At 39.7% G+C, this 144179-nt stretch overlaps 3 protein-coding genes across 4 annotated transcripts; 2 read left to right on the top strand and 1 right to left on the bottom strand.

The window, feature by feature from the left end:
• The first annotated feature begins 2836 nt into the window (after window positions 1–2836).
• Window positions 2837–66325, top strand: lhx6a (LIM homeobox 6a). 2 transcript variants are annotated; one of them, XM_072566116.1, is made up of 10 exons: window positions 2837–3063; window positions 6264–6659; window positions 7972–8043; window positions 9573–9755; window positions 11669–11790; window positions 27070–27290; window positions 43551–43651; window positions 44429–44524; window positions 55717–55891; window positions 62439–66325. In XM_072566116.1, the coding sequence occupies exons 2-10, from the start codon at window positions 6582–6584 to the stop codon at window positions 62516–62518; spliced, it is 1128 nt and encodes a 375-aa protein (XP_072422217.1). In that variant the 5' UTR covers window positions 2837–3063; window positions 6264–6581; the 3' UTR covers window positions 62519–66325. The 2 variants fall into 2 exon arrangements, with proteins under 2 accessions (XP_072422217.1, XP_072422218.1); XM_072566117.1 differs by lacking the exons at window positions 2837–3063; window positions 7972–8043 and having other exon boundaries at window positions 5578–6659.
• A 1165-nt stretch (window positions 66326–67490) lies between these two features.
• On the bottom strand, window positions 67491–97410 carry morn5 (MORN repeat containing 5). Its single transcript, XM_072566419.1, has 5 exons — window positions 97347–97410; window positions 80718–80865; window positions 80388–80499; window positions 79773–79904; window positions 67491–74327 (listed from the first exon to the last, which is right to left on the bottom strand). Exons 1-5 carry the CDS (start codon window positions 97391–97393, stop codon window positions 74218–74220), a joined length of 549 nt encoding a protein of 182 aa, XP_072422520.1. The 5' UTR covers window positions 97394–97410; the 3' UTR covers window positions 67491–74217.
• A 339-nt stretch (window positions 97411–97749) lies between these two features.
• Window positions 97750–117383, top strand: ndufa8 (NADH:ubiquinone oxidoreductase subunit A8). The gene is made up of 3 exons (XM_072565880.1): window positions 97750–98070; window positions 101477–101642; window positions 117063–117383. The coding sequence occupies exons 1-3, from the start codon at window positions 97859–97861 to the stop codon at window positions 117198–117200; spliced, it is 516 nt and encodes a 171-aa protein (XP_072421981.1). The 5' UTR covers window positions 97750–97858; the 3' UTR covers window positions 117201–117383.
• Window positions 117384–144179: the final 26796 nt, after the last annotated feature.

Consider the following 144179-nt stretch of genomic DNA (forward strand, 5'->3'; position numbering starts at 1 on the left):
ATATTCCTGACAGGTTGTAGACAAAGGAAGTTGTACATAAAGTCATAGTAAATGGAAAAATATTCTCATCGCATTAAACTATTCAAAGTATTTTGAAGTTAACTTCAATATATCACTCGGATTTGTTATTGTTAGACTTAAATCACAGACCAGATAGAAGTTAGACCATTTATTGAAACTATGCTAACGTATACCTGCTAAAATGGTACACAGAGAAAATTGACGTAAAGAAGTTAACGGATGTGTTGATAAAATGTAGAGAACAATTTTGGTTCTATAGGGTGGAATAGCAGTGCATTTTTGATCTCAAGGTTGGAGTCAAAGTGAAAGGATTAAGATTTTATCCATTGAACGAAAATTTAAGATCACATGCAGTCTGGTGGTAGCGTGGAGAATGCAGTTAAAATAATGAAGAAGATGTATAAAGAAAGCTAGGGCGGATCAAGGGCCTTGCTATCCCTGATTGACTGGAGAAACACTCTAACTGAAGGATTTGGCTCTTCTCCAGTGCAAATACTGGTGGAACAAAGAACCAAAATGCTATTTCCCCTTCAAAGCCAAGGATTATGGAAGGTGTTTGTGAAAGCTAAAAAAAGAATGAGACGGGATAATCATACAAAAGAGGAGCGGGACAGTAATTGAAGCTAAATGAAGAAAATGCAATGATCAACAGATAGCAACAATCAGTAGAAAAGGCAGCACGCGTAGGTAGGTTGTTCGTAGACCTATAAAGCGAAGAACATTAGGGAAACCGTGTCAGCATAATTGCAGGCAACTTGTGAAACAAAGGAATTTTCCGATTGATATACAAGATGATAGCTGCATCAGGATTCTTAACAGAAGCGAAACAGACAGCGAATTACCAATTGCTGCTGCAGAGAGCCAATTCAGACATAATACTGCAAAAATCCCAAGGTTCTTGTGGAACAGTGGTTGTGTTACTACCTCTAGGCCAGAGGGTCTGGTTCCAAGTCCAGACGTATGGTATATCATTAAATATCAGAAAAGGTTGCGCTAAAAAGTAACTGCAGTGAAGGGTCTGTTCTGAAGAAGGTTCCCTGGACTGGAACCGTTAACTCTGTTTCTCTCTCCACACTTGCTGAGTAGCTCCAACACTTTCTATTTTGGTTTCAGATTTCCTGCACGGCAGTTATTTGCTTTATTTTATGTTTTAATTGGAGAGAAAGGCCAACTGACTCAGATCCTGCAGTCGGCAAACCCCAATAGAGACCATTAAGAGGTAATTCAACTGAACTCACGTTAAAGTGGAGAATTGTAAACTAAAATTCGATTAGTTTTAATGTTAGTCTGTTGAAATTTCCAGCTGATTTTTAAAGAGCTTAGATTAGGCCTAGATCATAAATCTTCATATTGTCATCGCTGCAGTTTCAGTGATCACCATAAATCAAAGGTAAACACACAACTGGATTGAACCAATTATCTCGGTGTTATGGAATTGCTTTGTGACTCCTAAATAAAATTGCAGGTGGAAAGTAAACTACTGAATATGCGCTAAAAGGCGATAATGCCACAATTATCACTATGTTTATTCAAAAGTGTGTTTGGACATGTTTTACACTGTTTATAGAATACGTTTTATGCAGCGTTTAAACACTGTAATACAAAGTACAACGCCCAAGTTCGCCATAGGTTACAGATGACCCCGTGAATAAATAGTGCTTTTCAGCTTTTCAATGCACCGATGACATGAAAACGTTGCTGAAGGATTACAAGCAATTCCCACTGTTTTGTATCGAATAATGCGGTGCGCATCTAAGACCAAACTCAAGAACATAACTTGTACCGTAAACACACAAGTAGTTGAGTTACGTTGCATTACACCGCCAATGCATTCACTGTATGAAGAATGTCGTGATTTCACAGAACAGTTCTTTCAATTGGGATCGCTGTACGTCTTCATAGAGCCACTCTGCTTCACATTACTTTCTGAATGAAGCCACGGTATTTTCAAATCAATCACTACAGCACAGCAAAAGTTCAAACATCCCATAATTAAACGGGATTTTGACTTGTCGCTAATGGTAAATAAATGCCTTGTTCGAAACGACCCCGTCCTACTTGGAAAGCGAATAGTCTCGTTTTATTTTGCATTGGTACCTCGTAGCTGGTGGTCCCATAGATCTCTGTCTGGAGATTCTACCCGAACTGCACTAGGACAAAGATACACAATCAGAATCCTGCAGTGTGTTGGAAACATTGAAGGTCATCAGTGGCAGAGAGAAGCTGCTCTGGAAGGAGATTGCGGATCGGTGTGTGGTCTGTGTTTCCCGCCCAGTCATCATATCAGGTGTATTTTTTTTAAACTTTGATACAGTATTGCTTATTAAAATACCTAAGCCTCAAAGTAGGTAACTAAATGATTATAACTAACTTCATTCCAAACTGATGCCAGGATCCACACTGAGAATTGAACCGTGTCAATGGACAATTGTATTTACAAGCTCGTAAAGGGAGTCTCCACTCCTTTTGAACTTGAAAGTTGTTAGCTCCGAAACTGGGGTGGGGTTAATCAAGTCACAAGCACCTTCCGAGTGTCCTGTTGTGAGTTTGCCAATGAACACTGACTATGTCATCATGCGAGGCATCAGAATTCGGGCAAAAGACAACGTGCCAGAGGTATACCAACGCTGACTGAATTCATCTCAAAAAGGGGCACTGACGTGTCTTATAGTAACGCCCCACTGCCCCCAGACTGACTGCAGTGTGAGGGCCAGCCCGCGGGTCCATTGGTAACACTCTGGGCTGGAGTGGGACGCCAGGAATGCGAGTGCGGAAGTTAACTGAGGGGACACCTCACTGAATGAAGAGAGTCTTCTTTCCCACAAAATGTTTCACTTGTCCTCTCCAGTGGCTGGGAAAGATCCCGTGTGAATCTTAAACAAGAAAAAAGGTCAAGGGCAAAGTGTGAACGAGGTTCAGGCCGAACATCAACATCACAGAAATATCTAGCTGCCTGATCTCACCAGCTTGCTGTCTGTGGGAGCTGACTATCCCCAAAATGGCTGCGAGTCCCCACAGTTCAACATCGGCCTTTCTTCAAAGGTATGACTTGCGCACCACTATCTGTCTCGCTTACAGGGAACCTGGTGATCAAATAGGTAACAATTCCAGTGGCCGCACAGTCTAATTGCACGAGCGGTTAATTCATAGAGAGAAGCAGGGTCCCCCACTCTCCCGCCATGCCTCCTGTTATTCAATCTGTGCCCTGCATTAATGTAGCGCCTTTCACCTCTGCAGGACGTTTCGCCGAGCCGAGAAAGTAATACCCTGCTTCTATCTGTAAATTAACTGCTCGTGCAATTAAACTGTGCGGCCACTGGAATTGTTACCTATTTGATCACCAGGTTCCCTGTAAGCGAGACAGATAGTGTTGCACTACAGAAGGTTATATTTCAGTCAAAAACGGTAGTCAAGCAGAGAATCACTGTCCAGTACATTTACCCTAATCTACCCAGCGCCACACATCCCCCCCCCCATCCCCCAATCAAACTGCCCCCTGGGTGGTGGAGAATGGTTGATGGTTTGAAATAAGTTTCGCACGTTAATCATTTCCTCCATTTTCCGCAGAGCAACAGACTCACCCTCGCTGCTGGGGAGACCTGACCAGTCAATCCATTTCCCTCTCATTCTCGTTGTGACGGGCTAAGGCCTGGTCCCATTCGCCAGGGAACCACAAACTGTTGATTGTTTGGGGGCGAGCTAAGAGTGATTAATTTCACCAAGGGTTCTCTGTGGAGCACTCTAAGCACCTGGCTCTTTGGCTCTGCTGCTGTCAGTCACACCCACAGCCTCCAGTCTTTTGCTTCATGTCAATTTTAGTCTCTAACCTGTCCAAACTTCCCTCAATCACCTTTCCCCAAATCAATTCGAAATATGTCAATGGTGCAATTATAAATTGATTTTCCCCCTCTTGAATAGCGGATGATTAATATGAATTGTATTTTGGAAAGATGCAAAGGATGTGGGAGGGAGTGTGGGTTGGTGGAATCCAGCTGAACAGGGAATTAACACCGTCTATAAAGACCACGTCTACAGAATTGCTGTGGTCATTTTTTTTCTTAAATGGGAACTTGTTATTAGACAAAACGTTAAAAGTGCCCATTGAAGACACGCTAACCTCATCTCTACTACTACCAAATATCAAACCTTGGAATACAAAGAAGTGTAGCTGGAGATGTCAGCTATGTTAGAAGAGAGCATTGCTCGATTGAATAGTGAAGTTCACACACACGTGTATACAGCTACGCTCAGAGGTAGTCATACATACACGTGCGCTCACACAAGGCTATACACAGCCACCCACATACGCAGTCGTATAAACTTCACACAGAACCACCTCTACAGCTACACACAAGATCTACGCATAGCCACACACACAGAGCAAGAGACACACAAGTCTACGCATATATAAAACAGCTATATACAGTTACACGCAAAGTTACAGACACAAGAATCTATACACATAGATTAACACATACACATAGAATAACAGACACACAAATCTACATACATACAGCTATGCACACAGCTACAAATACACAAATCTACACATATGCAGCTATACATAGTCACAGGCACACAAATCTATACACATACAGCTATACAGATACCTGCACACACGAAGCTATAGACCCCCCCCACACACAGACTCCCCCCCCCCCACACAGACACAGACAGACACACACATAGACACACATACACACACAGACACACACACACACACAGACACACACGGTAGAGGTAGAGGCACTGCTCGTGCTGAATGGAATTGAAAGGGAGCGGGTCAGCCAGCAGTTTACAATCCCCTCCGCCATTGGGTTAAACTGTTACTCGGTTACTTCACAGGGGCGATCTTGTTTATGTACAAACGCTTTCCAATAGACATGATAGCATTCCAATATTTCTCTGTCTTTACGTAGATTACTTGCAGATCTTTACCCAGAATGTGGTCTGCTATCACGAAAACCCTGAAAATGGGGGCTAAAATTAGAAATTGTGAGGCTGCAGCCAAAGGCAGTTTGATTTACTGATCTAACCTGGAGTTGTTTTACATCTCGTGCAGCTTGTCTCCTTAGCAGTATGAGGAAGAATGAATCCCTGTTGGTAGGTGCCACAGAAACATTCAGATGTAAATAGTTAGGTATACGTTGGACTTTTATTTAACAGATGTCTAGGTACAAATCCATAGATACCGCTGCACGAAAGCGTTTCGATTGTAATCGAAGTGTCATCGCAGCAAAATGGTTCCAGGTAAAGCAAGTCCAGGCGCACTGGATCCATTTGCTCAGCATAAGGATGATGCGAAAGAATTGTCATAGGTCGTATGGAGTTTTCAGCTGAGGGGAAAGTAAAGTCAACAATTTACATTAAGAAACCTCCCATGATGGTTGGGATGGAGGATAAGGGGGTGGATAGAGGGGCAACGGATTGTAAAAGCAATCACTTCCTGTGCTCCAGTCCAGACAGGGACTGGGAGGGTTTTGATCACCTTCCCAAATGTAGTGGTCTCACATATAGGCTTTCAGTCAATCACTGCTCATTCATTTGGAGATTCGTGCTCATTAGAGCTAGTGCAATAACCAACCAACTCCTGAACTGCATCTTCCGCTAAGGGACACAAAGGCTGCGCGTCCCCAGCTCAGTATTGACCAACCCCAGCTCTTACTTGGTATCAATGAAGAGATGGTTCACTAAAATGTAGGGCACTATGATAACTTGCCATCATTAAAAATAAACTGTGGTAAGAATTTAACTACATATCTCCACGAGCCACCGTGAAAAAAAAAAGTGACTAGAAACATACACAGCTTACAAGCTCGCTAACAGGCTGATAAACTGCGTGAGCACTTCACGCTGCAGTTTGAAGTCACTGCGGTTCGAGTGAACAAGAGGAGTTAAACTTCCTCTCTCACTCCCTCCGGTCAATCCTGATTACACAGTAAGATTAAACAGATCCCTAAAGCCCTCGCACTTGCACATGGACTTTCTCCAGAAGCTGACAGACCAGACGTGTCCTACATGATCGAGTCACTTCACTTCCTGGCTTCCAGCAACTACATCTCCAAACGGAAAAGTGGAAGGAAGATTTTTTTTCAAAAAAATTGAACTCCAGTAAACACTTAGCTCTTGAAAAAGCCGGTGGTCTGTACTCAGACCTATAAAGTCGAGGATCTGAAACTTCCAGCCAAATTGGTGTGTGTGTGTGTGTTTTTTCTCTCTCTCTCTCTCTCTCCACGGTTAAGAAATCGCAGGCGCTGCGTTGATGTCCACATTCGCAACGTAATCAGACTGAATGCCCCCTCATCCCTCCGTGCGAACAGGATTTTCTGGTACGCCTGTAATCACTGCTGATGCTGTCTCACGGCGCTCTACTCCCCAAACACAGGGGCTGACGCCGCAGCTGTGCACCACTGGATTTTATACTTTGACCTAGCAGCGGGGCAAGAGAATAGAAGGGAGAGAAAGCTAAGAGGAAATCTCTTTTTCCAACGACCACTCAAACTTCTTCAGCATTTTCCTGGGTGTTGCGGAACCAGCACTTTCAAGAATCGGCGATCCCCATGTACTGGAAAAGTGAAACTCTGGCTCCTCTGTCAGAGGGGAACAAGATTCTATCTGAAGGAATTCCAGCTGAAAAGGTAACACTCTTCACTTGTACCGGGGAGCGAGAAAGAGAGGGCGAGAAACATTACTTTGGACAGTTATGTGTGCAAGTTAATTGGGGGAGGGTGTTTTTTTTAAATAAACCAACTTTCTGATCAGGCGGTGAGCGTCACCTTTGCATTTTATGCATAGAAAAGCAACCGTTGCAAAGCCTGGACATGAATGACTCGGAAATCATTTAAATTCGGAGCCTGTGGGTCCTGTGAAGTTATTGTGGGGATTTCTTGTAGAGTAGGATTGGATTCCAAATATTCAGGACGAATTTGAGGACTGAACCTCTAAAACGCAGGAATGAACTGAAAATCGTTCGGCTTTTCAACCGAAAAAAAAAAGAAGCAGGCGTTTAGAATGTACAAAAATAAATGGGCCGCAGCAACATCAGGGAGAGATTTCAACCGGGAAGCTGAAGACAGTACAGGATATTGCAGTGTGGTGTTCTGTTTGCATATATTTCAAATCAGCTGCCTCAGCTGCGATAGTGAGCATTACCATTTAATTTTGAGGAATATATTTAAAGTGAAGTATATGTATTGTTTACAAGGGCATGGGAGACAAAGAGGATTGTTAAATGCATGATGCAATGTCAAGTCTGAGTGTGCCAAAAAAGGCTCTTAAATATAACTGCGCTGCCAGACCTCGTGCAAGTTGTGTCGTCTCCTTAAAATGCAACTAATAATCGAAAACGTGCCTTTTTCCCCCATTTAATCCAGTACTATAGATCCAAAAATTACTACCTTCCCTGACAGTATTAGCTGGTTAAAAAGGGGGCATTTGCAATTGTAAATCTCGATCTGAAATTAAAAGGAAAGAAAAAGAGGTCTACTGAATAGACAGAAAGCTTTCAGGCTGACCACTTCACACTCATCCCCCAGTCATTCGTTCAAAAATATTAGATTTTTAATTACTGCCATTTAGGAAATCAAATTTCCAATTCTGTGGTGCCCGGATGCCTTATTGATTGACAGCTGTAATTGACACCCTGGTTGGCACTTATCTTCCGGATTTCATCCAGTTTCTAATTGCAGGTAGTTTATTTCTCTGCCTTGGATTGCACAGAAAGTGAGCGATTACTTCAAGAGCCCAGGGTTAAGTGGAGAAAAGATCGAATCAAAATTAAAATTGCTTCATTAAATGCCGTATTGTTGCATAGATTTAAATGCCCACTAGAAAAATATTATTTATTATTTTAAGCGCATATATAAACGTCCAGTTCTTCTTTAAAGACCTTTATAAGACTGCTTGCAGCAAGCATTGCATTCATATGTCTGGTTGAAATTGTTCTTAAAGGTAATGTCAAAGGACAGCCAGCATAAACAAGGCACCTCGCGCTGTGTGGAAAACAAAATTTCTCAGATCATGGTAAGTATGAGAGTATTTAAGATGAACATAATTTGTCAGAACTTGTTTCATTCGCTCAAGGCTGACCGTGTACCTATAGGTTTGATGCTTTCCGTGTAAATCCCGGCTGTTAGTTTGAAAGTCACAGGATCCCACGCTGCATTGTTCGTGTCAATGTCAGAGATTAAACAATTGACGTTCTCACATGCCGGGCTGCCACGGTCAAGCAATCAAAGTTTGCAAACACAAAAAAAAACAAGTAATGGTGAATAGCAATGTTAACGGCGTGACTTGTTTTTTGTGTTCACGTTTGTTCAATGCAAGTTTATTTCGCCTCTTAGAGAGAGAAAGACTGTTTTAATGTTAAGAATATTCTTACTTCATCAATATCATGTTGCTGTTAAAGTTGACCGTTACTTTCCGTGTGAAATTTACATTTTAAGTGGCAGCTGAATCTTTGCAGAATATAGATGTCCCTTTTGTTAAAAAGAGACAAATCCATTCGATTTTAGCCCTGTTAATGTGAGCTCGGTTTTATAGGATAAAAGGATGATTATGTAGTCATGATTAACTATTAGAGCTCCAGCTATATTGCAGTTTAATAGTGAAACCATCACATATTTGTATTTTTTAAATGACAGGGATCAAAGCATACGCAGCATGTATGCGTCTATCTAGCTGTCACGGTGAAGTGCACTTTGTTGGTCAAACTCATAATATTTAGATCCCCGGTAATAACCCGTGTCAAAGAATGCGTTTGCCTTCCAACTCCCCAATGCAAAGGGACACTGACGTGATGTTACTTTTGATGCATCGTACAATTTATATTTTAAAATGTCGAGAATAAAACATCCGTTTTGTGGAAACCTTCTTGCACGATGCTAAGTGAATAAAATATGGGCTAGATAGCAATTCACCGATTAAAAAAAACAACAGACCGAGTAGCGATAAAATCATGTTGGCGAGTGGGCAGGTGAAGTGTAGCCCCGGTACCGCACAATGTTCCAGGGCGCTGACTGCTTAAATAATACCTTCCTTCTCCGGTATCTCGTAAAACAATTGCCGCCATTTGTGAATGATTTCTGAGAGTTAGCAAAACCCCCAAAATTGATCATCAACACTGTTTGATTGCCGCGTTTTGAATGTTACCATCAATGTTATGGCTGGACTAGTCCCTAAAACTGGCATGTATACAAATAAAATCAAGGCTTGTTTAGAGAGATGTGCAGCTGGTTGAGTCTGAAATACGTGAAATACGTGTATTGGATAATGATTTATTGAACTGAGAGCGGGCGGATCACCTGCACTTCAGTTCTTAATGTGAGAAATTAGTTTCAAATAATTAATTTAAAAAGCGACACAATCTCAGTTTCAACCTAATGCGAAAGCTAGCAAATTGTCAATGACAACAGATATAAATTGTGTTTAAGGTTTTAAACATTAATTTTTTAACAAGAAGCGTGAAAAGGCTCTGGAACTGATAACAATACTTTAAACCTATATGCAGTTGGATTAAAGTGATCTTTCTCCCTATTGCCCTTTTTCTACAGTCCCACTCTGATGCTGACACATTGGGAGCTAACGTGGAGAAGGATGAGATTCGATCTTCCCCTAGTCCTCCATCCACTCCCTCGATTTCATCTCCGCCTTCATCCTCTTACTCCATCACCTCCGCCGACAAAAACATCTGCGCCAGCTGTGGGTTGGAAATCCTGGATAAATATCTGTTAAAGGTGAGTATATTGATACAAGGAGGATTGCGCCGGATATCCAGTCATCAAATTCGTGCCATTCGAATAACGCGCGCTCAGTGAATAAGCAGATTCTATTCAGTTTAATTCAATTAAAACAAAACTAAGAAAGGTCATGGCCACAAATATCCTGGAATGTTGAACGTCTAATCAAAAAATTGTTCTCTCTCACTGAGGCTACGTTTCCGAGTTAATGTTGGTATGTTTTATCTAGCTACTTTGGCAAGAAAAGTAACATTTCTGTATTTTGAATCTACAGTCCAACAAAGCGCCAGACCCTCTGAATCTGGGGGATAGAGGTGCACTGGACCATTCCAGGGTTTAGGTAAAGATGTTTTGGGTTAGGAACAACATTCCCAGAGCTTAACTATAGAGTCAAAAGGATGTGCCGAAACACCGTGTGTGTTTTCAAATCTATTCAAGGTCGTTTCGCAATCTTTGAATGCATCAATCAAACATCCCCAAATTTGAATTCTGTTGGAAATTTCCCAACATCCCTGTATATTAATGGTGGATATGTTCAGCATTTAGGGAGAGCGGGGTATGATGGAAAATAAACAGAGGTTGGGCCGCAGTGAATGGGAATGGGGACATGGTGCTATATAATTGATAGAACTGTGTGGGGTTTTAACTGATGGGTTTTTACTCAGTATGAAGCGGCAATGCTAATCATTCCAGACAGAAATATTGACTGAACCAAACAAACATTTTAATATAATTGGTTATCATGTCTAATACTGGACAAGATCTCTAACCAAAGGACGGTGCCTACTGGATGGAAGTTGTATCCGTTGCTACACATCAGGCATTCTGAGGTTATTATAATGTTGCCAAACTGTGATTTCAGCCGAACTATTAGGGGAGTGCGACACTAATTCATTTCAAAGGGGAGCATTCCGATTTCTAAACCTTGACCTTATGATTTATTAGCTGTTTTTTCTCTAGATGCGTGTATTTAATTAATGGCTGTGTGCAGTCACCATCCATTGATCAATCCTGCATTGTTGGCAAGGCTGAGAACTGGAGTTCCTGCTAAACTTTAAAGTACATCGAATTCAAAGTTCTGTTGAATGCACTATTTTCGACCTTTTGATGCTGGAAAGCAGATGAGGAATGGGGGCGGGGCGGCGGGTGGAAACAAAATAATATTTTAATGTCAAATTATGAAAGAAAAACTCTGCGGAGCTCCAAGCAGAACTGACAGACTATTATGTGAATGTTCACATCTGCTTTGCAAGAAGTTCTGTACAGAGACTTTTTTTTTACTGTCTTTTCTGAACCGATTTTAACTCTCAGCGCTAAACTTTACTATTTTCACCAGTATATACTTAACCTGTGTGTCGCAAACAAAAGCAGGTCCACCTTGGTTAATGCAGTCGTGGATGGCAATAAACGGCTTAACGGGGACCATTAACTGTTCAAATAAACTTATTCCTAACCCTTTGATATTTCGGAACTCGTGAGAATCTGAGGCAAGAATATGATCATCTCGTGATTTTCATTATTCTCTATAATTGACTTATAGAAGTTTTCGTGTCATATTTAATGGCTCAAAATAATAACAGACTTTCAATTTGTCTGGCCATTCTTTGTTACCGAATCACAAGCTATCAGTTCAATTACACACGAGATATGTCAAAATAATGTTAATTCCACATTTAGCTCTTCTGGGAGATTCAGTGCAAACAGAACACTCTCACATGTTGGTTTTTGGAGACTGTTGCAATAATATTGTCGCTGGTTCTAAAATGGATCAGACAAAATACATAAGTATTGTTGAAAGTAAATTTTAAACGGGTTGGTCTCAATCTAACACTTAGTGCTCATTTGATGTGTTTAGGTGGAGTGTTTAATCTGACTCTGACAGTTGATGGGTTTTGTCCATGGCATTGCAGGTGAATAACTTGATCTGGCATGTTCGTTGTTTGGCTTGTTCGGTCTGCAGGACCTCCCTACGCAGACATACCAGCTGTTACATTAAAAACAAAGAAATCTTCTGCAAAGTGGATTATTTCAGGTAAGGACCTACATTTCCCTGGGCAATCAGGAGTCTTATTTTCCTTTGCGTTTAGTCATTTTTTTGTGAAAGGAAAGCGTTGGGGCAGCGTGCTTTCGAGAGCTCAACGTGAAATAAGTTTGCTGACGTTCATAACCAAACTTTGAAGCATTTTTAAAAGATGATATCTTTTTGAGTTACTGGATCTTTATTAATGCAATTTTTCATCACTGCAAGTCATACATTTAAAAAGCAATTGATGCTAGCACACAGTTGCACTCTGTGTGTGGCTGGGTGTCTGGATGTGGGTGTCTGCATGTGGCGGTGTCTGGGAGAGTTTTTACACCGGCCCTTTTGGCAAATCACCAAAGCAGACCCAATTTTATCAGGTGTCCGGACAGGTGATTAGTTACTCTTTTACAGAGTAGTGAGGATTTGAAAGATCAGAGAAAGTTTCATAGATTTAATCATGGATCAAAAATTCACTAAGATCTCATTTAAAACCTGTATTCCTGTTAAAGTTCGGTGAGCGGGCCTAAAATACCGAACGATTCATCCACCCTGCTAAACTCTGCTAAAGCCCTTCCAAACAAAGGCTTGGAAATCGCGATTACGTTTTCTTTTTTCACTCGTTCTGAGCTAGCTCCTTGGCTTGCATCTAAATATTTAGATGATGGCGGTATTTTAGATTCGGCTTTCCGGCACATGACTGCGCGATTCATTTAGACAATTACATGAATATAATCTCCACAATGTGCAATATAATGATGTAATCATTAGAGAGGAACAGAAATGCCTTTATGTGCGCCCGGCGAGGGTATTGTGTGCCATGCTGAAACATTTTGCAAGGTCAGAATTTTCCACTTTTTCTCTCTCGCAGAACTGGGAAATTACGCTGTCCCTTTTTTTATATTAAACCAACTTGTCAATTGGAGTTCCCTTTGTAATTTCAAGTCCCAGCCAGTCGCCACACCGGATTGAATCCGGATTGCCATTGCTGCGCTGCACTGCGCCGTTCCAGAAGGAACTGTTGTGTTTTGTGTTGTACCTTATAGAAGCGATTCAAATACAATCCCTGAAGCATCAAGTCTCGCAAAGACCATTTGCGAAGAATTCATTTCACGTTGGCAGGATTTCTCTTCAGGGCTGTGCACAAGATTTCCAGACCCCCTTTATAACCCCGTGCAAGTGTTGATGGTGTCTCAGAATCCGACTTTGAGATCAAACATTGCGTGAAAATCATATGGGGTGCTCCGTACTGTGGTCTATGGGTAATGTATAGGATTGTTGCAGTAAAGTTAACGTTAGTTTCAGGAGTTTGAATCGTTTGCAGAAATTCTCTTCACGCTGCTGATAGTTGATATAAATCCACTAAATGAGAGGTATAATTATAATCTTTTTCCTTGCACTATTAATGTTCCCATGGGAGGCGTCTCTAAAGTATTCACATCAAACGTTGCACCAGTGAGTAGCAGGGTTACATATAACCATGACTGTTGTTCAGATCTGCATCTGAGTTTGATGCAATTATTTATGTCTGTCAGCGAAAGGGTATCAATATTTCACCAGCTCAATAACTTTACCATGCTGCAAATCATGGTGAAACAAATGTTGTGCAAGTTTAACATTGGCAAGCTGACCAAACCACCAGTAAAACGATCCTTTCATATTTTAGTCATTTGACACCTTTTTAAAACTTGTTACAGACCTTTTACCTTGACTTTGAGCTCTATTAAATGAACAATATTTTGCTTGGTGTGAATATATTTTGCAAATATATCATGGCGTGTGACACGTGCTGTGACACCCTGTTAAATCAATTCCCTTAAAATTTCAAACAAAGTTTGGTTTATTTAAAGCTATCATATTCAAAGATGTTTTCGAGGTTATTGAGAGTAGTGCATATCGTCTGAATATCGGATCCTTCCGAGTGTGTGCGGGTGTCTCTGCATAAGAAGCAAACTTCATTTATTTCGGGGAGACATTTTGTTCCTGACAAGTTGGATCACATGCATTTTTTAAATTATCTGTTAAAATTGAAGTGTTCAAATTCACAAGAGGATTGCCCTGAATCAGTAACATTTAAGGTGCAGGTATAAAATTTCATGCTTAGGACATTGGGTTCTAGTAGAACTTCTAAGATTTGAATCTAGTGTTTTTTTTTCTTGCTTTAAACCCAAATATTCGCCAATAACCGAATTTTTCAAACACTTGTGGTTCAGCAAAGCTGAATGGAATCGGCAACTTTCAAGCAAAAGCAATTGATCGTAGCCGTCAATCAGACAAACTAGGATTCGGGTTATCAAAGTTTGTGTGTTATATATATTAAAATGTATACAAATAGAACGACACTTCAGAACAACTTGGTTTGTAGGATTCCTATTGACTTTTACAGCATGGGCACAGAGTAGGTAATAAACTTTTACCTCATGGACCTTCCCGCTCCTTGTTTTTGCAAACAAGAACGTATGCCACCAAAATAGGTGTTGACATTTGACATGCTCGCCATCCAATCGGCGTTTCCAAGAGACCTGAGCTGAGAATAATTGAAAGCAGTGCAATAAATTGCCCAGGGTAGTGGTAATTATGTGCTTGAGCACAGCATTTAGCATCTGGGCGCGTAAATAAGCATGTCGGAGTAACCTTTGTTACGAAGAAATATGAATATTTTCCATTTGTGGCAGTGAGTTAATTTGCACTGTTTTCGCATTTTCCATAACACTGACGGTGAGAAGAGGGAGAGCAGTGGTCAGTGCTCATTAACTAAAAATCATAGCAAACAAAACAGCGAGTTTAAGTGATTTATTAGAAGGGATAGAATTCAATGTGGTGCCTCTTCCAGCTGATTCACGCCTCTGCTCCGATCACTTTCGCCACATCATGATTACAAACTCGATGGTTTCTTTCCCGTCAAAACGGTTGACCTGAGTGAGGATTAGTACAGGGCACAACAGAGGCTGTGGAGATATAATAGAAATTACAGAGTTGGAGTCCGTGATGACCTGCACATTGTATAGTGTTTTGAGTGCAGCTATATCTCATCCACCATGTGGGTGGGTCCTCTTTAACACGACGCTACCCTTTTGCAAAGCTGTTTTACTCAGTGTAATTCAACTAACTAGTAAAGGGAGTTAGAAACAGTGATCGGAACAATTTTTCAAGATTGGAACAATTTCAAGTCAAAGACAATAACATGAACACAAATTAAGGGGAAAACAATTTGTGTATATAGCTAAATTGCAGCAGTAACAACTCTTCAAACAGCATTTCATTTGTGCTAATACACTTTGGGATGCTCTAAAGTCGTGAAAAGAGGTATATAAAAGCAAATTAAGAAAACGTTTAGCTTTCTAACGTATCAGCCAACGACAAAGAGGTTTCCCTGCACAGCCTGCTCAAATGTTACGGCGAAGTTATCCTACGCTAGCAGTATTAGCATTCCTGCGGCGCGTTTGTGTGAATTTACAGTCAGAATGGGATTCTTTGGAGATTCGATTGCGAAAGACTTTGTGAATGTCCAGCATGGACAGTGTTGATTTTCTGCGCAGCGACAATTCGCAATGAGGCGGCACTGCGCTTGTAACGTGCTTTTCAGAGCACGGCGGCGTTCACCTGGACCCCCTTCTCCCCAGATTCCGTCCATGTGGCACGCTCACGCTCTGTGCTGGTTTAAATGTCTAACAGATCGGAGGACACACAATCCAGTGCTTCCTACATTGTCGTAAACTCCTAGGCGGCGGTGTCTTGTCAACTGAACTCCCGGGGTGTATTCAAGTTTATCAACCCACTGCTAGCAGTTTAAACAAAAGCCGTCCTTCTTCAGGAAAACAGACTTACCTTTGGAGCAATGCAGTCAGATGTCTGAGATTAATAAAACAAAGAACCGCGCATGTTGGAGAAACGAATCAAACAGAAACCGAAATTGCTGGAGAAACCAGGCAGATCTGGCAGCTTCTGTGGAGAGAAGGTTCTTTACACAGAGAGTGGTGGGTGTGTGGAATGCACTGCCAGCAGTGGTAGCAGAGTCAGGTACGTTAGGGACATTTGAGCGACTCTTGGATAGACACATGGATGATAGCAAAATGAAGGTTATGTAAGTTAGTTTTCTTAGAGCAGGATAAAAGGTCAACACAGCATCGAGGGCCGAAGGGCCTGTACTGTGCTGGACTGTTCTATGTTCTATGTAAAACAGTTAATGTTTCCAGACCAGTTAGCCTTGAATGGTTAACCTCCCATTAAGTTTCTCCAGCAATGTTTTTGTGTGTTTCAGATGCCTTAGTATGTTGGCGATATACTGTAAAAGCTGTTATCAAATAATGTGCGAGGGGATTATTGCTATGCTAGAAACTGGCTGCGATTGACACATTCTCATTCCTCTTATCCAAGTAATAAAACTCACTCCTAATAGTGAACACAATGTGAGCGTTATCGATATTTCCCTCCTTTCGGGGAACGGGTTATATGTTTCAACACTAGATCTACAGCCGCTCGCTTTACGAGTCCATAATGTTCTCTTAGCAACCAGGCTGGCACCAAGAAATTAAAGTATCCAATTAAAATGGTAACAACAATGCCACGTGATGTCATCCCACCACTCGGTGCTGCCTGGTCCTTTCTCTTCAGAGAGGGTCACTGAGAGAGATATTGCCTGGACACAGAGAGGGAGAGATACAGACCCTCACTGAGAGATAAAGGCTCCCACAGGGAGAGATGCAGACCCTGACTGAGAGAGATAATGCTCCCAACAGAGAGGAATATAGACCCCTCACTGAGAGGGAGAGGTCCTCTATGAGACATATAGACCCTCATTGAGAGATTTTGGCCTCCACAGAGAGAGATAAAGTGTCCCGCAGAGAGGCACAGACCGTCACTTGGAGATGTACGGTCTCCCACAGAGAGAGAGAGGTACAGGCCCCCGCTGACAGAGATAAAGGCCCTCGCCCTCTTGTATACATTCTGGTCGCTTATTAGGACAAGCGGAAAATACATTGGGAATCCATTGAATGGGTTTCCCTCGACAAAGTCGGCGGCAGTGTCGGTCGTCTTTAATAGGAGCCGTGAGAGAGCAACAAGAGATTTCTCTGGCCTGCTCTCATCTTTTGTAAGAGTGAACTCTCAAACTCCTTTTCAGCTGAAAACAGCAAGTGAACAAGGCCTGAAATTTCCGTGGGGCATGTGTAAAAACCGAAAACAGTGAGTGCAAAACGCTTGCTCACAAACCTTCAGCTGATTTAGTTGGGCTCAAATATCAAGGAAACCAGAATATTGTATTTGAGTCCAGGCTGCGAAATGTATGCGTTAAAAGACAGAGCCGGATTCGACCATGCGGAAGCTAACCAACTGAGGAGCAGCACACAGTCTGACGCATCATGTGGTCAAATATTCAAACTCTCGGTTGAAAGTTTTGAGTAGCAAGTCTAAATGTCTTCAATTTTTTAAAAAACATTGCGTTGCTACAATAAAAGGAACCACAAAAGCTGACATGACTACCCTGAGCTGCAGCAAATCCATAATAAAGACTGAACAGACCATCTTCCCGTTAAGTAAGGAATATTCCCAGTTAAGTAAGGGATATTCCCAGTTAAGTAAGGGATATTCTGTTGTATGGGCATGATCTGAAAAGTTGCAAGTTACCCTGTGGCTTAGAGATAAAACCATCAGGTTTGAGGTCCACAGACCGGGGGGACTCTCAGGAACACTGCTGGTTAGAGTATCTCACACACCCAAGTCGTGTCATCCTGGATGGCGAATGAGACCAGCATTAGGAACAGCAAGCCATCCATCCGAGCGTGGGGTGAGGTTGCTGGAGGTTAGTGAAATATCTAAATTAATCAAAAAAATCTGAAAAATACATTATGACATTCTTATGACAAAATACATTCTATTGGAATGAACTATTAGGTAGCTGCTTTATCTTCTGGCTTGTGTCTTTCAGGGACTGTGACAATCACAGCAGAATTTATACAATAATGTACATTAACAGCGCTAATGTGACTGCTCACAGGGTATATGTTCACATCTGTTTCTGTAAATTTTAAATGAATGCTATCAGCACCGGGTTTTTTTTGCGAATACAATTTTGTATATATTTAGATATAAAGTTTTCTCGCTACTACGTGGATTGCAATTTCTGAAGAACATTCTCTATTTATAGTCATTTTTCCATCAGCTGACTTTTGCAGTGAGGCTGACTTGAAATTACCCAGACTCATTTCACGCAGGACCCTTGCAGCCATCAAACAGATGTGACATTCATCCCATCTGTTTAGGTTGGATTTGAACACAGCTCCCAGAGTTCAGAGGGTTCGGCGTAATGACATCGTACAGCCCATGTCATGGTGCTTTTGTTTGAAATCGATCCAAACTATAACCTTGTCGAATAAATTGACCGTCAAGAGCATTTTGTTGCTTCATTATTTGATATTGCCCTGGAATCCAACACATCACACTCACTTTTAATATTATTGTAACAAGAGTTCTGCCTTTTCAGATACTGAGTATGTACATTACATCCCAATTCAAAGTAAAATGAATCCTAATTCAACTGAGTTCTTTGATGCCTGAATCTTTATGGTTAAATAAAGCATTAATTGATACTACTCTGGAAAGAAGATCTGCATTGTATCAAATATGAACCTACAGGCATGATTTAAAAGAAGTCATAGAGATGTACAGCATGGATCCATGCCGACCAGATATCCCAACCCAATCTAGTCCCACCTGCCAGTACCCGGCCCATATCCCTCCAAACCCTTCCTGTTCATATACCCATGCAAATGCCTATTAAATGTTGCAATTGTACCAGCCTCCACCACTTCCTTTGACAGCTCATTCCATACTCGTATCACCCTCTGTGTGAAAAAGTTGCCCTGTAGATCTCTTTTATATCTTTCCCTTCTCACTTGTTAGGTATCTGTTTAAAGGGTAGGATTGTTGAAGAAGGGGGACTTTGCTTCATAGCCTTTTTAATCCTTAACTTTGTTTCAACTTTTCTTTAAAAACTGTTTTTTGTGAATAGATCGTTGTGGTAGTGGGAAATTGATTATAGAATGACTGTGGAAATTGAATCCAGGAAGTGACGGTGTTATTAGTTTTCAGTACTGTGCTGATCTGTTGTGTTGGTACTCTGTGGGTATTGGCTGTGGCATGAAAACTTTGGAAGTTAAGAGATTCAAATGTTTGGATTGTACTGCAGATGCTTGGTGTATGAACTGTATGGACAGTTGCATGGGTAGTATTGTCAATTGGTACACATTTAGAAACATAAAGAAGACAAAATGATTTCAGATGATAGTGTTACTTCAACAATGTTTTATTTATTGTGGGTCCAGATGCTACAACTCGTAGACAAACACTTTAATTTTATGACGTTATCTTATTAATAGTTAACCTTTTGTATAAACAATCTCAAATATTGTAAATCTCTTTTTTTTCTGGTTAAACTGGGTTTTTTTCATGTTCACAGTTATATTTCCCAGTGTAGGTGCCCAAAGCTAGCTTTCCATTCTCACAAGTTCCACAACTAATTTACATATAATCACCTAAATTTCACAGCCTAAAACTTGGAATAATTCTCTTGAAGTTTTAACTTCATACCGACATAAGAATTACGGATATTACAGTAGGCAGATTTGCTTATCTTAAGGCACAAAAATTGCATCAGTTGGATAGTTCTTTGTCCTGAAAGTTCTTTCTTGCTATACTATGATTGTATAGTTTATTAACACATTCAGATGGTTAAACATACACTTTGTTCAGATATAGGTGTTCTTATATTTTGTCAAATACACTGATGTACCTTAAAACAACTACCATGATGTTTCCTTTATAACAATAAATGTTAATGCATATAAATAAATAAAATACATTTAGATTGCTGGACAAATGAACAATAAGAATTTTTAAAGAAGATTTTGGAAGTACTGTTTTAAGTAACAATATAGGCATCACTCCAAAGCCAACCAAAAGTATCATCTTATCCTCTAAAGGCACTCTGCAATAGAACTACATGAGGATATCAAAACTTTACATGGACCAAGTTATCTTAAACAAAAATGAAAGTAAGAATGGAAAGGAGGCATTCTTTCTCATTGCAAAAATTATATTGCACAATAAAAGTAATGGTTCATTACAATTTGTCCCAATAAAACTTTATAACATTGAGTGACCTAGTTCCTAATGGGAAAGTACCTCCGTATTATGAATGATGTTCACATATATACAGGAGTTTAGACTGACAAATTCCAATCTTCACTGTGGGTTTGCCTTGCTGTAAGAATTCAGCTTCTTATTATTGTAGAGGCAAATGCATCATATTATAAAGGATGTGCTGCTTTGTAAAGCAAGTTTATTGAGTTGCCCATCTCATGCTAAAAAATTGAACTAGTGTGTCTTGGAAGTATTGAAGGACAATCTTTGATCATGGACGATTGAATGATCATAATATGTTCATTTTCTGACTACCATTCAGCAATTTAGTGCTCTTGGAATATCATATCTGAGTAATTCCATGAGAAACTAAACACAACATAGAATATTTTGCAGTTGCATCTACTAATAATTTTCAAATATGAATTAAAAGTAATTCTGTCAGTCTATCCCTATTGTCCTATTCAAAATACAGTTAGATTAAGTTAATTTATTCTTCAATATGACACATTTGCCTCAGATGTCATAACTTATTGTCGAATTTATACTTTTTTCAGTACCTTTTACTTTGCAAATATTTATTTTCTGTGCTTCAGTTTTGTACAATTATGTTTGGAGATTCCACAAACACTAACTCATTATTTGTATGATTTTTTAAAAAATTGGTTATTTCCTGAAAAATGGGCACTGGATCTTCATCTGGATTTCCCAATCAATAGAAACTATAAGATCTTGTTTAATAAATTACATATTTTTATCCAAAGGAAAGCAGCATATGAATAGTTAAGCTTATGTTTTTACCATAATAGCAACTTTAAACACTTGTGTTTGAAAAGTTACCCGGATCTAAATTGAGACCAGTCAACATCTTGGGTCCAATAAATACAGTGAAAGTACAGATCGCACTCAAGAAAATAAACTGAGGCCAAGCAATTGGCTCTAACATTGTTGCATAGCTGGTAGTGCAGCCAAAGTTGGTACCTGTTTGGCTTCAGACATTGTTCTTTTTACTGATCAAGTTTAAGCTTAACAAATGACTGATGAATGTGTTATACTGATGGCAGCCAAATACCCACAAGGCAATATTTTACCAATTAAAGTCTGAAAACTGCAGCCAAAACTTTTTTTTAACATTCACATAACACCAGATTTATGGGAACAAATAATTTTCCTTTAATACTGATGTCACAATGGAACTTTGACAACCCATATCAATTTTCTTGACATTTTAAAAAGTCCATTAAAACCAATTTGGAAACTTAAATGAACCAACATACATCTGTTCAAACAGAACACTGGATTGATCTCCCTGTGACTGGCAGCAGATCATAACACACATAGGTTCTTCAAAGTGTTAGACGGATCTATAGCCTAAGTTCTAATTTAGTTTGAATTGCAATGTGATCATTTAAAAATACAAATTTATATTTACCCTATTTAGACAGAATGTTTAAACAATGAAAAATATTTACTGCAGCAAACAAATTGGGACATAAGTTCATATGTGGTTAAATTGGCCAGATTCTAAAATGATAGCATCATAATCCAGCAAAAAAACACAACATATTGAGACAATATGATCAGAATACTAGCTGCTTCTGAAACAAAATCTTTAAATTCAGAAATACATAATATGAGTCAAAGAATTTTTACATGCAAGAAATTCATTGAAAGGGATACATGAAATAAATCTTGAAAATATTTTCAGTATCAAAGCTACACCGAAGGACAACAGGAGTAGTAATTGACAATCTGTAATAATCTAATGCTTTTGTAATGGCCTTTTTTTTCCAAAATCAATGAGTTTGTTCCATCTCCACTGAAATGGAGGCTAGTCAATATCTGTGACAACCAACACTGTCTCTCAAGCTATATTTTATATGAAGATTCAATGACATTCATTAAAGACAGTCTAAGCCAAATTATGTTTTGATATTAATAACTGTAAAGTACATTTGGATGTTCTAATTAGTCAAATTAGCAGTATTTTAATTTTCTATATTTGGTTGTTAATACTTTAAGCTGGTCTTCAGTGTATCCATCTGCAATTAAAGGTTTTATCAAATATATTGACAGAACTGCATCTCATCTCAAAATTTCATTGCATGGAACATGGTTAAAATGCATTTGACTGAAGGTTCAGAAAAAGCCTTAATATATTGGATTGAAGTTTGAACATTGCACTTTAAACATCTTTTATTCTTTATTTGAAACTTTCTTTCTATTGACTGACAGTTGCTCATCAAAGTGAAAAATGATCTCATTTAAACTTAATTCTTTCACAATTAAATTCAGACTTGTACATTGTGGACTTGGGAGTTGTTTCATAGTGAAAGCGTGTTCAATGGAATTGTCAAATAAAGGAGTGCATTAAAAATCAATGACTCCCAAATATACTTTGTTGATGTATTTAATGGTGCAGAATGCTTTGTTTGAGAAAGCTTGGGGCAGAAATCCTGTGGGCAAATATTCAGCTGCTGTGAATTCGGATTTTAAAGCATTTTAAAATCATTTCAAGAATCACACATAGGGAATGGTTTGCAAGATATAGAAAAACATCTTTGATATTGATATATTTATATTACACTTGTTTGGCAAGTCTGTTGGTTTGGGGTTATTGCATCAAAGTTGCGTGTCTCAGAGCAACCCCCTGATTTGCGCTGAAAAGTTTTCTTTGCAATATCTGTCCTGTCAACTCAATACATTCAAATGCTGGTGATGCCAATGTGACTTTTTATGAAGTTGCAAGAAAATGTTGGCAACTATCGTAAACCTAGTCTCAGCATGACTGCAGCAGGAATTAATGTATTGTAGTTGAATTGTTTATGTCATGTAATTAAAGATATTCTGAGTCGACACTATCTAATATAAGAATCAACAGAACCTGAATGAATCTGGTGTAACATATGCTAGTTATCAATTCAATACACACTTAGAAGAAAAAGAAGGAAAAAAGTATACTTTTAAAAGTATGAATTTAAAGTCCTGAAGCAATATATTTGAACTGTAGTCAGTGTAAGATAGGAACTGTAGCAACCAATTTACACACAGATCTGAATACCAGCAATGTGAGAATAACCACATATTTTGTGTTTCTGGTGACATTGATTTAAGGATAAATATTTTTCCCCTTTTCTGCTTGAAGCCAGTGATATGGGACTTTTTAATCTCTGAGAATGCAGATAGGACCTGAGGTTAGTGTCTTATATAAAGGAGGGAACTCCTAAAAATGTAATAATCTCTCAGAGCTGCATTGAATCATTCCTCCAGATTTTCATGCTAAAATCTTTGGTGTGAATCTCAACCTTCGGATTTAGAGGTGAAAATCCTACAATTAAGTTGAAACTTTACATATTTCATACCTGAGCAGGATTTTTGTTTTTACCTTCCATCTGCACCACCCCCAGGCTACGAATATGTAAATGGTGACTTCATAAAATATTTTTGATTATCCAGTGACAAAATATAATTAAACTTTCTTATGGAATGAATACTTAATGGAGGTTATATTCATCATATGGGATTTACTGTTTTAATACAGTACTTGCAGATGTGCTTTGGCAATGCAAGAGGAAACCTGGTTTATCACTTTTCTGACTATAAATCTGCACTATTGGCAGTTAAATAAATGTGTTCTTACCTTAAAAGAAATAAACTCTCCAGACTGTAAACTAAGGATATGCTCACCATAAGTATTCTGGCAAATTTCTAAAAATACTCTCCATTGTTACAAATGTTAGTTTTTGAAAATAACTTGAATTCCTATTTATTTTGATTGATAGGAAAAATTGCAACAATAACAAGTTCTGGCTTCTATTACCCTTTAAAGACTGATTTCCTTTTTTCAGTTTGTGAGAAACTATTATGTTTCCCATCGCATATTGCTTCCTGCAATAATATTCTGCATGAACGTAAGGCTAAATGAAACTGGACCAACTGAGAACAAAGCACGGAGCAAACATATGTTATCTTTATAGAGCTGTAGATATTGAACATTATAATCTTAGAATATCCTCTGGATTAAAAACTTGCCTCTACCAAAGTACTTCCCCTCAAAAGACAGTCATCTGGTAATACATTTCCAGTGGTTAGAACAGAAAGCAGTGCTTCAAAAATACTTGTACTTTACTTATAGAAGGATATTTACTGTACTTTAAAGCATTCACTGACTATAATAGCATTTTTGGAACATTTATGTAAATTGGTAAGAAATAGGCGCTGGAATGTGTGAACATATGAATATTCGACTGAGAAAAGTATTAGCCCAACTGTGAAGCTTATTACAGTCAAATAACCTGTTGACACTGGCTAAAGTACTGGAGAGTAGTAAAAACCCATTGGACTATGTTCAGCTTGGTCAGGCACTAGCAGGAGGATGGGCTCAGAGAGGTGGGGAGGACAGGAAATGAATGGTTTTGGGAAGGGTTTGGTATGGCAAGAAAAGTTTGGAAAATAGGTTGGAGATTGAAGGCAGAATTAAATAACTGAATTTAATAGTTGCATGTTATGTTGTATTCACAAGATGCTTTTACTTACTTAACAAAGTTTTATATACATCCATTTTAGAAGGTGCTAAGCCTATCTGGGTCAAGGGGAAGAGATGTTATTGTAAGATGGTAATTATGTTTCTGTTTAATGTATTTCTGTTTTGCTTCAGTACAGTTTGGCAGTGAAATTCCATTTAAGTCTCTGCCTTTAGCCAAATCAAAACTGTACTACATATTTCTAAGATGGTACATAAATACCAGCAATTTGTTAAAGTACACGATCAATGTGTAAGGATGGTGTTGTCTTGGTCCCCAGCAGGCATGTGGAGAGAGCAGCTAAACTGAAAAAGCTCTGCTTTTAATGAAAACAGATATCACAAAATCAAGGCAATTACCAATGTTTAAAGGACAATTGCACACAAATTACAAGCCTGGAGAGGCTGAAGGGTCACTGTCCAATTGGGTTTTGTTTGTTCAACTGAGTGCAGCTACTGGTAGCAGGACTTAGAATTTTGTTTGTTGGATTCTAGGACAAGTCATAATGTTTTAAAGTTCTTCTACCTCTGTCAGTTAAGTTTTTGTTCACTGAGCCAAACTATTTTGTTTAAATCTTTAATGTTTGTTATTTTTACATATTTTTATAAGTTCACAAATAAGTTTTCTTTATTGTTTAAATTGAATTAGAAGAAATTAAATTCTGCTTCACTGCAAGTAATGTGTTGGCAACTTTTTATAAAAGGCATTCTAAAGGAAAGCCTAAAGTTTCTCCTTCAAAGTTAAATCTTCAAGTTCAACAGATCATTGACTTTATTTAGGCTCATTAGTAAAAAGAACTGTTAATAGAATAATTTCTCCATCAGACCACAAATATGTGAAGAAATATTTTTTAAAAATGAAATCACTAAAGAGAACAAAGTAAAAATGACAGAAGGTTATTTATTTAGTAGCCATTAAATGCAGCGTCTTTATCTGGATTAATTAAGTAATCATCACTGAATATTAATTACTTAGTTAATATATATGTGCAAACTGTCTTGGAAGTTATAGGCTACAGTCAAATATTACTGTACTACAAGTCAAACATGCATTGTGTCTTAAACATTACCGTGGAAAGATGTGTACATGTTGGCCACCAAATTAAATATTGAAAATGATATATTAGATTTCAGAAATTAGGTGGTAAAAATGGTCACTGAAATCTCAGCTTGATATCTCCACGCTGGCCCATTTTTTGTTTCCTCGGCCCACATCTTCCATCCGAAAGCCTTTATCGGTGGAACTTACAACTTTCAGTTCTGATTCTGGTGTTTGCCAGTCTTGTGAAAATTAACTAATGCAGCACCAGCCCGCTCAGAAACGTACGCATTTAGTAATAGGGTAATCTGTTGATGTATTATGAAATAATACGAGTTGACTCTTAAATTGAAGTGCTGTAAAACAATGCTAAGAATTACAAACATTCTGCCTTTTGAAAATCCACCGTGCGCTCAAATTTAATAGCTTTGTTTGATACACTTTACAATTAAATCCGCGTGTGCCAATAGTGATCATTAGATTACAATTGGGGAAACTGGAAAGGAACAAAGGAAGAGAGAGAAGTTGAACATTGGAATATGGTGTTGAAGATTCCGTTTCTAAAATCATTATGAATATCATAAATTAATTGCACAATAATTAAAACTGTTTATGTCGAAGATAGTCGATGCAAACAGCTGTACGTCCTGCGACTCAGCACTGAAGGAGTTAAAAGTTGAATTGTAAGGATAGAGTTTTGCCTGTAAAAGATTATTAATACCGTCATGGCATTTAAACAAATAAACACAAATCCATGTTAAATAACGTCTGCAGGTTGTGTGTTATAAACACCTTATTGCATGGTCTGGACTTTGCTTCTCTTGGCTCGTCCTCCCAAACTATAGCTTTGTCTCTGAATCTCAAAACTGTGCCTTAACTTGGATTGTGGAGTTGTAGTAAACAAAGGATTGTTAATTACAAACAGGACAAAAAGAAAATTACGAAGTTACAATGCAATAAGCAAAGCCGTCAACGTTTGGGAGAAAGCGTTCCTCAGTGGGATTCATGATCAAAAAGAAATAGAGATCACGAACGCAGTTAAACATATGGAACTATTTTTTAAAAATGTGCTGATTTAAAATGTGTCATATTATTAAACTATAGGAGTGACTCTCCAATTTAAATCAGTAACGTTTAACACGCCTGATTATGATACATAAATAGGAAAGATGGAACAAACTTCTTCTATGAAGCTATCATTTAAAAGTTGTAGGAAACTAACATTAATAAACTGTAACTTAATCTTTACTGGAGGGGGAGCACACCCTCGGGCTAATCTATAATCCAGCGAAGAGAGTTGTCCTTTTCTGAAACCCTGATCAGGCCCCTAGTTTCAGAGTCATATGATGATTACCAAATTCACTAAACCAGGTATGTCTTCAGCTGTTTTTAATGGTATGAATTAATGTTGGGGGCATGCAGCACCAGATTTCTTTAATTACTTTTTCATTAGATGTCATGCTCAAAAACTCACAATATTTCAGACCACCCACCATTAAAGCTTCATTTCCTGACATTTTATGATACATGACTTCAGCTACACATCTGAGACTTAATTGCATTTTCTGATGTATTGTTTCCTCTTTTCCAGCCGGTTTGGCACAAAGTGCGCCCGTTGTGGTAGGCAGATCTATGCCAGTGACTGGGTACGGAGAGCACGGGGTAATGCCTACCACCTGGCATGCTTTGCTTGTTTCTCCTGTAAGAGGCAGCTCTCCACTGGGGAGGAATTTGGACTGGTCGAAGAAAAAGTCCTGTGTAGGATCCACTATGATACCATGCTGGAAAACCTCAAGCAAGCAGCGGAGAATGGTAATTGTAGTGAGATTGTTCATCGGATTGATTTGTGTACTGCATGTGCTTTCAAAACAGCAAAACAAAACAACATATACTGTTTGTGTAGTTAAATACTGCAGCACATTTAACCAAGAGATGTTGTGTTTGGGATTAAGTTTTTTTAAAAAGAAAGGATTGGAGAGCAAGTAAAATGTTCTGTTTGTGAAATATTGCACCCCCATATTCACTTGCTAATTCTTTCAACAAGTCAATATAAACAAAATACTGTAGAATGTTTGTTATGGAAGAGGTTTGGCTTTTGGAACATTTTGTTGTATCTTGGTGACACTTGGTAAAGTCTGGTTGTAATTGTGCTGGTCATTGAGTCGCATTTATGTCTGGTTCAGCATTTTGCACTTCTGGCTGTATTCTGTGTTGTAGTTGAATCAGAAATTGTTTGTTATAGGAATGATTGGAAGGTGAATGATTGGAGTTAGGTGCTTCATTCAGGAGTTAACTTGGAACTGTATGCTCATGTGGTTTAAAAATGCCTACAAAACAATAGCGCTAACCAAAGAAACAATGTTTATGGTGTTCTTACATCTTTTCTGCCTATTGCCTATTTTTCTTAACCCTGTTTTTGCCCCAATATACCATCACACACCAGGTGTAGATGATAATTACATGTTCATCATCAATGGCAATTCAGAACTGGACAACAGGACACAATTCTGTCCTTATAAGAGGAAACAATACATCAGAAAATGCAATTAATTCCTAACAAAATTAGTCATTACATTTTGTTTTCCTCTGACCATTGAGTGCTTTGTGCCCATATGATACCCCATCTAATAATTTGAGCAGGGAACACATTAGACTCTCCTTCCTGAGTCATCACAACAAACAACAGGTCATAAAACTAATGGTTGAGAGACACTCATCTATTTTATTTTGGAGTAACAATAATTATTTTATTCACACGTGCAAAGGTGGTCATCGCTGGCTGGACAGCATTTATTGCCCATCCCTAATTGCCCTTTAGAATGTGGCACTTTTGAATTGTTGCAGTCTGTGTACTGTAGGTTGACGCACAACCTGAGGGAAGAAATTAGGTGTCTACCTAAATGTGTAACTCTCTGCATTGTAATGTCCTACACCAGCCATTCTTATGACTTGTTGAATTTATATTAATTATCTAGTTAAAATCACAGACTTTTTCTTTCTGAGAATCTACAGCCACCAGTAACTGCTGCAAACATATCTCAGAGATTTTGTCTGTGGTGTCAGAGGCTTAGTGTGAAGTGATAGAATATGTAGAAAGAAAATTTTTTTTCTGTCAGGAGATAACTTTCAATTAATGCTAGCATTCGGTGGTGATATTGAGAAGCAAGTCTCCTCACACATGGGACTGTGAATTGGAATAGGCACTTCCAGAAAGGTATTGAACGTAGGCCTCAAAAAAAAGAGAACATGCTGTGATTGTTAGATTTTTGTTTGGTATGGAGTCAAGATGGGCAAATAGAGTTAAAATACAAATTGATCAAGATTTTATTAAATTGGTTTTAACAACCATACATCTAACTCCGCTTCCTATGTTCCATGCAATTCAAATTCAGAAAATAGAATTAAAGTACAGTATGGTAACCAGCCTCTGGATAATTTTGGATGTTTTATTTGAAAGTAACAAAAATTGTTCATCTTTACAATCATTTTCCTTTGTGTTTTGTACATTATGATAATACTTCAAAGAAGCAGTAGCACTTAATTAGCCTGAAATAATATTCCACAGCTGCAAGTATCGATTATTATCCAAACAAATCTATCGGTAAATAAATGACTTGTGGTAGCAATTATCTTAAAGGATTTAGCATAGATATGGTGAATCAGACAGGGTCAGTTTAACAATAACCATTAAGCCCACAAAGATCATCTTGGAGAATTTTATCAGAAAGGCACTATTCCAAAAGTTCTTACAAGCCTCTTGAATGTTACCTGGTTATTATCATAGCCTCCTTCTCTGCTGTACTATTCTATTCGGTGACCAATCAGTGCTGATTCTGTTGAAGAACAGCTCAATGTATCCCATTTCTCCACTCTTTCCCCAATACCTGCATTTTTTTTTGAAGTTATTGAATTCCCTTTTGAAGGTATCTATTGAATCTGTATTCACCATCCTGCCAGGCATTGCATTTCAAGTCCTAACTATCGTACAGAAGCAAAATACTGCAGTTGTTTTAAATCTGAAATTAAACCTGCAAGTACTAGAAATATTCAGTGAGCCAAGCAGCATCTGCTGCGAGGTCACATAACTGAAACATTCCGTTTGTCTTTCTCCACAGATGCTGACTGACCGATTTCCAGCATTTTCTGTTTTTATTTTTATCCACTTGTTCCATTTTAAACTAAAGCTTTTCCTCATGTTGTTTCTTTTTTTGTCAACCACCTTAAATCTGTGCCCTCTGGGTATTGACCATTTGAAAATTGGAAACAGTTTCTCTTTAATTACTGTATCTAAACCAATCATGTTTTAAGCACCACCTCTCAATCTCCTCTTAGTTTTCTTTACTCGAAACAAAAACAATTGCAACATCTACTGTATACCTACTCTTTCCTTTCTGAACCAATTCTGATAAATCCTAACAAACCCTTTTTCCTGAAGTGCGGTTTTTCAGAATTGGACACAACATCCCAGCTGGTGGCAAGATGGTGTTTTATAAAAGTTAAACTTAACGTCCCAGCTTGTGCAGAAATGTTATCTCATATTAGCAATGTTTCTTATTTTGTAGTGGGGCTTGGGGTAGACGATTGCCTCAGCCAGCAGAATAATGTATCGTGGGTGGAAACACAATGTTTACTTTGAGTGGTGCACTGGTACTCTGGCCTTTAAACAAGCAGCTGTGCTGTGAAATTAGTCACATCAACATACTCCATTGAAGATAAAGATGCTTTCATGTTGTAGCTCTCATGTCCACTTATGTTGTCTTTACAAAGAAATTGGAAATTAGAATATGCAATCATTTTCATCTTAATTGCTATAATAAATTGTTAAGATTACACTATTCTTGAACTATAATCAGAATCAATCACAACTTTGCCAATGGGAAAGGCCTACACTTCCAACAGCACCTTAGTAGCAACTTATTCGCTAATAGTTTCTATTTCAGTTGTGATAGTATTGTGTTGTTATCGTTTTCTTCACACACAGTAAATGACCAACCAAAAGACTAATAATGACTGGTTAGCTGTACAACAATGTGCCCGTAACATGATAAAATATTCTTAATAGGAGCAAGTAGCAAATTAAATTTGTTACTAAGTCACATAAGGAGACGTGGGACAGATGATGAAGTCGTTTAAAGGAGAGTTTTTAAGAAGGAGAAGTGAAAAGATTTTGGAAGGGAATTCCACAGCTTTGGTTCTGACACTCACAGGCACAACAGTCAACAGGGACTGTACAGCAAAAGAATTAGGGATGCACAGGAAGTCAACCTAGGAGAAACACATAAATCTGAGGGCTGTTGGGCTAAGAACATTAGAGGTGGTGAATAGGAGATGACATGAACGGATTTGAAAACAAGGATTAGAATTTAAAAATTGAGGCATTGGGAAACAGAGAGCCAATATGTGTCAGTGAGCTCATGTACAACAGTTGGACAGAACTTGACACAAATTTATAAGCAGCAGAGTTTTCAGTGAGCTCAGGTTTACAAAGCATTCCAGATAAGGGGCTAACTGGGAGAAATTTGGAATAGTTAAGACTAGAATTAACAGAAGACTAAAGTTAACAATAACATGAAGAAATTTAGCTGCAATTGAAGAAGGAGAGTTGGAGATGAGCAATGATTTGGAGGCAAAGTTTGGTGGTCCTGCTATTACAGAGTACATGAAGTCTATCCAATGTTATCTTACAGTTAATGAAGCTTTGTTTCCTGTACAACAAAAGTAAATAAAGACACATAAAATGCAGGGAATGCTCTCCATCTGATACCATCTGAGGGGAGAAGCAGAGTCAATGATTCATCTTTCAAGGAAAAGGTGACAAAACAGTTTTCCCATGGGCCTCAAGTTTAAAATATCAAACTCGTTGAAGTGGATGAGAAACCCCATTACCAAAAGAAAACAGGGTGACAGCAGAGTTAAAATGGAAATGCAAGGCTTACCTTTCTGCTTCCTCATACTGATTCTCAAGCCCTTCCAGTAGGTTTCCAGGCATTTGTTCGAATAGAGTGGGTACTTCATTAATCTATGCAAAGCACAAGCTTATTGCAAATGTACGGCCTACTGGACAGCACGTTGATTCTGCATAATAAGACCTGTCTCGAGATACTCAGTATTCATCTAGTTAATGCTAGAATTAGTTTTGAGGGAGCAGAACAAGCAAGGTAGTGGTTTCTCCAAGTTCTGCAGGAATAATGCAGGATTCTCCTCCTGGCATCATACCTTCATTCTTTACTTTATTCTTGTCTGGGTTGGCCTCTGAGCTGTCAAGTATTGTGTTATGTTGCTTCCACTGCATATATGTCAATAAAGCATGGCTCTAGAAACAAATAGGATCTGTGTTTAGATGATTTATATCTTAACACAAACTATTCACCTTGATAATATCCCTGCACATCCGAGATTACAAACATTCGTCAATCTCTCTTCAAAAATTTCCAACTGACTCTTCAGTGCCAACAGTGCATTGAAGGCAGAATTCCAGATTTCCACTAATCTCTATGGGAAAAGAGTGTGTTTCTGTGAAATGTATTACATTTCAGGTGCTCCCAAATTTGCTAGGGTTGCAAAGCTGCAGACCAAACTGGAGCTGTATACAATATTGTAGGACAACTACTTGTAGGCCAATGAACCAAAAGAAGAGACCCAAAGCCCAGGCTTGCTTTGGTTTCCTTTTTAGGCACAATGTGATCATGTGAAACTTATAGCGCAAGCTGGGAAATTTGAGAAACCATATTTTGTGACAGAGCTTCAGGAAGAACTAGTCCAGTTTTAATTAGTAAAATTAACAATAACCCCATGAGTTGGAAATAGAATTGCTTTTCAGCAGCTGTAATATTGTACATGATTCACTCGACTTGAATACATTGTCTTTCTGATTAGGCCATAAGCCACAGGAGCAGAAGTACACTATTTAGGCCATCATATTTTCTCTAACATTCAATGAGATCATGTTTGATATAATAATCCTCAACTTCACTTTTCTTGCCTTTTCTTGTAACCCTTGATTCTCTTACTGATTAAAAATCTGTCTATCTGCAGTAAAGAATTCCACAGATTCATTACCCTCTAAAAGATGAAATTCTTTCTCATCTCTTTTTAAATATGGCTGACAACTTATTCTGATATATGTCCTTTGGTCCTGCACTCTCCCACAAGGAGAAACAAGCTTTCCTCATCTTTTCTGTTAAATCCCTCAAGAACTTTTCATCTTTCCATAAGGTTGCCTCTATTCTTCCATATCCCAATATACTCAATCGACTCAACCTTTCTTCATAGGGCAATTCTTTCAGTCTAGTGAACCTTCTCTTGACTGTCTCCAACAACATTATATTTTTCCTTAGGTAAAAGATACAAAATTATTCATTGTATTCCAGCTATGCCATCTATAGGTTTGGAAAACCCTCCCTATCATTTGCTTAATTATTATAAATTGTACGTCATGTCTCCCACTTGTCCCTCAGCTGTCTTCAGTGAAAAGGGGAAAACTTTGAAGTGGGGAGAAAATACCAAGTACTATTGTACAAAGTTATTGAGTCTGTTTCAGATAATGGATGGTGATATATCTCTAAAGTCTTACCCATTAGTTACCCTACACATTAATATCAGTGTTTTCAGACTTGGGGATGTCGCAACACAACCCAGCAATTTAATATGATGTGTGTCCCTTCCAATACAGAGACATCAGGATTAGCAACCTCACTGGTTATTTCCCTCCCTTGTCTGGAGGCATTGATACTTTCCAATTCCTAAGTATTTCCAAGTTTAGATCCTACAACCCACACAGGAATCAAACTTGAACTCCTTCTTTGTCTTAATAACACACCATAAGGTGCAGTTGCTCAATGAGCTGCTGAGGGGGTATACTATATGGCTAAGTGTGCAGAAAATCAAAATAAAAGGCTTATGTTCAGGATATCTCAAGAGAGGGAAAAACCACCAGTTCATCTTAGTCTGGCCCTCTTCCATGCATTTCTCCTGGCACTTTAGCATGGATTACTGTTAGTGTTAAAATCACAAAGTATACAGCGTCTGCCCTCGCAATGGAAAGAGATTAACCAGAGGCAAGAGCCCAGGAGAGTAGAAAATAGAGAAAAGTTGAGGAAAAATTGTAAATAGAAAAAAGGCTTGTCTTCACAAACAAAAGCATATACTATTTAACTAGGCGAAAACATAGCTACACTTTGCCAAATATTTCTCAGATGTCATGGCAATAGAGACACATTGGCAGATTCTAAACCCACAGGCACATTCATCTTGTAGATTCATCTCACCCAGACATCTCTTCATTTGATCTCCTGAAGGAACCATTTTAAGTCAAGGATAGAAATCTAGTTGCACTCTTTGAAACCAATGTTTCTAATGACAGTAGCATATTTTCACAAAACTCCAATTGGAGAAAAATACTAGAGGTGATATGGATGGACACTGATCTTTGCAATACAAATTATTTCATTGATAACATGTGCAACAATTTGTATATAAAGTAGTCCCTTGAAATACTTCAATTGTGCAGATAGATTGCAATGATCTATTCTATTTCTTTGTATTCCGCATTGCGTTTAATGAATTCCCCATTATAAGAAACAGATTAAACTATCTGAAATTAAATCTAATGCAATTCTAGAGTACAAGCTCTATCTACACAATGATTTGTAAAATATACTTCCTTGAAATGAACAGGTGAAATCCCAGAGCAATTACAAAATAACAAGAGCCTCTGCTAAGAACAACTGAGACATTTCTATATGTCCATGTGCTCTCAGTAACACACAAGCCTCTTACTAAACATTTCCTCCAGCCATAGGCTTCAACTTTCCTTCTTAGACATTAGAAATTGGCATCTTTCCTTCAAGAATACAAGATCTTGAATGTAAACTGTAACTTTCACAACCTCAGAATATCCCGAAGTGTTTTACTTTCAATGATGTACTTTTGAAGCTGTAATGTCAATATTTTTAAACAGGAAATGCACTGTTGGAGATGACCTCAGTTACTGATCAGTGAAAACATTGACTGACATTTGCTAGGCATTTGAGTTTTACAAACTCAAAGTTCTACCTCCAAGTTAACAATTGTTCTTGGGTCTCATTCTTCTCAAAGTGGTTCACATATCAAGTAGAAATTCCCAATGATAGAACTGCTAGGATCAATTTAGGAATTAGAACTTTTTAAGAGCTGCATTACAAGTAGGTAAACATATAGCCAGCTTTTCAGTGAATGAATGTTCATATAAAACAGATCAGACTGTTCATTATGACCTTAATTGAAGCTTCAGTTATTACATTTTATCTGAAGTGATAAATCTGAAGTGATAAAATGTAACAAAATAATATTTTGTAAACTACTGCAAAGTTAAATCTTGTGTTAACATCCAGACGTTATTGAACATAGAGTGTAATAGGTGATAATGATACCTTTTAGTGAAGATCTGGTTTGTTGCTGGATTGGAATGGACAGTCACCACAACTATTTGGAGAACGTAATGCTTGTACATTTGAATGTGTGGTCTTAAGGAAAATTCCCTTCATGTGGTCAAATTGCTTGTAAATTTGGGGGTGTTTATTGTCAGTGGAGAGTTATACAATAGGAGAAAGTGAGGACTGCAGCTGCTGGAGATCAGAGCTGAAAATATGTTGCTGGAAAAGCGCAGCAGGTCAGGCAGCATCCAAGGAGCAGGAGAATTGACGTTTCGGGCATGAGCCCTTCTTCAGGAGCTATACAATAGAGTTATACAATAGTCTTTTTTTTCCAAAACAGTTAATTTGTTTTTATTGTTTAACTTTTGACAGCTTCCTCACTTTGAGAGTGTGACTTGCTGCCAAACAAAAGCTGTTTGTCACTGGCCAATATCCAACAGTTTGATGTCTCATGTGAAATTGTGAGAGAGCTGGAAGATAGATGAAGTGAGGTGTGGAATAATCAACGTGGAGATAGAGGAATGCTGGGGCATAATTAGGGTTGAGGATTACAAATTTGAGGATTAAACACAGACTGAGAGTTTCACTATACTGTTCTCCTGAATTTGGTAAACTTTTCCTTGTCTCTTTTTCTTTAATATTTTCCTTTATATAGGCACATAGTTGTTGTGTTTAAATCAAGTTATTGGGAAATCAGATGTTTAGATTTTTTTGTCCAATTATCAAATGACTTCTTTGCTCAAGTTCATAAGTGCAAGTTGGCAAAGCCAAGGCATAAGGATACCCAGGAAGTATGTTTTTTTCTAATTCCCTCATGGGATGCAGACATCACTGGCTGCTCAGCATTTATTGCCCATCCCTTATTGCCTTTGAGAAGTGGTGGTGAGCCACCTTCTTGAACTGCTGTACTCCATGAGGTGTTAGAAAGTGCTTAGAGGAAGGGATTGTCAGGATTTTGACTGAGTAACAGTAAAAGATTGGCAATATAGTTCTAAATCAGGATGATATGTGACTTGGAGGGGAACTTGCAGTTGAAGATGTTCCCATGTATTCACTGATCTTGTCCTTCTAAGTGATATAAGTCATGAGTTTGGAACTTGATGTCAAAGGAGCTTCATCAACAGTGTTCTAGAGCACTGCAGACTCACAGCTGAATGCTCATATTACTAAGGGTTCCAAACTTCCATCACTATACGTACAGACCTGGGAGAAAGTGCAGATGCTGGAGATCAGAGTCAAAAGTGTGGTGCTGGAAAAGCACAGCTGGTCAGGTAGCATCTGAGGAACAGGAGAGTCAACGTTTCAAGCATAAGCTCTTCATCAAGAATCCTGAATTCTTAATGAAGAGCTTATACTTGAAAAGTCAACTCTCCTACTCCTTGGATGCTGCCTGACTGGCTGTGCTTTTCCAGCACAACCCTGGTACCACCTTGATATGAAATCCCCTTCCTAAATCTCCTTCCCAAGAAAGATGGTTAACCACTGCAGATTTTAATCACAGTCCACAAACAATTTTGGCAGAAATGCAATTGATCAAAGTAGATGAATGGTCTACCATACTGATACACATTGTACTCTGACAATTGGTAACTCCACCCATTGGATGCACTGGATTTTGAAAACTCTTGTGAACCTTAACAGAATAAATGTTGAGAAACAATTTCCCTTGCTTGGAGAGCCCGGAGCTGAAGGTCATAAACTCAGGATACGTTGTCAGCCATTTAACACCCAGAATGTGGTTTTTGTTTTCTTCATTCAGAGGATTATAAATCTTTGGAATATTTTGCTTCCAGAGGACTTTCGAACCTCAGTTGTTGAGTATATTTAAAAGTGTTGGATGCCAAGGCATGTGGATAAGACAGGAAAGTAAATTTGATTGGCTATGATCCTGATGAATGGTGCAGTAAGCTCAATGTGTTCTACCCCTGCTCCTATTTCTTAATACATTGATCAGACTTAATTTAAATAGTTTTAATTAACTTTCTTCACATTTGTTTTGGTTAGTTGATTTGTGTGGAAGCCCATCGTGATATTGTGCATTTGTAGACCTTTTAGTGTGTGATACGCTAGCTTGGAAGTTAATGAAAATCAGTGATGTCAATGCGAGACAACCACGTCCTTCTGAATCTTACCCTGCGATCTTACATAAATTAATGACCTCATCTATATGTTGTTCATAAGAATATAAAAGATTCTATGATTTTCTGATTACCTTATGTACACTACACAACAATCAAATAATAATCTTCAAAGTGATTGATATCAGTGAAATTATCCAGTAGCTTTTGGGCCCTTTTTTTTATCCTTTGAAATAAAATAAAACAGCTGAATTTTGGAACAGCCAAAAATGATTTACGTACTACTTATCAATAACAGAATGACATTAGTTCTTGCAAGTCTTCTCCAATAGGCATTATTTTTCAGTGTGACTTTTAAACATTGATCATGATCTACCCCATCAGCTGTCTTGCTATTAAAATGCTTACACTTAACAACAAATTTTAATAGCCACAAAATGTTAGAATTTATCTGAATTTTGACACACAATATGATCACCAGTGGACTTGCTGATAAATAAATGGTTTTATTTGCTTTTGCATTGGACAGATTGAATGCTTGTCTCCTGCTATAACCACCATGGGAAGGTCAAAATATTTCATATTCCCAGCCTTTCCTTTAACTTAAACTATTGTGCAGCAGCATGTTGAATGGTTCAATAGCTCAGACACACAGCAATTTCATAAGTTCTTCATCTGAATTAATATTGTTATAGAATTGTTAATATATAGAAGAAAGTTCTTTGGCTTGTCTTGTCTGTGCTGCCCCTATAAGGCTTGTCACATCCCCACCTTCACCCTATAACCCTACACATTCTTCTACGTCAGATAATAATCTAAATTCCTCTTAAATGCCTCAGTTGAACCTGCCCCATCCACAATCTCTCAGGCTATGCATTCCAGATCCTAACCAATTGCTGCATGATGATGTTTTCCTTCATGCCAATATTGCTTCTTTTGCCAATTGCCTTAAATCTATGCCCACTGGTTCTCAATCCTTGCTCTAATAGAAACTGTTTCTCACTGTAGACTTCCTTTAGACCTATCATGACTATAAACACATCTATCAAAAATCTTGTCAACTATTTCTTTTCCACAAAATTAGTCCCAACTTCTCTGAACCATCTGCATATTTAAAACCATTCCTGTGAACCAGGCCTACCACTTCTGTAATACCTTCACATCCTTCCTAAACTTCAGTTGAAGTCAATCCAATGTTATAAACAAGTTATGTTTAACGTAACTTCTTTGTTTTGTACTCTATGCCCCTACTGATAAAGCCTAGGATGCTATCTAGATTATTAGTCACTCTCTCAACTTGTCTTCCCACCTCCATTATTTATGTACATATACATCTCTGTCCCTCTGCCTCTGCACCCCAATTAGAATTTTATATTTGCTTTATAGTGTCTCTTGTGTTTTCCTGTCAAAATGATTCACTTCACACTTCTCAATGTTACTTTCATCTGCCATTTCAACACCTCTTCCATCAACCTGCTTATGTCCTTTTAAAGTTACACACTACTCCTCACAGTTCAAAATACTTTCAGGTTTTGTATTCTCTATAAATTTTAAAATTGTGCCTTCAACACCAATTTAAAGTCATGAATATATATCAGGAACTAAACAAATCCTCACACTGGCCCCTGGGAACTCTACTATAAAGCTTCCTCTTATCCAATAAACAACCATTAACCACTACTCTCTATTTCCTGTCACTTAGCCAATCTTGTATCCTTTTTGCTATTGTCCTTTTTATTCGATGGGTTCTAACTTTGTTTACACTGTTATGTGATATTTTTACCAAATGTCTTTTGGAGGTCTATGTATACCATAGCAACCACATTTCCTTTATTAACCCTCTCTGTCATCAAAAACTCAAGTTGGTTAAATCCAATTTGTCCTTACAAGTCAGTTCTGGATTTCCTTAACACGGAATTTTGTTCCAAATTATCATTTCTAGAAGCTTCACCACTTTCAAAATTAAGTTAACTGTCCTGAATTTTCTGTGTATTCAATGAGTCAGCCAGCCAAACAGGCCTGTTCACTGCCATGTACCTGTGGTACAATATGTAGTAAGATTGAAAAAGCAGTAATTTAGAAACAAGGAACAGGATTGGGCCATTGAACTTATCAAACTTATTTTGCCTTGGGAGTAAACTCATTGTTGATTTGTATCTTACCTGCCTTGAACTGTAATTCTTAATTCATCTATATCTATATTTAGATTTGACATTTTCAACTAATTTGCAGCTTTCTGGGGGAAACAGAGTTCAAAATTTCATTACATGTTGTGTGAAGTACTTTTTAACATAATCATGGTCAGTAGCGGCTGCCCCTTGATTCAAGGATGGTGCCTACTCAGGGTTGTATATTTCTGTTATCGGTCATCATGTCACATCATCCTGAATGGTTTAGGTCCAATTTTAAAGCTACATTCCAGATTTACCTGTATACAAAAATAATGTAACTCTGCTTTCAATTCCTTTGATAACCTTAGATATCTCAATTAACTAAAGGGAAAAGAAGCCAAGTCTATTCTAGTCCATGTTAGTCTCACTATAAGTTTATGAATCAGGGCTGCATCCTTACATAATAGCACAGGAAATGAACCAGATTTCAGGACGCTATCCATTAAGTTGAGAAAGTAAAAATGATCTTACAGTGAGAATCAGTGAGAAATTGTAGAGTTCAGACTGGTTGATTTACTGAGTTATTTTGAATTAGTTATAAACAAAATGTTTAAAAACATATAATTATAAGCCCCTGGAAAGGCTCTGTGATTATGAGCCAAGTTGGGAACAGGGCAAGTCTACATCTCAAGCCCAAACTAGTGCTGCAGAGACATTATGAAGATCTGTTTTTTGCCCAACACTCAATAACCAAAAAAGTGTAAGTTTAGATACAGCGCATTCAGCCTCTCAAATCTGGTTTCCATTCTTTTTGATCATAGTTGATCTATACTTAACTTTGGATTAGTGGTGCTGGAAGAGCACAGCAGTTCAGGCAGCATCCAAGTAGCTTCGAAATCGACGTTTCGGGCAAAAGCCCTTCATCAGGAATAAAGGCAGTGAGCCTGAAGCATGGAGAGATAAGCTAGAGGAGGATACTTAACTTTACCCACCCATGTTTGGTCCATATTGCTTGATGTCATTACCTGACAAAAAAATTGATTGAACTGTCTCTTGTAAATTTCAATTGACACAGCATGTAGCCTCGGATTGGGGTGGGTGGGGATTTGGGCTCTGAAAGAGCTTGCTAGATTTTAAGTACCTTTTCTGTAAATTGTTTCACATCTCATTTTACTCCTCAATCTTGTCTCACTAATTTCAAGATTGTATTCTCTTGCTCTAGCTTTCTTTACCAGAGGAAATAGTTTTTTCATATTTCTTTCTGTAATTTTAAACACAAACACACAGAGGCTAGTAAACTAAAGGAAAGTAAACCTATGGACAGTCATCAGCTGTCCCTCAGTTTGAAGATGAGGTCTACTCAGGGTCATGGATTTCTGCAGTGAGTCCTCATGTCACAGTACAGACTGGTTCTCAACCTGCAGATCTTTGGGTACATGGGACAGAATGTCCCATGAGGTCGTGTGGTCCAGGGTGCAGGATTTGCTTTGTTCTTCTCTGTCACTGTTCTGCCTCATAATTACTTAGGGATTAGCAACATGTACCATCTACAGGATGCACTACAGCAATCAACTATGACAGCATCTTTCAAATCTATGACCACTTCCATTTAGAAGGACAAGGGTGGCAAATTCAAAGCCAATCACCATCCAGAGTTGGAAATATATTGCCATTTCTTCACTATCACTAGTTCAAAGTCCCTGAACTCCCCTCTTGTGTGCACCATATGGACTGCAGCAATTCAAGAAGTTAGCTCACTGCCATCTTCTCCTTGGCAGTCAGGGATTGGCAATAAATGGTGTCAACAATGGACCCTTTTGTTAACATCCAGAACATTCATTGTTCCTTGCTTTAGTGATGAGGTGCTGTTGTGAAGTAGCAGACAGGTATTGAAGATATATTGAGCATATGATGGAACATTGAGCTAGACCAGGATGTGCTAAATCTGTATCTTCTGTGATCCAATTGTTTAAACATGACTTTCTAAAGCTAGGCCTGAATTGAGTATGGGTTCTCCAGAAACAGAAGATTTTGCTGAATCCAGGTGCATCACTAAATAATACCAAATGTAATTTTTCTGTGAATCTACAGGACAGCCAAGGGGAATCTACAGGGTTCAGAAAAGATTTACAAGGATGTTGCCAGGGTTGGAGGATCTTAGCTATAGGGAGAGGCTGAACAGGCTGGGGCTGTTTTCCCTGGAGCGTCAGAGGCTGAGGGGTGACCTTATAGAGGTTTACAAAATCATGAGGGGCATGGATAGGGTAAATAGGCAAAGTCTTTTCCCTGGGATGGGGGGAGTCCAGAACAAGAGGGCATAGGTTTAGGGTGAGAGGGGAAAGATATAAAAGAGACCTAAGGGGCAACCTTTTCATGCAGAGTGTGGTATGTGTATGGAATGAGCTGCCAGAGGAAGTGTTGGAGGCTAGTACAATTGCAACATTTAAGAGGCATTTGGATGGGTATATGAATAGGAAGGGTTTGGAGGGATATGGCCAGGTGCCAGCAGGTGGGACTAGATTCGGTTAGGATATCAGGTCAGCATGGACAGGTTGGACCGAAGGGTCTGTTTCCATGCTATACCTCTCTATGACTCTATATTGCAATAATTAAATCATGTGTTTTTTTTACAGCTAATGTGTTTGACACAATGCCAGTCATGCTTGGTTTATACAGAAATAATATTCCTCTTTTAAAGGTGCAAAACAAACAGGTTAGAATAAACCCTTTGTATTTTCCTACATTCTAACCCTTCGACAGTGCAGAGGCTGCAGTGTGCTGAATGCACTATAAATAAAAGTCTTTTCAGCATTTTCAAAGTTGGTTTGAAACATGAAGGGAGTGCATCAGATTTTAAACTTGAAATAATGGCAGAATCTGTGGTTGAGCTGTTTGATTTTTCACATGACACCGTTGCAGATGGTGAAACATAGAAAAAAGAAGATGCAGTAGGCCATTTGGCCCCACAAGCCTCCTCTACCATTCAATGTGATCATCCAATTCAACAGCTTGTTCCAGCTCTTCTACTTTATCCTTGGATCACTTTAGCTCAAGTACTAAATCCAACTCCTTTTAGAAATCAAACAGAGAACAGTACAGCACGGGAACAGACCCTTCAGCCCAGTACTACACCAGTTTGTGATCTCTCTTAGCCTTTTGTCTCTACATAGTCCATGTCCCTATATTCCCAGCCTATTCACATTTGTCAAGATGCCACTTGAATGTTGCTATTGCTTCCACCTCCTCCACTTCCTCTGGCAGCACATTCCAGGCAATTCCCACCCTCATGTTTAAAACAAAACTTACCTCTCACATCTCCTTTAAACTGACCCCTATTTACCTTAAACCAATGTTCCCTAGTAACTGACATTTCCACTTTTGGGGGAAAAAGACTCTGGCCATCCATTCTATCCATGCCTCTTATAATTTTTTAAGCAAATCAAGTTTGTCCAATCATTCCTCATATTCAATGAGGAGGACTGAATCAAATGTTTGAACTGAATTCCACAGGGTCACCTGTCTTTGGGTGAGGAAATCCCCTGACATCTCAGTCCTAAATGATTTACCTCATATCCTCAGACTGTGATCCTTGGGTCGGGGAACCTGCCATTGGGAACACCCTGTCTAGTCCTGTTAGAATATTTTAGGTTATAGGACAATGCAAATGATCACAATTAGACAAGAAGAAATGCTGGACATGGTTTACTTGCTACTCATCTATTTGCATGAGTGACTTCGCCTCCTGTTCCTTGTAGGTACACTTCTCATTTTCTGTTATTACCTCAGTTACTCAATTTATTGTCCCCTTAATAAAGGAGCCTAGACATCCCAGCAGATTTGTAAATTCTGGTCGTGGTGTTGTTGGAACCATCTTGCTTTGTTCTTCTTTGAGGTTCTTGGAGGCAGAGTTGGAGATCCCATTTGATACTGAGCCTTTTCTAGAAGTCAAGGCAAAAAAAATTCATTGCAGACAGGGGACAATTCAACAAGATCAGACTGTGGTAGGTGTTGGGGATGTTGAGTTTTACTGGAGGAAGCAATGTTATCCCACTCTGGACCCTTTATTCATTCTTAGTACATGCTTTTAGTGCTCTTCAATCAATAACTCACTCCAACATTACTTTTATAGGAAGTACAGAATTATTAGTACAATACATTTCAAACACATAGCAAACCAATTCCTGTTTATAGAAAATAAATTATCTTGAAAAGTAACCATCATACCAATGGCTATTCCTACAGTATTCAAATACAAACAAAGTATTGCAGATGCTGGATATTGGAAATAAAAGCAAAAAGTGCCAGAAAAAGTCAGCATGTGTTGAAAGAGAAATAGAGTTTATGATTAAAGTCCATATGAATTTTCTTTCTGCACAATATTTAGCTTTGCAATTGTACACATCCTATCTAACTGTACATTACATGATGACCTATCATGTCTATAAACATCTTTCATATTTTTGAATGCAGGTAATGGGCTAACCTTGGAGGGAGCCGTACCTTCAGATCAAGACAGTCATCCGAAACCAGCCAAGAGAGCACGGACGTCATTTACTGCAGAGCAATTACAGGTAGCATTGCGGCAGGGATCCCCGTCAGTCTTACAACATGAAAATCCATTTAAGATCAGGCACTTCCCATTTACATTACGGTTTTTATTCCTGAACCCTATGTTTTGAATACCACAGCTGCCCCTTTGAGAGAAGCATAGGATACAAGCCAGACCAATAAAAGTTCTCTCTCAAAGTCACTTATTAAATGTTATGGTGTTTTTCCATTTCAATCATATTACATCTAATATTCCTATTGTTATATTAACTTTGCACTTTGTGTTGTAAACTGTTTCTGCCATCATTCTGCCCACTCCATTCATTTATTAATTCCCTGTATAAGATAACAAGCCTGTAAGCTGAAACAGAAACCTGAAGTGCTTGGCACAGTTGCCAGATTCTATATAGGAAGGCATATTCCTGGCAAGTAAGCTATCATTAGAGTAAGACAGTCATGAAAAATTATTTATAAATACCGTCTTTATTTTTGAAAGAGCACTGATTTACTAAAGGGACTCCTGGCCCAAGGTGATTGAAATCAAAGAGTGTCAAGTGTATGCAAAATGATCAGAATTACTCTTCTCAGGCCATTTCAAATTTTGGATTCTAATCAATCATAGCAACATCCTGTTACAAAATGTAGATCTCATGACAGTTGCTACATTTTTATCACCTTGTCAATGACTTTATTTACCTTTTACTAGATAAGAATTGATGTCAAGTGGGAGACACTGTCTTACAAACCTTACCTTGCACTTTGCCTTTGATGACAGTACCTTTCACATTCTCTGTGTACAGGTGATGCAGGCACAGTTTGCACAAGACAATAATCCTGATGCACAAACACTTCAGAAGCTTGCAGATATGACTGGTTTGAGCAGGCGTGTTATCCAGGTATGAATACTTATAACGTCATGAAGAATATACAGACATTTCGAAATTAGGTAGCTGCAGAATTGACACACTACTGAATATCTCTTATATCAAAGAATAAGTATCTTATATCAAAGAATAAGTATATTTTGGATTAATCATTCATTAAGAATGACAAGATATAATGAAATGATAATTGTTGACCATTTTTATTTGGACACTTTTATTGTGAATGCCAACAGGTGGAAGAATGAATACACATGGACAGGAACAGTGTTTCAGTGTGATGTCACTATTCAGCGATGAAATGGCAGTAACAGTTTACCGTCACAAATATGGCAAAATGGCAACAGAATCAAACTGGGATTATACACACTGCTTCTGATCATATACACTTCTGAAAGATTATGCCGAACTGAGGCATCTTTTTCTCTAAGCAGCAACTTTCTCCCCTGCCTCCACCCCAGACTGAATTAACACAAGATCATGGCTGGCAGCATGAGAAGTGGCTGAGCCAGCATTCCTTTTTTGTGACAGTCCACACACGCACTGGTGCAGCTCATGCAGACATGCATCCTGAACTGTCTCCACCTGCTGACATCACTGGCCCTGCCTGCTCCTGGTTCAATGGCCATTGTATCAACCATTTTATGAACTATTTTAGTATTCAGAGTAATTACTGTGTTTTTATTTTGTGGTTCTATGATCTAGCAGGGTTATAGATACAGCGAGCCCCAAGACTTTGCTTCATTCTATTATTTTAGCTGCTGGGGGTGGTTTTCATTACAGAAGACATTGAAAGTGGACATTAATAATCTTTCCTGTGGGAACATTTCATAGCAAGAGGATAGTTAAGAGGGTAAAAATGAGGACTGCAGATGCTGGAAATCAGAGTCTAGATTAGAGTGGTGCTGGAAAAGCACAGCAGGTCAGGCAGCATCCGAGGAGCAGGAAAATCAGCGTTTTTGCCCAAAACGTTGATTTTTCTGCCTCTCGGATGCTGCCTGACCTGCTGTGCTTTTCCAGCACCATTCTAATCTAGATAGTTAAGGGGGTGGCAACATGGTAGGTGGGTTCATACTACATTCCCTCCTCCACCCTGATTAATACTATGGAGAAAAGGCTCATGAAAGGCTCCTGTCCTATCGTCAATTATGGCTCTCGAATGGACAATTAATGCTCAGGTAATGTTTTCCAACTGAAAAACCCTGGCTCTAATATTCAGAATATTTCCTTTGCTTGAGCCTCCCCAAACTCAAAAAGCATGCTTTAAACTCTTAAAATCCAGTGAACACCATCCTAACTCATGTAATCTCTCCATATACTTCAACTATCGTAGTTAATATGTTATTCTAGTGAATCTGTGGTGCGCATCTTCCTGGGGTATGGTTCTTAGTCTACTCACAGTGCTCCAAGTTTGAACCAAGCAGAACTATCTATAATTTTAACATAACTTCTACTCACTCGCTAGTTAGCTGTTAATTTGATTATTGTCTATACCTGGTACATGACATTTTAACAATGGACCCCAAGTCTTTATCATTGTTAGATCTTCATTATTTTAGGAAATAGTTCTGTTTTTAGGTGCAAAGTGGATGGCCTCACATTTATTTACATTGAAATCTATTTATCATGGATTTTGTCCATTTGCACAGTTTATTAGCTCAATGTAGTAGCTCTCAAGTACGTTCCTGAGAATGCCACCTATGTTCATCGTATTGGCAAACTTGGATATGTGTCGGTTTTTTAAGCCATTATCTAAGCTATCAGTAAAGTTGTAAATTATTGAGGCCCCAACACAGACCAGTACTGTTCACCACCAGTTACATACAGACAATGAGAACATCTGCCCATTATCTCTATCCTGGTAAAAACAATGACTGCAGATGCTGGAAACCAGATTCTGGATTAGTGGTGCTGGAAGAGCACAGCAGTTCAGGCAGCATCCAAGTAGCTTCGAAATCGACGTTTCGGGCAAAAGCCCTTCATCAGGAATAAAGGCAGTGAGCCTGAAGGGTGGAGAGATCCAATATCTCTATCCTGTCTCCTGCTGATCACACAATTTTCCAAAGCGATTGATAACTTGCCTTCAATTTCATGAGCGTCAAATTTAGCTGATCACCTTTTATGTGAGATATTATCAAATGCCTCTGGAAATGCCTTCTACAAATAACATCCGTAGGCATTCCTCAAACATTACTTTGGTGACCACTTCAAAAATTTCTATTAGTTTGTCAGTTGAGACCCACCATTTGACAGGAGAGTCAGCCTTAGAATGGAGATAAGGAGAAATGTTTTGAGCCAGACAGTGGTGAATCTGTGGAATGTATTGCCACAGAAGGCTGTGGAGACCATATCATTAAGTATATTTAAAACAGAGATAGATAAGTTCTAAATTGCCAAGGGGATCAAAGGTTACAGGGAGAAAGTGGGAAAATGGGGTTGAGAAACCTATCAGCCAAGACTGAATGGCAGGGCAGACTTGATGGGCCAAATGACCTAATTTCTGCTCTTTTGTCTTATAATTTTATGGTTTACAAATTCATGCTGGCTCTGTTTGAGAAGCTAAACAATTTCAAGGTGTTCAGTCAGCCTATCTTTGATAATAAACCCCAGCATTTCCTGACAACAGATACTTTATTAACTGGGCAAGAATTCTATGATTCTCCCTCTCACCTTTCTTAAATAGCAGAGTGGCATAGGCAGGGTGAGGTTTTAGAAGCCACTGTATCACCAAACCATTCAATGTAAATTCTCCTGCTCAAAAACCTCCGTCAATATGTTTCATAATAATATACAAATTAACAATTTGTTTAATAAAATCATAAGTTGCACAATGTAAATCAGCTAACATCAATTCTGAAATCAGAATTGATTTAAATTGAAAATATAATTTTAATTTTGTCATTTCAAACTAATTTGCAATGCAACATCTATGTGATGGTTTTATAATAAAACTATAATCATTACTAAATAGAGTCCATTAATATGAGTTGAATGAAAGTCAAGAGTAATATAAATGTTCTGGCTCCATATTAAGTATGACTTGTGATTCATACTCATAAAATGCAAGAAATATTCTAAATATGGCGATAATATTGGAATGATCTCACTCAATCTGCATATATTGGCATGGATTTACAGAGTACCTGACTTGGCAAAAGTGTTATATACATCTTAAGATGTGGATCATTATAACTCAGAAATGTCTTTGGTACTCATGTTGTTCAGTTCACAGTTGCTCAGTGTGATGTCTTTTATCACCTGATTCCTGTCTTGTGCAATCTTTATATGCCTGAGACATGAACATTTATTATTGCTCCACTATTGTGTATTTTATATTTTTGGGAACTTTTTAAAATCAATTTTCCATCAGTATTAACATTTTCAGATTACGTGGAATGTTGTGTAAGTGAAAACATGTTTCATTGGAGTATAATGTAAAATGATCAGGGTTGGAAAATTCCACTTGTCAAACAATCTGAGTTCAGTTACCTTCCAGTCCTGGATGAACTAAGAATTAAAGCAGGTTCCAGTGCAATGAGTTCATCCCTCTTTGTTGTCTGGTTCTGAGCTTTGCCATATTTGATTCATGTGGTCCATGACTGCTCTTCTGTATCTAAATTGTCCTGTATTCCCAAAACATAGTTTGTTCTTCTTAGGATCTGTTTTCTTTCCAGTTCAGTCCATATTATTGGTGAACTGCAAGTTGATTTATATCAAATTCAGACAGATCTTCCAAAGTGACAAATATTGCAAAGGAAAATTTCAGCTCGGAAGAAATTACACATCTCCAGATTCCAAGAGTAACTTTCATCACCTTACAGAATTTGGCTTTCATGATGAATATGATGGAACACAGACACCCACTGGCAGCCAAGATGCAGGGAGGAGTTCCAATGTAATTTGCTTGTTGATATCATTCTATCTGTTTTCCATATGTCTGACAATAATTGCCACCTCGTTTGTGTAGCAACAATCTTTACCTTGAATTATAGAGAGTGGTACTGAGGTGTTGATATGTTGAGGAGTTTAAATCCAGACATTTTATTCTAAATGTTATTTCCTGCTATCCAAATCAGACATTCTGCTTTGAAATGATAATTTTTAAATTCACTATTCTGAATTTCAGATTCATTCCTTAATGGTGCAATCAGTGTTCACTAATATGAGGCATTTTAAACTAAAGTAAAAGTCTTGAATACACTTAACCGGAACATTAAGATATTGTGGTTGTTTAAAGCTAACCCTGGTTAACACTATAATACTGAAGAAGATAAAAAGGAACAGACCTGAATCACAGTAATTTGAACTCAGATGTGGCTGTGAACTTCAACCCTTGCTCCCTATGACTCTGCCAGCACATCCAGTAAGAAGATAAGTTTGGAGATTGAATGTTTCATGTTAAACCCCTGATCTCTACTAGTTAGCTGAGTTGCACTGAGGTAGGAATTCTCCAACTGGCATCAGCACCCTGGCTTAGGTAGAGGTAAATCAATCCCTGTGCTTGTTAGTTTTCCAGTGATTTTTGATGAGAACGTGTATTAATGTAGTAACTGTATTCAAACAGCCCATTTCCAATTAATTGAATAACAATTTCTGAAAGAAGCTAAACATTAAATTTGACAAATGGAATTTGATGATACCACAGGGGCAAGACTGGCACAATAACTTTCCCACAGGACTGAATAGGGAAAGGATCTGCCAAGAAATTGAGTACCAAACAGATTCTTTATATTTCCTTGGGGCCAGGAGTAATAGGACCCCATTAAGTCACCTCTGCTACAGACCTCCCCATCTCCCTTCTGTCACAAAACCCTCTCAAGAACCCCTTCCCCTTACCATGGATATGCAAACTTCCTGAGCCTAACAGCTATCCCTTGTCAATTTTTCTCCACCAGGAGGTGGACTGGTATCACATTATTGAAGCCCAGGAAGCAAAATCACTTGGGCAGGTTTCAGAATTGCTTGGCAGCCTTTGGTCTTGTGTGGTGATGTGCTGGTCAATTCCATGTTAAGCATCAGCTAGTGTGGCTCATAAGCCTTGCATAACACTTGCTGCTGCATTTCCTATAGAGGAAGGCAATGGGCTGGGAAGGTGGAGAAAGATTCACATTTTTGGATAACTGGGGTAGGAGTGACATGTACAAGAAGGACAGATTTCACCTAAATTGGAAGGGGACTACAATACTGGCAGGGAGGTTTGCTAGAGCTGCTCAGGAGAGTTTAAATGAGTAAGGTTGTTGGTGGGGGGGGGGGGGGGGGGGGGGGGAGGGGGGGAGCGTGGAGGGGAGGTGGTGGAGGGGAGGTGGTGGTGGTGGGGAAGGATGTGGTGAGATCCAGGGAGATAGTGAGGAAAGAGCTCAATCAGTTGAGAAAAGAAGTGAGTCAAACAGTCAGGGCAGGCAGGAACAGAGCAGTGAACAAGGGAGGACTGATAAATTAAACTGCATTTATTTCAATGCAAGAGGTCAAACAGGGAAGGCAGACGAATTCAAGGCATGGTTAAGAACATGGGACTGGGATATCATAGCAATTACTGAAATGTGGCTCAGGGATGGACAAGACTGGCAGCTTAATGTTCCAGGATACAAATGGAACAGGAAGGACAGAAAGGGAGGCAAGAGAGGAGAGGGAGTGACGTTTTTGATAAGGGATAGAATTACAGCTGTGCTGAGGGAGGATATTCCTGGAAATACATCCAGGGAAGTTATTTGGGTGGAACTGAGAAATAAGAAAGGGATGATCACCTTATTGGGATTGTATTATAGACCCCTTAATAGTCAGCAGGGAATTGAAAAACAAGTTTGTAAGGAGATCTCAGTTATTTGTAAGAATAATAGGGTACTTATGGTAGGGGATTTTAACTTTCCAAATATAGACTGGCACTGCCATAGTGTTAAGGGTTTAGATGGAGAGGAACTTGTTAAGTGTGAACAAGAAAATTTGCTGATTCAATATGTTGATGTAACTACTAGAGAAGGTACAAAGCTCTTATATCTCAAGAGTGTTGGAATGTAAAAGCAGCGATGTGCTACTGAGACTTTATAAAGGTCCAGTTAGGCCCCATATAGAATACTGTGTTCAGTTTTACGCCACAAACTTCAGGAAGAACATAGTGGCACTGGACTGTGTCCAGTGTAGATTCACACGGATGATCCCTGGAATGGTAGGTCGAACATATGACAAATGGCTGAGGATCCTGTGATTGTATTCATTAGAGTTTAGAGGTTGAGGGGAGATCTAATAGAAACTTACAAGATAATGCATGGCTTAGAAAAGGCGGATGCTGGGAATTTGTTTCCATCAGGCGGGGATACTAGGACCTGTTTGCACAGCCTTAGAATTAGAGAGGGTTAATTTAAAACAGAAATGAGGATACATTTCTTCAGTCAGAGAGTGATGGGCCTGTGGAATTCATTGCCATCGAACACAGTGGATGCCGGGACATTAAATGTCTTCAAGGCAGAGATTGATAAATTAGTAATCTCGCAAGGAATTAAGGGCTATGGGGAGAGTGTGGGGAAATGGTGTTGAAATGGCCAGCAGCCATGATTGAATGGCAGAGTGGACTCGATTGGCCAAATGGCCTTATTTCCACTCCTACATCATATGATCTTAAAACTTGGCCTACTCTTAGGAAATAAGGCAGGGCAGGTGACTGAGGTGTCAGTGGGGGAGCACTTTGGGGCCAGTGACTATAATTCTATTAGTTTTAAAATAATGATGGAAAAGGATAGACTAGATCGAACAGTTGAAGTACTAAATTGGAGGAAGGCCAACTTTGACGGTATTACGCAAGAACTTTCAAAAGCTGATTGGGGGCAGATGTTCGCAGGTGAAGGGCTGGCTGGAAAATGGGAAGCCTTCAGAAATGAGATAACAAGAATCCAGAAACAGTATTTTCCTGTCAGGGTGAAAGGAAAGGCTGGTAGGTGCAGGGAATCCTGGATGACTAAAGAAGTTGAGTATTTGGTTAAGAAAAAGAAGGAAGAATATGTCAGGTATAGACAAAATAGATCAAATGAATTCTTAGAGTATAAAGGCAGTAGGAGTATACTTAAAGAGGGAAATCAAGAGGGCAAAAAGGAGACATGAGACTAAAAGGAAGAAGGCAAATGTGGTTCCCTTGTTCAAAAAGGGTAGTAGAGACAACCCTGGTAATTACAGACCATTGAGTCTCACTTCAGTTGTTGGTAAAGTGTTGGAAAAGGTTATAAGAGATAGGATTTATAACCATCTAGAAAAGAATAATCTGATCAGGGACAGTCAGAACGGTTTTGTGAAGGGTAGGTCGTGCCTAACGAATCTTATTGAGTTTTTGACAAAGTGACCAAACAGGTAGATGAGAGTAAACCTGTTGATGTAGTGTATATGGATTTCAGAAAGGCGTTCGATAAGGTTCCCCACAGTAGGCTATTATACAAAATGCAGAGGAATGGGATTGTGGGAGACATAGCAGTTTGGATCAGTAATTGACTTGTCTAAAGAAAACAGAGGGTTGTAGTTGATGGAACATGTTCATCTTGGTGTCCAGTTACTAGCGGCGTCCCTCAAGGGTCGGTGCTGGGTCCACTGCTGTTCATCATTTTTATAAATGACCTGGATGAGGGCTTAGAAGGGTGGGTTAGTAAATTTGTGGATGGCACTAAGGTCGGTGGAGTTGTGGATAGTGACGAAGGATGTAATAGGTTGTGGAGAGACATAGATAGGATGCAGAGCTGGGCTGAGAGGTGGCAAATGGAGTTTAATGTGGACAAGTGTGAGGTAATGCACTTTAGATGGAGTAATTGGAATGCAAAGTACTGCGCTAATGGTAAGATTCTTGGGAGTGCAGATGAGCAGAGAGATCTCGGTGTCCATGTACACAGATCCCTGAAAGTTGCCACCCAGATTGACAGGGTTGTTAAGAAGGCATACAGCATTTTGGCCTTTATTAATAGAGAGATTGAGTTCCGGAACCAGGAGGTTATGCTGCAGCTGTACAAAGCTCTGGTACGGCCACACTTGGAGTATTGTGTACAGGTCTGGTCACCGCATTATAAGAAGGATGTGGAAGCTTTGGAAAGGGTGCAGAGGAGATGTATTAGGATATTGCCTGGTATGGAAGGAATGTCTTAGGAGGAAAGGTGGAGGGCCTTGTGGCTGTTCTTGTTAGAGAGAAGAAGGTTGAGAGGTGACTTAATAGAGACATACAAGATAATCAGAGGGTTAGATAGGGTGGGTAGGGAGAGCCTTTTTCCAAGTATGGGAAAGACAAACACGAGGGGACACAACTTTAAAGTGAGGAGAGATAGATATAAGACAGATGTCAGAGGTAGTTTCTTTACTCAGAGAGTAGTATGGGTATGGAATGCTTTGCCTGCAACAGTAGTAGATTCACCAAGTTTAAGTGCATTTAAGTCGTCATTGGACAGGCATATGGACGTACATGGAATAGTCTAAGGGGGATGGGCTTCAGATTAGTATGACAGGGCGGCGCAACATCAAGGGCTGAAGGGCCTGTACTGCGCTGAAATGTTCGGTTCTATGTTCTATAACTTTGGCAAATAGAGTTAAGGAGAGTCCAAAGAGTTTTTACAAATACCATTAAGGACAAAATGGTAACTAGGGAAAGAATAGGGTCCCTCAAAGATCAGCAAGTTTTGTGTGGAGCCACAGGAGATGGAGGAAGATATTAAATGAATATTTTGCATCAGTGTTTACGGTATAAAAGAACATGGAAGAAGTACAATGTCAGGAACTTGAAGGTGGCATCTTGAAAAATGTCCATATTACAGAGGAGGAGGTGCTGGATGTCTTGAAACACATAAAAATGGATACATTCTCAGGTAAATTATAAATGATCAGGTGTACCTCAGAACTCTGTAGGAAGTTAGGGAAGTGATTGCTGTGCCCATTGCTGAGATATTTGTATCATTGATAGTCACAGGTGAGGTGCCAGAAGACTGGAGGTTGGCTACCGTGGTGCCACTGTTTAAGAAAGGTGATAAGGACAAGCCAGGGAACTATAGACCAGTGTGCCTGACGGCGGTGGTGGGCAAGTTGTTGGAGGGAATCCTGAGGGACAGGATGTACATGTATTTGGAAAAGCAAGGAGTGATTAGGGATAGTCGACATGACTTTGTGTGTGGGAAATCACATCTCACAAACTTGATTGAGTTTTTTGAAGCAGTAACAAAGAGGATTGATGAGGGCAGAGTGGTGGACATGATCTATATGGACTTCAGTAAGGCTTTTGACAAGTTTCCCCATGGGAGGCTGGTTAGCAAGGTTAGATCTCATGGAATGCAGGGAGAACTAGCCATTTGGATAGAGAACTGGCTCAAAGGTAGAAGACAGAGGGTGGTGGTGGAGGATTGTTTTTCAGACTGGAGGCCTGTGACCAATGGATAGGTGCTGGGTAAACCACTTTTTATCATTTATATAAATGATTTGGATGTGAGCATAAGAGGTATAGTAAGTAAGTTTGCAGATGTCACCAAAATTGGAGGTGTAGTGAACAGCGAAGAAGGTTACCTCAGATTACAACGGGATCTTGATCAGATGGGCCAATGGGCTGAGGAGTGGCAGATGGAGTTTAATTTAGATAAATGCGAGGTGCTGCATTTTGGGAAAGCAAATCTTAGCAGGACTTATACACTTAATGGCAAGGTCCTCGGGAGTGTTATTGAACAAAGAGACCTTAGAGTGCAGGTTCACAGCTCCTTGAAAGTGGGATCGCAGGTAGGATAGTGAAGAAGGCATTTGGTATGCTTACATTTATTGGTCAGTGTATTGAGTACAGGAGTTGGGAGGTCATGTTGCAGCTGTACAGGACATCGGTTAGGCCACTTTTGGAATATTGCTTGCAATTCTGGTTGGGGTAGGGTTCAGAAAAGATTTACAAGGATGTTGCCAGGGTTGGAGGATCTTAGCTACAGGGAGAAGCTGAACAGGCTGGGGCTGTTTTCCTTGGAGCATCGAAGGCTGAGGGGTGACTTTATAGAGGTTTATCAAATCATGAGGGGCATGAATAGGATAAATGGACAAAGTGTCTTCCCGGGTGGGGGAGTCCAGAACTTTAGGTCTTAGGTTTAGGGTGAGAGGGGAAAGACATAAAAGAGATCTAAGGGGCAATGTTTTCATGCAGAGGGTGGTACGTGTATGGAATGAGCTGCCAGAGGAAGTGGTGGTGGCTCGTACAATTGCAACATTTAAAAAGGCATCTGGATGGGTTTATGGATAAGAAGGGTCTGGATGGATATGGGCTGGGTGCTTGTAGGTGGGACTAGATTGGGTTGGGATATCTGGTTGGCATGGATGAGTTGGACCAAAGGGTGTGTTTCCTTGCTGTACATCTCTATGACTCTCTGACTATGACTGGCCTCTGCTTGCTCTGGAAAGCTGAGTTTTCCATTTCTATTGCCTCTTCCAATGCCCTTTGGAGATCATGACCATTAGTGACTGTCTTTCAGTTGTCGGTGCTGATGTCCATCTTCATATTTCATTTGCAGGTGTTCCTGTAACTGAAGTATGTACATGTAGGAGGTCATGACTCAGTGGCCAGTTCACTAGAAAGAAAGTCTTTGGGCATATGGGTGTCATTTGTTCGATGAACATAGCCAAATCAGTGCAAATGTTATTGACTTTGTGATGAATGTATGCTGATGGAATTAATAAACTCTAGGACCTCTGAGTCGATGACTGTGTCCTGCCATGATATGCCCATGTATTTGCAGCAATAAGTTGATTTCCAACTCTTTTGCATCCACCTGTCCAAAGTTAAACACTGGAGTCACAAAAAGGACATGTGCATTGAACTGCAGTGGTCAGCCTGGGTTCCTTAATTTACTCTTTGCCCATCTGAAGCTCAAAATTGTATGTTACATGGCTGTACAAAATTATAATTCCCCTCTGTTCTGTTTATAGTGGTACATAGTAGAATTACCCACCACTGAAGGAAGCTGTTGAACCCTCTGAGTATGCACTGGTCCTCCTCATTATTAATAAGCTCCTACTGATTGCTTTGAGTATACGCCTATGTTGTGTTTGTATTTATACTTGGTAACTAATTTATTTATATCTTTATGACTCAATGTGGTATTTTAGGTGGCTCTTAAGTTTGTGTGAACTTTATACTTTTGTGCAGTTGAAAAGATTTCTGATCATTCAGCTCCATTGAAGCTTTTACCATGGGGTACCATGATGGAATGTATCTGTTGCTATTGTAGGTCTGGTTTCAAAACTGCAGAGCACGACACAAAAAGCATACTCCACAACATGCAGTAGGTCAACCAGGTCCCCCTCGGTCACGCCTTCCTCCGTCCCTGTCAGAGGACATTCATTACCAAGCTTTCAGTCACCATGAGCGGACCAGGATGGTGGCACTTCATGGTTATGTGGAAAGTAAGTAGATGTGTTACATCCTGTTCCCCTGTATTTGAATAATATTCTAATGACCTTCTTATCCTGTTATGTGGAATTCTGCGTATATCTAAAATATTGGTGATAAGTACAATATTTCTCAGATGACACAATTAAAGCCAAGTTGTGTTCTACTGAATTGAGCACCCTGAGTGCTGGAGATGATTTTGGTTAATCTAGGCCCTGATGCCAACATAGAAAGGAGCCATTAACCTTAAATCTGTTACCTGACACCAGAGAGTTTAGTTAGATGGAAAGATTGCAAAACTGTAACTCTTGAAAAACAAAGACTATGTGGTAGTCGTTGACAGCATGTGGGATATTAATTGGGACTGGAATGTAACTCTGAAGCACTACTTCACAGTAAATTATAGTAGGCTAACATTAATGGAAGCGATACAGAGAATAAGTTATTTACACAGTGTCCACCATTTGAAATGTTGGAGAATTTAGGGTTGTAGAATAAATATGAAAAAACTTGATTCATTTTCCAAGATCCAGGTGGAAGATATGTGGATTGGGAGCTCTTGATTATTTTCTGAAATGTGCAAACTAAGATGGGACCAATGGCATTCATCACGAGTAGTTGTTTGGTGATATGAATTGCCGCAGAATTGGTTTTTATGCAATTTCATTGAATTTTTCATTTATACACCATTTACATAAAGTGATATCACTGAAGTTAACTTTACAACACAACAGTGTGTGCTAAGCAGAAAGTTAAATTTTTTCAGACAATCTCCAACCAGTTTATATACTTGTTATACTGTTAATTGGAAGTGAACGTATTTATAGTTACTGTTTTTCTCTGGTTTGTAATTAACATCATTAATTCCTATTGACTGTCCAGCAACTGAAATAGATTCTCCCAGACTTGTGGAGTTTAGAATCATGTTGACACAAATCTGGGAAGCAATTGTCTTGAATTTTTCTTTAGAACATAGAACATAGAACATAGAACAATACAGCGCAGTACAGGCCCTTCGGCCCTCGATGTTGCGCCGATCAAAGCCCACCTAACCTACACTAACCCACTATCCTCCATATACCTATCCAATGCCCGCTTAAATACCCATAAAGAGGGAGAGTCCACTACTGCTACTGGCAGGGCATTCCATGATCTTACGACTCGCTGAGTGAAGAACCTACCCCTAACATCAGTCCTATATCTACCCCCCCTTAATTTAAAGCTATGCCCCCTTGTAATAGCTGACTCCATACGCGGAAAAAGGTTCTCACTGTCAACCCTATCTAACCCCCTAATCATCTTGTACACCTCTATCAAATCACCCCTAAACCTTCTTTTCTCCAAAGAAAACAACCCCAAGTGCCTCAGCCTTTCCTCATAGGATCTTCCTACCATACCAGGCAACATCCTGGTAAACTTCCTCTGCACCCGTTCCAGTGCCTCCACATCCTTCCTATAGTATGGCGACCAAAACTGCACACAATATTCCAGAAGCGGCCGCACCAGAGTCTTATACAACTGCAGCATGACCTCAGGACTCCGGAACTCAATTCCTCTACCAATAAAAGCCAGTACGCCATATGCCTTCTTCACTGCACTATTTACCTGGGTGGCAACTTTCAGAGATCTGTGTACATGGACACCAAGATCCCTCTGCTCTTCCACACTACCAAGTAGTCTACCATTAGCCCAGTAATCCATCTTTTTATTACTCTTACCAAAGTGAATCACTTCACACTTAGCTACATTGAACTCCATTTGCCACCTTTCTGCCCAGCTCTGCAGCTTCTCTATATCCCGCTGTAACCTGCCATATCCTTCCTCACTGTCTACAACTCCTCCGACTTTCGTATCATCCGCAAACTTGCTCACCCAACCTTCTAACCCTTCCTCCAGGTCATTTATAAAAATGACAAACAGCAATGGTCCCAAAACAGATCCTTGCGGAACACCACTAGTGACGGCACTCCAAGATGAATCTTTGCCATCAACTACTACCCTCTGTCTTCTTCCAGAGAGCCAATTCCTAATCCAAACCTCCAACTCACCCTCAATGCCATATCTCTGTATTTTCTGCAGTAGCCTACCATGGGGGACCTTATCAAACGCCTTACTAAAATCCATATATACTACATCTACCGCTTTCCCCTCATCTACCTCCTTCGTCACCTTCTCAAAGAATTCAATAAGGTTTGTGAGGCACGACCTGCCCTTCACAAAACCATGCTGACTATCCTTGATCACATCATTCTTATCCAGATGTGCATAAATCCTATCCCTTATAATTCTCTCTAAGACTTTGCCCACAACAGAAGTGAGACTCACTGGCCTATAGTTACTAGGATTATCCCTACTCCCCTTCTTGAACAAGGGAACCACGTTTGCTAGCCTCCAGTCCTCTGGCACTACTCCTGTAGACAAAGAGGACACAAAAATCAAGGCCAATGGCTCTGCAATCTCCTCCCTTGCTTCCCAGAGAATCCTAGGATAAATGCAATCAGGCCCAGGGGACTTATCTATTTTCACCCTTGCCAGAATTTCCAACACCTCTTCTCTACATATCTCAAAGCCATCCATTCTACTTATTCGTGCCTCAGTATTCATATCGACAACAATGTCCTGTTCCTGAGTGAATACTGACGAAAAGTATTCATTCAGCGCCTCCCCAATCTCTTCAGCCTCCACACGCAACTTCCCATTACTATCCTTGATTGGACCTATTCCTTCCCTAGTCATTCTTTTATTCCTAACATACCTATAGAAAGCCTTAGGGTTTTCCCTAATCCTACCAACTAAGGACCTTTCATGTCCCCTCCTTGCTGCTCTTAGCTCTCTCTTCAGGTCCTTCCGGGCTACCTTATAACTCTCAATCGCCCCTATTGAACCTTCACGCCTCATCTTTACAAAGGCCGCCCTCTTCCATTTAACAAGGGATTCCAACTCCTTATTAAACCACGGCTCCTTCACACGACCCTTTCCTCCCTGCCTGATAGGTACGTACTTATCAAGGACACTCAATAGTTGCTCCTTGAACAAGTTCCACATATCAATTACGCTCTTGCCTTGGAATCTACTTTTCCAATCCACACATCCTAAGTCATGCCTCAACGCATCATAATTTCCCTGCCCCCAGCTATAACTCTTGCCCTGTAGTACACACTTATCCCTCCCCATCACGAGACTAAAAATCACCGAATTGTGGTCACTGTCCCCAAAGTGCTCACCTACCTCTAGTTCTAATACCTGGCCTGGTTCGTTACCCAGAACCAAATCCAGTATGGCCTCACCTCTTGTTGGCTTATCTACATATTGTGTCAGGAAACTCTCCTGCACACATTGCACAAACACTGACCCATCTAACGAACTTGAGCTATAGCTTTCCCAATCAATATCAGGAAAGTTAAAGTCTCCCATAACAATCACCCTATTACTGTCACTCTTCTCCTGAATCATCTTCGCAATCCTTTCTTCAACGATTCTAGGACTATTAGGAGGCCTGTAAAAGACTCCTAACAGGGTGACCTCACCTCTCCTATTCCTAACCTCAACCCAAACTACCTCAGATGGCAAATCTTCATCCATCTTCCTTTCCACCGCTGTAATACTATCTTTGACTAGCAAAGCCACACCCCCCCTCTTTTACCCCCACCTCTGACCCTACTAAAACATTTAAACCCTGGAACCTGCAACAGCCAATCCTGTCCCTGATCTAGCCATGTCTCCGTAATAGCCACAACATCGAAGTCCCAGGTACCAACCCACGCTGCGAGTTCACCTACCTTATTTCGTATACTTCTGGCATTAAAGTATACACACTTCAAGCCACTCTTCTGTTTACAGGCACGATCCTTTAAGATTGATACCATATTCCTACCCTCCCTACACTCCAGGTCCTGCACCCTAAAGTTACAGTCTGGGTTCCCATGCCCCTGCAGAGTTAGTTTAAACCCCCCCCAAGAGCACTAGCAAACCTCCCCCCAAGGATACTGGTGCCCCTCAGGTTCAGGTGCAGACCATCCTGTCTATAGAGGTCCCACCTTCCCCAGAAAGAACCCCAGTTATCCAAATACCGAAATCCCTCCCTCCTGCACCATCCCTGTAGCCACGCATTTAACTCTTCTCTCTCCCTATTCCTCGACTCTCTATCACGTGGCACGGGTAACAAACCAGAGACAACAACTCTGTTCGTTCTAACTCTGAGCTTCCAACCTAGCTCCCTAAAAGCCTGTCTAACATCCTCAGCACTCCTACCTATGTCATTGGTGCCAATATGGACCACGACTTCAGGCTGCTCCCCCTCCCCCTTAAGGACCCGGAAAACACGATCAGAGACATCACGTACCCTTGCACCTGGGAGGCAACATACCAAACGTGAGTCTCTCTCGTTCCCACAAAACCGCCTATCTGTGCCCCGAACTATCGAGTCCCCAATTATTATTGCTCTGCTCTTCTCCACCCTTCCCTTCTGAGTAGCGGGGACAGGCTCCGTGCCAGAGGCCTGAGCCCCGTTACTTACCCCTGGTAAGTCGTCCCCCCCACAAGTATCCAAAACGGTATACTTGTTCTTGAGGGGAACGACCACAGGGGGTCCCTGCACTGGCTGCTTCCTCCCAGTCCCCCTCACTGTCACCCATCTATCTGCCATCTTTGGAGTTACTACTTCCCTATAGCTCCGATCTATGACCCCCTCTGCCTCCCGAATGATCCGAAGTTCATCCAACTCCAGCTCCAGTTCCCTAACACGGTCTTGGAGGAGCTGGAGATGGGTGCACTTCCTGCAAGTGTAATCAGCAGGGATGTCCATGGCATCCCTCACCTCATACATGTTGCAGGAGGAACATTGCACTGCCTTCACTGCCATCCCTCTAAAGCTAACCTTTATTTAAAAAAACTGGGTCTAAAGAATACAACAAGCAAAATTCGGCACTTACCTCCTTACCACAACGGATCTTATTATTAGGTTAGAGGAGGAGGGCGGGAGGGAGGCACTACCTCCGTAGTGCCTCGGGTTCTTCAGCTGCACGCTTTTAAAGGGGAAACAAACCTACCCAGGTAAGCTTACGCTCTACCTGCTTCCGGGTCTCGGCTGCCTCTCTGGTCGTCGTCACTTCTTTAGCCTGAGATAGTTTGAACTAATGCGTAATGAAAGCTTTTCATCCTTTTCAAAAAAGAGGCACTTTGCTTCTTAGAATACAAACACACTGAGTTTCATTACTTCATTTAAAGTAACAAAGGAATTTCACATACAAGGTTTGACCCAGATTTTCAACTTAATGTCTAGCAGGTTAGTAGTGAATCAGAATGGGAACCTTAGTGATCACTCAGTTTACATGTTCATTAATATTTGACATGCATCTCAGTGCAAATGGATGACACCTTACTTTGTGGTTGTAATCCCTCATTCTAACTTCTCACTCAGTGAAATGGCTTCTCAGCACCTATCCTGTCAAGTCATAGAGTCATAGAGCTGTACAGCATTGAATCAGATCTTTCGGTCCAACTCGATAATGCCAACCAGATATCCTTAATTAATCTAATCCCATTTGCCAGTATTTGGCCCATATCTCTCTAGACCCTTCCTATTCATGTACACATCCAGATGCCTTTTAAATGCTGCAATTATACCTGCTTCCACCACTTCCTCTGGTAACTCATTCCATAAATGCAGACCTTGGCTATTCACTCCTCAAGATTTTATAAACTTCTATAAGGTCACCCGTCAGCTTTCGACACTCCCAGGAAAGTAGCTCCAGCCTAATCGGCCTCTCCCTATGGCTCAATCCCTCCAATCCTGGCAATATCCTTAAAAATGTTTTCTGAACTCTTTCAAGTTTCGCAACATCCTTTCTATAGCAGGGAGACCAGAATTGAGTGCAGTATTCCAAAAGTGGCCTCATGTCCCATACAGCCTCAACATGACCTCCCAACTCCTATACCCAATGCACTGACCAATAAAGGAAAGCATACCAAATGCCTTCTTCACTATCCTAACTACCTGTGACTCCACTTTTAAGGAACTATGAACCTGCATTCCAAGGTCTCTTTGTTCAGCAGCACTCCCCAGGGCCTTACCATTGAGTGTATAAGCCTGCCTGGACCCTCTGAATTTTCTGCATTTCATAGCACAGCCCTTTCATTCCATAAAATCAATTTACTTTACTTTGCATTCACTCTAATGCAAGTATATACTTCCTTGTGTGAGGTGATCAACGTGTATACAATTATCCTGAAATGGACTTACTGAAGTACTGCATAATTGCAGCAAGAGCTGTTTTGTCTTATATGCCAGTGTCCTTGGAATAAAAGCTGAAATACCAATTTTCTACATAATTGCTTTTTGTACATATATATTAATTTTGTGCTTCATGTACGAGGACACACAAATTCCTATGACTACCAACATTAATCTTTCATGAACTAGTCTCTCATCTTTTAAAATCATTAACTGTCATTATCTTGTCCCTGTATCAATGATATCATACTTTTACCATGTAAATTCTTTGCAGTGCTAATGTGCTATATTCAAATGTATTGCTATATTTGCTCTCCTCTTGTTTTTAGGCCATCCATTTTCAGTATTGACAACACAGTCTATTCCACACCAAGCTTTGGCTCTGCCACAATTGCCAATCAGCCGTTGATCCCTCCACTGAAAAGTCTTTGAAGAACAGATGGCATTCATGGATCGTGTGACAAGCAAAAATTTAATTCATAAATCCCACTTGTGTAATTTCTAAGTCATGTACTAAGATGCGACGACCTATCTACATCCTGTTCACATGGCTTGGTTTTCTAACTGTACTAAATTCAATTCATTATATAAGGAAACAAGATGCTGGAAATACTCTCAGCCAACTGGACCTCTGCAGACAACAGACAAATTAACCTTTTAGACGTGGACCCTTTGCCAGACTTTTTTCCAGCATCTATAGTATTTTGCTCTTTGTTCATTGTCTAAAGACCATTTCACTAATCCGAAGGCTGGACCTTTTGATTTTGTCAGGATAAGGACCGACCTCAATGATAAAACAATGTTTTTGCCATTTTGTTTCTAGTGACAGTATTAATGTCTTTTCTACACCAGAGGTGGTTAAAGCAGCCACTTTGACCAATCACCTCTACATTGTGTTAGTAACATTTGGCCTGAGGTGAAATGACTTTGAACTTTGTTTCACTTCATTTTTCTTTATTGACAAAACAGTATGAAGAGGCATTCTGCATTGTAGCTCATGCCTCCCAATATTAGCAACAACTGGTCATCTTTAAACATCTCGGTCTAACATCACTCAATGTGGATGGTTCACTGGTACTGCATTTCTTGGATTGGTATTTTTCAGATCCCAAAATCACTTGCAAAATAATAACTGGCATTGCTTCAACTCAAGTCATGGACAAAGTACTCCAGTCCATGTTAAAAAGTTCATAGCTTTGGGGCTCTATTTTGGGTGATTTTTTTCAAAATGATTTGCAAATGAAAACTTCCCCACCCCTTTCCGTTGTTGTACCTCTTACAGATCAGCCAGTCCATATCAACAGTGAGTTTACTCACTGCATGGAGAACACATTACCCTGCAGCAACAGTATGGTGCCACTTTGAATACCTCACACAGTAATATAATTTTGTTGACTTCAGTTTTCAAAATGAATTTTAGTAAGCTGTTAAAATATGTCTGTGTTTTAAACAAGATAAACAATGGGGCTTGTTAGCTCAGAAAAATAGGTAACTATCAGAGAATAGGCCCAGCTTTTGGGTTCATGAGTTGCACAGAGTCATGGCTCTCAGTGGTTTACTATGGCTTAATCTTAGTAAGCTACAAATTCATACCAATAATTAAAGTCTAGTTACAACCAATAATGTCCAGTTCAGCTCAGTTGAAATTTGGGTTACTTAATGTTTGAAATAGAAACTCAGCAAAAACTAATCTTCCTTATCCATCATATTGCATTTGAACAAAACATATTGCATTTGATTGTGTCCCAGACCAGTTCAGCTACAATCACTGGCTGGAATTTGTTGTACAAAATGTTCTTTTCATGTGACATGAATAAATGATGTCTCAGAGGAAAAGGAAGCCTACATTAGCTGTCTTCATTTGTTCAAATAATGTTTGAAGGAATATGATGCAGAATGTCCAATGTGATCATTATAAAACTATCATATGGGTCAAACTGGGTTGTCTTTGTAAATGGGATTGTTGGCTTAATGGGAATAATTAAAACACTTGGTGAGGCTGACCTTCCAGTGCAGTTTATTAATTTTGATACTGGGATAAACAGACCAAAGGCATTTATGTTTGATCCCGAGCTGCACTGATTTGGTGATCTCAGCCATAGTAACAGAAGGGCCTCTGTGATTTTCTCAATTGATCAAAGTGAGGGAGGGGATATATTTGTGAAAGATTCTGCTCTCTGCTGCTATGTTGTGACCTGTGCTGGGCAAGTGTGCAAGAGTGGACAGAATACTTGCAATATCAAATAGCCTGTGCTCAGACATTCTTTCTAGAGTCACAAATTAAAATTCATCACTTGGGTGATTGAACCATACCCCATTAAGTGTCAGGGCTTTCAAGAGAGGAGTAAAGAAATGGGACTGAATCGGTTGAAAATTGAAACATTTAAATAAGTGATACTTTTCTCTGATGCCAGAAACAAATTAATATTGCTTGCCAACTCTCTGTGAAGCATATGATAAATACAAGAGAAATGGCCAGAGATCAAAACTGAATATTTATTGCCAATTTTAGTTCACATAAATAGTTCTTGCCTAATTTATCAATATTCTCCTTCTAGGTTCACATGGGTAATCAATCTCATTTGTTTCTAGATGCAGCTTACTGTGGCTCTGCACTAATGTAGCCAGAGCTTGCCAGATCTTGGGACCTGTTTGCTAGTAATATAAGAGTAAAAGTAACAAGAATATGAACCAGTGAATGAAAAGATGAGATTTACATTTTTAAAATTTCAAAAACTTATTTTATTTCTCAACAAAAAGAGGGTATCATTCTACTTAAGATAAGCGTGCACAAATTGGATTTAGTTAACTTCAGTGTAACTACGCGGTATAGCAGAGTCTCTCTCGCTCTTTTCAGGATATCCCTTTCAGTGGATTATTTATGCTGATGTCAGCATTTAAATTCCTAAGTAAAACATCTCCTGCAGGAGGACCTCAAATTATACCATTTACTCATTTTACAAACCTGTTTAGAATTAAAAGTGGGCCAGTAGGTTGAAATGAGTGACCACTGTTAATTAAAATCAGAAGGAATGTATAGTGTTATATTTACCTAGTCTTCAGATTGAGGACTTGAGTCACCTTGGTGCTTAAAAAAAATCAAACTGAGTGCTTAATTTCTGAACTTAAACCAGGCCAGAATGTGTCTCGCATTCTAGTGTAAGATCTCACTCCCACATTCTGACCAGTAGCTGATCCATTCCTAGCACGTATAGAGTAGGGAAAGATGGGCTTTTGTTGCACATTGATCCCTTCCACTGAGCGGGAAGATCTGGGTTTGTCACTCTTGCTATAGAGGTGTGTAGTAACACGTCTGAACAGGTTACTTTAAAAAGTACCTCTAATAAAGAAAGATACAGTTTGCTGTTCTTCATTGAGAAGACTTGTTTGGTTACTAACGGTTCACATATCCACTTGTAGTGCCAGAGGTTCCACTTTATCTGATATACTTGGAGTTGTAGTCATCCTATATTTTAACTTGCAGCAGTGACTAATAGAGGATGCAGACAGGTCACTGTTATGCCTGTCTGGCTGGTTGGAGTGATGAGGAAACAATAAGCTGTGGAACTAGCTAAATACTTTGTCAGAATTTTACACATTTTACCATAAAGGAAATCAAGTTGTGTAGATCTCATCATTTATAGCACAAAGGGATTCAGAAACAATTCCAGCTAGTAATGTATCAGCAATTTAACCATAGAACATTGGCTGAATCATCTTACCTCATACAGGCACGTTTATTGTTTATTCCATGCTGAATGAAAATGTAAAGGTTTACAAGAACCATCCAGGCTAGAGCAATGAAGCACAATGACCACGTTATTTTGTTATGATGAAAAATAAATTGTTTACTTCTTTCCAAGCATACTGTCATCGTATGAACAACTTTGTAATCTGAAAAAAGAGGTTTTACTCTAGATCACAGATCTTGCTGAAGCCTAAATCATGTCTTGTCATATGTGTTCTTGTACATAGATGTTTAAAGCGTTTTTAATCCAAATGTAAATTGTTTGTTTTCGCATGTAATGATTCAACATGTCTTGGCTTACAACAATTACCATTACAAAATGGATGCTACTTTTAAAATGTCAAGACACTGTTAATCAAGTATTTATTGTAAAATATAAACTTCTGTAAGCACTTTTAAAATTTTCAGTTTTTGTAACATTTAGACTTTTACTGTGCATTGTTAATGTATTATGTGTGATTAAATGCAATAAAAGTGCTGCCACTTTGACAAATTTACACCTCTACTAATCTAAGTTTATTTTACTTCTCCAAAGGTTTTTGACTTGAGAAGTTAGGTCTACATCAATCTCCCTGAATAAACTGGAGAAGTATGAGGTCAGCCCAGACCAAGAGTGATTGTTTCTCTGTTTTAGCGCTTCTGCTTATCGAAAAGTGTCCAATCTGTGTTTGGAATCTCAGTGCTAAGGTTGAGGTGGGAAAAATTTATCACATGGAGAAACACAATAAATCCACACATTATTAATGCTGATTGGACACTGAAATGGATTCCTTTTGATTATGGAATTAGCTGAGTAATTGTGAAGTTTTGCACCATGCCCTCACTCTGTTAACTCCTACCAACGAGGAAAACAATCAGATAATGTTGATAATGTCAGTAGGGCCACTAACTTGTAGAACTCCAATGATTGATAAAGTGCGTAACTGTGGAGATAAACATATAGTCACGATAGCACAAATACTGTTGGTGACTATGTGAAAAATAATCAAACAAAAGGCTTTATGTTTTTTATGCTCTAAAACACAGAACTGCTTTATGAAAGATTCTCTCTAATTGGTGGTTTCAGTGCTGTGAACTCCAGTTAGGTCATGTTACAAGTTAGATTTCACAACTTCACTAGAAGATATTGTGCACCTTTAGTGTTTGGCTGTTGGTGGTGCCACAGGCTCAGCAGCAACCTGAAAAAAATACTTTGTTATATAAAGCATAGTCACTTTCCAAAGTTTGGTAAAGAATACACAATTTGTTTAACAACAAATATTGCAGTGGTAATATACAAAGAAGAGGAGCAAAATAGCTTACTGGATTATCAACTTGGTTTTTTCTGTGTGATTAGTGTATGATGCAACAATTATGTCATGGCATTTTAAAAAAAAAGACCCCAGATGTGGGCATCGCTGGCTGGCCAGCATTTACTCCCCATTCCTAGTTGCCATTGAGAAGATGGGACTGAGCTGCCTTCTTGAACCGCTGCAGTCCATGTGGTATAGCTACACCCACAATGCCATTATTGATGAAATTCTAGGATGTTGACCCAAAGACAGTGCAGGAACACCAATATATTTCCAGGCCAGGATGGTGAGTTACTTGGAGGGAACGTGCAGATGGTGGTATTTCCATGTATCTGCTGCCCTTGTGTTTCTAGATAGAAAAAGTCTTAGGTTTGTAAGGTGCTATCTGAGGAACTTGTGCAAAATTCTGCAGTGCATCTTGTAGATGGTACACACTGCTGCTATCTAATGTCAGAGGGAGTGGATGCTTGTGGATGTGATGTCAATGGATGATGTAAAGTTTCTTGAGTTGTTCTTGTCCAGGTAAGTGGCAACTATTCTCATACTCCTGATTTGTGTCTTGTAGATGGTGGGACACACTTATCATATCTCTTTGTCTTATTTTCAAACCAATTACTAATCACGAGTTACCTGCAACTCTGTGCATTGTAAGTTCTGCTAATAATCTAAAGTGGATAGTGAATGAGGTGTTTGGTATGCTATCCTTTATTAGTCAGAACATTGAGTATAGGAGTTGAGAGGTCATGCTGTGGCTGTACAGGACATTGGTTTGGCCACTTTTGGAATATTATGTGCAATTTTTGTCTCCTTGCTATAGGAAGGATGTTGTGAAACTTGAAAGGGTTCAGAAAAGATTTACAAGGATGTTTGAGGGTTTGAACTGTAGGGAGAAGTTGAATAGGCTGGGGCTGTTTACCCTGGGGCGTTGGAGGCTGAAGGGTCACCTTATAGAGATTTATGAAATCATGAGAGGCATTGATAGGGTAAACAGACAAGATCTTTTCTTTGGGATGGGGGAGTCTAGAACTAGAGGCCATAGGTTTAGGGTGAGAGAAGAAAGATTTAAAAGGGACCTAAGGGACAACTTTGTCAAACAGAGCATGGTGTATGTATGGAATGAACTGCCAGCGTTAAGTGGTGGAGGCTGGTTCAAGTACAACATTTAAAAGGCATCTGGATGGGTATATGAATGGAAAGAGTTTTCAGGGAGATGGCCAAGTGCTGGCAAATGGGACTGGATTAATTTAGGATATCTGGTCGTCATAGATGAGTTGGACTGAAGGGTCTGTTTCTATACTGTACATCTCTATGACTATGAAACACCATAGCACATTTTGCTACGTTACAAATGTTATTCAAAACAGAAGCTGTGTGTAACTTTCTCAAATGATCCAACACCAGGTTATAGTCCAACAGGTTTATTTGGAAGCAGTAGCTTTTGGAGGACTGCTCCTTCATCAGGTGGTTGTGGACAATCGCCATGTGCATGTTTCTTTCCACCTTTAGATACTACATAAGATCCTAGAGATTTGTCTATCTTATCTACCTTCTTTTTATTACCACTCTGAATAACCTTCCTGCCCTCTGCGTTTCCTACTCTGTCAGCTTACCTCATCACCTATCCTGTTCCTGCACCACCTCTACAGCTCCTCCAGTCACCTTCACCTCACTCAATTTGTCTCTTTGACGCCCATGGAGTGTCATTAGATATTGGGGAATGATGGTCATCATGGACGTCCAGGGCAGCAATCAATAAGTTTCATTTGCTGGGTAACAACTCTGATTTTGAAGTTGGAAATTAATGCATTTATTTTTCATTGCTCCTGCTTCAGATTTGAAAGTTTTTTTTATACTTTTTATATTCTTCTCTTCATTTGTAAGGGGATCTCAGTTATTTGTAAGAATAATAGGGTGGTTATGGTAGGGGATTTTAACTTTTCAAATATAGACTGGAACTACCATAGTGTTAATGGTTTAGATGGAGAGGAATTTGTTAAGCATGTACAAGAAAATTTTCTGATTCAGTATGTGGATGTACCTACTAGAAAAGGTGCAAAATTTTACCTACTCTTGAGAAATAAGGCAGGGCAGATGACTGAAGCATCAGTGGGGGAGCACTTTGGGCCCAGCAACCATAATTCTATTAGTTTTAAAATAGTGATGGAAAGGGATAGTCCAGATCTAAAAGTTGAAGTTCTAAATTGGAGAAAGGCTAATTTTGACGGTATTAGGCAAGAACTTTCGAAAGCTGATTAGGGGTAGGTGTTTGCAGGTGAAGGGACGGCTGGAAAATGGGAAGCCTTCAGAAACGAGATAACGAGAGTCCAGAGACAGTATATTCCTGTTAGGGTGAAAGGAAAGGCTAGTAGGTACAGAGAATGCTGGATGACTAAAGAAATTGAGTGTTTGGTTATGAAAAAGGAAGCATATGTCAGGTATAGACAGGATCAATCAAGTGAATCGTTAGAAGAGTATAAAGGCAGTAGGTGTACACTGAAGAGGGAAATCAGGAGGGCAAAAAAAAGACATGAGATAGCTTTGCCAAATAGAGTTAAAGAGAATCCAAAGGGCTTTTACAATTACAGTAAGGACAAAAGGGTAACTAGGGAGAGTATTGGGCCCCTCAAAGATCAGCAAGACTGCCTTTGTGTGACTATACTATAGTCACTACAGACCAGTGAGCCTGACGTCAGTGGTGGGCAAGTTGATGGAGGGTATCCTGAGGGACAGGATGTACATGCATTTGGAAAGGCGAGGTCTGATTAGGGATAGTCAACGTGGCTTTGTGTTTAGGAAATCATGCCTCACAAGCTTGATTGAGTTTTTTGAAGAAGTAACAAGGAGGATTGATGAGGGCAGTGCAGAAGACGTGATCTGTATGGACTTCAGTAAGGTGTTCGGCAAGGTTCCCCATGGGAGACTGGTTAGCAAGGTGAGATCATGTGGAATACTAGCAATTTGGATACAGAGCTAGCTCCAAGGTAGAAGAAACAGGGTGGTGGTGGAGGTTGTTTTTCAGACTGGAGGCCTGTGACCAATGGAGTGCCACAAGGATCAGTGCTGGGTTCACTACTTTTTGTCATTTATATAAATTATTTGGATGTGAGCATAAAAGGTATAGTTAGTAAGTTTGCAGATGACACCAAAATCGGGGGTGCAATGGACAAAGAAGGTTACCTCGGATTACAATGGGATCTTGATCAGATGGGTCAATGGGCTGTGGAGTGGCAGATGGAGTTTAATTTAGATAAATGCGAGGTGCTGGATTTTTGGAAAGTAAATCTTAACAGGACTTATACACTTAATGGTAAGGTCCTAGGGAGTGTTGCTTAACAAAGAGACCTTGGAGTGCAGGTTCACAGCTCCTTAAAGGTAGAGTTGCAGGTAGACAGGATAGTGAAGAAGGTGTTTGGTATGCTTTCCTTTATTGGTCAGAGTATTGGTATTGAGCACAAGAGTTAGGAGGTCATGTTGTGGTTGTACAGGACATTGGTTAGGCCGCTTTTGGAATAGTACATGCAATTCTGGTCTCCTTCCTATCGGAAGGATATTGTGAACCTTGAAAGAATTCAGAAAAGACTTACGAGGATGCTGCCAAGGTTGGAGAATTTGAGCTATAGGGAGAGGTTGAATACGCTGGGGCTGTTTTCCCTGGAACGTTGGAGGCTGAGGGGTGACCTTATAGAGATTAATAAAATCATGAGGGGCATGGATAGGGTAAATAGACAAGGTGTTTTACCTGAGGTGGGGGAGTTCAGAACTAGAGGGCATAAGTTTAGGGTGAGAGGGGAAAGATATAAAAGAGACCTAAGGGGCAACTTTTTCATGCAGAGGGTGGTGTGTGAGTGGAATGGGCTGCCAGAGGAAGTGGTGGAGGCTAGTACGATTGCAACATCTAAAAGGCATCTGGATGGGAATATGAATAGTAAGGGTTTAGAGGGACATGGGGCGGTTGCTGGCAGGTGGGACTAGATTGGCTTGGGATACCTGGTTGGCATGGACAAGTTGGACCGGAGAGTATGTTTCCATGCTATACATCTTATGACTCTATCTGGAGTGTTTGTTCCTTTTATCTGCTGTTATAAGGTTACTTTTGCTCCTATTCCCACACTTGTGTCATTAGATAATTACTTTTAAATCCTCTTCCCCCTTCCTTTGATCCCATTCCTTCTCATCTTACCCTTGCGATATTTGAAGATACCCTCTGCATTTCCATTGTTTGACATTGAACTTTTTTTTATTGTAAACAATTCAGCTTTGTCACCATACACCTGTTCAATGAATGATTTTCTTCCATTGCCGTCACTTCACACCCACTTCCTTGGCTAATTTGTATATTTCCAGCATTTTATATTTATTTACTGTCACTAACGGTTTCATTAAAATACACACCTCTTTATATGAATGGAATTGGTCTGGCTGATTGCTGATTGGCATCAGACTGCTACAACTGAATAATGGTAATCTTCTCATGCTTTGTGCAATTGAAGGGAAAAAAGCTCTACACACATTGACTGAGAATTTAATGCCATGCAGTGTATGAGCTATACCAAGGCAACCAGACTTAGAAACCTTAGGAGAGCTTCCACTAAGATCATTCAGATCCAAATCATCAATGTGATTGACATAGCCTCAGAGTATTTAAAAAGAGCTTGTATAGAACTTATTCTTCTTCTACTCCTCAGAAAATAAAGGAATTAAGAGACTTCAAACCTGAGGAACTGATTGCTGGGACTGTGATTTAAAGCTCTACTATATTACAGGAAACAATTTCACCATTGGAACAAACAGTACCCTTTGTTTTGTTTACACAATGCACAATTACTAACATCAAAAATCCTCTAACAACAGAGCCTTGTTCATAAAATTATTTGAGGAGGTAATTTAAATTGGTCCAGTATTGCACTGAGTTATGTGTTCCTAACCACCATTTTGATAAATGTTATTGGTCCTAATAAAAACTGTTTTATGTCCAGATTTATAATGACTCATATCCCCAAAAATGTTTTCTTTTACATCAAACAATGAAGAGTTTCAGGAGTGTAAGTCTCTTAGAATAATAGCTTTTCTCTGCATTTTTGAGACATACTTGTGGACGAAACCTGTTATGTAGTCCCTAGATGTTTGCATTTGTCTCACTGCACTGATTTTTTTTTTAACTAAAAGTCCTTTCTAGTGTATGAAGTTTCAATCTTATGGGGAGCAGGAAAAGACATTGAAATTTCAAGTCATTAATTACTGTGGATTGAAACTAGAAGATTAAAATACTGTCCGCTCTGACACCTTGCTTATTTGGACATTCTCCACATGTCAGCCTGCATAATGATTGGACTATGCAGCTGTGGTAGACCTCATACTTTTCCAAGTACTGTGGTTACGCATTATGAAAACACGTAGGTTTTCCAGAAGTGGTCAATAGTTAGCAAGAAACTTTTTGAGTTTTCCTCCCCTCTGCAACTACCTCCCATAGCCTAGAGGCACTGGGGCCAATTGCATTCCAGTACTGCAATTCCAGCTCACATGGACATATTGTCTTTTGTCATTCACACTGAGAAATAAAATAATTGGCTAACACTTTAAAAAAAATTAAGTGAGGCTTCTAGACTCATTCTCAGATCCCAATATTGTGTGGGTAGGTCAGTGGGGAGGCCAGCACCACACTTGTTCCACTCAGTGTTCTTTGGCATGTAACAGCCCAATCAGTAGTCATGAAAGCAGTTGAATCTTTTTCCCTTTCATTTCTTCAGGTCCATGAGGAACAATTCTGCTGATCCTGGTACACGAGATTGTATTGTTCTGTTACCAGTACCCATGCATGGTCCTCTGAGATCACCTCCCCTGTTACAGCTCCGTACACTATTGGCCAGTGCAGCATAGGATGTGGCTGATTTCCCACCCTCCCGACCACAGAATGAGATACTACATTCATGCACTGACGCCAGAAACATTTATTATTTTTAAATCCAAAATGAACTAGAATTGATTTCCTCCCTAAGAATCAACTTATGAATCTCCTTCCAATTTTGTGACAGACATGGAGCACTAACAGGTTTATAATATAAATAATTTAGTCCAGCTGCACTCTTCTACGAAATTCAGGGCTGACAAAGGATGTAATACGAGTCATTATGTTTCTTGGACAAGTAGTTTGATAACCTTTTGTTGGAACACACATGACTGAGAAAAGGCTCATGTACCCAATAAACAGTCGTGAATGACTATCAGCTCTGATTTGTCAAAGCTGTTATGTTAATTAGTTAAAATTGATAAATTAATTGGTTGAGCAAGTGTAGCAAAATATAAATGTATATCTGCTTTACATAGAGGTTATGTAGAATATATCATTTCAAAGTAATATATCATTTCAATTCCACCACAATTGCAATTAATTACTTTTTACTGGTGAACAGTTGTGTAGGTGTATGTGACCACTGAAGCACAATATTTCCACCTCACAATCATATCTATAAAATGGAGCAGCTATCCTTAACTATTGCCAGGAAAATATTAACAGCATTCAAAGAAAATAATGCAAACCAAAATTACAATCAATAATCATGAATCTCAGAGGATCTCATTTGGGCTCTGGATTTGGCTTAAATTGGTAATCCTGTAAATCAGTACAATAGTGATAATTTACTTTAGGCTAACCAGATTGGGGATCAACCGCAACTTTAGCAGAACAAATTTATATAACAAATATCAAGTACACCTATATACACATCAGCGTAACCACTGTTCAATTTACTTCTTGAATATGTCTGTCATTATCAAAATTGTGTTTAATAGTTATCAAAAGAAAAAACTGTTAAATTGTAATTTTATGGATCATGTCTTACATAATCCTAGAGACTCAGGAAAGACTGCAGTTAATATTTTACTAGACTCTCCAATGAAATGAAATTTAATTTTATAAAGTGAATTGTTGAATCAATTTATTATTCTAAAGTAGAAGATAAAATATGAGAAGTATTTAAATTAAACAACATCTTTAGCATTTGTTGTAGAACACCAAAGGAATGAGGATACAGTGAGGCATTATCATGGGTACCATATGTTCACCCTCAATCATGAAGAGTATCTGGGTAGTTGTTGCTGGTGCAGTTCAGGCTTGTATCCCGTTATCTGATCCCAACCCTTCCGACAGGTCCGGACTATCCATTCATGCTCATCATCATCTGCAAGTACAGACAGACATTTCCTTGTAATTTGTCAGATGAAAATGGAACTTTGCCAGTAAAGTTCAGACTGCAGCAAGCTGCAATTACATTTAAATTGACTCAATCGCTCAGACCCAAACATTTGTATTTTTTGCATGTTCAATCAGGGAAGGTTCCAATAATGCACTCTTTGTTATTTTATGACTTATGATGGGCATCATGTCAGACCACCGCCTCCTTGTTACATCAATTACATCTGCTAACTTGCACTTTTTGTTGGGTACACTATTCTGCTCAGGGTGGCCATGTTCTGTCTTTTAATAGTGCATGATAAACATATTCCAGCTTCAACAGAACCCTGTAGGATAATTGCAGTGGATTTTATGGCTAATTTGAATCAGTGCAGCTGCAACCTCTTCAGTGGTAACCCATGAAACAAGATGAACTAGCCTATTGTCATGAACAAGGCTTAAATCCTTCCCTGATTGTTCATAATTGGTGACGATGGCCTTAACAGCCACTTGACTAGCCTTTTCACACTCTACCTGGCTGTGTGGCCACCAAATTAAATCCCAGATGCCCAGGCTGATTCCTGCCAGCTGCATGGAAACTAACTACTTTCTCTTATTCTCCCTCGTCCTGTGACACTGGGTCAAACTCAAGAAACAGATTTTATCACTTTTTAAAGCACAATTAATCCTTGTGGTTTTATTCGTACCAGCTACCAGCTAACTATAATTACCATTTAGCTTAACTGCAATTGTTTGCATATGGTAATTAAAGCTTAAATACAATTGCTCTGCATATTCTCACCTTTTATATAATTTACTCTTTGAGACTGCAGCTACATTTTCTCCTTTCAACATAACACAACTCTATAATCAACTGGAAATTGTTATTTGGCTGATATTTGATCATTGGTAGGATCTCAGCCTTACTGTTTTATTTTTGTAAAGGAATACAATATTCAATATTTTAATGTATTTTTCAATCATTTGTGTAAATAATGTCTCAGATATATATCATCTAATATAGCAAGACTTTGAAAATAATCATTTTGTATGATTTCATACAATGTCATAAAATTTAATATTATAAATTTTATAATATTAAAATTGTTCATAACGTACTGTTCTTCTCCCAAAACACTGTTAAGAAGTTGGATAGCATTAAATAGGCTTCTACTTTCCAAGGTAACATTCTGTTCAAGTCATCTTATGATTTAACAATGGCAGAAAACATTATCGTACTATATGCCAATATTAGAACTTAAAGGTTTACTTTTTAATGCTTCAGATTTTATTTAACTTTAATGCCGAAGTAAGAGTGTAAAATGGCATTTGCCCTTCACACTTGCGCCTACCTTCTCTCCAATATTCTCAGCATGGTAAAGCAATGATTAATATCTGCTGCAGAATATAATATGTTTTCAATGTTTAGAGCTATATGTTCAATGATGGCACAACTTTTGCAAGCAGATCTGAATTTCTACTCCTGCATCACAACATCTGAACTTTCTCAAGAATCAATCCTGGAACCCCCCCACCCAATTAGTAATTTATGTGTTCAGATGTAATTTTCACCATTAGTTCATTTAGAGAAAACAGATATCTGGTCCTAAAAGCAAACAATGTTAAAGCACCAAACATAAAAAAGATCAAATCTAGACCTTTACAAAATTGGATCTTTCCTGGAACAAAGAAATAAGGCAGCAGTCAAGGTGGCCTGATAGTATAAGCAATTTACTTCACACTATAAGATGAAGTTCCATGGTTGAATTCTGTTTGAGTTTCAGAATTTAACTTTGTCAGTCCTTGTCCAGACTGAACACTGGTTTGTACTGAGAGTTTCAGAGAGATGTAAGTGGAAAGCTGATATTTTACAGTCAGCCCCATCTGAATGGTGCCCGTCATTCCTGTTTCATGTGACAGTGTTAGCAGAAACCTTAGGTCATGAAGATAAATTTCTTCAGCTAGAGGGTGGTGAATCTGTGGAACTCATTCTTCAGAAGGCTATCAAGGCCAAGTCGTTGAATGTATTGAAGACAAGGATAGATAGGTTCTTGATTAGTAAGGGAATAAAGAGGTAGGGGGACAAGGCTGGAGAATGAGGTTGTGAAACATTTTAGCCATGATTGAATAGCGGAGCAGACTCGATGGGCCACCTGACCTAATTCTGCTCCTATAACTTATGATCTTATGGTTATCATCTGCTCCTTTGGAACAAACATTGTGAGAAACAGTAATGCAGAGGCAAAAGATCAAGTGAAAATCACTTAAGGTACACATTACTTACTCCTAGAAATGCAGTATTACCTGTGACACTTTAGCACACAAATTCCTCTAAATGACATTAAACACTCAGAATGGCTTTTGAGTACATAAAGCTTTTAGGAACATTCAGTATTTAAATGAGAATTTACAGCTACTATGAATTTCTTTTGTGGATAATGACCCAGAATTTGCTGGAATGGAGTGTCTTACAGTAATGCCCGTTGGTTAGAATTGTTCCTATACATTCAGATTTGTGCATCGTTGCTGGACGTACATACAAAGTGATCACTGCGTGTCAAGGGTGATAGCATGTTTTGAACCATGAAAGGTGGAAACAACAGTATATCTCTTTAACCAACAAGATTTAAGATTGATAATCTGAGAAGGATGCAGAATCAAAGTGAACAGATCATGACAAATCAATTTCAGAGAAAGTTAAAGAGAGGGAAACAAAAGTTGAATTGAAAGACAGAAAAAAAAGGCCAAAAGGAAAAAGACAATATCTCCTAACACCAATTCACTAATTGAAGGAATGAAATTGTACATTTCATATTGTTCATTTTCTGAGCATAAGAAGTTGATTAGCTGGCAAACAATTGTCAAGCTGTTTAAAAGGTACTTATGCTATTGCAATGACGCTGCTCCTTTAACAAGGTTATGCAGAGCTTGGCATTTTTTTCCAGAGAGGTCGTAAATGACACAGACTCCGAAAAGTCTGGGGTGTAGGGTTTTAGGGCCAGTTTGATAATAACTAACAGATACTGCCTCAAGCAGAGGCTTTCAAGTTTGAAAAAAAAATTTGTACAATGAAAGGGGTGTGGTCAATTCTGCCAGTTCAGCTTTTCTCTGGTTTGGTTCTTTTTTAGCAGTAGTGTGAAAAAAGACTGCTGGACCCAAAGAAGCAAGTCCAGGCTGCTACTCTCTGTCTCTCTGACTTCTAGCCTGTAAGAACCTGTGTTTGATTTTACCTTTTGTGTCAAGGGGTGTTTATGGTTATTGTTGCAAGTATTTGGAACACGATCATGAAGTTATTCGGTATTCTGTTTTCTGTTCCTTGTGTTTCATTCAGTAATCTTGTAAATAAATTCTGTTTTGTTTGAAACGAAGTGGTTTTGATCAGCTGATCCTCACCTGGATATCCACTTTACACTTGCTGAAAACAATTAGCAATGTTAGGGTCTGGACTACCTGCTTGAAATGTTTTGATGGGTCTGGCCTGGTCCATAACACTACTGATTAGTAACCTTCATTTTCCATTGCAATTTTAAATGGAACAGTCCTATGAAGCCTACATGGAGGTTAACAGCAAGATGTTGATTCTTGAAATTAAATACAGAGAAAGGAAAATTGTCTAGCTATTTGTCAGGATTTGCAATTCACATCTCTTCCTCATCACATGTCCCCAGCCAATTTGCACATTCCTAATGGAATGCATCATTCACATGCCATCATATTTTTTTCAGAAAATTCTGGGTTAATATGTTTATTTCAGAACATGTATTTCTATTAACTGAAAAACATGGAGTGGGAATATTCCTCAGACTTTACTTGTATTTTAAAGGTAGACTCATTCTTAAATTAATATCCTACATTTGAAAAAAATGTTTTAAAAACCCTCTATTTAGATGAGGCTGCTAAATGTCAGAAAACCCTGCTCTTTCCTTGTCAAGAACAAATTAAACATAGGACTGCCAAAGGAGGGACTGCTTTACACCCTGTTTATCAGTGAACAAAACATCAGTCTCTACAGAGAACTTTCAAGCATGTGGGTTAAAGGCCGAGGAACCTGTGCATCCTTTAAAACCACTCCCAGACCTAAGAGAGAGACAGCAGTACTTTTTGCTAACCTGTCTGGTCTTTGGAGTCGAGTGTAGAGCTTCCTGAATGTTTCCTACCATCTGCTTTTGCTAGCTTCAAGTCCTGGCCAGAAGCCTTGGTGTTTCCTGTCCCTTCCTGCAATGTCTACACAGAAGTAGCTCTTGATACGTCCCTTTCATCCCAGCCTTCTTCCTCAGTTCCTCCCGTCTGCAGCTGTTCATTTACTCTTCCTCTACAGCCCTGGCCTTCTGGCCCACACTATCTCTCTCAAGGGAACCCAGTTCCTTTGCATATTGGATACCAACTGCTTCCCAATTGTTTTTTCTCTTGAAGGAAGGCTGTTGGCATGTATCTTTTGTAACACACCCCTCGTAATTTATTTAACTTCTATAATTTGAGAATAAACTCAAGGCAGTTTGATATATGTGAAATCAATTTTTGTGCAGATAAAATGAATTGTTTATGAAGCACTAGCAGATACTTCTGTTCATGAACAGTCAGAAATATCCCAGAGGAAAAACATGCATCTTATTAGTTCCAAAAAATATTAATTCTTGAAGTTCATAGACTGTTAATTCTATCTGAACTTGCAGTAAGGATTTGTTAAATTCTCTGCGTAGGCAATGGGATTCATTAGACAAATTAAATTATTTTAATTCAGAGCATTATTAGATTAACTTAAACATTATTCAATATCCTTTCAGTATTATTTCATGTCAAATAGCCAAAATGGCACCAAACTTGAAGAGTTCTGACACATTGTTCAAAGTTCATTATTACTGCAAGAAACATGTATACAAAAAGGTGTCTATGTATTTAAACATAGAAAATAGGAACAGGTGAAGATCATTCACCCCTTCCAGCCTGCTCTGCCATTCAATATATTAATGGCTGATCCTCCAACACGGTACAGTGTTCCTGCTTTAGCCAAATACCCTTTGATCCTTTAGCTCTAAGAACTATACGTATCTCCTTTTTGAAAACATTCAATACTTTGGTCTAAACCACTTTCTGTGGCAGAGAATTTCACATGCTCACCACTCTCTGAGCGAAAAAAAACAAAGAAATAGCATGGGGAGTTACATGACTGACGCTTGTCCAATAATAGATGAAAGATTAGCACAAAAGAAAAGGAGACACTGGAAATTAGAATTAAAAACAGAAAATGCTGAAAACACTCAGCTCAGGCAGGCAGCATCTGCAGACAGAGAGGGAAAAACAGAATTACAGAGGATTAAGGATTAACTGTTAAATTCCAGTGTTAACAAATATTTTAAAATAAAGATAATTTGAATTTCACTGTGAAAAGGTTCAAACTACCAGTTCATCATTTAAATCTTCACAGCACACTGGAGAAACTTAACAAACATACCAGCATTACGAAGAAATTCACCATCGTAACCAGTGATTACTCTGGTTAATGGGTTATAAAAGCCATCACCACAATCATAATGTCCTTCTGGAATTGTTCTAGGTGGATCCAGGTTTGTGAGTTGAGATCGACCTTAGCCAAATGCAGAAATATCGAAAGATTATAACAACATCCACTAAATATGCAAGTCTTATGATTAGGATATCAGATGTATGCCAGTCAGTTCAGCATTAATGCAATTAAATTTAACATTGGTACACTATAAATATGGGAGCAAAGCTTGAGTGCATTTTAATTATTCCCCAGGCTAAATTAACCCCACAAAACAGTTTTATTGTTTTTTGAATTGACGTTCTGAATGTCCATGAAAATTCTGAGTGTGAAATGTAAATGAAACAGGAGGAATAATTAAGTGGACTAATGGAAGAGCTATGATAGGGTGGATGTCAGGAGCGAGTAAACACTGTAAAAATAAAAGCTCTACCATGTAACATAGAACACTAGTAATTCCAGTCACACTTCAAGAACTAAACTCTTATATATTTATGATATCCACAAACATACTTAGTAGTTACTCTGTTCTTTGTGAAAAATTCAAAGGCTCTGATAACACACCTGCTGGTTTCAATCCATGACATATTTCAGTGTAAAAGCGTCTGTCATAGTGATCACAATATGTCCAGTCATCTTCTTCATATTCCAATCCATCTGCAAATATGTAGCTACCCTAAAGAGTAAGTGTAGCTAATCAAGAAGTATCAACTACAGGTTATAAGCATGGCACCACAGATGTCAGAAAGACGGAAGACATGTAAATTTATTTAATGAGCAAAGATGCTATTTTTATGAGAAATAAATATTTTAAAAATTTGTAAGTTAAGTTATGTTTGTCACTCATAACAATTGGCAAAAGTCTGGTAATGCTCAAAAATAATAAAGGCAGACCTGTATTACAGCACCTCTGTCCCAGGAAGCGACATATTTGCTTCCATTTGGAAAGTATAGGGTTCCATTGCCATGAAACATGCCATCTTTCATTCCTCCCTCATATCTTGTTTCTGTTGGCAGCGTATACACCCCATTGCCCTCCATCCTGAGAAAAATAGAAAGAAAAATAGGATGCAGAAAAATGAACTGTTGTATCGTTACAGCAAAAATTAAACACCACAGAGATTGGAGATTTGAAAGAAAACTAAATGTGCTGGAGAAACTCAGCAGATCTGGTAGAATCTATGGAGATGGATACAGAATTATTGTTTTGCATGTAATATGACTTCTTTGGAAGGTTGCATAATTATTGGTTAGCTATCCACTGTTGTAGTGAGAATGAATTAGACATGATAATAGAGTTTCTTTCTAGTATAGTAAGATTTGTCTTAGACCTTTTAAATTGAATCAATTGACAATAGAAGTGGTAATGAATCAAGTAAACAAAAAAGATTTATCCCATTATCACTCATTTTGGCCATGCAGTACTAACTCGCTCCTGACATCCACCCTATCATAGCTCTTCCCATTAGTCCACTTAATTATTCCTCCTGTTTCATTTAATTAAAATATTACTTCTCTAACATTTCATAGTTCTGATGAAAGGACGTTAAGCTGCAATTGTACTGCCTTGACCTGCTGAATATTTTCAGTACTTTCTTCTTTTTATACTACATTCCTAACATTCACAATACTTTCTTTTTGTACATTTGTGGTCAATTGCCAGGAAATTCTTCGAAGAAAATTGGAAATTGATTCCACAGACAATTGGATATATTCCTCAGGAAAGAAGGGCCTGTGAGACATTATAGAAAATATCTCACAAAAAAATTCTCACATTATAGAAATTATAGGATCAACCAAGAACAGTCAGCCACAGTTTCAAATAACTGTTTGGTGTTTCCAATATTTACCACATTCATAAACATAGTAAAGAAAGAAAAAGGGTTGAAAGATACACTAGCACAACATGAGATTTGTTCCTGTCCCTAATTTTATACAGCAGTGAAAGTTTGGTGTAGACTTAGTATTCATCAGTAGATGTAAGGTAAAAACAATGACTGCAGAAGGAAAACTTCTTCAAGGCAGGCATCCTTGCAAGAGGATTCGCAGTAGGGTTAAAATCAACAAGGTAAAAACAATGACTGCAGCACCACCACTAATCTCGTATTCCGTTCATCAGTAGATGTCCCTGGCGCAATTAAGAAATAGTAATTTATTTTAAGTAAAGCTCATGACATTCTTTATTAAAAATATAAAAACACATTTGTTATTCTTGGTGATTAACAAACTATCGATAAAACTGTAATCTGAAAAATCACACTTCAAAGCTCCACACATTGCAACTTTGAGAACCTTTAACCTTGGCCAAAAACAAGCATTCTTTCCAGGTTTCCATTACTAGAGGAACTTCAGGACCCTATTGGCAGAAAATTGGTACTGCATCAATCATTTTTAATTTGTGTGACCTCAACTATTGAAGAGTGCCAGCATTATTAAACACGATATGAGTGGCGATCGAAACAATTAATTTTAAAATGTGAAGAAATATTCATAAAAACATTGTGGATGTGTTCGGGCTTTACAAAACTCTAAGTGACTATAGAAATTGATTTTTGTTCATGGTTTATGATTTCATGTGAACCTAAAATGCTATATGCTTGGGGTGTAATCTTATAGAGATCTGAGCAACATGGGTTATGGTTACATGTATAGAAGAACTGGGCAGCAAGTTGAAGCCCATCTTGATGTTGGGAATATCTTGCATTACCCTTTACTTTTCACAAATGGTGAGATTCTCACTAGCAGCAGGGAGTTGTCAATTGATGATGATTATTGTTTGGATATGCCTTCGAAAGAGATCAACTTACCAAATTGATATTCAACCTACCATCTTAGCAAATGTATCAAAGAAGCTTGATATTAGGAAAACCGAACAAGAAAACCAGAATGAGATCCTGGCAGATTCAGCTTGTTGTTTGTTCCAAAAAGATCTTGAAGTTGGAAAGGGGACACCAGGGCACACCTCTTGGGCACAGACCACATGCTCCACATGTCCATGGATATTGGCATCCAACTTTTCCAACCTCTAAGAACCCTTATGGCACATGTCTGGTTCACTCAATGTAATAGCATTCACTCATTCTGACCCGACCTGGATAATCACAGCTTCTCTAACTTGCATTGCCTTACCTTTTTGTGTTTTGCTCCCTCACCCAGAGTTACCAGGCTGATATTACTGCTATCTTGCTGTGTCATTCAGCACAGACACAAAGCCAGGAAGCTTGTCGCAGTTATTAGCAGGCCTCAATCAAGTCAAATGGGGCAGCCTTTGTTCAGGGTGGCCTAGCACAGTAAATTGAGGACAGAAACAGGCCCAGGCCCAGTTTGAGGGAAACAGAGTCTTTAACTTGTTCTCATTAAAAAATATGGAGCTGGATGATAATCTTTTGATTTTTCTGTCCAATTGTGGGCTGTTTCCATTATGGAATGAGGCAGAGGCAGATAATAATGGAGATGAAAATGAGTGGCACTACTATTACTTGGAGATGTCCCAAGTGAGTGAGTAGGCAGTATAGAGGGCATGAAGGGCTAGTGGTGCTAAGGGTTGGGGTTCTTGAGACAGACGGAGTGAGGGAAGATGTGTAGAAATTAGTAGGAGGGGGAGAGCATGAGCATTGATTGGAGGTAGTAGTGATCGAATGAGTGTGAAGTATTCGGAGAGTAGATGGTGAAATTTACACTGGAAGAGTGGAAAAAGACATTGATCTTCTTCCTAAAGTGCTGGGCATTCCTCCAGTCAGTTGAAACTGATTTAGCAACGTTGGACAAGGCTGGCACATTCTAGTGTGTGATCCTGAGGGAGGAGGAAATCCCACATAAGCACCACCCTATTCATCAGGACCTCCAGGACCCTGCTCATAATCCGTGGTGCTGTATTCCCTATCTGCCATGTCGGGACAAATATCAGGAACCATGCAAGGCAGTTTCAGAGTGACTGTGCTTGTCTGGGTGCACTAAGGATGTTCAAAGATGGCACAGGCACAAGGGATGCCAGTCTTTCAGCAGGTATCTTGTGAGCTGTTCTGGAAACACCACATGGTAAGCTCAGGTGATGATTGGTGCAATAATGTATAATGGATAATTAACGAGAAAGTTTGGTAGAATACAGTCAGAGAACTCATTAGGTCTCACATTGACATACCCTCCAAAAAACCCAATGCAACTCAACCAAAAAAGGGTGAGTCAGCCTTTGAACTCATTCTTACCCATATACCAAGATGTTTTCTGATTTGCTGTCATGGGATGAGCAACAGTTCAGTTATGCTTTGAAAACAGTGATTTAAGCCAACTCAATTTAATTCTCTTTCTAAAATGTTTATTTTAAAGTATTTTAAGTCTACAGAATATGAAGTCTTCTAAATTTAAGTACAATTAAACTTGGCAGAACATTGATTTTGGGCCAACATTTTAGCAGCAGTAAGAGCACAGTATGCATTCATTTACAAGCTTAGAAAGTATTAATCTAAAGATTACTGCTGCAGGTACTTGCATATCAACACTTAGTACAATCATTTGCCATCAAACATTTCACAGCTATGGCAGAGGCATTAAGCAGTTTAGAAAAGGCTTTAGGCCATTTACTTTAAACTAGTGGCTGGAGAAGTGATATCATAGTTAGATATAAAATGGAATTTTACAAAGGAGGACCAGTCTTTTGCTTTAGACTGGGTTGGGGACTGTGCAGAGGTCTGACACTCATACAGGAATAGAAACCAGATAAGTATTATCACATAATAAGTTGCTTGATGAATTTATACTGAATTGAATTGAATTTGCTTTATTACCACACGTACTCAAATGAGTACAGTGAAAAGTTTACAGTTGCCGCATTACAATGTCATCTTAGGTACAAAAGTAGCCAGGAACAAAAAAAAATTAGATAAGTAAAGGATTAAATTCACTTCAGTTCCAACCTTTCAAGAGGTTGCTCTGTGAATAAATCCTATTGGGAGGATTTTTTTTAACCAGGTATGAGTACTTTAATGAGAATGCTTCTATAGGTTAGGGCATTTAAGTTTTACATTTGTACAATTATAGAAAATCTTGACACAGCAACATTTTGAATAGTTTATTTTGTTCATTTTCCTTTTTTTGTAAAATATTTATTGGTAGGATTCTGTTGAGTCTTCATTGGTAAGTCTGCTACTTATTGTCACACCACCATCATTAATTTAATCAGTGGTACAAATTCTTTAGGCATTACTTAAGAAACAGCTGGATGTGACTATCAGAAAACAAAGCAGTTAAGAATTCAGATTGATGGGATTGTCTTGAAATGACAAAACGAGGGAATGAGAAAGTTTACAGCCTTAAATCTGTCCTTAAACATTGAGACTAAAATGTAATGTTGAATTATGAAACACATTTGCTGCACACTAGAAAATAGACAGGCAGGGAGGATAAGGCAATTAAGAACATTTGCCTTAACATCAGTGAATCTGTGTAAACAGGACACCAAGTGATAATATTCACGGCTGTTCCCTTGTGAAATTAATAACAAGGTTTGATTCTGACCTCGAAACAAAACTCAGTATCAACTAACTTCTCTCCCAAATTATTGTCCTTCACTGTTATCTGTCTAGTTAAGAACATGCAGTTCTTTTGTAAACTTTTTGTATAAAGGAAGCATGTTTGTGACAGTACAGCAGAGTAGCCTGCGAGGGCTCTTAAACGAAAAGTGATATCCTACTCTCCTGTGTTATTAGAACCTAGTTAGTTCAGCTTATACGTATCAGTGTTATGTTGTAACAGTGATGCTACTGATAAATAAAGGGGATGACTAAAATTAAACTAAACTGTAAGAGTTTTTTTTTATTCCAGACTACCAAAGAGTATGATCTCCAGGACGAACCAAGAGATGCTTACAGGTTGAGTCCACAAGGAATTCCCTGGGCTGTCTCAAATCTGTACTTTAACACCACCGCCGATGCACAGTAGCAGCATGTGCACCCTGTACCAACTGCACTGCAGAATTTCAGAGTCAAAAAGTGTGGCGCTGCAAAAGCACAGCAGGTCAAGCAGCATCCGAGGAGCAGGAGACGCTTATGAAGGACTTATGCCCGAAACGTTGATTCTCCTGCTCCTCGGATGCTGTCTAACCTGCTGTGCTTTTCCAGCACCATACTGTTCGACTCTGATCTCCAGCATCCATGGTCCTTACTTTCTCCTAGTCGCTGTAGAGATTCAGGGAGGTTTCTGGGACTAAACCTTCCATCCCAAAACCATTAATATCAAGAAGCACAAAGGCAGCAGATACTTGGGGAAACCGCCATCTACATGTTCCCCTTCAAGTAATTCACCATCCTGACTTGGAAGTAAATCACCAATATATCAGTGTTGCTGACTCAAATTCCTGGAGCTCCCTCTCCAACAGCATTGTGGGTCTACCTAAACCAAATGGAATGCAGTGGTTCAACAGGCAGCTCACCACTACTTTCGCAACTAGAGATGTGCATTATATATAGAATCCCTACAGTATGGAAACAGGCCATTCAGCCCAACATGTCCACACCAACTTTCTGAAGAACATTCCACAGACTCACCCACCCTATCCTACCACTGTAAACTCCAATTTCCCATGGCTAATCCACCTAACCTGCACACCTTTGGACTGTGGGAAGAAACCGGAGCACACAGAGGAAACCCACACAGATACGGGGGAACGTGCAAACTCCACACAAATAGTCGCCTGAGGCTGGATTTGAACCTGGGTGCCTGGTGCTGTGAGGCAGCAGTGCTAACCATTAAGCCACTGTGTCACCCTGTTACAAGATGATCTAGCCAATGATGCACATATCCCAAGAAATAATAAAAAATTACCATCTAAACTAATTAACACAAGCTTAGGGATCAAATAATTGATAAATTATGTTGCTTAATTGAAGCTGGTAAGAGTATATTGGAATATCTGCCATCAGCGCAGAATAACGCTGTCACATTTCTTCAGTAAGGAAATTACAGGGCTGAATTTTATCAAAAATTGTTTAGTGTTAATTTCTAGGTGTTTCATCAAAGGGATCGGTGTGTAAACTTTAGTTTTCCTCACGTTATTTTCTACAGCTCACCTCAGTTCAATAGCTATGAAGCACACCTCTATGGTGCCATGCTCACATTATTGTGCACTCTGCAAAAGCAAAATTGCACAAGACAACCGGGAAATCCTCAGCTTTCCAGACAGGTACCATATTTAAAGTTCACCTGTGTTCGAAGTTAAGCAGTGTAAGCCAGGAGTTGACGTTCACAGTGGATATAGTAGGAGGGGAATGAAAAACAAAACCTTCTGAGGGCACACAGGTGGTGCAGGTGACACGTCAATGCAAATTCAAGTTCACATTAATAAATATGTTGCCATTTTACATCATCAACCATCTGATCGACTGACTCTAACTGTAGCTAGAAAAATGAAGCTCTTAAGTCTATCCATCCTTGGTGCCACTACTATCTTAGAACCCTGTTTTAAGGGATTGCTACCTTTTCCCTAATATCCAGTGTAGTATAACATCTTTTCACTGTTTAATGTTTGACCATTACATGCTGAAAACCTTCAAATAGTTGAAAACTTTCACTTTTATTCAACAACACCAAAAGTGAAGAAAATAAATAAGTAAATAAAAGTTGCATTGCCTCTGGTCTAAATAGGGGCTGCTTGTGTTTTGACAAAAAACAACTTTCCAGTCAATGAATGATTTCTCCATCCAGCTCACATCTTTTGGAATTGGGTGTCAATTAAGTGTTGCGTCTGACATTGCTGTGCTCTGTCCTGCCGAAGGTAATGTACCATTTGCACAATGTTCTCATTTCTCTCCTTGTAAGACTGCTGCTGCTGTGCCAACTCTTTAATGTCCATCAATTCCCCTCTTTGTCTGCTCCAGTTGTGCAGAGAACAGCATGCTAGGATTTTGTGGTATCCTATGTCTTGACTATACTGTGGTAATCCAGAACAATCCAAACATGAGAGCCTCATTGGTGAATCTCATCAGTGTTGGCCCTGCTCAAAGAATGGGCTATGCTTAGTTTCAGTCAGGGGTTGCATTTACAAGGATGTTGCCAGGGTTGGAGGATTTGAGCTATAGGGAGAGGTTGAACAGGCTTTGGCTGTTTTTCCCAGGAGCATTGGAGGCTGAGGGGTGACGTTATAGAGGTTTATAAAATCATGAGGGGCATGGATAGGATAAATAGACAAAGTCTTTTCCCTGGGGTGGGGGAGTCCACAACTAGACAGCATAGGTTTAAGATGAGGGGGAAAGATATGAAAGAGACCTAAGGGGCAACTTTTTCACGCAGAAGGTGGTATGTGTATGGAATGAGCTACCAGAGGAAGTGGTGGAGGTTAGTACAATAGCAACATTTAAGAGGCATTTGGATGGGTATATGAATAGAAAGGGTTTGGAGGGATATGGGCCGGATGCTGGCAGGTGGGACTAGATTGGGTTGGGATTGGATTGGGATATCTGGTCGGACAAGTTGGATCAAAGGGTCTGTTTCCGTTCTATACATCTCTATGACTCTATAACAGGTTCATCAGTCATGGTTTCAGAGAATAGCTGTTGTTTCTGAGTAAATCATCACCCTTTGAAACAAACATGAACATGACAGTTCTTAAGGATATGGAATTTGTGGCAGCTTACAAAATATCTTGCACACATTTCTGAGATGTGGTACCAATGATCACAGATGAATTTTACCTTGATGGAATGGAACCAGTTCTGTTGATGAAATCTGCTGCATAATGATATGGTGTTCTCAATGTGTTGTCTGTACAGTGTATAGGTCCTTGCAGCTGGGGGAAACAAGCTATGTTGGTAAAGCCTTCTGCCCGGGCTGTAGCACTGACATTGTGGATATGGGTTTGCTCGCTGAACTGGGAGGTTCGTTTTCAGACGTTTCATCACCATACGAGATACCATCATCAATGAGCTCCTGGATGAAGCACTGCATAGCCTGCTTTCTTTTTTCTTTCCCAAGGAAACCTAAAACAAACAGAAAGCAGGCCACACCACCAGTGCTTCATCTGGAGGCTCACTGATTATGTTACCTAGTATGGTGATGAAACGTCTGAAAATGAACCTTCCAACTCAGCGAGCAAACCTACATCCAGATCCTCAACCTGAGCTACAAATCTTCTCAAAGCTTGCTAACTGACATTGTCACAGGTAAATGAGATGAAGTGGTGTGATTTGGCACAAATTGCATTACAAACAGCCCTGATGTATTTAGGGATTGAAGCTTCTGAGGCCCGAAGTGGATCCTGGGAAGCAGTTGTTTTAAAAGCCAACATTGAAGTTTAGCACAGCTGTCACTTTAAGGCAACTGGGATAGGATGGCCACGTCCCACTTCAGGTGACAGGTCTTGTTCCAGTTGTTGGTACACTTCTGTGACATTCTCAGTCCTCAATGGCAATGTGTCTCAATCATCTGGAGGAAATAGCACTGATGATGAAAGAGCCTGGGCCTCCTGTCCTTTTCCACTTTCTGAAGGCACCTTTAGCAACAACCTCTTCATGTGGAAGCTATTTGACAGTGAATGGAAGTTGCGGCTGGTCTTGGGCTTATTGATACAACTGTTCCCCTTCCATTTCTCTGTGCCATCACAGCACCATGGTCACAGATACTATAACTCCAGTTGTGGCTGGATCCATCAATCACACTTCCTATAAACTTACATGAGGAATATCAGAAACAGAACAGATTCTTAGTAAAGTGAGCAGTCAGCACTCTCAACAGATGGCAGTTTAGCATATTTCTTCGTATAGAGGGTCATGGAAAACTCTGATAAAGAGGACCATGAAATATCCCTACATTTGACAGAGGGACCTTATTCCTATGAATGCAGCATTAGCTGTACCATACAAAAAAGTAGGCGATTGTAAGTGCTGTATGATTACTGAAACCAGGCTCCCCCATGCAACCCATTCATTAGCTACATATAAGAGCATCTTGGTGAATACTTGTAGTATAAGGTGAGAGGAAATCAGTTCTGTGTTCACATATAACCTTGGATTATCTTAGCAAACTATAACCTATTTAAGGTCACCAGTGCTGACTACTGCTTCACAAAGATGACCATGATCAATATTCAAGGACCAATGACATGATCAAGATTGCATGTGACCAGAATTTGTACCTAACTGTGTTAAATATTGCATGCATTTCACATGCAGGGTATTATGATTACAGATGTCTTCAACCTGTACTGTGTAAGTGTTGGTTAATGAAATTGTCCCTTGAAAGGCCTCACATCACTCACAAGAAGAGCCCATGTACTTAGATAGAAATAAACTACTTACACTGCCCACTCATTGTGTAGTTGCAGAGATTTCCATGGAAGGCATGGTCGTGATGACAGACTGAGTCACAGACTCCACCTGGTAATCAAGGGGCTCCCCTGAATCCACATGTTTCGTTCTTCCTTTCACTCCCTGTATCAGTGCTGACATGTCACCTATTCCCACCCATTTCTTTCATTAGCCACTGCATTGCCAACATTACCCCTGAATCCCGGCCATACAACTTTGTCATGTCAACCATTGTGCTGCACTGAATGCCTACCAAAGCCAGGCTAGCTGTTTGTAACTGTTGCTGATCCCCCCTCAGTATCCTGGTCCTCCAGTGCACAATTGTCTCCCACCCTTGTACATTGGGTTTTCTCCTTCACAACTGCTGTCACCTCAGTATCCCAGCATGCTGCCTCCAATCCCAACAACTGACTTGCCTAGCTTCTGAATCACAGTAGTGCCCCCTTGTCTTTCATTGAGCTGATCTCCAGGTCTCACTGTGGCCTTGAATGACTTGGACAGGCAGCCATAATGAATGTTAAAACCCCTGACTGATCTCTGTGCAGCTCCACAACTGATGTACCATGAATAGCTGCACTGGTTTCACTGGATCTGCAGACTTGTTGTGGCCCCACTCCATGGGCTGCAGTGATATGGAATCCCAACATGGACTGAGATCAGATGTTGCCTCTGATTGACTGTAATGAGGCTCCTTGACTGATGACAGTCCGCCGTGACTTGTCCCAAGACTAGGTTAGATTTGGAAACATGGTTATTTGGTTTGAGGCACATTCAGTGTGTTTTTCATGTTAGCTGCTGGATGTGCTGTAGATATAACATTGATGAACTATGGTGTCATATATCCCCTTGATTAATTAAGGTTGACAACCATGACAATGTAAAAAATCAAGGTAATTCAGAAGTACTGTGAGTCTTTCAATTCTGAACCTGAGTGTACAGTGCAAAAAGGCAAGGCAAAGATGTTGTGAGCATCCAAAATAAGGAGTCCTGAGGTCCACTTGAGATGGATGCTTATTCTAGCATCCAAAGTGTCCTGACAACAGCATTAAAATGAAAGTTGCCAACGTGCTCCAAAATGCAACACTGATTTGGAGAACTGTATTCTACATGAGTCGAAATATCCATGATGATGTGGTTGGCTGGTGCATGTTGATGCCATCTCCATGAACAGAATGTGCAGATAGTCTCAGCCCATGGAATACACTTAGATATCCAAGATGGAGCCACAGAAGATCAAGGGACAAGCTGGAAGCACCAGCTGCGTGCTCTGATTTTCATGTCAGCATTGCCATTTCCTAGTTTCTATGCAGAGCATGGAAGAATAGGAAAATGTATTTCAATGAGTTGAGATTAGCTAATAATGAGATATAAATGCATACAAATATGCCTCTTGCTGCTGTGAGATTCTTGACTCATCTTTCATAACCTGGTTGCAGAATGGGCCTTTTATTTCTCAATTGAGAAACTAATTTTTCCAAATTTGCCCTATTTCCAAACTCACTCACCATGCCCACATCCTTTAGGAATGGGAAAATTCATCCTGTATGAACAGGTATAAGGCAATCAGCCCAATAAGGTCATCCCACCATTCTAGATCATAGCTAATCATCTCCTCAATGCTACTTTACCACACGGTTTCCAAATCCCTTGATGTCATTAGTGTCAAGAACCTTATTGATTTCTGTCTTGAACCTGTTCAATGATTGAGCTTCCACAGCTGTCTGGACTAAAGAATTACATAGTGCCACCATGCTCAATCTTAAATAGCCTGCCCCTCTGATCGTGAGATTATGTCCCATGGTTCTACAATCATCAATTGGCGACACATCCTATTTCTATTCACCTTGTAGTGCCCTGTAAGAATTTTGTAAGTTTCAATGACATTACCTCTCATTTTTTCAAAACTCTAGTGAATACAGACTCGTTAAGCATCGTTACTTCATTTGCAATCAATGCTGACATGCCATGCACCATCTTAATTGCTTGTTGCACCTGAATGCCAACTTTTGTGATCGATAGACAGGTCCCTTTAGACAATCACTTTCTCAATCTCTTGCCATTTAAGAAATATTCTGCTTTCTGTTTTTTTCACTAACATGAATAACTTCACAATTATTTACATTAATTCCATCTTCTAGCCCAGTTACTGAGCTTGTCCAAATTATTTTTAAACCTTCTTGCACCCTCCTCATGACTTGCATTCCCACTCAGTTTGGCAACAGCAGCAAATTTGGGAATATTACAATAGGTCCCACACCTATGAATCATTTATGTAGACTATGAACACTAGTGGAGTTAGTACTGATTCTAATAGTACCCCAATAGTAACAGGGTGCCAACCTGAGAACTATCCACTCATTCCTGCTCTCTGGCTTTTGTCTATTAACCAATTCTCAATTTGTACTAGTATATTCTCCCAACTTTAACTTTATTTACTAACTTCCTGTGTGGGACCTTATCAAAGCCTTCTGAAAATACACCACATCCACTGGTTTGCTGGTTATGTTCTGGTTATATAGAATGTAAAGTATATCAAGAACCTATTTGATTATGAAATTGAATAGAAAAACAGAAAACAAGGATGGAAAGAAAAACATTCATTTATATAACACCTTTCATGATTTTGGGATGTCCCAAAATGCAACACAACTGATGAACTACTTCTTAAAAATCACAGTTATTATTGTACAACAGGAAATGCAGCAGCCAAGTTAAACATTATAAGTTCCCAAGCAATATAGTGAAAGCCAAAAACCAATTTCAGTGTTATTGATTGAGGGATCAATACTGACTGAAACATAACAAATTGCTCTTTGAATAAATAGTGTCATGGGATATTGGAGTCTTGGTTAAAAACATTGTGACACTGACACAATCCCTGTACTGCACTGGAGGGTCAGCCAAGCATTTTTTGTGTTCAAGTCACTGCAGAGAAAGTATGGACATTCTAACAACCTTCTGACTCAAGAAGTGAGACTGCTTTCTCACTGAACACCAGAAAATGAAATCAGGCAAGCAAGCCACTTGGCATCTGACTGGAGGGGAAAGACAACAGATGAAGGTTTTCATTTTCCAGCTGAAGTGTTCATCTGGTTTCAGAACTTCTGAAGAATACATACTTGAAAGGATTCAGAAAATGTTTTCAAGAATGGTGCCAGGGTTATAACATAGAACATTACAGCGCAGTACAGGCTGATCGGCCCTCAATGTTGCACCGACCTGTGAAACCAATCTGAAGCCCATCTAACCTACACTATTCCATTATCATCCATATGTTTATTCAATGACGATTTAAATGCCCTTAAAGTTGACAAGTCTACTAGTGTTACTACTCTCTGAGTAAAGAAACTACCTCTGACATCTGTCCTATATCTATCACCCCTCAATTTAAAGCTATGTCCCCACGTTAGCCATCACCATCTCACTGTCCACCTTGTCTAATCCTCTGATCATCTTGTATGTCTCTACTAAGCCATCCCTAACCTTCTTCTCTCTAATAAAAACAGCTTCAAAACCCTCAGCCTTCCCTCATAAGGCCTTCCTCCATACCTGGCAACATCCTAGTAAATCTTCTTTGCACCCTTTCCAAAGCTTCCACAGCCTTCCTATAATGCAGAGACCAGAACTGTATGCAAAACTCCAAGTGTGGCTGCACCAGAGTTTTGTATAGCTGCAATATGACCTCATGCATCCAAACTCAATCCCTCTACCAATAAAAGCTAACACACCGTATGCCTTCTTAACAACCCTATCAACCTGAGTGGCAACTTTCAGGGATCTATGCACATGGACACTGAGATCTCCCTGCTCATCTACACTACCAAGAACCTTAGCATTAGCCCAGTACTCTGTATTCCTGTTACCCCTTCCAAAGTGAATCACTTCACACTTTTCCACATTAAACTCCATTTGCCACCTCTCAGCCCAACTCTGCAGCTTATCCATGTCCCTCTGTAACTAGCAACATCCTTCTGCACTATCCACAACTCCACCAACTTTAGTGACATCCAGAAAGTTACTAACCCATCCTTCTACACCCTTAGCCAGATCATTTATAAAAATGACAAATGGCAGTGGCCCCAAAACAGATCCTTGCGGTACATTACTTGTAACTGAACTCAAGGATTAACATTTCCCATCAACCACCACCCTCTGTCTTCTTTCAGCTAGGCAATTTCTGACCAAAACCGTGAAATCACTGTCAATCCCATTCCTCTGTATTTTCTGAAATAGCCTACTTTAGGAAACCTTATCAAATGTTTTACTGAAATTCATATATACCACTTCAACTGTTTTACCCTCATCGACCTGTTTGGTCACCTTCTCAAAAAACTCAATAAGGGTTGTGAGGCATGACCTACCCTTCACAAAACAGTGTTGACTATCCCTAATCAGATTATTCCTTTCGAGATGATTATAAATCTTCTCTTTTATAATCCTTTCCAAACATTTACCCACAACTGAAGTAAGGCTCACTGGTCTATAATTTCCAGGGTTGTCTCTACTCCCCTACTTGAACAAGAGGACAACATTTGCTATCCTCCAGTCTTCTAGCACTATTCCTGTAGACAATGACTACATAAAGATCAGAACCAAAGGCTCTGCAATCTCCTCCGTAGCTTCCCAGAGAATCCTAGGATAAATCCCATCTGGCCCTGGGGACTCATCGATTTTCACACTTTCCAAAATTGCTAACACCTCCTCGTGAACCTCAATCCCGGGTTGTCTAATAGCCTGTATCTCAGTATTCTTCTCAACAACATTGTCTTTTTCCTGTGTGAATACTAACAAAAAATATTCATTCAGCGCCTCTCCTATCTCTTCGGACTCCAAGCACAACTTCCCACTACTGTCCTTGACTAGCCCTAATCTTACTCCTCATTCTTTTATTCCTGACAAACCTATAGAAAGTTTTACGGTTTTCCTTGATGTTACCTGCCACAGACATCTCATGTACCCTCCTGGCTCTTCTTAGGTCACTCTTTAGTTCCTTCCTGGCTAACTTCTATCTCTCAAATGCCCTAGATGAACCTTCATGCCTCATCTTAACATAAGCCTCCTTCTTCTCTTGACAAGAGATTCAACTTCTTTACTAAACCACGGTTCCTTCGCTTGACCACTTCCTCCCTGTCTGACATATACATGCTTATCAAAGACTTGCAGTACCTATTCCTTGAACATGCTCCACATTTTAGTTGTGCCCATCCCCTACAGTTTCCTTTCCAATCCTATGCATCCTAAATCTTGCCTAATCACATCATAATAGCCTTTCCCGCACTGTGGCTCAGTGGTTAGCACTGCTGCCTCACATCACCAGGGACCCAGGTTCGATTCCAGCCTCGGGTGATTGTCTGTGTGGAGTTTGCACATTCTCCCTGTGTTTGCATGGGTTTCCTCTGAGTGCTCTGGTTTCCTCCCATAGTCCAAAGACGTGATGCTAAATTATCCATAGTGTTAGGTGCATTAATCAGAGGGAAAAGGAACTGGGTGGGTTAATCTTCTGAGGGTCAGCATGGACTTGTGGGCCAAATGGCCTGTTTTCACACTGTAGAGAATCCAATCTAATCTATAACTCTTGCCCTGCAGTATAGTAAGCGTAACCGAATTGTAGTCACTATCACCAAAGTGCTCACCTATCTCCAAATCTACCACCTGGCCGGGTTCATTACCCAGTATCAAATCCAATGTGATAGTCCTCTTGTTGGCCTATCTACATACTGTGTCAGGAAACCCTCCTGACACATTGGACAAAAACTGACCCATCTAAAGTACTTGAATTATTGCGTTTCCAGTCACTATTTGGAAAGTTAAAGTCCCCCACAACAACTACCATGCTACTTTCACTCCTATCCAGAATCATCTTTGCGATCTTTTCCTCTACATCTCTGGAACTTTTCGTACGCCTATAGCAAACCCCCAACAGGGTGACCTCTCGTTTCCTGTTTCTAACCTCAGCCCATACTACCTGAGAAGAAGAGTCCTCATCAAATGCCCTTTCTGTCACTGTAATACTGTCATTTGCTGTAATAATGCCACACCTCCCCCTTTTTTGCCACCTTCCCTGATCTTACTGAAACTCCTAAACCCCTGAACCTGTCGCTGCTCTATGCATTTCTCCGAAATGGCGACATCGGAGTCTCAGGTACCAACCCATGCTACAAGTTCACCCACGTTATTCCAGATGCTCCTGGTGTTGAACTTCAAACCACCTTCCAGCCTGCCAGCACAATTACTGCAACCTTGAAATCTTATTCATGACCTCACTCATTACTCTCAACCTCCTGTACACTGGAGCTACAATTCAGGTTCCCATCCCCCTGGTTAGAGGGTTTGACTTACAGAAAGAAACTGAATAGGCTAGGGCTATTTTCCCTGGAGCACCAAAGGCTGAGGGGTGACCTTATAAACCATGAGGGGTATGGATAGGGTGAATAGCCAAGGTCTTTTCCCCAGGCTAGGGGAGTCAAAACTAGATGGCAAATGATTAAGGTAAGAGGGAAAAGGTTTAAAAGAGATATAAGGAACATTCTCACGCAGAGGGTGGTGCGTATACTGAATGAGTTGCCACAGGAAGTGATGGAGACTAGAACAATTAGATTCAAAACACATCCGGATGGGTAACATGAATATGAAGGGTTTAGACAGACATGGGCCAAACGCTGACAAATGGGAGTAGATTAATTTGGGGATATCTGATTGGCATGGATGAGTTGGACTGAAAGGTCTGTTTCTGTGCTGCACATTTCTATGACTCTATCGCATACTGGACTCGAAACATTAACTCTGTTTCACTCTCTGAAGATGCTGCCAGACCTGTTGAGTTTCTCCAGCACTTCATCTGTTCAATATAAAGAACTACGGACTCTGGAAACCTGAAGCAAAAATACAGAGTGACTGGAGAAATTCAGTAGTTCTGGCAGCGTTTGTGGAGAAAGACACAGAGTTAAAGTTTCGGAGTCCAGTGACCTCTCTGTTTTCTCCCCACAGGTTGTGAAGAAGGATCACTGCTTTCGAAACTTTAAGTCTGTTTTCTCTCCACGGATGCTGCCAGATTTGCTCAATTTCTCCAGCAATTTCTCTCCCTCTGTTTATTTCGGGTGTAGTCGGTCTGCGGTGAAATTTGTGCTGAAGAAAGAGGCAGTGGACTGCATCCCAGGGAGGGGAACCCAGAGCAAAGCCCTTCTCCTAAGTCACCGAGAAGCTGGCATTTCAGTCCGCTCCCCCATACCTGCCATTGTGATAGTCCCCGACATAACTGCTGCCTGTGTACTCCATGACTTCAGGGTACAACGCAATCACCATGGCAACGCCCTTTGACCCGACCATCCCCCTCCAATTAAAAAAACAAAATGAGAAATCAATCCCTAATAAATTAGTTACACATCTCAGAACAATTAATATTTTAACATGCGCACAAAGAATTACGGTGAAAGCTAAAGGTGGAAGTTTAAACACATTTGACATTTAAAAGTCAGCCTGGTTTTGATTTAACCAAACTTGCTAGCCACCATTGACTGACAGTCTGATTATCCAATTAGCTACAAGATTATGGCCACGCCTGACACCATAGTCCGATCACACGGTTAGTGGGCGGGGTCAAATGGAGCAATCACGTTTGGTTGTGTAAGTGTAGCGCATGCGTGATGCCGTGACCTTCTGCCGGCGGTTTGGGTCTCGGGTGCCGCTGTGTCCTGCTCCTAGTCCCCGTTGTATGCGCTAGGCAGGTCGGGCAGTGGGGAAATGGCCACGATAGAGCTGCCGTCCCTGCAGGAGCTCAATGTGCAAGAAGTGAACGTGTCGTCGGCGGTTCTGAAGGCGGCCGCTCACCATTACGGCTCGCAGTGCGACAAGTCCAATAAGGAGTTCATGCTGTGCCGCTGGGAGGAGAAGGACCCGCGGAAATGTCTGCAGGAAGGTCGGAAGGTCAACGAGTGCGCGCTGGATTTCTTCAGGTACTCTCGCCCCACCGAGCCGGGAACTGAGCGGCTCCCACTGCTTTCGATCAACGCCTACATCTACATTGTGGTGAAGGCCGTAAGCAGCCTCGGGCTGGATTTCTCGCCGCCTTCACTGTCCTTCAAAGTGACAATTCAAGTACAGGACTGTTGGGTCTCTCGGAGCCAAATTGTCTAACCATTACTGAAATGTTTGGATGTTGTCACTGGAACGTTGCGAGGAAATATTAGGAAAAGATACAAAGCAATTGGGACCTTTGTGCCAACGGATCAAGTTCCAACACATTGATAGTTTGGACACAATGACACGCTTTTCTTTAGACTCGGGGTCACTCTACAGCTTAAGGGCCTGTAGTCAGAGATGACCATCAGTCAATAATGGAGGGAACAATCAGGAAAGCACAAGAGTCAATCTCACTCTAATTGGAAAATAGTAAGAGTGATAGTTCTTTGAGGCATGCAGTCAGACCCCAGCTGCGTAAAAGGAGGAGCTGACAGAGCAAGAGCTTAATGGTAGGAGACTCAATAGTGAGGTCCACAGACAGGTCTCTCTGTGATTGTAGTCGTGACTCCAGGATGGTGTTCATTGGAGCCAAATTCGAAGATGTTGCTAACAGCTGTAGGGTAATCTAATGTGGTAGAGTGACAGAAATGGTTGGAAAAAGTTAGCAGTCTGGCTGCATCTGGAGAGAACTCAGAGTTAATCTTTTAGGTCCATTGCCCCTTCTTCAGAATTCTGTTTCAACTAATTTAGTGAATGGGATACAGAATAGAGGTAGGACAATGAATGGTGCACTGAAAAATGTCAAAAACTCAAGTCAACCTGGCAAAGTGAGTGTATATAATCAAGTTGGGACACAAGTGAACTTGGCAGAATTGGATGGTATTTACTTTCATGCAAAGAGTCTTGTAAGTAAATTGAGGGTGCTGATTGACATGGTCAAGATGACATTGCTTTCACAAAGATATGACTGAGGGATAGGTAGGAATAGCAGCTCAGTGTTCCAGTTGGGATATGCAAAGTGTGAAGGGTTTAGAGGAGGTGGAATTCTTGGTGTGTTCAGGGGATGTTTAAAAGCCAGCACATAGGAAGTTGTACAAGGATCAAACAGTGCTGGATCTGATTTTGGTAAACAAAGCCAAGCAAATGGTAGAAGTGTCAGTGCTGAAAATGTGTTGCTGGAAAAGCGCAGCAGGTCAGGCAGCATCCAAGGAGCAGGAGAATCGACGTTTTGGGCATGAGCCCTTCTTCAGGAACTTGGCTCCTGAAGAAGCCCTCATGCCCGAAACATCGATTCTCCTGCTCCTTGGATGCTGCCTGACCTGCTGCACTTTTCCAGCAACACATTTGTAAGCTCTGATCCCCAGCATCTGCAGTCCTCACATTCTCCTAGTAGGAAAGAATGGGTAGACAGTGCTGAAAGCAACCCATGTCATGACAGGGCCATGTGTGGGGGTGGTAACAAACATAGAAAGATGGTCTCAGGTTCCAAAGTTATTGAACTAAGTGTTGAGTCTTTGAGGCTGTGTGGTTCCCAAACTGAAAATGAGATGCTGTTCTTCAAGTTTATGCTGATGCTTGCTGGAACACTACAGGTCAGCAACAGAAATGTTGGCATGGGAACACACTGGTGTGTTGAAGTGGCAGGCAACTCGAAGCTCGGTGTCATTTTTACAGGCTGAATGTAGGGTTCTGCAAGCTTGTCACCCAGTCTGTGTATAGGAGATCACAATGTGAACAGTGCATTCAGTAGGCTAGATTGAATGAAATGCTGCTAAATCACTCCACCTGGAAGGATGGTGAGGAGGGAGGAGATAAATGGGCAAGTGTTGCACCTTTTGCAATTGCAATAGAAGCTGCCATGGGGGTGTGGGGAAGTGTTGATTCTGGTGGACGAGGGGTCCAAGGTTTCCTGGTGGGAATGATCATAGTAGAATGCTGGCAAAGAGAATGGGCATCTTGTTGTGGCATCTCTCTCTAACTAATGGAAATAACAGCTTATGATCCTCAATGAGGTTGCTTCTTGATAACTTTGCAGTTGTTACAATGTCAACAGAGCCCCTCAGGAGAACAGCATTGGCTACAACCGTGGTATTTTTATATTTTTGGCATCTGTCCAGTCATCCTCTGTTCTCTAAGTGACAATAACACTCTTGTGCTGCGAATCTGCATTAAACAGCATGGATTGAGTTTAGTCGAACTAATTTCAGGGACAGCCCATAGAACTAGAAGACAGGAACTTTTGTTTGATCAGCCAGGACTGAATTTAAATCGGATCACAAATGTGAAAGACTAACTACTCAGTTGAGTTCTCTATAGTGAAAGTTGTGTTGCTTTTCCTGAAGTTTATGCTTTCTTCATTTTTGTTACCATAGTTGGAGTCTAGGTTTTAATCATGATACGATGAGTTATGTTCAGTTTAAATCTTAAACTAGTTTAATTTTTTTAAAATTAATTACATCCAGCGTGATTATGCACAGCATTGAGCTATGTCTAACGTGATATTAAGTTCTTTTTTATTGATTGGCTGGTTATGCACTAGATAGTGACTGACTACCTACCAATCTGTGTTAACGTATGTAACTTTCTGACTATGCAGTTGTGCTATGCTGAGAGTCTGACTGACAATCCTAAATCAGTAATGTGTTATATGAATTTCTGTGCTGGTATGATACTAGTTTGGACAATATTTGCTCATAAATCCTGAGTGAGCAAAGCGTTACATTGGTTCAGGCATTGCCTTTATGCTGCAAAATTGATTTTCATTGAATACCAAGGTGCCTGGCTTAAAATTTAGACAAAATAGAACTAGTAGTCATCATGTAACTCATACATTCTGTAAGGCAATATTTGTACTATTCAAAACCACTTGCCAATGAATTAACACTGTCTTCACTCATAACAGCATAAATATTGTTTTCCCTCTTTTTAAGCAGTACTCATTCTGTAATGGTATTTGTTTAACTTTGTTGCCATTCTGGGGAAAAAAAAGTTCTCAACCTATTTGCATCCAGAGCAGGTAGGACTTGAACTTGGATCTTCTGGTTCTGTAGTGCGGCCACTACCACTGCACAACAAGAGGTCTCTTTTGTTACCTTTTTGTGCCTTATTTATTTCAAATTATAGTTGATTACAACACTATGCAAAAATATACAGCGCACAGGGCAGCAAGTGAAGATAATTGCATGGCATGTTACAAGACTAAGTGTCAAACTTTATAGGGCACATGACAATTGTTTGGATCATTATGATAAATCTTGCATTTGATCAACTTCATTTTTTTTCTGTCCATTGCAACGTGTTTACTGTCATTTTTCTACAATTGAAGGATTTTGTAGAAGTGTCTTGATATTGTGTTTTCATCAGGAACGCAATTCATGCTTGGAAATATTTTTATCCTAGGAAGATAAAAACTCACTGCAGTGAGCCCTTCACAGAGTACTGGACATGCCTTGATTATAGCAATCTGCAGGAGTTCCGTCGATGCCGCAAACAACAAGATGCTTTTGATAACTGCGTGCTAGACAAACTAGGTTGGGTTCGACCAGACCTAGGAGAACTCTCAAAGGTAAAGCAGATTATTTAACACTTGCCAAATGCTGAGAATTTAATACAGTTAGAATATTTTATTTTTAAAGTCCATGGACTTGTGTTTTAAAGTGTATTTGACATCAGAATGTCTCAAGAGCTTTACAGTCAGTAAGATTGCCATTGAAGTGTTAGATAGGTAAAGGTCTCACAACCAGTTCATCTCTTGAAGCTGTTTTTGAGATGCAAATGTTGGCTTGATAAAGGAGCAGCCTCGCTCTTGTTCAAAGTGTTATGGGCTTTTTAACTGTACCCATGTAGGCACTTGTTTAATCTCTTGTGAAAGATAGCACCTTTGCCAATGTACTATGGAAATGAAGTGTTGTCCTTGTCAGTATGCGTTAGAAACTAATGTTGCTACTGATCCAAATTGACACTCAAGATTTTTTTTACTCAGGATCATAGCGAAATATTCCATTTCACTAACTGATCTCCTATGGTTGTGCATCATCCCTTTCACCGTATAGCATTGTGCCTCTGATAATCTTCTGATATGAACTGATTCTGTTACTTTTGTTTCTTAAACGCTCAGGGCAAATGAATCCTATGCCTCTATTAAGCATACTTTCCCAGTTGAGTGTTCCTACTGTTTTGGATACCTTAATATCTACATGTCTCTTAGTTTGACAGACTATCCCCCACATTTATTCTTGATGAGAATGCATTTCCTGTGTTTTATTTATTTTTCAGAAGTTTATAGGTACAGTAAATGTGAAATGAGGTTGTCTATATCCTGGTGCTACGAGCTAGTGAGGACAGGAATAGGAGGATAGAGCAGATGTATGCATGACTGAGGACCTGGTGTATGGGAGAAGGATTGACAATTTTGGATCATTGGAATCTCTTTTGGGGTAGAAGTGACCTTTACAAGAAGGACGGATTGCACCTAAATTGGAAGGGGACTAATAATCCAGCAGGGAGATTTGCTAGAGCTGCTTGGAACGATTTAAATTAATAAGGTGGAGAGTTGGGACCCAGTGCGATAGTGAGGAAAGAGATCTATCTGAGACTGGTACAGTTGATAACAGACTCGAGTCAAACAGTCAGGGCAGGCAGGGACAAAACAGAGAGCAAAGTAGGACTGATAAATTAAACTGCAATTATTTCAATGCAAGGGGCCTAACAAGGAAGGTAGATGAACTCGGGGGTTTATGGTTAGGAACATGGGACTGGGATATCATAGCAATTACAGAAACGTAACTCAGGAATGGACAGGACTGGCAGCTAAATGTTTCAGGATACTAATGCGACAGGAAGGGCAGAAAGGAATGCAAGAGAGGAAGGGGAGTGGCCTTTTTGATGAGGGATGGCATTGCAGCTGTACTGAGGGAGGATAGTCCCAGAAATACATCCAGGGAGGTTATTTGGGTGGAACTGAGAAATAAGAAAGGGATGATCACATTATTAGGATTGTATTATAGACCCCCAATAGTCAGAAGGAAATTGAGAAACATTTGTAAGAGAGCTCAGTTATCTGTAAGAATAATAGGGTGGTTATAGTAGGGGATTTTAACTTTCCAAACTTAGACTGGGACTGCCATAGTGTAAAGTGTTTAGATAGGTATTTGTTAAGCGTGTACAAGAACATTTTCTGATTCGGTATGTGGATGTACCTACTAGAGAAGGTGCAAGACTTGACCTACTCTTGGGGAAATAAGGCACAGGTGACTGAGGTGTCATTAGGGGAGCACTTTGGGGTCAGTGACCATAATTCTATTAGGTTTAAAATAATGATGGAAAAGGATAGACTAGATCTACAAGTTGAAGTTCTAAATTGGAGAAAGTCCAATTTTGACGGTATTAGGCAAGAGCTCTCAAAGGCTGACTGGGGCAAATGTTCACAAGTAATAGAACATAGAACAATACAGCACAGTACAGGCCCTTTGGCCCTCGATGTTGCGCCGATCCAAGCCCACCTAACCTACAGTAACCCACTATCCTCCATATGCCTATCCAATGTCCGTTTAAATGCCCATAAAGAGGGAGAGTCCACCACTGCTACTGGCAGGGCATTCCATGAACTCACGACTCGCTGAGTCTTTACCCCTAACATCTGTCCTATACCTACCACCCCTTAATTTAAAGCTATGCCCCCTCGTAATAGCTGACTCCATATGTGGAAAAAGGTTCTCATGGTTAACCCTATCTAAACCCCTAATCATCTTGTACACCTTTATCAAGTCACCCCTAAACCTTCTTTTCTCCAATGAAAACAGCCCCAAGTGCCTCAGCCTTTCCTCATACAATCTTCCTACCATACCAGGCAACATCCTGGTAAACCTCTTCTGCTCCCGTTCCAGTGCCTCCACATCCTTCCTATAGTATGGCGACCAAAACTGCACACAGTACTCCAGATGCGGCTGCACATGACCTCAGGACTTCGGAACTCAATTCCTCTACCAATAAAAGCCAGTACGCCATATGCTTCCTTCACCGCACTATTTACCTGGGTGGCAACTTTCAGAGATTTGTGTACACGGACACCAAGATCCCTCTGCTCATCCACACGACCAAGTATCCGACCATTCGCCCAGTACCCCATCTTTTTGTTACTCATACCAAAGTGAATCACCTCACACTTAGCTACATTGAACTCCATTTGCCACCTTTCTGCCCAGCTCTGCAGCTTATCTATATCCCGCTGTAAACTGCCACATCCTTCCTCACTGTTAACAACTCCACCGACTTTCGTATCATCCGCAAACTTGCTCACCCAACCTTCTAGCCCCTCCTCCAGGTCATTTATAAAAATGACAAACAGCAATGGTCCCAAAACAGATCCTTGTGGAATACCGCTAGTAACTGCACTCCAAGATGAACCTTTACCATCAACTACTACCCTCTGTCTTCTAGCCAGCCAATCCCTAATCCAAACCTCCAACTCACCCTCAATGCCATACCTCTGTATTTTTTGCAGTAGCCTACCATGGGGAACCTTATCAAACGCCTTTCTAAAATCCATATACACCACATCTACAGCTTTACCCTCGTCCACCTCCTTAGTCACCTTCTCAAAGAATTCAATAAGATTCGTGAGGCACGATTTGCCCTTCACAAAACCATGCTGACTATCCTTGATCACATTATTCCTATCCAGATGTTCATAAATCCTATCCCTTACAATTCTCTAAGATTTTGTCCACAACAGAAGTGAGGCTCGCCGGCCTATAGTTACTAGGGTTATCCCTACTCCCCTTCTTGAACAAGGGAACCACATTTGCTATCCTCCAGTCTTCTGGCACTATTCCTGTAGACAACGAGGACATAAAAATCAAGGCCAATGGCTCTGCAATCTCCTCCCTTGCTTCCCAGAGAATCCTAGGATAAATGCCATCAGGCCCAGGGGACTTATCTATTTTCACTCTTTCCAGAATTTCCAACATCTCTTCCCTACATACCTCCAAGCCATCCATTGTAATTAATTGTGACTCAGTATTCACATCGGCAACAATGTCTTGTTCCTGAGTGAATACTGACGAAAAGTATTCATCCAGTGTCTCCCCAATCTCTTCAGCAACTTCCACATGCAACTTCCCACTTCTATCCTTGACTGGACCTATTCCTACCCGAGTCATTCTTTTATTCCTGACATACCTATAGAAAGTCTTTGGGTTTTCCCTAATCCTACCAACTAAGGACTTTTCATGTCCCCTCCTTGCTGCTCTTAGCTCTCTCGTCAGATCCTTCCTGGCTACCTTATAACTCTCAATCGCCCCAATTGAACCTTCACGCCTCATCTTTACATAGGCCGCCCTCTTCCCTTTAACAAGGGATTCCAGTTCCTTATTAAACCACGGCTCCCTCACACGACCCTTTCCTCCCTGCCTGACAGGTACATACTTATCAAGGACACTCAATAGTTGCTCCTTGAACAAGCTCCACATATCAATTGCGCCCTTGCCTTGAAGCCTACTTTTCCAAGCCACACATCCTAAGTCGTGCCTCACCGCATCATAATTTCCCTGCCCCCAACTATAACTTTTGCCCTGCAATGCACACTTATCCCTCTCCATCACTAGAGTAAAAGTCACCGAATTATGGTCACTGTCCCCAAAGTGCTCACCTACCTCCAATTCTAACACCTGGCCTGGTTCGTTACCCAGAACCAAATCCAGTATGGCTTCACCTCTTGTTGGCCTGTCAACACATTGTGTCAGGAAACCCATCACCGACCCATCTAACGAACTCGAGCTATAGCTTTCCCAGTCAATATCAGGAAAGTTAAAGTCCCCCATAACAACCACCCTATTACTTTCACACTTCTCCTGAATCATCCTTGCAATCCTTTCTTCTGCGTCTCTAGGACTATTAGGAGGCCTATAGAAAATTCCTAACAGGGTGACCTCACCTTTCCTATTCCTAACCTCAGCCCAAACTACCTCAGATGGCGAGTCTTCATCCATCATCCTTTCCACCGCTGTAATACTATCCTTGACAAGCAATGCCACACCTCCCCCTCTTTTACCCCCACCTCTGACCCTACTAAAACATTTAAACCCTGGAACCTGCAACAGCCAATCCTGTCCCTGTTCTACCCGTGTCTCCGTAATAGCCACAACATCAAAATCTCAGGTACCAACCCACGCTGCAAGTTCACCTACCTTATTTCGTACACTCCTTGCATTGAAGTATACACACTTCGAGCCACTTTCCTGTTTACAGGCACCCTCCTTTGAATTGATGCATGTTCCTAACCTCCCTACACTCCAGGTCCTGCACCCTAAAGCTGCAGTCTAGGTTCCCATGCCCCTGCAGAGTTAGATTAACCAACACCCCCCCCCCCCCCCCCCCAAGAGCACTAGCAAACCTCCCCCCAAGGATAGTGGTGCCCCTCAGGTTCAGGTGTAGACCATCCTGTTTATAGAGGTCCCACCTTCCCCAGAAAGAACCCCAGTTATCCAGATACCGGAATCCCTCCCTCCTGCACCATCCCTGTAGCCACGCATTTAACTGTTCTCTCTCCCTATTCCTCGATTCTCTATCACTTGGCACGGGTAACAAACCAGAGACAACAACTCTGTTCGTTCTAACTCTGAGCTTCCAACCTAGCTCCCTGAAAGCCTGCCTAACATCCTCAGCCCTCCTCCTACCTATGTCATTGGTGCCAATGTGGACCACGACTTCGGGCTGCTCCCCTTCCCCTTTTTAAGGACCTGGAAAACACGATCAGAGACATCACGTACCCTTGCACCTGGGAGGCAACATACCAAACGTGAGTCTCTCTCGCCCCCACAAAACCACCTATCTGTGCCCCGAACTATCGAGTCCCCAATAACTATTGCTCTGCTCTTCTCCACCCTTCCCTTCTCAGCAATGGGGACAGGCTCTGTGCCAGAGGCCTGAACCCCATTGCTTACCCCTGGTAAGTCGTCCCCCCCACAAGTATCCAAAACGGTATACTTGTTCTTGAGGGGAACGGCCGCAGGTAGTCCCTGCACTGGCTGCTTCCTCCCAGTCCCCCTCACTGTCACCCATCTGTCTGCAATCTTTGGAGTTACTACTTCCCTAAAGCTCCGATCTATGACCCCCCCCCCGCCTCCCGAATGATCCTAAGTTCATCCAACTCCAGCTCCAGTTCCCTAACACGGTCTTGGAGGAGCTGGAGATGGGTGCACTTCCTGCAAGTGTAATCAGGAGGGACGCTAATGGCTTCCCTCACCTCAAACATGTTGCAAGAGGAACATTGCACTGCCTTCACTGCCACTGCCACTAATAGGACGGCTGGAAAATGGGAAACCTTCAAAAATGAGGTAACGAGTCCAGAGACAGTATTTTCCTGTTAGGATGGAAGGAAAGGCTAGTAGGTGTAAGGAATGCTGGATGACTAAAGAAATTGAAGATTTGGTTAAGAAAAAAAGAAGGTGCATATGTCAGGTATAGACAAGATGGATCAAATGAATCCTTAGAGTATAAAGGCAGTAGGAGTATACTGAAGAGGGAAATCAGGAGGGCATAAAGGAGACATGAGATTGCTTTGGCAAATAGAATTAAGGAGAATCCCAAGGGTTTTCACAAATACATTAAGGACAAAGGGTAACTAAAGAGAGAAAGGGCCCATCAAAGATCAGCAAGTTTTTTGTGGAGCCGCAGGAGAAGGGGGAGATACTAAGTGAATATTTTGCATCAGTATTTACTGTGGAAAAGGACATGGAAGGTGTAGAATGTAGGGAAATAGAAGGTGGCATCTTGAAAAATGTCCATGTTACAGAGGAGGAAGTGCTGGATGTCTCCACGCATAAAAGTGGATAAATCCCTAGGACCCTAGAACTCTGTGGGAAGCTAGAGAAGTGATTGCTGAGCTTCTTACTTATTTCTATCATCGATCGATAGTCACAGGTGAGGTGCCAGGAGACTGGATGCTGGCTAACGTGTTGTCAGTGTTTAAAAAGGGTGGTAAGGACAAGCCAGGGAACTATAGACCAGTGAGCTTGATGTTAGTGGCGTGCAAGTTGTTGGAAGGAATGCTGAGGGCAGGCTGTACATGTATTTAGAAAGGCCTGGACTGATTAGGGATAGTCAACATGGCTTTGTGCGTAGGAAATCCTATCTCACAAACTTGATTGAGTTTTTTGAATAAGTTACAAAGAGGATTGATGACGGCAGAGCGGTAGATGTGATCTATATGGACTTCAGTAAGGTGTTCAACAAGTTTCCTCATGGGAGACTGGTTAGCAAGGTTAGATCTCATGGAATACAGGGAGAACTAGCCATTTGGATACAGAACTGGCTCCAAGGTAGAAGACAGAGAGGGTGGTGGTGGAGGGGTGTTTTTCAGACTGAAGACCTCTGACCAGTGGAGTGCCACAAGGATCAATGCTGGGTCCACTACTTTTTGTCATTTATATAAAATGATTTGGATGTGAGCATAATAGATATAGTTGTAAGTTTGCAGATGACACCAAAATTGGAGGTGTAGTGGACAGTGAAGAAGGTTACCTCAGATTACAATGGGATCTTGATCAAATGGGTCAATGGGTTGAGAAGAGGCAGATGGAGTTTAATTCCGATAAATGTGAGGTGCTGCATTTTGGGAAAGCAAATCTTAACAGGACTTGTACACTTAATGGTAAGGTCCTCTGGAGTCTTGCTGAACAAAGAGACCTTGGAGTGCAGGCTCATAGCACCTTGAAAGCGGAGTTGCAGATAGATAGGATAGTGAAGAAGGCTTTTGATATGCTTTCCTTTATTGGTCAGAGTATTGAGTACAGGAGTTGAGAGGTCATGTTGTGGCTGTGCAGGACATTGGTTAGGCCACTGTTGGAATAATGTGTGCAATTTTGTTCTCCTTCCTATCGGAAAGATGTTGTGAAACTTGAAAGGGTTCAGAAAAGATTTATAAAGATGTTGCCAGGGTTGGAGGATTTGAGCTATAGGGAGAGGCTGAACAGGTTGCGGCTGTTTTCCCTGTAGTGTCGGAGGCTTACAAAATCATGAGGGGCATGGATAGGATAAATATATAAAGTATTTTCGCTGGAGTGGGTGAGTCCAGAACTTGAGGGCATAGGTTGAACCGAAGGGTCTGTTTCCATGCTGTACATCTCTATGACTCTATATACACTTAATGTCCTCTTCCTTGCACTTTTCAATATTTGTGTAGACTTCTTGTACTACATTCCTCATGAACATTCATAAAAGAACTGCAATGCTTAAGCATTGGTTTAAACAGGCACATTTTAATTTTTTCTAATGGTCATCAGGACATAGGCAAGGATGCCAATGTAAAGGGAACAGCATTTTATATTTTAAGAAAAGTGCTCATTAGCTGATAAGTGAACTATGATTTGTTGAGGTATTGTTATGGTGAATGCCCTTGTTAGATGAAGACGACATTCTGCCCGTCACACAAGTGAATAATGTGGTATATGATTTTCATTGTCAATGTGATCCGAGGTGTAAAGCCCGTATATCCCAAGGATGAGCAATTGAATCTAGCAACATGTCCCTTTGGCTGTTTGCAACAAGCAAGCATAGCAAACTTTGTTTAACCAGCACCTTATGAACCGGTACTCTTAAACCAGTGAAAATTATACCTCGAATACTGGAAATTTAATATATTACCTCAGTCTCCATGATATCCAAGTGGTCATTTGAGGGTGTGAGTGAGAATGCCCGATAAGTTTATTTAAGGTAACGTTGCATTATTATTTTAATTATTTATTATGTGAATGAAGTATAGCAGTGATGTGTATGCCCCTTGCAATAAGTTTCTATTACTTAGTGTGTGCTTTTAAATTGATGGTATGGGCCTCTTGGTCAACCAGAATATTTGATCAAGTTGTATGCTCCCAGTCCCGTAGATGCTGATTAGTAAAATGTTTGCTGTACTGACTATATCCAAGCAGCCTTGACTTAGAACGCTACAGTGTCCAACATAACATGTGGTTCTGTGATTTTATAACATTTGCTAAATAAACCTATGTGCTTGCTAAGAATTAGGTTGGCAACCAATTTAAGATTTCAGTCAGGCTTGCAATGTTGTGGTGCACTTGCACATATAGGAAGCTACAGATATTGATACATGGGGTTCTGTTCTCTGCAGACAAAAAGCATGTACACATTGCGCCTGTTTCAGCTCCAATAAATTAATTAACAGCTATTTTCATTGCCCTGAGAAATGAACTGATCAGAGTAAATCTGCCTAGTTTACATTTAAACACAGGTTGCCAATTAACAGTAAGCATATTACTGGTGCATACTTCCTAGCAATAACTCTCCCAATCAGAGTCCACTTGTCAATTAATGAACACTGCTGTGTTATAAAGAGCAACAACATTTTACCCTGTGTGATGGTATTGTGAATGGCTTGATGAGTGCAAAGGAAAATCTTTAATATAATGTGTATTTTTTCCAGCAATACTTGAGTTCTGTACTACCAAACAACTACTTGCAGTACCATGTGGTGCCTTGACATAACCTACTTTGACATTTCATCACTTTTTTTTTGCTTGTGCATCCCAATATTTTCTTAGCTTTTGTAAAAGTTTTTCACTACTTCTAGTCCCCTTATTTTTTATTTGCATGCATTACTTTTCCTACTGTTCATCGCTGTCAGTATTAATATTTTCATGAAATTACTTGTAAAGATGCAAATTTTGGTTACTTTATATTTTTGATTGTGGACTGAATTAGAAAAAAGACTGACATCAAAGGACTGAAGAATTGCTGTACAGTCTTGTCTTTTTCTGCAAAAATGCAGTAGTTCTGTTCTCGTGCAATCCTGTGTTATAAGAAAGTCGCATAATAGCAGTGCCATTTAAACTAATAGAGCCGGAATTGCATTATAGCCAATACATGCTTTAAAAGTTTGTGCTACAGAAAGTATCCCCAATTCATCATCACGTTATAGCAAATTCATGTTATCAAAATGCACGTTATAGCAGAATGGCCTGTATTTTTAAAAAGCAAGTTTTGCAAGCGGTGTAGGAAGATGTAACTAGTTGGCATGGCATTACGCCAGCAGTAGGCAGGTGATTGGTTTATGCAGCTGTGACTAGTTGTGGATGCAAAAGGTCATAAGCCTGACGACAGCTCTGTCGTGTCTGGGTAGCTGAACAGCTTGAGTGTGAACAATTCATTTGATAAACCCTCAGAACTCTGGAAGGGGAGGTGGTGTGTGTTTATGTCTCAGCTAAAATGCTTCAAGTTTTTGTTTGGAAAAAGCCAGTTTTCATCGCTATTTGTTGTAAGCTGTTGCTTTTGAATAATAATAATAAGTCGGGCTCTATAATTTGAGAACCAGTTATTCTGAGCCTCCTGCAGAACTAAGAACCCAAACAAAAAGCTTGGAGAATTAAAAGATATTGCAAACAAATGGAACATCTCTATTGAATCATGATGACCGGTGACATTGAGCTGTATCTCCACTACTTTTTCCTCATCTGTCCATAAAAGCGTTTATTTTTTTGTTGGGTGCGTTTTACAAGGGACTTAGTTAAAATTCTAAGTGTTATATGTGATTTTACCTCTAAACTGCATGGCTGCTCGGAAGGCCAGTGTACGTCGACCAGTTAACCAATGAATGGTTACCATTAGTGGAAAGTGCTGGACTTCTGAGGTCTACCCAGCAGCAAAATAAGAAAACAGGCAATTTTTGGTATATTAGCTACCTTCCAATCTGTAAGAACTGTTCCAGATTCTATAGAATCTTAAAGAATAGCAACCAATGCATCCATTCTTTCTAGGGCTACTTCCTTAATTACTTTGGAATGTAGAATTATCAGATCTCTGGTTTATTGGCCTTCAATCTCATCAATCTCCCCAACAAGTTTCCATACTAATACTGATTTTCTTCAGTTCCTCCCTCTCTCTCATCCCTGTGTTCTCCAACTTTTCTGGTATGTTATTTGTGTCCTCCTTTGTGAAGACAAAACAAAAGTATGTATTGAGTCAGACATTTTTTGCTTTCCTATCATAAATAACCCATCATTTCTAACCTACATTTGTCTTCACCAATCTTTTTATCTTCACATACCTATAGAAACTTTGGTCAGTTTATATGTTCCCCACAAGCTTAGTGTTGCACTCTAGTTTCTGTTTTTTAATCAATCCCTTTGTTGTTCTTTGAATTCTAAACGACTGCCATTCCTCAGGCTTGTTTTCTTTTTCTGGCCAATTTGTATGCTTCTTGGATCAAATATTATCTCTAATTTCCTTTGTAAGGCATGATTTGGTTACTTTTGTGCCAGGCAGGAATGAAAAGTTGTTGCAGCTCACTCATGTGCTCTTTGAATGTTTGCCATTGCTTTTTTGCCATCATCCCTTTTAAATAACATTTCCCAGCCTATTGTAGCCAACGTGTGCCTCATACCATCCAAGTTAGATCTATTAGAATATATTTAGACTCAGGGCACTACTCTCAGAATCAGTATGTCACTCTCCATCTTGATGAGGATTTCTATCTCTTTATGGTCACTCATCTTGAAGAGACCTCAAATAAATTGCAGCAAGAAATGAGTAATTACCACAATACCCAATCTAAATTGGCGCCTCATTGATTCCTCAATATATTGGGACAGAAAATCATCCCATGCACAATCCAGGAGTTTCTCCTATATAGTATTCTTACCAATTTGATTTGCCTAATCTGTATGCAGACTAAGGTCCACCATAATTTGCAGATGTTCCGTTTTTGCATGAAAGGCTAATTTCCTGTTGAATTGCATTCCTATCATCTCCCCTACAGTTTGGAGTTTGTGTACAACCCCCACTAATGTCTTTTGTCCCTGGTGTTTCCCAGTTCTACCCATATAGATTCCACGTTGTCGGAATTTAATCTTCCTTTGTTGTCACATTAATTTTTTTAAATGCAGTGCCACCACCTTCCTAAATACTGAATCTGCCTCAATAGTCAGTTCCCCTCTGGTCACTTTACAGTCACTAATTTGCAATCTGGACCATATCATATCTGTTTCCATCTATTTGTGTGATTAATTTATAGAATTTTTGCGAATGCTCCACTCATTAAGGCACAAAACCGTAAGGCTTGGTCTCCTGAACATTCCTTGTCCTGTTCCCATTATTTTTCACTGTGTCCCTGTTTCATCCTGGCCTTTGATTTCTCTGCCTATCACTTCTTATTACCCTTTCAGTCATTTGTTCTTTTCCTTGATTCTGTTTCCTTGCATAGTTTCCCCTCCCCCTACTATTTTAGTTTAAAGCATCTCCAGCTGCTTTACCTAATACTTTATCTAGGCCACCGGTCCTACTCTTGCCCATTTGTGATCTGTTCTATTTGTACTGCTTCCACCTCCAAGAATCTGTTCCGTGCATCAAAAAATCTGAAATCCTTCCTCTTCCACTATCTCTTCAGCCACATACTCCTATGATATATCTTGCCATTTTTTCTCTGGCTAGCATGTGATACTGGTAGTAATCCTCAGATCACTACCTTTTTGGGGTCTTATTTTTGAATTTACTTTCTCACTCCCCATAGTTTTGCTTTTAGGTCCTCATCCTTTTTTTGGCAATGTTATTTGTACAATGTGCACCATGGCCACTAATTGTTTACTCTCTTCACCACCACCCCCCTCCACAGAATGTCCTGTAACCATTGCACACGTTTGCTCACTATTGAACAGAGTTTAGTTGTTAGGGGTTAAATTCTGTTGTGCACTTGAAGTTAATTTTAATCTGTAGATTATTTGTACATAATTATTTAGCTCCCTTAAATATCTGATCATTACTTTCTCTGCCTACAGTGATGAGGAAAAAATTAAACAGAACTTTAAGTGTCAGTGATTCAATTTATTTTTAGCATGTGTTAACATTTATGGTATTTGGTGTACTGACAAGAGTTTGTTCATTCATTAATGGGAATGTTAACTATAGTAAACAGGCAGTCCCTGGGTTACAAACAGGTTCTGTTCCTCAATATGTTCATAAATAGATCTGTATGCAAGTTGGAACAGAATACAATACAATATAAAATAGTTGTTCACAAGTACAAGCAAACATTTGCATGTTGGATCTCTTGAGTTAATATGCTCTTAAATTGGAAGTTCTTAAATCAGGGACTTCCTGTATATAAAACCTGTTTTCACTAAGTTGATGTGAAATGCATCATTATTGCTACCTTGTTTTATGAAAATAAAAATGATGCGTTGTGCTTAATACCATCAATGAGGCTTGCCATCAGATTGCTGTACGGTTTAAAGTCTGATGTAATATAATCACCACCAAGTAATGATTTGCATTTGATACTGATCCTTTAACCTGAATTGCCCAATATAAGGAAGCCACTTTTTTTTAAACTTGCAATGAAAAATTAGTAAAACATGCAGTCCTTTGAACTGAAACTATTGCTGCTCATTCTCTTTACCGTCCAAAATGAAATGGAACTTCTGTGCTTTAAGTTGTATGAGACAACTAGAGATTCTTGGCTATTATCGGGTGTGTTAGGAATATCTCTTCATTTTAGTTATTCTCTTTTAAATTAGTTTGTACCATGGCATCTTGCACGCAGTCTTTATGCACATCCTACTTCAGCGTTCCTCCGCTAGCTTGGCTATCATCCAGCTATAAATATTTTGCAGAATTTTGAGTAGGGTTTGCCAGTGTCCTCCTCAGAGAACTGAACCCAATGTTAATAATTGTGAGAAAAACAATTCTGTACGAAAATAGGCATCAAACCAAGATTTTGTTTCACTTCATGTCACTAGGCTTTATTATTTGTACATATTATATTTTGTTTGATTATTTTTGAGTAACTGTAGCGTAGTCGAATAATGCACATATGATTTGAATTCTCCGATCTGGATGGAGGCTCAACATTTTGTAATTCATATTTTTTTTTGTTAGTAATAGTGACATTGTTATTTTCTATAAAGTGACTCTGTACCTGAGCTGTCTTTTGCACAAAAAATAAGTTGTTAGTAAATTGTCTGTACTTCTCACAATTAGTAGCAAATTACATGCAGGTACTTTTTTAGATAGAAAATGGCAGCTGAACTGGGATGAAGATATTTACGCTTGCTGGATACGTCCGTCAAGGAATCAGTGGTTCATTATATCTCAATAACTGACATTACAAAGCACATGGAAATGGTTATTTAGCAAACTTTTGTAAGCGTACCAGAACTCTGGAGTTGTACCTATAGGAAAAGAATGAGCAGGCTGTCATTTTTCTGTTGAAAAGAAAATGCTGAAGGGTAGCTTAACAGATAAATTATATAAGGATTAATTAGAAATTTAATTATGTAAGATTTGAACAGAGTACACAGGAGGAGAGAGTGGTACCTCCTTTTTGGGGAGAAGCCAAGTCAAAAGCCTATCAATATTAGGTAGCCATCAATATATCAAACAGGAAATTCAGATTATACTTATTTTACAAAGTACTTGAGGCAAATTGTCTAGGAGAAGCTATATCCACATATGAGGAAGAAAGAATAAACTTTAAGAGTTAGGTGAAGGATTGGAAGCTGTTTGATTAAGTGTAAGCACTGGTATGGATGAGTAGGGGTAACAGCATGTTTCTGTGCTGTATATTCTACAGTTAAAGTGGGGATGTAAAACTTACAAAATTTTAACTTTTTAAAACACTATATTTTGGTGAAGTCTGACTAATTTGTTTAAATCTTAATACTAAATTCTTGTACCAAACTTCAATGTCTGATTCTGATCAAACACAAGATGTGCAATTCCAAGGTATTTGATGCAACAAAGTAATATGTTTGAACCTTTAGCATACAAACTTATTTAAATCATTAAGGGCTAAGCTGTGATGCATTGTACAATTCCACCCTTGTTTAGAAGTACACATCAGCAGTATCCTCTCACGGCTCAAAATTGAGTTGATAGTTTCCCTTTTTTTTTCACAACTGCTCTTGTAAATATGCAAAATCTCTTGGGGCATCCTATTATGTGCTAATTTTGTTATTTGTCTTTTGAAATAAAGAGGTGTTGTTTCAGAAGTTCTTTTAATACTTGGCACGTATCCACGATAGCACTTTATAAAACTATGCAAGAGTTCTCATAAAAGACATTTTACAATTGAATGAATAGTATTGATGTAAATTGGGTCTGTTATATAAAAGAAATGATGACCTCTATTGTACATTTGGTTGTAAATCAATCAGTTCATGCACCACAGGAAAATAATATTGTTCCAGATGACTAGATTTAACATGTTCCAATGTAATACTGGGTCAGTTTTCTGAACAAACAAGTTTGACTTGGACTTTGTGTATTTTCAGTTTGTAATATTTTACTAGTTACTGAGCATTACACCCTCAAATTGCATTGTGGATTGAGTATTATTCAAGTGGTTCAAAAGTTGAACTTGCAGATCCAAATTACAATAACTAAATTAGAAATTGCTTTTGCTGGGAATTAGTTATACACTTTTTAATATTTCTAATAAGCCATTTGTCACTGCTGGAGAGAGAGCTGAGCTGTAGTATTCAGCAGCCACATCTCCGATTTTTTTAAAAAAAATGTAGGTAGTACTTTGTTTTTTAAAATGTTCAGGTAATCTTTAGCAATAGGAAGAATATGACCGTTCTTCGGATGCTGCTTTAAATTTTGGTCAGGAATCATCAAGTAGCACACTTGCTTTTATAGTTATTTCCTTCAGTAATGATCTCTATGAACTATAAGCTTGTATGGTTTGGGATTATGGCAATGTGATTATGACTAATTTTAATTGAAATTTAAGCTGAATTAATTAAGTGAAATATTGCAATAAAATTATTTTTGTTTGTAGCTTGGTTTCACCTTTTGAGCTTCGCTGAAATATTTTTGCAGATTGATGCTTGGTTGAGTTTATACTGTGTATTCTACTTTTTAAAAAAAATGCATAGCACTTGTGATGTAGATATGTTTCCATATGAACTTTGTGTGTTTTTAGCTTTGTGAAGTGCATTTCTCTGTTGATTCAATTCATTATTCCCATTTTATTTCATAGGTTACCAAGGTGCAGACAGACCGACCAATCCCTGAGAATGTCTATCATTCCAGGCCACGGCCAGAGCCTAACCCAGTCGTTGAGGGAGAGTTACAACCTGCTAAACATGGCAGCAGGCTTTTCTTCTGGAACTGGTGAAGAATAAAGTAATGCTACACATTCAGAGAGACTGACTGACTGACTGAATTTAAATAATTTGTATGTGATTATACTAACCCAAGTAGGTGTTTAAAGATACCTGGGGCCAGTTGTACCACAGACATCCCTATCATTGGTGTATACAAATAACATTGAGAGAAATAAAAATATAATTTAACAATGCTCTTGAAGTTACGACATTGTTCTCTTTCACCTTGCCTGACACCTTATATTGATATAGCACCTTTTAACCTAGTCAAATATTCCTATGACCTATGAAGAGGGGTTATTATCAAACAAAATTTAACCTTGGAGCTATGTAAAGACATTTGAGCAGATGGTCAAATGCTTAGTGATAGTTAGATTTTAAGGGGTTTCTTAAGAAGCAGAGGTTTGAGAGAATTCCAGAGCTTAAGACATCACTATTTGAAGACATGGCTGTCAATTATTCAACATCAGGGTTTACAAGAGACTGGAGTACAAGGAAATAACATTTGGTAAGTTTGGGATGGAGGCTTGAAACTCTGCAGGCAATGAAGTTGTGAATGCATTGATCTGTGCTACTTAGTCTGTACACTTGTAATAAGTGCAGTACTGAAACTGTTGATTTGTTGTTTTGATATGCCTAAATGTAAGTTTGAGAGCTATCATAAACATGCAAATTCAAGAAGGTATACAGTCAAGTATTCAATTCAGTTACAGAACAGAAATCATTCAGATGGAATTCCTTCAGAAACAACTAGGGACTTTTTATGGTGTGTGTGTATAGAAATACTTATATGCATTTTAAAGAACATCCTATGGTATACATATGTTTTCTAATAGCAGTCTTTTAAACAAAACTATTATGCTCTAATCCAGAAGTTCCATTTGGTATTGTACATAATCAATCTGTTCAGAGATGTCATTGAACACCTTTGGAGCAGATGGGACTTGAACCTGGGCCCCTTTCGTCCAGAGATGGAGACACATTACTATTGCACTGAGTGTTCTGATTTGGTCTTGTAACTTTGTGAAATTGAATCATGTGAGGATTAGCAATTATTCTTTCCATAGTCTACTTTCTGGATTAAATAACTTCAGAATGCTGCATATTGAATAGATGGATTTTTACAGATAAATGCAAAACATTACAGTTAGTGATGAACAAGAATTTTTGGATTTGCATTTGAGAAACCTGTAACACACAGACTTCAGTAGGAAAAACATTAAGAAGGTGCAGCAAGCTGGTTTGAATTCTGTTTTATTTTTAACTTGGCTCTTCAGATGAGTTCATTAATATTTGTAAATTTTGCAGTGTCATAAAAAATTAATAATAGTTAAATATGATTCAAAAGATTTGATCAACATTTATATCTACAAAGTTCCAAACACAATTACTCATTTTTCAGACAAACGCGTGTGTTACCTAAAGTGTACATCAGTCACAATGTGCATGCAATTAATTTGGTGTAAATAGCAGATGGTTCTTGTTTCCTGAACAATGTAATGATTAGCAATTTAAAGGCATGCAAGTTTACAGTAGAAAATAAGCATTCAGCCCACTATCTTTTTATAGGGCAATCTGAAACTAATCCTGTTTCTGTCTTTCACCAATAGCCCTCTAACAACTACTGCTTCTAGTATTTTGCCATATTTCCCCTAAAAGCAAATTGATGTACACCTCATTCATTCCATGTAGTGCAACATTCCATACTTAAGCAACTGTGTACAAAGAAACCTAACTAATCCTCTTGCTATAACTTCCGACCATGGTTCCCCAATCAGGTGGAATAATGTTTTACCTATTAATTCTAATTGAAATTCAGTTTTAAAAAGGTTTCATTGACATATTTACTATAATGGAACTGATCACAGTATTTCAGTGTCTGATAATTACAATTTCCTATCCTTGGGACTATCCTGCTGGATCTATTGTCAGTTTTATAAATTGGGCAGTACTCCAGCTGGTGATGTAACCTTGGAAAATGAATTTTGTTCAACCTCTAATATTTATACAACTCAATATTCTGTTTTAATCTGATCCATGACCTAAAAAACTTACAGACTTGTCACAACTATGCATAATTTTCAGAAAAGCATACCTAAAATTTCACATTCCGGAATGTATGGTATACTTGAAATGCTGAGGTTTGGATCTTTTTATAGCAGATTGTTGATTGAATTACCCAAGTGTTACAGGAGTACATTCTAGTATATTCCACTGTGCTGCAAAACATAATATGAATTTTTGCCTTTCAAGGATTAGAAACTTCAATGGATTAGTGACTATGATAGGCTATTCTGACAGTATAAAAGCTCAATTTGTCCCATTGTTAAGTAACTTTGATTAAAGATAATTGCAGTTTTGTGGCTGTTTTTTCCCAGCCTTTGAGTAAACCCAGTTTTGCTCATTTTTGTCTCTTTGGTTTCACATTTACCCAGTGGAACAGTTAAAAATTAGATGTATTGGCAAAGAATGTTCTGCACCATGGTTTGTGTTTAGATTTGAACAGTCCTGAGATTTCCATCACCCAGGAGATGAGGGTAGCAGATGCATAGGAGAATGAGGTCCGTTCAAGCCGTGTGTCATCTTGACAAATTCATTGTCTTTTCTCATTGTCATTGAGTCAAAATCTTGAAGCTCTGTATCTAGTAGAACCTTGAGAGTACTGTCACATTGTAGCAGGAATCACTATGACCATATCATTAGCAACTATGAATGACAATAAATACCAGCCTTGTCAGCAAATGTTTCATCCTGCAAAATAATAAATTTGTGCAATGATCATATTAACTTGCCTATTACTTTTGCAGTGATCAGAAATATTACGTTAATTGACTAAGAGGGGCTTCATTTATTTTGTTTGAAATAGCTTTTCCTTTCCTGGATTTGTAAAATGGTAGACTGAGAATTTCTGTAAGATATAGGAGTAGAATTAGGCCATTCAGTCATCGAGGAGTACAGAATAGAAACAGACCCTTCAGTTCAACTCATCTAACTCCCAACCTAATCTAGTCCCATTTGCCAGCACTTGGCCCTCTAAACCCTTCCTATTCATATACCCATTCAGATGCCTTTTAAATGCTACAATTGTACCAGCCTTCACTACTTCCTCTGGCAGCTCATTCCATACATTCCTAACTCTCTGTGTGGAAAAAGTTGCCTTTTTTCCCTTTTATATCTTTCCCCTCTCTCCCTAAACCAATGCACTCTAGTTCTGAACTCCCCCACCCCAGGGAAAAGACTTTGTCTATTTACCCTATCCATACACCTCAGATTTTATAAACCTCTATAAGGTTACACCCCACCCCCAGCCTCCAATGTGCCAAGGAAAGCAGCCCCAGCCTATCCCACACCTCCCTATAGCTCAAATACTCTACTGTAGCTGAAGTTTCTCAAACCTGTTTTCCTGCCTCGATTCCCCTTAAAAATCAAGAACTTATTTCTTTCTTTAATATACTTAATGACTTTGATTCCACAGATTCATCAACCTCTGGCTGAAGAAATTCCTCCTTGTCTCAGTTCTAAAGAGTTGTCCCACCACCCTGAGACTGTGCCCTCGAGTCTTAGTCTCTCATACTAATGGAAACATCATCATCTTATCCATTCTATGCAGCGCTCTCTGTATCCTACAAGTTTCAATCAGATTTCCCCCTTGTCCTTCTAAATTCGATTTAGCACTGATCCAGAGTCTTCATGTGAAAAGTCCTTCATCCCCTGAATCATTCTTGTCAACCTCCCCTGGGCCCCTCCAAAATCAGCACAACCATCCTGAGATACAGAGCCCAGAACTGCTCGCACTATTACAAATTTGTTCTGGAGAGATTGTTAAAGCAACCTCAGCAGTACATCTGTGCTCTTATTTTCTAGCCCTTTTGAAATGAATACCAACATTACATTTGTCTTCCTAACCATCAACAGAGCTTGCATCTGAATTCTGAATAAGGACTTTCAAGTCCCTTTTTCTAATCAGGGTAAAGCTTTTTAATCTGCAAGAAAGTAGTTTACACGTCTTGTCTTTCATCATAATATACAACCCCACACTTTACCACATTGTATTCCATCTGTCACCTTTTTTGTCCACTCACCTAGCATGCCCATGCCTATGTCCAAGTCCTACTGCAGCCTTCCTGCTTCCATAACATTTCCGATCTGTCCACCTGTCTTTGTGACATCTGCAAACTGAGCAACAATGCCCTCAGTTCCTTCATCCAGATCATTAATGTATAACAGGAATAGTTATGGTCCTAACATTGACCTCTGTGGGACTCTACTCGTTATTGCATGCCATCCTGAGAAAGACACTACAACTCTACCAGTCAGCTAACCCTCTGTCAATGCCAGTACCTTATCCCAATGCCATGGGCTCTTATTTAGCAGCCCACTGTGTGGTACATTGTCAAAGGCCTTCTGGAAATCCAAATGAATCATTGGCTTTCCTTTGCCTAACTTGCTTGTTACTGCCTTAAAGAATTCTGACAGAGATTTTTCAGGTATGAACTCCTCTTGTCAAAGCTGTGCTGACTCAGCCCTATTCCAGCAGTTTTCTCTTCTGATAGAATTTGAAAAATAATTGTACAGCTGAGCAAGCAATTGTAGTTCAGTGCCGAGACTGAGTCCATTTACTGGCTTCAGGTATGGCAATGTAATAAATGTTTGTAATGCCACTATGTCACTCCGGACTGAATTTCAGTTTCTGGTGATGAATTGGAAGACCACAGTCATTATTTGAGCTGTTCAACAAGACTACTGATTTCCTGTTCAAGATTAAAATCCGGCACTTCAGATTTGTGGAGTTGTGGAGTGCATGCCTGTATGGGCTAGGAGATGTCAAATGTATTCTTGAAGCCCTTTGTCAATGGGAGTGCATTATTAGCCAAGAGCTAGTGCTATTCTTTTGAAGTGGGTATTTTTCCTGTAGACATTGACATTCATTCTGTTGTAATAGAAGCCAGCTAAGCTGTGTTGGTTTCAGTACTCAAAAAAAAATTGAATTCTCAGAGGTGGATACCAGCCATGTTTGAGTGGCACATCTTAGGTTTGTACCAGTGTCAAAGGATCTCTTTCTACTAGGGTTGATCTTTTCTCACATCCTCATTTCTGAGGGTTGGGTTATGGCTTGTGTGATGCTTAGCGGCATAGTGCAAAAGTGGCTTGCTGTTAGTATCTGCAGGAGACTCCTGTTCTTGCTGCCTGTCATCCAGTCTGAGTGAATCAGAAGGGTGTATAGGCAGACAATTGACCTTTTGGCAACTTCACAAATGGCAGGACTTACTGATCCTGGAAGCTCCATGAGATTCAAACCCAGCGGTTGTGACTCAGAGAGCTTGTGTCATAAGAGCACTGTCTTAACCATGTACTAGGGAAATAATTTGGTTCTTAGTGGATCCAGTATAAAGCTGCTCTTCATTCTTAATTCACTTATATTAATGCAGGAAATTGAGAATTCTCAATAGGGTTTTTCGGTAAGGCACCTGGACAGTTTAATGGGATCCTTACTCCATTCCATAATGCTGTAATGCCCTGAAGTACTGAATACTATCTTTGGGAACTTTCCTGATACTGACATCACTCATTAGAGTTCAACAAAAAGTTAAAAAGAAAATAACGTTTAAAATTTGAAGTGTATATATAATCAGCAATGAATGACATGAGTATTTAAAGTTTTCAGTGGTATCCATCGAATACAATTTTCTGAGCAGGTAATTTAAAATTAGAAAATGATGCCGCTTATGCCTTGAGTTCTAAGATAAACATGAATTTATAATATACTGAATTTCCAAACAACCCTATCTCTGTCCATTTTGAATACGAGGCTCCGCTTATATTACTGTTTAGTTGTTGCCTAGAGTGACAAAATTTGTTGGGGCTGTTTGGATGTTTATGACCTGGCCGTGAAACTGCGAAACTAACCAAACTGGCTTCAGCAGTGGGAATGGAAGGTACATCCACATATACGGGTATTCCGATCAGGTAAGAGCCATCGTCCGCAAAAGACTTTAGTGGCTCGAGAGACAGTTGTGTCGCTTGAACGGAAGCACTCCAACCAGCGTGGGGTAGTGAGCATCAGGCCTCCGCGAATCATCTAAACAACTGAGCTCTATACATATCGATTTCAATATATTTACACTGCGACATTTTGAATTATACAGTGTTCCTCGTTCAGCTTATGACAGTTTTAGATTTGTTCAGGCGAAAGTGAGGACTGCAGATGCTGGAGATTAGAGTCGAAAGTGTGGTGCTGGAAAAGCACAACAGGTCAGGCAGCATCCGAGGCGCAGGAGAATCGACCTTTCGGGCGAAAGCCCTTCATCAGGAATTGCTGCTCTTCGGATGCTATCCGACCTGCTGTGCGTTTCCAGATTTGTACAGGCACATGCCTTCAAAAACTACAAAACCAGTTAAGTACCAAATAAAGTTATTTAATTTACGCCACTGTCTGGTATTTATTATTAGTTGTATTCCTATTAGTGGATGAGTTACACGCAATTCACATGATTTACAGTATATGCATTTCGATCCTATGGAGAGGGCGGCAGAGTGAGAATGTACAATCGGTAACATAATCCTGTTTACAATTCAAATAAATCTGCAATTATAAATGCAGATTTTTTTTGTATTCCTGCGTTATTAATTTTCGGAAATTAGTGATGGGTTGGGTGGGGGTCTAAAGGCCCTGCCAAATACACAACAGAGGTCCAACCTTCTGTTCATGCAGTGAGATCACCTGGTCTCTGAGACACTTCACACGGGACTACACATGCTGCAAGATGCGGACGGGGCTGACAAATCAAAATGGTGAAAGGCTCTTGTACCAGTGTACCATAATATATATCTCTGAACAGGTTTTAATTAAAAATTCCTAATGCTAAGCAGCATTTAGGTCGGTGTCGAACAGCCAACATCCAGTAGTGCTGGGGAGAAACAAAACTCCCACCGTTAGCTGGGGGAATTGGCCAACGGTACAGTGGGGCTGGTTTGCTTGCCCTCTGAGAGTTCGGGTCCTTTGCTATCCCAGGGTCAGTTAACTCAGCTGATTGGGCGGCTAGTTTGCAATGCCAATTCAATTTTCACATCCATGATGGACACTCACTCTCTCGGGTTAAATCACCATCAGCCCTCTCTCTCTGATGAGGGAGTCGCTCTCTGATCCTCTGGGACCTATGGCGACTTTACCTCACAGAGCCACGTGTGAAAACTGAGCGGCCTGATGAAACAAGTGCCTAGACAACATCTAATAGCTGAACGTGGGCATGGAACATGAGCAATTGGAACTGGACGGCCGAAGGGTCTGTTTCCAGGCCGAATGACTATGTATGAAATGCCTCTGGAAATGTACAGTTGGTGAAACGGACCATACCCCGAGCAGCTGTATTCCTGCAGCTTTTGCCCGAAACGTCGATTTCGCTGCTCCTCGGATGCTGCCTGAACTGCTGTGCTCTTCCAGCACCACTAAGCCAGAATCTGGTTTCCAGCATCAGCAGTCATTGTTTTTACCCAGTCATGAGGTAAGCCTTGTAATGGAGCCCTCCCTATGGAACTGAGAGGTGAAAGCTGTACAGGAGCCTACATTGTTAAAATATGTAGGTGTATGTGAACAAAGCTGCTGGTCTGTAGTGGATGGTCTTGATTGGGAAAGGCTCTGTGTTGTGATGATGCCCTCCGGCAACGTTGGTATTAAATACTCAATTCACAGGGCAGCCCGGGGTCAGTGCTCATGGTGGCCCACCTGTTTTCAAATGACCACAAAACACCATTGGAAATGTATCCTGCGGTTTCTCAGTAGACAATAGAAAACAAGCAGCTGGTTTGGATTTCCTGGGAATATTTTAACAGCTTTAATAAAATGCACTTACCATGCAACATTACAGTTTGCCTGGAGTGCTGGCAGTCGAACAGAAATGTATTTACACTTACTGTAAATCATTCTGACACTTCCATTATCACAAGGGTGTAAACACTGGATGCCAATCGTATCTCTGAAGTGTGTTTATTAATAATGATTAAAGCCATGGATCGCAAAACGTTCAGAGTATAAATCACGTCTGATGTCCTGTGTAAGATTGCTGGTGGCCATGCCCCTTTGTAAAACATGATATCTTTACTGTATAATGCAATATTTCAGTATCCAAAGTGGCCAAGTGGATCCTACCTTTCGAACAATATCGTTATATTTCGCTTCTGGAAATACTTCACTCAGTTTCGTAGGCGACGGCAGAATATACCAGCAGCGTTCAGCGTGAAGCGATCAAGTCGATTTCATTGCCCCTTTCCAGAGATATCCAAATCTGTGCTGTTCTATCATGCTAGCAATGATTTCTATGAAGATGGTTCTGACACAATGTTTTGGTTTTGGACCTTTTTTATTTTACCCGAGATTGTGATTAACGGCACTAGAACCAATGTGTATTCCGTGTTAAAATGTATGGTCCGCTTTTATGAGATGTTGTGAAAGGTTGATATGTAAGAGGCCTCATAGCACCCGGGTTCGGGCTCCCCCTCGATTGTGGCTGGGGAGTTTGCACATTCTCCCCGTGTTGCTCCAGTTTCCTCTTCCAGTCCAAAGATATGCAGGTTGGGTGGATCGGCCATGCTAAATTGTCCATAGTATCCAATGTGCAGGCGAGGTGGATTGACTAGAGGAAGTGTAGGGTTACAGGGAAAAGGAAGGGGGTGGGTCTGGATGGGAATGCTCTTCGGAGGGTCAATGTGGACTCGATGGGCCGAATGGCCTGCTTCCACACTGTAGGGATTTTATGATTCAAAGAAGTGTATGAATAATTAAAGTGTATCGATGGTCTGACATATTGCTAAATACCCCACAGGATTCTATGATTCTAAGGCAGAGGCGGGGTGTGTAATGTCTCTCAGAGGATCTCTTCATGATCAGTTGGCTGTTTGGAGAGGGGACCCAAGACACTGCCTGACGAGAGCGGTTCAGCTCAAGGCACAGCGCAGAACTTACCACACAAACAGGAGAAAACAGAGCTTTCCGCCAAACTTGGGTGGAACTTCTGCAAATTTGCGTTTTCTCTGTTCGTCAGTTTGAGAATGAATTCGGATGGGGTCGCGTGTGCTTCCTCAGGCGAATGGAGAAAAGCCGTAGGCCGTTCGGCCCCTCAAGCGTGCTCCACCATTGATCAGGTCGCGGCTGATCTTATTAGTTCACATTCTTGACTACCTCATTACGTTTCAACCCAGACCCCGATGCTGAGCAAGAATGGATCTACTCCGTCCACTAAAATAGTCGAAGATCCTGCTTCCAAATCCCATTCCAAATACTCTCCCCACTCTGAGGAAAAAAAATCCTTCATCTGTTTTAAATGGGCCACTCTTTACATTTGAGACCGTAAGCCCTCAGTTCCAGACGGTTCATTATCACTGGTTATTCTTATAGGCAGGAAGATTCTGTTGAGTTTTCGTTTTCAAAACCCTGCCGTTTTCCTCTTCACTCATAGACCCTGTGCTGACTGGTTCATTCTGACTCCCCATCCTTCCAACATCACCTTCTGAAACTTGTTTCCAAATCCCTCCATGGTTTGTCCCTCCCTCTCTGTGTCACCACCTCTGGCCCCCACCAGCTCCTGAAGTTCTGAGCTCCGCTGACTGCAGTCTCCACTACCATCAGCTGTGAGGGTCCCAACCCTGGAATTCTCCCTCAGCCTCTCTCCCACTCTGCCTCTTAGATTGCGCCTTAAACCCTAGTGTTCTGGTTATTGTCTCTCAGACCACCGTCTGTGGACATTGATGCTGCACAGTCCAAGTCACTGGACTCAGATCACTGAGTGATGTCGCCATGTGTTTGACCACGCTCCTTGTGAACGTAGTTTACAAAGTTAAAGGCGCAACTTACACGTACGTTGTTCCTTCTAATTGTGCACTTTTGTGAAACCTAATGAAATACTTGTGTCAGATTGGAAATGATGGAGGTTAAGGAACTCTGGTATACATGGTATTGAGAGAGGAATTCTTGATTACCAACGAAATGTTAGGCAGCTCCGCGGTCAGGTTATTACAGGACGAAACCCCTTACGAGCATAATTTCATTTTCACCAATGACTCTCCAGCCTCCTATTTCACTCGGACATTTGGTCCTGCATTTCTTTTGTTCCATCCCATAAGTTTGTCTACATGAAAATTGCTCCTACCGGCAACTTGTCTTACAACTTAAAATTGTACAAACTTGTGCTTAAACACAGTATTTGGTCCGGACTAAACCCCGTTGCAATGAAAAGCATACTGCCTGGAAGGAACCGGTTTATGCTGCATGTTTCAGGAGACAGCAGCGTTGCCTAGACCTGACTATTGAAATCGAGCACTTTTCATTAAGAGGAATACACATATTGTGCCGTTTTATTCTTAATGAAATGAGCTCATATGTATTAAATAAAAAATGAGGAAGGACATGGAAAAAGGGCGAGTCTACATGTTAAATGGGTGAACAAATCTATGAGATTGAGAGTATTCTGCTCGTTAAAGTTTAAATTTGTAAAGAAAAACTGGAGGTGGTTCAGATATATTGTAATTTACCAATATTTTCACAATTTCACACCAATATAATTCTCCTGTTTACAAAGCGCACACTTTTCTGAATAATTGCCCTTCAGCAAAGGCAGTTTCTTCTAGAAATCGTGCTTCGCAACATTTTTACCAAAATCAGACCTTTTGCAAAATTTGTGGTTTAAACATATTGTTCCTTGATAGAGACATTTCCCTTGAACACATCACATCCTATTACTGTACAATATCCTTATACCTTCACATTGTGTGCAGGATTGGATGACATGAGTTGGCTAGCTCATGCTTTGTAACTGTTCCAGCAATAAGTTCTGCCTTATGAATAAAATATTTTAAAGTGTAGGATTTAATTCTTTGACAACTTAACAGTACAGGCCAAATTCGTGATGCTTGAAATACAATGCTCAAGGCCATGGATTTGGTAGTCTACTTGGAAATGTGCACACAATTGCAGTTTACCAAATCCCCTACTCCCATGTTTAAAAAAAACACATTTGACTTATTCGGTTTCCATAAACCGCAGGGCCTAATTATTAATGCTTAGATTTCTGCAACGTGATCCCGAACGCTCCAGCAAAAATGTAATTAAAGTGCAATTTGACTTCGTCACCGAGCATAAAACAGTGCGCTTGTCTGACGACCTTACTCTTTTCTCGTTAGCCCTTACATAGACCATTCCACACAACATCCGCAATCTTTCAAACATTTACTCATACCTTTTTTGAAGAAAGCGCTTATACACCCACCCGGACTGTGTATCACTGGTTGTGGTTCTGTGGATTCTTAACTGAGGTACATTTTACATTTTTCCCCCTGCTCATAACATAAGCTATTGCCCTGAAGTAAATCTGTTATGTAGGACAGGATACCTGGGTTGTATTATAATCTAATTCAGAGTAATTAAAAGTGGCTAGTTACCGGGAGTTAGATTGCAACTCGACTGTTTCAGTGGAGTTCAAACACTTGGAGTGACTTAAACTTCCAAGTTAGTCTCCATTGATGTTGATGATGCATTACATCACCATAAGGGACCTACTATAATGGACTGAATTCAATACTCTGTGGCTTTATTTATACAGTAGCTTATTGCCAAAGGTACAAAATTATCCTGGAAAGAAGCTGGTTTAGAATTTGGGGCACTAATTTTGCCTTACATATGTGTATCAAATATTTATTTGATCTTAACAGAACACAAAAAAATGTTTCTTCATTGACATTATCTGATTTGTCTTTATTTAGCGTTCTTTTGGAGTGACTTGTGGTAAGTTTCAGTCAGCTGAATCAGTTCTTCCATAAGATACTCTTAATTTGTGCTGTAAAAATGACTGGAAACAGAATATACTCCCTAGAAACAAATTCCTGATTCAAGATTGAGTGATTCCTGCTTGCTTTAAACTTACACTGACCCGTATTTTTTTCCTTGATAATCTTTGCTGATTATGAACGATTATGGGAAACCTAGCAAAAGAAAACACCACCAAATAAGTGTGATATAAGGGTGTTGAAAAATTTGATAACTTTGTGATTTTGTGGTTGCTGTATATATCATTATAAATTTGGAAAGGATAGTGTAGGCATTTGTGACTGACACAGAAAATAACAGAAACCTAAAATCCAGTTCAATTAGCTTTTCCAATGCCCCATTCCTTTTTTTCTAGATTTGGCAAGCTTTTCTCTCCAATGCAGGAATGACTCAGATATGGGAATGATCCATCAAAAGGCAGCTGACTGGAGAAAGTTTAACATTCTAGCCTTATGTTTCAGAGGTTTCTTGATGTGTATTATCTTAAATATATTTGAAATGGAAAATCAACTGATTCTCATTCTGAATGTAAAGAAAAATCTTTTGGAGGGCCAATTTACTAAACGTTGGCATATTATACCTTTCAGGTCACATCATTCAGTTAAAATTCACATTTTGATGAGTTTACAATGTGTCAGGATGTCACATAATGAACCTGTAACATGAGAGTCAAAACGGTCTTTGAACAATCAAGCTGCCAATTCGTCCACACTGGACCAGACGGATGACTAGATTATGTAAGTACAACAATTATAAGGCCTATAAGAATATATTTTGGGACTGTAACTTTAAAACTATGGATGAAAAAAGGAGTCATGTGACTAGTTCTGAAGTCTGCCGGAGAGTCACTTTGGGGGACTTGATTGTAATCATAGGAGGCCTTAGAATGAATTAGAATGTATAAGGTATTTACACTTGGAGTCAAGTCTCTGAGTTTATAATGGGTAGACACTGAATCTCCCATATTCCTGAAAGGTAATCAAGATTTTAGGTTGTAAACAGTGATAGGCTATCCAGTTACATCTAAGATTTGAAGTTATTAAGGTCATGAGTAGTCAATTAACATCTCTAGCTGGATACAGGCATTTCACGTTGAGATTAGGTTACGGACTTGCCTATAAAGCAGTGAATATTGCAATTAGCCCCTTCTCCTAGTTCTTATGACAGAAATTTCTTAGTGGTTAGCAGAGAGAAAATGTTATTCAATCCTGCAAGCTATTATCACCAGATACAGGAGGGAGATAGACTTAGGTGAAAGATGCATCCTGCAGTCTTCAGCAGATTTTGGGAGATTTGTTCTGCATGGTCAGGGAGGGTGCTGTGTTGGGGAGGTGAGAGGTGCGGGCAGGGCAGATGAGCGTTGGTAGAAAATTAAAATTAAAGTACAATTCACTCCTGCAGGTGGATTTCAGAAACTCACCAAAATCTATGGGGAACACTTGGAGACAGTCACAATAGGTTATCGCTCAGTAAAATGGGGACATAGGACCCCAGTGGAAGTAGGGAGCACCTGTGGACAGTTTGCTTTAAGGACTATAATTCTGTGGAAAGTGCAATGAATGGTAAATGTACAATGGGAATGTAAGTTAGTGTGGTTAAAGCATACGTTACATGCAAAAAGAAAACAAAGTTTTGTCACTTGTTATTTCTCAGCCAATTTTAATATGTGAAATATTGTTTGGTCATTCATTTAGTAAGTAACTGGATGTTCAATTCTCTTTACAAACATTATTGCTGTCTACACAGGCTATAAAATAAGGAAGTGATAAGCTGACAAATTCTGTGGCAGATATAAAATATATTTAAACATCATTAATGTTACTCCCATTTCCTTGAATTTTGCCTAAAACAAGCTCATATCTTTATAAAAGTTTGTAACTTCCTGTCATAATTATCAGGTTAATCATATTCACTGTCATTTCTACACAAAAGCTGGAATGACTATGTGGCAGGATGAATGCAAGGTTAAACATATAAATTCAGAAGTTACTCATTCCACTATTATCTCAAAAAAAACATTATTTCATTCCCTGGGATAGCATTGAACAACATGATGTTTATTTGATTGATTCAAAGTAAAGTTGCCACAGGAAGAGACATCTTTTCCATTTCACAATAAAGAATTGTGAAATAATATGATAAATGTTAATTACTAGGAGAAAGCGAGGACTGCAGATGCTGGAGTCCAGTTAATTACTGCCATGCAATCTTGCTGGCACTGAAAATTAGCTAATTTAAATGTGAACTCATTCATTCAGGTTTTTATTGTTGTTAGAGATCCTAAGTTTATACAGTGGTTTTTAAGTGCTTTACTTTCTTCATATTGCTTCACCTATTTTTTCTAACCTTCTCTTTAGTTTTCTTTGAATGATTTGGCTTTGAACTCACTCATTCTAACCTGCGCTTGTTTTTAGTAACTATTCCATTGATTTCACAGCCCTTCAACCTGATGAATTAAAGGAATATTCAATTGTTTGTTCTGTGCAGTAAAGGAAATAATATTGTGTTTTCATGCTATTATAAAGAGAAGTTAAGACAGTGACCTAAATCTTGCTGAACATTAGGAACGATTTAAATCACAGTTTCCTAGCAATTGTAAGAATTAATGAAAAAAGGTGAGATGCTGGGGAGAAACATTAGATATGTATAATAATTTCAATTTTGAAGAAGGAAACAAATTGGAGAAAGAGTAATGATAAATATCTTGAGATGCCCTCTTTACAGAGACATCATGTGATATACAAAAAGTATAAAAGAATCATATATAGTGTTATGGACTAGGCCAGACCACTCAAAATATTCTTAAGCAGGCAGCCCAGACCATAACTTTGCAACTTTTCTTGGTAAGTGTGCAGTGAAAATTACCCGGAGTAAGTTAGCTAGGTTGACTACCAGATTTTAAAACAGAGAAAAGTTTATCCACAAAATTACACAATGAAACACACAGAACAAAATAAAGAACCCCTACAGAACTCAATCTATCCAATCTAGACTTAAGTATGCTGTTCTGAATATACACAACAGTCCCAATATGCAAACTCCCTTTAAACACCAGTATAAATGGAACACATGCTTACAGGTTGAAATTGAAGGGCAGAAAGAGAGAGAGAGAGAGAGAGAGAGAGAGTTTCCACACAGCTCACTGTTGAACTCCTTCCCAGTTCAAGACTGAACGAAACTGCTCAGCTAGAAAGCTGACCATTCCCATTTCATTTTACAGGTCACTTCTAAAATATGACCACTTTGGCCTGAAGTCTTATCTGTTTACATATTAACAAAAGGCATCTCAAAATCCTTTTCATCTCTGTGCCAAATCAGGCTGATCAGAGCCCCGCCTGATTTATTCCTTTCTGGAAAAAATCAAGGACAGATTAACCTTGAGCCAAGGGACTAGCTTTGTGATAATAGGTAGTCCCCGGGTTGTGAGTGGGTTCTGTTCACAAGTTGATTTTCATGCATGTTGGCACACATTGCAGGACTATATAAAATAGCCATTTCTAAGTTTGAGGAAACATTTACATGTTAGACCTTTAAAATTAATATTAATAAATCCCTGTATGGGATTATGCTCACAAGTATGAGCATTCTTAAATTGGACATTTGTAAATTGAAGATCACCTTCGCAGACTGAAAAAGCAGTCATTAGTCTGCACGTGATAAAATGAGAACTCAGTAAAAACATAATTCTTAGTAACTGATCGCATTTTTATTGAAGGGCACATTAGTTTGCTGAGAACAGGTAAATTCACCATGCAAGTTTGTTTTTCCATAGCTGTAGGCCAACTGAAACTCAAAATGTGTAAAAGAACTATGCAGCGATAACATTCAAGGAATAAGTTTCAAATAATCATGAGAAGTGTGTAACATGGTCCATAAAGTTAAGGAAAAGAGAAAAATTGAATGGGTGGCTTGAGCACAGCAAAGATCATCAGGAGTCCATAGAAACAGGCCATTTGGTCCATCAAGTCCACTTCAAAGAGCATCCTGCCACATCCCTGTAATCCTGCATTTCCCATGGCTAATCCACGTAGCCTGCACATCTCTAGATTCTATGGGCAATTTAGTTTGGCCAATCCACCTAACCTGCATGTCTTTGGACTGTGGAGGAAACCTAAGTATCTGGGGGATTCCAACACTGGCATGGGGGAGAATGTGGTAACACCACACAGACTGTCACCTGAGGGTGGAGTTGAACCTTGGTCCTTGGTGCTGTGAGGAAGCAATGCTAATCTCTGAGCCACCAGGCCACCCTATCTAGTCTTTGGAAATACATTAATGTAGTAAAGCATCATCTTTAAGCAATGCATTGTATATTAAGCCACAGGTCCAGGAGATCACATTGACCAACTGTTATTTATGAAGACCCTTCCAAGTCTGTGTCCAGTAATATCTTCACTTTAGACTAGAACAGATTTGTAAGGGTATTTTCCTATTGAGATGATGCATTCTCTACCCCATTCAAAGCCAATCCAATCACCTCGTGATAGCGCTAATCACATCACTAGCAATCTATTTCAGAGGCTCAGTACACAGAATATAAGAATCACTATTAGTCCAGTCTAATCCTATACATGTGTAGTTTAAAGTGTTGGAAATAAACAAAATTGCCTCATGTGTCACCTCCAACAAAAAAAGTTTGATAATTTGAAGCAAGATTTGGATTGATCTGGTAACACACTAATTCAGACACAATGGGGTGAATGGCCTCTTCCCATGTTGTAAATATATGGGTCTACATCTGACAGAAAAGCCAATTGTACACAAACAGTGAGAAAAATAATCATCAATGGAATTTTGTGTCTACATAATTATAAAGTAAGCAAACGATTCAATACTATTACAAACACTGAATAACATTATCATGCTATAAAAAAAATGAATTCAAAAACACAGATGAATGTCATATGTGAACTGTATTAGAGGGTTGATCAAAACTGCAGGAGACAAAGTTAAGAGTGATAGAAAAACTGGGAATAGACACATCAGCATTAAGAATGACAGCAACAGTTTGCCTTCCAAGTTATCACTTATCGTGTTCTCAATTCATGTTGAGCAGTTACAACAAAGCCCTGTCTTGTAAAAAATAGATGTTTGGGAATCAAGGACTTGTTATAGAAGAACATCAGATGTGAATTGATAAACAATTACCTCAGTATACGCTGCGCAGAAAACTAAACATGGAATCCAAATTAATTCAGAAGTTCTGACCTTAATGATCTAACAATACACATTAATTTATTTTGTAATGACTGGTACAGGGAGTGGGAGGTTGTAAGTTTGTTTGGTTTCGAGAAACCTTAGCAGCCCTATTACAAAACAACACTTTAGATTGAAATTAGAGTAAAAACTTTGAACATAGAATATTTGAGAAAGTTTGATCAATTTGTGGGTACTGGCAGTTGAAACCAGATGAAGTAAATACCAAGTAATGCAGATTAATGCATTTTATAAGAATGATAGATTATTAAAGCTTTCTTTTTGGCTGGTTCTGGAAGTATGTCACAATGTTATCTGTACAATCCATGAGCACATTGAAGGTTGATTAAAATATAGTATGGCACTCACTCAAACAGATGCATGATGCCCAATTTTAGAAAGTTCTCAAAGTTGCAAGTGTAATAAACCTGAAGTTTAAAAAAAAATGGAATCCATCAGCAGATTTTTGTTGACAACATTATCAGTATTGAAGGTCTTTACAGTTGGAAAAATGCAGGCTTCAGTTATTGAACACTATCACATATAAAGGAAAAGAAACTCAGATTCTTGATTTGGTTAATAAATCACCTTATTAAATCTATTAGAAAAGGCAACTGAATTGAAAAGTACTCAAAAAAGGTAAGAAAGTTGCAAATATAGATTACAAAAATTGTTCATGCTAACTAGTTCTGAATGTCTAATCCAGTATCCCACACAGATTTCGGAGCCCTGCTGGTGCAAGCAGAAGATGACTGCTGCAAATGCATTGTGTAATCATCATATTCATTGACTGATGCAGAGACAAGATATGCATAGATCAGGGAGAAACTGTAATTCTTACTTGTGAAAGGTTCTATCAGTTTATATTCATGTCACTTTGGGCCACAGGCCACTAACTGCTCTATTTGAGGAAATTGCTGAATGATTATTCTTTACAAACACAAAGAATGATGTTCAGGTCACAGAAGTGTGCTCTGTTGACATTTGATTAAGAGGAATAGCCCAAATGAAAACAGTAATGAAAAAGCTGGTGAGGATATGCAAACCTATATTACACAGATAGTCGAGTGGCTAGCTAGTGACTAAACAAGCAGGTAGATTCTCTCAGTCACCATGGGGAAAATCCAAACAAATAAGTGTAGATCCACAGCTCTCAAGGTAAAAGCACACCACAGGCTAAGGAGGCAACAATATTATGCCAGAGTTCTTGGTTCAGACAGATTGCTTATTCTGATGATCTAGCTAGAAAGGTTAATGTAATCATAAAGGCTAGCTAGTACATTATTTGCAGTCAGGGTTAAGGAAGTAGGGCTATTAATATATGCTGTTCAAGGCTATGTTGAGGACAGTATGTATTATGGGAATATTATAGACAATATGGATTATGGAAACTATGGTTAAAGAGGGGAAGGCTTTAATGCTCCTCAAAGACTGACAAAGGCCCTGAAGCCAAGTAAGATCAAAGTAGAGATAGTACAGCCCACGTGAAGCATGAAGTAATGGTTAGATGCGTGTCGAGGAGGGCCGTGATATTTCTATGGTGGTAAGAAATGTCAAAGGGTATCCTGAATAAAATCTTGCAACAGGTAAGCAATTGTGATTGTCCTGAGCACAATAAAGCCACAGGAGCTATGGGACTAACTGTATGTGAAAGTTGTGAGGCCTCTTGTTACTCAGGAACACACTTTGTCTACACTATAACATATGAGAATCAGTTTTTAATCTGTTATTACAAATCCAGACAAATCAAGGGACAGGAGCTGAAAGGGACCAGAATATAGAGGTGCAATGGATGCACCAAAAAGTTTGGTATCCAAGAGGAATATGATGGCGTCATTGAAATTTCACTTGACAAGCATTTCAGGCTATCAGTCTGGGAACATGGGCTCAAATCCTGCCCTGAAGCTAATGGAATTTAAATTCAATGAACAAATCTGGATTTGAAAGCTAATATCTATAATAGCTATGAAATCATTATTGTAAAAATACCTACCTTGTTCACTGGTGAGAGGAAAACTGCCACAGCTACCCGATGAAGGAGAAGCACTCCAAAAGCTAGTACTTCCAAATAAACTTAATGGACTATAACCTGGTGTTGTGTGAATTTTAACTTGTCCACCCGACTCCAAGATTGGCTTTTCTGCATCATTCTTAGCTGGTCTGACCTACACATAATCCAGACCTACAGGAGTGGGGTTGACTCTTAAATGTTCTCTGTTCTAGCCTCTCAGTTAGTCACTCAGTTTCAAGGGAATTTAGGGATGAATTACAAATCTTGTCCTTGCCAGTGAGATCCACATCCCACAAAAGAATGAAGATAAAATAAATTTGAAGTCATGATAGTTGATGATATCCCTGTTGCTGAAATGGTGCACGTGGAAGATACTTTTGCCAGTTTGAAATACGTCTTTTATGTGGACCCTGTGTTTGTTAATCCAGATTATTTTTAAATCTCTTTGTCCATACTGACACACTGGAACGGAGTATTGATGCTTAGCTGGATGAGGTGGGTAATGTTTGGGCTAAGGATGTAGTGTCATAAGATTAATGGAATGGAAATGGTTAAATAATCAAATAGTAGAACATTTAAACATCACCTAGTGCTGCAGAAGCTATATCTGTATTTACATGGAACAGTATTTATTATGTGCCTTTAACACAATTCTTCAATTATGGGTAAAAGAAATACATAACAAAAATGGCCACATATTGTGATGGAGTATGAACTTGCAGGTATAAATGTCCAAAACAAAAGTGCCAGAATGCAGCCATATTAGAAGCGAACATAATTTCTGTCCTTGTAAATAATGGAGTAAAATAACTAAAAGACAGTTTTATTCATAGAAGTTTATTTCAACTCAATTCAGCACAGTTAATCTAAAGGCATACGTCAGAGATATTCATTAAATTCAGGTACAAACTAGGCAATTTGTTCACGCAAGTGTTGACCTAAAGTTTTTTTTGAATTTAATAGAAATGTGCTATTTCTTTGAATGCATTCACCAGTCTGTACTTTTTGTGAGTTAGGTCTGGAGCCTTTAGAGGGATGTAACTCTCACTGATGGCCAGATAAAGCACAGAACAATTATAGGGTAAATGAATGCAACAGTTTAGCACTGCATCAATTTTGTACAATTCAAGGAGCTGGCGAAAGCTCACATGAAAATCTAATCTGTGGTTTAACAGTCACTTGTTCTCTTCTTATTAATGTGAATGCCTGAAGACAAGAAAGATCACAGAAGGACTTGAAATGAAACAAGCAAATGTATTTAATTGAGAAACTTTACTATTTGCTTCCTGGGTACATACTGTCTAATTGGGTAAGTGAGGTGTTCATTGGGCTAAAAGCCACCAATGGTTTGCTTTTAAAAATGCAAAACAAAAATATTTATAGTTATAAAAGACTGAAGAAACCTCAAGATGATATTAATAAACAATTGATAATTTTCATCTGATTTTTTTGATTAAAAAATGGTTTAAATTAATTTTGCAGACTGTTTAGTGATACTGTAATTGGAAATAAATAACATACTATAATCTTAAAGAGATGCATTCACATTTGTACTGAGAAAAACACTTTCTGTAACAATCATTGGAATTTTAAAAATTATTCCAAGCATAAACAATCGGCACTAAATTGCTCTCTTTAATTCTCTGAGCTTGGCCAACTCTCATAAATTTAAAAACTAAATATTCAGTAGTAACTTAAATACTACACCTGAATTTGTGTTTTTATAATTGATTCATCAACTTGTTTTCAAATTTTTTGGAGAAGAACAAAGAAGCCAAAAAAATCTTATTGAAGCATAATGGCTCCTGGAAAGTTCTGCACACAGTGACAATGTGTAATTGTAGCACAGGCTTCAGCCTTCACAGACGGAGCGATCCTTTCTGGGAAACACATCAATGCCAAGATAAGAGCTTTCGGAGGACCCTGAGGGTTGTCAATAAAAATTTTAATGAAGTGCTGAAAGACAATTTTATAGGTACATTTACTCATAATGAACATTTTATGTTTTATCATCTGAAAAATTTTAGTTAGAATCCTGGATTTTCATGTTTTTGAGAGAAGAAAAATGGAAGTTTTTTTTAAAATTCAGTTTGAGCTACTTAAGTGGTAGTTTTGTCATTTTTCAGAGCTGCTAGGTTGAATCTTACATGTTTTTTGGCGAATCAGTGTTTTGAAGTTTCATGGAGGATGCACCCAGATGGGCACTGGCCCAACTCCTTGGAGGGCAGTCTTTCTAAAGACATCTGAGAAGGGGAAAATGATGTTGCAATTCTCAAACAGGGATCTGGAGGTCCTGGTTAATGGGGTGGGTCCAGAGAACATGCAGAGGAGGTCATGCCACCAGACCTTGGCAGACTGGTCCAAGGTTGCTACCCAGGTCAGTGCTGTATCTACGGTCCAGAGGAATGGCCAGACGTGCTGCAAGAAATCAATGACCTTCTCCCCTCTGCCAAGGTATCTCTGCTTCCTCACCCTCAGTCAACTTCTGCTTCTGCACCCACGTCCCACCAAGGCTCATGCTTTGCTACTAATCACTATTTCCTGTAACATCATCCCTCATTCACTCTCGTTCTCCCCCAAACCCCCAGGCCACCAACAACCAAGGTCTCTGTGCTGCCTACTCACTTGCCTGAGACTCCTCACCACCTCTCACCAACATGCATCAAGTCTAATGGCTGGGCCACCTACTTTCACTTCCCTGATTCCTACATCTCCTCCATTATGTCAGAAGTCACTCAACACCAGGTTATAGTCCAACAGGTTTATTTGAAATTACAAGCTTTTGTAGCACTGTCCCTTCGTCAGGTGAAGTGAAGAGAGTATCCAGGCACAGCCTTTAAAATCAGAGAGATCCAAAGATCATACAAATGGTGTGATTGGAGTGTTGACAAGTTGAATAATGGGTGTCTGCAGGTGATCAGGAATGTCAGGTGGTGTGAGTAAAGTATCGACAGCTGAATAACAAGCCAAGTGATGACCTATGATCTGATTAATTGAAGCAGAGAAATAATTACAAAATATTTTCAAAAAAGGTGATGCTGGAGACAAACCAAATGACTGGAATAACATGCTAAGTATAAGAGTAGCATGCCGAGGGTCTAACCACAGTAACAAGTAATCCAAGACTCTACAAACTAATTAAGGTAGAGAAATCATGACAAGTTATCAACATGATGGTGTTATCTCCCCTCAATTCAGGAGAAAAGTGTTCATAACTAGGCGGAAAGAGCTGGGACATCAACATGACATCATGCTCCTCACCCACAAAGAGGATATAATTCTTCCATTGCAGAAGAATTCCCTGGACTACTCCAGTGGGATGCTGGGATAGCTATGTCCCTCCAACCAAGTAAATACCACTCTCCATTCCACTGCGACTCTCTTATTAACCCCACTGTCAGTGTCATTCATTGAAAACCAATTCTAATCACTGGCTGTGACAACTACTATCCCCTGTGTCTTAAGGGTATCAGCGGGATAACCATGAACCCTGCAGAGAAATGGACTGCTCTGCTTGAGGGCACGTCTTTAACCTCTGAGGAAGAGTGTTGAGACACCGCAGAGGAAGCGTCAACAAGACTGGTTCCTTGTCCACGCATTCACCCCCCACTTCACTGTGATCACTCTGCAGCTAGCTGAAGAACAAACACTGCCAGCGAATAGATCAGCTTCAGTCACGAGTGCATTATAGAGTCATAGAGTCAATTGTCAATCAGGGATTTTCTCCAAAAGCACATGGAGGTCCAGGAACAATAGACAGTTATGTGGGATGCAATGGCCCTCTTAGCCCAGAGACTGCAGGCATGCAGTGGAGCTATGGAGACCCAACCATCTAATGCATGGGATCATCTGCCACCTCCATAACCACGATCCCCAGGATTGAAGAGACAGTGACATGGGGGAGATAGAACCTGGCACTCATTCCAGTTGGGCCATCCACACCCCTGCACCACCACGCCCCCTCCCCAACTTTGCCTGTTCCCCTTGGAAGTTGGAGCCAGCGAGCGTCAGCTTGCCTCTGGCAAGAATATCTGGGCCATCCAGTTCCTGGGGTCAGATAAACAAACCTCTCAGGCTAATGGGATCCACTGGCTGAACAAGTCCCTCCACCTGAGCTGTGGAATCAGAAACAGCGCTGAGACATTGTGGGAGGAAAGAAAAATAAATCCTTTTCAGGGCACACTGGTAGCAAGCGTGACAGTGCCCTGTATGTAAAGTCTCACATTTGCAAAAAATGTCAACGGTTTTTGCATAGGTCTGTTTGTTTGAGTCACTGTCTAGCTCCAGATGTAACTATGTCAGGATAATGCCTAACACCATGTCCATTCAGGATATATCACAGAATGGTGCCTGTGTTGAAAACCTGCCTCAGCATCTGGAATGAAGATGGACAAGGTTTACGTAGGGTTCTGCTCCTCATTGTTAAACATGCCGATTCTTTTTCTGGCCTCTGTGTCCAACAGTGTTTGGGTATATGAATTGGTCAGCAATGTCTCAGGGAGTGTGGTATATAGTGCACAAGGAGCTATGTTGACAAGGATTTTCAGGGATTAGGGAGCCTTCGGTCCACTGTGCTGTACAGTCCAGCGGCTTACTCTAAGGAGCCTCCTTGCCAGTGGGTTCTGCTGCCCCTCCCTTACAGGCTGAGACACTTCCCCTGCCCACTCTGAATGTGTTCACAGTCATTTTCTTCCCCATTGCGCGCTTGCAATTTCCAGCAGAATGGAAGGCGGCAGGGGGCACCTTTCACCAATGGCTTCCAGTCTCCACCTCTACATGTCCGTAAGGCCTAGAGCATCCACATCCTCTTCCTGATACCCCTTCCAGTCAACCCCACAGAATTCACACCACTCCACATGTCCATCCAATCTGTCTATTTAAGCCTATATCTGCCCACCTTCACCACCAACCGCGCCCCCACCCCCAACAGATCCTGGCATATGAGATGACCATGTTAAGTGCCTCTCCCAGGCACCCAAAGCCAGGCTCCTCCTGACTTTGGATGAAACCACTCCCACAAGACCCCATCCTTAGCATAACCCCTTATAAATACAGTTTCCCCCCTTTCACAATTGACATTCTCCCATCTCCCTCAGCCTGCAGTCCCCAACCCTCAAGAATAGAATTCTGACCATCCTTCATGGATCAGTGGCCCCCATCCATTAATTTCTCTGGACCGACTGTGGCTCACCTCTGCATCCCCAGGCCCAGAGCCCTGACTGAAACATCTCCCTGACTGTGTTAACACTACTCTCTGGACTGGGTGCTATGGAGCCACAGGGCTGAACATGATCCACTACTAGGACTGCAGAAGCATGGACCACCCGAATGTGATCACCCTGATCTGATGCCTGACTGTGGCCAATTCTCTGGTCTAGTACAAGACACTGCCTTTGACTTACTGTGCTGGGATCCCCTGACTGATGGGTGCCTGCATGGGCGTCAGTGAGGATTACTTTGAGACATGCCTGCTTGCTTGCTGAACATGCAGTGGAAGCTGCTGGCCCTTGGTGGAGCTGTGAGATTGATGTCCAGCAAGATGTGCACCCCCATAACCTGAAGACTACTGACTAACAGGCAAGCTACCAGGCTGTGTCATTATGTTTCTAGGCAAGGCAGGAATGTGGTGAGCATCCAGGTAGATACTAAGAGAGTGACGGTGAACAGAGACAAGCCCTGAGATACAGTTTAGTTCAAAATCTGAACCGGGTACCTGTGCAAAGTGCTCTTACTGCTGCCTTTCTCAATGGTAGCTGCTGATGCAACCTGTAGTGCAAGTCTTTATTTGCCATGTGTCCTGTGGGTGGATTGGTGAGGTGCCATGAGGATCCTGAAGGGTTGGCAATTTGCCGTTGCCACTGCCCATGGACAGGGTGTGTGTGTGTAGCTGCTGCTCATGGTTTGTGCCCTGTGATATGTTGTGTGGTGATCAAAATGGAGGCTGTTCACAGTGATAAGCTGAAATCGCGAGGTTCCTAATGATTTGAGACACCATATGTTGTCTGAGGAGCTGCACAGTATGGTGCTACAGAGCCACCACTGGCAGTAATGTGTAATTACACATTCCAAGTTTACATCGGCAATTTCCATTATAGATGTGTAGAACAATTAATAATGATAATAAACATTATTTATAATGGAAAATGTTGACACTGTAAGGTGACAAAAAGACAACAACAGGAAATGAGATTTTATAAACTGAAATTGCATGCATACTTGCAATAATTTATTCAATATATGTACTGGACATCTTGTTCTAAGTCACTTAAGCAAATGTAATCCCATTGTTTAAGAAAAGACAAGCAGAGAAAACAGGGAACTACAGCCCTGTCAGCCTGTGAGAAGTAGTAGGGAAAATACCAGAATCTACTATAAAGGATGTGGTTACTGGATTTTTAGAAAACAAGTATCTGATTAAACAGAGTGAATATCGATTTATGACGGAGAAATCATGTTTGCAAATCTATTTGTTGAACATGTTACCAGCAGAGTGGATAAAAGTGAACCTGTGCATGTGAAACATTTAGATTGTCAAAAGGCTTTTAATAAGGTTCCATGCAGGAAATTGGTAAACAAAGTTGAAGTGCACAAAATCAGGGTGTTGGGCTAATACAAGAACACGGGTTGAGAATTGGTCATCAGGCAGAAAGCAAAGAGTTGGAGTAAAGGGACCATTTTCAGGTAGGCAGACTTTGACCCGTGGAGAATCACAACCATCAGATCTTTGGTCCCAGCCGTTTACAATCTATATCAATGAATTGGACGTGGGACCAGTTGTAATATTTCCACATTTGCAGATGACACCAAACTTGGTTGAGCTATGAGAAGAGGCTTCAAAATGATATGGACAAGCTGAGTGATTGACTAAGAATATGGCAGATGAAAAATAATGAAGGCAAGTGTGTAGTTGTCCACTTTAGTAGGAGGAAGGTAGACGCAGAGTATTTCTTAAATGGTGAGAGATTGAAAAGTGTTGCTGTCTGAATGGACCTGGCTGTCCTTGTTCCTAAATCACAGAAAGCTCACATACAGATGCAGTGAGCAATTTGGAAGACAAACAGTATGTCAGCTTCTCTTGGAAGAGAGCTTGAGTTCAGGAGCAAAGAAGTCTTGTTTTAATTGCACTTGGAGAATTGTTTGTAATTCTTTTCCCCATGCCGAATGAAGCATATACTTACCATTGAGAGAGTGCAGAAGAAGTTCACCAGACTGACTCTGGAATGGTGGACTGTCCAATGCGGAGAAATTGAAAAAACTGGGCTTATATTTCATGGAGCTTAGAAGAATGACAAGTTATCTCAATGAAACATCCTTGAAGGGATAGACAGAGTAACTGCAGAAGGTATCTTTTTCCTTGCCATGGAGTCTAAAACTAAGGGACACAACTTCAGAATAAAAAGGCAAGTCTGTAAGACCGAGAGGAAAAGGAACTCCTTTACTCACAGGAACTCTGGGACTGTCTAACCCAGAGGGCTCTGGAAGCACAGTTATGAAGTGAGAAGGCTGGAGGGCTGAATGGCCTTTTGCTCCTCTTTTCCTAATTACTCAACAGCTGATTGTGTGATTCAACAGATTTGGAAATTCTGGCAACTACTTTAATAGCCCTTGCCATTGAATGCTATTTAATTGGAATTAGTCGTACAACAGCACAGGCCAGCATAACTGAAAACTGAAAGTTTCAGGTAAGAATGTTATTTTGTTTCCAGACTGAAAGTATTTTAGAAAAATCACAATATTGTGGAAGGCTGTAAAACACATTGACAATTGCTGACAATAAATGGCAACACCAAGTCACAGTGCTGAAACTGACTGCACTGAAGATAAGTGGTTTCCATAGTGATTTTTCCAGGTGTGGTCTTTGGTTTAGGAAGCTGCTGACAGATAAGCCTGACCCTGGCAATATGCACACGGCAGTAAATTGTGGCCAGCCTGAGGTGTGGCTGCAGGGGCTCGTGGCAGTCTGTGCTT

The sequence above is a fragment of the Chiloscyllium punctatum genome, chromosome 49 (genome assembly GCF_047496795.1).
Source record: "Chiloscyllium punctatum isolate Juve2018m chromosome 49, sChiPun1.3, whole genome shotgun sequence".
Taxonomy (NCBI): Eukaryota; Metazoa; Chordata; class Chondrichthyes; order Orectolobiformes; family Hemiscylliidae; genus Chiloscyllium; species Chiloscyllium punctatum.

Bases quoted from the DNA above. Each gene is read 5' to 3' on its own strand.
- lhx6a (XM_072566116.1), top strand. From the start codon at position 6,582: ATGTACTGGAAAAGTGAAACTCTGGCTCCTCTGTCAGAGGGGAACAAG. The intron at 27,291-43,550 runs GTAATTGTAGTG...TTTTGAATGCAG, and splicing joins CAAGCAAGCAGCGGAGAATG to GTAATGGGCTAACCTTGGAG. The intron at 44,525-55,716 runs GTATGAATACTT...TTGCTATTGTAG, and splicing joins TGAGCAGGCGTGTTATCCAG to GTCTGGTTTCAAAACTGCAG.
- morn5 (XM_072566419.1), bottom strand. From the start codon at position 97,393: ATGGAGTACACAGGCAGCAGTTATGTCGGGGACTATCACAATGGCAG. The intron at 80,866-97,346 runs GTATGGGGGAGC...TATTTTTCTCAG, and splicing joins GGGGACTATCACAATGGCAG to GATGGAGGGCAATGGGGTGT. The intron at 79,905-80,387 runs GTGTGTTATCAG...CATTTGGCTAAG, and splicing joins TCATGGATTGAAACCAGCAG to GTCGATCTCAACTCACAAAC.
- ndufa8 (XM_072565880.1), top strand. From the start codon at position 97,859: ATGGCCACGATAGAGCTGCCGTCCCTGCAGGAGCTCAATGTGCAAGAA. The intron at 98,071-101,476 runs GTACTCTCGCCC...TTTTTATCCTAG, and splicing joins TGCGCGCTGGATTTCTTCAG to GAAGATAAAAACTCACTGCA. The intron at 101,643-117,062 runs GTAAAGCAGATT...TTTATTTCATAG, and splicing joins ACCTAGGAGAACTCTCAAAG to GTTACCAAGGTGCAGACAGA.